General features: G+C 44.3%; 5 protein-coding genes and 1 long non-coding RNA gene across 12 annotated transcripts; 2 read left to right on the top strand and 4 right to left on the bottom strand.

The window, feature by feature from the left end:
- Positions 1-12,158: 12,158 nt before the first annotated feature.
- On the bottom strand, positions 12,159-21,501 carry LOC111975271 (multifunctional protein ADE2). Of its 2 annotated transcripts, XM_024003464.2 has the most exons (15): positions 21,065-21,501; positions 20,243-20,734; positions 20,076-20,129; positions 19,437-19,961; positions 18,677-18,748; positions 18,061-18,209; positions 16,854-16,890; positions 16,478-16,675; positions 15,643-15,821; positions 15,239-15,418; positions 14,991-15,104; positions 14,758-14,841; positions 13,627-13,807; positions 12,612-12,770; positions 12,159-12,496 (listed from the first exon to the last, which is right to left on the bottom strand). In XM_024003464.2, exons 1-15 carry the CDS (start codon positions 21,474-21,476, stop codon positions 12,330-12,332), a joined length of 3,003 nt encoding a protein of 1,000 aa, XP_023859232.1. In that variant the 5' UTR covers positions 21,477-21,501; the 3' UTR covers positions 12,159-12,329. The 2 variants fall into 2 exon arrangements, with proteins under 2 accessions (XP_023859232.1, XP_023859233.1); XM_024003465.2 differs by lacking the exons at positions 18,061-18,209; positions 18,677-18,748; positions 19,437-19,961; ... (1 more) ...; positions 20,243-20,734; positions 21,065-21,501 and adding an exon at positions 16,987-17,450.
- LOC111975272 (amidophosphoribosyltransferase) lies at positions 17,498-26,426 on the top strand. The gene is made up of 11 exons (XM_024003466.2): positions 17,498-17,649; positions 21,897-21,963; positions 22,337-22,543; positions 22,649-22,761; positions 22,863-23,008; positions 24,349-24,421; positions 24,517-24,668; positions 24,827-24,954; positions 25,068-25,289; positions 25,550-25,670; positions 25,761-26,426. The coding sequence occupies exons 1-11, from the start codon at positions 17,519-17,521 to the stop codon at positions 25,931-25,933; spliced, it is 1,533 nt and encodes a 510-aa protein (XP_023859234.1). The 5' UTR covers positions 17,498-17,518; the 3' UTR covers positions 25,934-26,426.
- A 2,340-nt stretch (positions 26,427-28,766) lies between these two features.
- Positions 28,767-35,406, bottom strand: LOC111976055 (uncharacterized). Of its 2 annotated transcripts, XM_024004776.2 has the most exons (10): positions 35,168-35,406; positions 34,644-34,701; positions 34,322-34,380; positions 34,167-34,200; positions 33,904-33,950; positions 32,470-32,581; positions 29,652-31,357; positions 29,516-29,552; positions 29,365-29,410; positions 28,767-29,255 (listed from the first exon to the last, which is right to left on the bottom strand). In XM_024004776.2, exons 1-10 carry the CDS (start codon positions 35,303-35,305, stop codon positions 29,225-29,227), a joined length of 2,268 nt encoding a protein of 755 aa, XP_023860544.1. In that variant the 5' UTR covers positions 35,306-35,406; the 3' UTR covers positions 28,767-29,224. The 2 variants fall into 2 exon arrangements, with proteins under 2 accessions (XP_023860544.1, XP_023860545.1); XM_024004777.2 differs by lacking the exon at positions 34,322-34,380 and having other exon boundaries at positions 35,168-35,258.
- Positions 35,407-37,434: 2,028 nt separating this feature from the next.
- On the top strand, positions 37,435-41,563 carry LOC111976026 (uncharacterized). Its single transcript, XR_011481179.1, has 5 exons — positions 37,435-37,533; positions 37,657-37,858; positions 40,605-40,728; positions 40,814-40,945; positions 41,143-41,563. It is a non-coding gene; the product is annotated as an uncharacterized lncRNA (long non-coding RNA).
- An 87-nt stretch (positions 41,564-41,650) lies between these two features.
- Positions 41,651-74,038, bottom strand: LOC111976105 (capping protein inhibiting regulator of actin dynamics-like). 2 transcript variants are annotated; one of them, XM_024004852.1, is made up of 10 exons: positions 73,875-74,038; positions 62,627-62,770; positions 48,348-48,513; positions 47,638-47,770; positions 47,219-47,374; positions 46,847-47,089; positions 44,248-46,705; positions 43,885-44,078; positions 43,588-43,747; positions 41,651-43,378 (listed from the first exon to the last, which is right to left on the bottom strand). In XM_024004852.1, the coding sequence occupies exons 2-10, from the start codon at positions 62,685-62,687 to the stop codon at positions 43,218-43,220; spliced, it is 3,732 nt and encodes a 1,243-aa protein (XP_023860620.1). In that variant the 5' UTR covers positions 62,688-62,770; positions 73,875-74,038; the 3' UTR covers positions 41,651-43,217. The 2 variants fall into 2 exon arrangements, with proteins under 2 accessions (XP_023860620.1, XP_023860621.1); XM_024004853.2 differs by lacking the exon at positions 41,651-43,378 and having other exon boundaries at positions 43,628-43,733.
- Positions 74,039-99,373: 25,335 nt separating this feature from the next.
- Positions 99,374-127,510, bottom strand: LOC111975681 (exocyst complex component 1). Of its 4 annotated transcripts, XM_024004182.2 has the most exons (19): positions 127,347-127,510; positions 114,365-114,496; positions 114,016-114,146; positions 113,665-113,824; positions 113,431-113,448; positions 112,893-113,080; positions 112,136-112,363; positions 111,807-112,049; positions 109,156-109,305; positions 108,854-108,965; positions 104,527-104,571; positions 103,686-103,849; positions 103,421-103,522; positions 103,252-103,334; positions 102,826-103,054; positions 102,537-102,720; positions 102,209-102,408; positions 101,784-101,978; positions 99,374-101,651 (listed from the first exon to the last, which is right to left on the bottom strand). In XM_024004182.2, exons 2-19 carry the CDS (start codon positions 114,486-114,488, stop codon positions 101,499-101,501), a joined length of 2,709 nt encoding a protein of 902 aa, XP_023859950.1. In that variant the 5' UTR covers positions 114,489-114,496; positions 127,347-127,510; the 3' UTR covers positions 99,374-101,498. The 4 variants fall into 4 exon arrangements, with proteins under 4 accessions (XP_023859950.1, XP_023859952.1, XP_023859951.1 ...); XM_024004184.2 differs by lacking the exon at positions 104,527-104,571; XM_024004183.2 differs by lacking the exon at positions 113,431-113,448.
- Between the last annotated feature and the right edge of the window lie 5,747 nt (positions 127,511-133,257).

Here is a 133,257-nt window from a genome sequence, read left to right as displayed (position 1 = left end):
CGAAGCTGCAGAATAATTACAGAGAAAACGTCAAATACCTAATTACTCATCTTAAAACATTTCTGAAAAATACACAGCGTACAGCAAATGAAAGCCCAACATCCTTGTGAATCCAGCCAATATGTCAGATTTTTTAAGTGTTTTACAGCGAAAACACAATATATGCATTATATTAGCTTAGCCACAATAGCCAGAAACACAAGCAATTTACCAGCAAGCAACAGGTTAGCGATCGTATACAATACAGCAAAAGATATATAATTTGGGACTAACCTTGATATACTTCATCAGATGACAGTCCTGTAACATCATATTTACACAATGCATATAGGTTTGTTCGAAAATGTGCATATTTTAGCAGCACAAATCGTGGGTTATAACAATGTGATCAGTGGCAACAGGTATGCATTCTGGCCGGCTCCATCTTGGAAAGGCACCTAATCTAATCAATAAATAATCGTAACTTGACAAAAAAATACAGGTTTGGACAGCAAGATGAAAGATGCATTAGTTTTAATGCAACCGCTGAGTTAGATTTTTTAAAATTAACGTTACTTAGACATACAGTGTGCGTTACAGCCAGACTAGTGCCGCAATAATGGCGGGACAAATCCTTTACATTTTTCCACATAAATACCGGAATAACATCATAAATAGCTCTTACTTTTGGAACGAGCCTTCCATCAGAATCTTGGGCAAGGTGTCCTTTGTCCAAAAGAATGTTGCTTGGTTGTAAAACGGTCGTCTTCAACTTCGGAATTAGCAGCTAACAATAGCTATGTGGCCAAACATGCCAAATCCTCAAAACGCAATACTAAGGAAATTCCGAAAATAGCAATATACTCGCATAAACTTGAATATAACTCGGTTTAAAATAACTTCGTTATGATGTTTCTAACACCTATATCGAATTAAATTACAGACGGATATTATCTAAGGCTGATAACTGAGCGTTCAAAAATGCCATCCTGAGGTCTTGCTTTGCGTAATGACGAATGTCGAAAAGAGAGCTCCTTCGTTCCTTGGCCTTTTGTAAGGTTTGAGATCTACGTAGAAACTCCATTCCACTTCTCAATTGGTTACTGACATCCAGGGGAAGGCGGGTGCAGTTCATGTCGACCCATAGGATACATACAGAGCTTTAAACTGATCTGAGAACAGAGCCTCGTTTTCAGACCTTCGCAGTTCCTGTCATGAATTTCGCTGCAGAAAGAGTTCTGGTTCACCCACAGACATAATTCAAACGGTTTTAGAAACTAGAGGATTGTTTTTCTATCCGATAGTATAATAATATGCATATTGTACGAGCAAGAATTGAGTACGAGGCAGTTTAATTTGGGAACGATAAATGTCCAAGTTGAAACAGCACCCCCTGTAGTGTCAAGATTAAGATACTGTATGTGGGCTTTCATGGCTTCCTGTTTACTGGGGTATAAAAAATTAGGTAACACATGTAAAAATCCATTTGTCATCCATCACCATGGGGAAATGGCAAAGAACTCAGAAAATTAAGAGAAAAAAATGCCAATTACACACTATTTATGGCAACAATTAAAACCACTGGACCAGTGGTGAACTTGCCTGGTAGGAGGACCACAAGCGTGTTTGTTGTATAGATCAGTATTTGTATTCAATCAATTCAAATCAAATGTATTTGTCACATTACACATGGTTAGCAGATGTTAATGCGAGTGTAGCGAAATGCTTGTGCTTCTAGTTCCGACAATGCAGTAATAACCAAACAAGTAATCTAACTAACAATTCCACAACTACTACCTTATACACACAAGTGTAAAGGGATAAAGAATATGTACAATAAAGATATATGAATGAGTGATGGTAAGAACGGCATAGGCAAGATGCAGTAGATGGTATAGAGTACAGTATATACATATGAGATGAGTAATGTAGGGTATTAAACATAAAGTGGCATAGTTTAAAGTGGCTAGTGATACATGTATTACATAAAGATGGAAGATGCAGTAGATTGATATAGAGTACGTAATATACATGATGAGTAATGTAGGGTATGTAAATCATATTAAGTGGCATTGTTTAAAGTGTCTAGTGATACATTTTTACATAATTTCCATCAATTCCAATTATTAAAGTGGCTGGAGTTGAGTCATGTATGTTGGCAGCCACACTAAATGTTAGTGGTGGCTGTTTAACAGTCTGATGGCCTTGAGATAGAAGCTGTTTTTCAGTCTCTCGGTCCCTGCTTGATGCACCTGTACTGACCTCGCCTTCTGGGATTAGCGGGGTAAACAGCGAGTGGCTCGGGTGGTTTGTTGTCCTTGATGATCTTTATGCCTTCCTGTGACATCGGGTGGTGTAAGGTGTCTGGAGGGCAGGTAGTTTTGCCCTGGTGATGCGTTGTGCAGACCTCTCTACCCTCTGGAGAGCCTTACGGTTGTGGGCGGACAGTTGCCCGTACCAGGCGGTGATACAGCCCGACAGGATGCTCTCGATTGTGCATCTGTAGAGGTTTGTGAGAGCTTTTGGTGAAACACGCAATTTCTTCAGCTCTCTGAGGTTGAAGAGGCGCTGCTGCGCCTCTTCACAACGCTGTCTGTGTGGGTGGACCAATTCAGTTTGTCCGTGATGTGTACACTGAGGAACTTAAAAACTTACTTCCCTCCACTACTGTCCCGTCGATGTGGATAGGGGGTGCTCCTCTGCTGTTTCCTTGAAGTCCACAATCATCTCTTTTGTTTTGTTGCCGTTGAGTGTAAGGTTATTTTCCTGACACCACACTCGAGGGCCCTCACCTCCTCCCTGTAGGCGTCTCGTCGTTGTTGGTAATCAAGGCCTACACTGTAGTGTCGTCCGCAAACTTGATGATTGAGTTGGAGGCGTACATGGCCACGCAGTCGTGGTGAACAGGGAGTATAGGAGAGGGCTCAACCGACCCTTGTGGGGCCCAGTGTTGAGGATCAGCGGGGTGGAGATGTTGTTACTACCCTCACCACCTGGGGGCGGCCGTCAGGAAGTCCAGTACCAGTTGCACAGGGCGGGTCGAGACCCAGGGTCTCGAGCTGATGACGAGTTTGGATGTACTATGGTGTTAAATGCTGAGCTGTAGTCGATGAACAGCATTCTCACATAGGTATTCCTCTTGTCCAGATGGGTTTAGGGCAGTGTGCAGTGTGGTTGCGATTGCGTCGTCTGTGGACCTATTGGTCGGTAAGCAAATTGGAGTGGGTCTAGGGTGTCAGGTAGGGTGGGAGTGATATGGTCCTTGACTAGTCTCTCAAAGCACTTCATGATACGGAAGTTAGTGCTACGGGCGGTAGTCGTTTAGCTCAGTTACCTTAGCTTTCTTGGGAACAGGAACAATGGTGGCCCTCTTGAAGCATGTGGAACAGCAGACTGGGATAAGGATTGATTGAATATGTCCTAAACACACCAGCCAGCTGGTCTGCGCATGCTCTGAGGACGCGGCTGGGAATGCCGTCTGGGCTTGCAGCCTTGCGAGGGTTAACACGTTTAAATGTTTTACTCACCTCGGCTGCAGTGAAGGAGAGCCCGCAGGTTTGGTAGCAGGCCGTGTCAGTGGCACTGTATTGTCTCAAAGCGAGCAAAAAAGTTATTTAGTCTGTCTGTCTGGGAGCAAGACATCCTGGTCCGCGACGGGGCTGGTTTTCTTTTTGTAATCCGTGATTGACTGTAGACCCTGCCACATACCTCTTGTGTCTGAGCTGTTGAATTGCGACTCTACTTTGTCTCTATACTGGCACTTAGCTTGTTTGATTGCCTTGGGGAGGGAATAGCTATACTGTTTGTATTCGGTCATGTTTCCGGTCACCTTGCCCTGGTTAAAAGCAGTGGTTCGCGCTTTCAGTTTCACCGAATGCTGCCATCAATCCACAGTTTCTGGTTTGGGAATGTTTTAATCGTTGCTGTGGGTATTACGTCGCCGATGCACATTCTAATGAACTCGCTCACTGAATCAGCGAATTCGTCAATGTTGTTGTTGGACGCAATGCGGAACATATCCCAATCCACGTGATCGAAGCAGTCTTGAAGCGTGGAATCAGATTGGTCGMACCAGCGATGAACAGACCTGAGCGCTGGAGCTTCTTGTTTTAGTTTCTGTTTGTAGGCTGGAAGCAACAAAATGGAGTCGTGGTCAGCTTTTCCGAAAGGAGGGCGGGGGAGGGCCTTATATGCGTCGCGCAAGTTAGTTAGTATTAACTATTTTATACAGTATTTTGTTGCTGATCTTTATCAAGGGTGCCAATCATTTTGGATGTCTGTACAGTACATTYCCATAGTTAATTATGGGTTGGAAGGTGTCTTGTACACATTTTCTCAATGTAATATGGGGGATTGCTGCGTTGGTTCTATTTTTGGCAATACGCTTTTTGATTTAATTCCATTGTCCAAGTGTTGCTCAATCTCCCCTCTACCTAATTTAATATGAGAACCAAGACCCCCCCCCCAAAAAATAACAAAAATAAGTTGGACTTTTAGTTTCTCCATTGTCTAACCAAGTCTTCAAGCAAGAAATGCAGTCACTTGACKAAAAAGTTACTGTCCAACTGCCCACATAACCTAAAATAACTGCTCAGTTGTCATAAACCTTGGTCAACTCAGATAAATGTCAAATTTCACTCACATCGTATAATATAAAGTGATTTCCACTTCCAAATGTATGTTTTATCTCAAATGGACCACTCCACATAGGAAACAACTGAGTTAGATTGAATATGTAACCCTAATGTACAGCAATCAAGTTCTGAAACTTTGGAAACTTGTTTTTCATCACAGAGTCAAATGATAATGAAGAACAGACCATTTAATCCTTATCAGGACTTATTTTTCAAGAARCTGATAGAAAGAGTAAAGGAGGTAGAATGTGATCTCTATAAACCTAGTGATGTGTCTAGGTAGATATTGCTCCTGACCACACTCCGAACCACCTCTTCAGTTCTTAAGACATTGGCTCGAATCTAGGTTGTACCTTTAGATTTCGAGAAAATTAACTAAAGAATTTTTCACTTCTCTTATTGACTTCTCAAACCCCGGCCTGCCTGATCTGCTAAGTCTGCTCCGCTAGCGTTCCCGGAAGTCTTGCGATGTTGCATCTCTGAGTTTAGAAACTCAGTGACCAAGMTCTGAATCAAGGCCCTGAATTCATACTGTCCAGTCTCAACTAATCCTGTAGGTTATTCCAGAACCACAGCCCGTAAAATCAAAACACTGGTTTTTCGAATGTCTGTGCATGGATATGAGATTTTAATAAGTAACCAATCATGAACGAGCTGCTAAATTTCATAAGAACGGTGGTATGGTGGAAGCTTCTGACAAATGGCAGATACCAGTGCTGTAACATTCTTCTGGTTTAGTGAGGTCCAGCCTACACTCTGGTGTACGACACAATAGTGGGTGTGACACTTAGCATTAGTAATAAAAGCAACATATGATAAACTACATCAGATTGAACACAATGAGGGTAGCAGCATGCATACATACAGTCACATCTGAAATTATTGGCACCCTGATGAAGATGAGCAAAAAATTACTGAGCTTTAGGCCTTTTGTATAGATTACATTTTTGGGGGGGGTTCTATTATTTTATAGTTAAACAATTGCTCAGAGAAAAATATTTTATTTAACAAGTAAAAAAAAAATATCTCCAAAAGTGCAGTGCCACCTTTCTTCCCTGGAGGAAGCTGCACCCGGTAAACACCTCCCCTACCCTCTCCAGGACACTGCAGGGCCCACCCAGTGACTGTCCAACTTGGGGCATCTGCCTTTTTTCCTTAGGGGGCTGTAGACCCAGACCAACTCCCCAGCCACAAAGTCCTTCCCCGGGTGTGCACGTCATAGTTCCTCTTCTGCCTCACACCTGCATTCAGCAGCTGCTCTCTGGCGAAGATGTGGCTGTCTCCAGGCGGTCCTGGAGTCTCCGGCATACTCCGGCCCCGGGGGAACATGAGGGCTATCCAGGGGCCGACCAAACGCCTCTCCGAGGGGTGCGGATCTCTCTCCCCAGCATGAGGAGGGCAGGCGTGCAGGAGGTGGAGTCTTGAACAGCAGAGCGGCATGCCATGAGGACCATAGGCAGTGCTTGTCCCAGTCTCGGTGGTGTTTGGAAGAGACGATGGCCAACTGCTGTCCAAGCGTTTTGTTGAAGCGCTCCACAAGGCCATCACTTTGAGGATGGAGAGGAGTAGTGCGGGTCTTGTGCATACCCAGCCCTCACACACATGGTGGCGAACACACAGGACTCAAAGTTTCTGCCTTGGTCGCTGTGGATGGACTCCGCCGCTCCAAACCTGCTGAACATCCCCGCTGTCAGGCGTCGACGATGGTCTCTGACTCCTGGTCAGGCAGATCATAGGCCTCGGGCCATTTTGTGAAATAGTCCATGGCTGTGAGCACCCAGCGGTTTCCGCTGTCTGTGTGGGGAACGGTCCAACTACATCCACTCCCACCCTCTCCATGGAGCCCCACCGGAACTGTTGGAGCTGAGCATGAGAGCGGCCTGGGGGCCCTTTCTCGCTGTGCAGTTGTCACAGCGGCGGCAAAAGTCCTCCACATCCCTCTTGTGCTGCCCCCAGTAAAAGTCCCTGACGAGGGCGGCGCAGTGTTTTTGTGACCCAAAGTGTCCAACCCACCCTCCCGTGAGTACTCTGGAGCACAGCCTCCCGCAATGCTTTTGGGACCACCACCTGCCACCTCTCCTCTCCCGTAGCTGACTCCTTCCATGCCCGCTGTAACACGCCATCAGCCAGCCGCAGTCGCTCAAACTTTGACCACAACCCTTTGGTCACGAGTGAGAGCGCTGTCACCTCTTCCCACGGTGGCCTCATCTGCGCCTCTACCCACTGTAGCACTGGCTGTAGGTCTGTGTCCCGTCCCTGCTGCTGCCCCCATTCAGCCACGTCGACAGTCTGCAGCAGACAGGCCCACTCGCCCGACACACTGTGGCAGACATCCTCCTCTGCACACAGCTCTCTCTCCCGTCCCTCTCTCCGTTCACAGTGGCGGCAGCCGTCTGCAGTACAGGGCCGACAGGACATGGCGTCGGCGTTGGAGTGGCGTGCCCCTGCCCTGTGAACGGAGGGCACAGTGCCCTGCCCCTGCACTGTGAAGTCATACGGCTGAAGCTCCTCCAACCAGCGTGCCACCTGCCCCTCTGGCTCTCTGAAAGACATGAGCCACTGGAGAGCAGAGTGGTKAGTCCTTACAGTAAAGGGCAGACCACCCAGGTAGTACTTGAAGTGTTTGACGGAAGCCACAACAGCCAAGAGCTCCCGCCGGGTGACACAGTAGCGGCGCTCATGTTTGTCAAATGTTTTGCTGAAGTACGCCACCACTCTCTCCCCCTCTGGCCCCACCTGGGCCAGCACCCCACCCATGCTCACATTGCTCGRGTCTGTGTCCAGGATAAAGGGCAAGGTGAGGTCAGGGGGGGCGAGCACGGGGGCCTCGATCAGTGCACGTTTGAGGGTTTTGAACGCCTCCTCACACTCCACTGTCCAAGTGAAAGCCTTGTCCTTCGGCAGCAYGCGYTTCAGVGGAGCAGCYACGCTTGAGAAMCCCCGTACAAACCTCCTGTAGTACGAGGCCAGGCKCAGGAAGCTCTTCAGCTGACGCTGGTCGGTGGGGGTGGGCCAGTCTCTGACAGCCCCTACCTTGTCCTCCATGGTGCTGATCCCCTCCTTCCCCACTCGGTGGCCCAAGAAGGACACCTCTCTCCTCATGAAGTGGCACTTCTCGGGGTGGAGCTTCAGACCTTCGGCAGCCACCCTCTCCAGCACACGCCGTAGCGCCCCCAGGGCTGACTGGAAGGAGCTGCCATGGGCCAGGATGTCATCGAGGTATACCAGACACTGCTGTCGGGGGATGCCATCCAGCACCCTGTCCATCAAACGTTCAAAAGTAGCTGGAGCGTTGCACAGGCCAAAGCACAGGACCTTGAACTGCCAGTGTCCTCTGTTAGTGGAGAACGCAGTTTTGGCTCTGGCCTCTGGGGAGAGGGGCACCTGCCAGTAGCCACTGTGGAGGTCTAGTGAGGAGAACCAGGAGGACCCCCTAACCAGGTCCAGCGACTCATCGATACGTGGTATGGGGTATGAGTCCTTCCTGGTTACCTCATTCAGCCGCCTTTAGTCCGCACAGAACCTCAGCTTGCCCCCCTTCTTCGGAACCATGACGACTGGCGCCGCCCAGGGGCTGTCTGAGGGTTCAATGAAGTCTGCCCGCTGCATCTCCAACACAGCCTTGTCTGCCGCCTCCTGGCGTGCCAGCGGGATACGGCGGGGACGCATCTTGATGGGTCGAGCATCACCTGTGTCGATCTCATGCTGSACCAGATGAGTCTGACCCACCTCTTCCTCACTCAGCGCAAAGCTGTCTCTGAATTCAAACAGCAACTGCCACAACCGTTCCTGCTGCTCGGGGTCAAGACRAACACAGTTCCTCCCCCATATCTCCCTCACTGCAGACAGTGTCCTCTCCTCTCCCATCTGGGGTAGCTGGGCTGGGGGGGCGCGGCCCGGGCTCATAGAGGGCTGTGTCATGGAGGTAGCTGGGGGAATGTAACACACCGCCGTAGGTGACAGGGGGYCTGGGGAAAAGTCACACACAGATGTGGGGGAGTGGGGGCAGCCATGAGTCCCTGCTGCTTTAACTGTTGGAGTAAAGTGTTTTTTTGGTTGAGTGAATGTGACATTAGGGGGGGGGGCCATGGTGACTTCCGGCCCTCCCTGGAAGCTCAGTGTGCCCCTATTTAGGTCTAACTGGCAGCCTGTGCTCCTAAGAAAGTCCAACCCCAGGATACAAGGGTCCTGCACAGCCGCCACCCACACAGAATGACGCACAGTCCTGCCCCCTACTGTCAGAGTCATTATTCCCTTCCCTTTCATGGGTGCCAGCTCACCTGTGACTGCGCGGAGCTGCACAGTTGTAGGCTCACACTGAGTCCAACCTGGCACAATATCTGGCCTCACCAGGGTTACTGTGGACCTAGTGTCCACCAGGGCGGAGCAGGGCACCCCCTCCACAGTGACATGACAAAAGTCCCCAACACAGGTCCGGCCCACCACAACAACAGGCTCCATCCGCTTGCCCTCGTCTGCTTCTGGGGGAAGTGGAGCCTTGCTTCCCCYTCTGTGCCGGTGGGCTCCTCCTGAAGAAGATGGTGGTTGGGATAGAAAACCAGGGGTCCGCACTACCCGGTCTATGCGGACCCCGAGCCGTTTCCCTGAGCTCTGGGGGACATGGGGCAATTCCGGCGCAGATGGCCTGGCTGGCCACAACCCCAGCAGACCCTGGGACCAGGGCGTGTGTTTCGTGCCGCCTGTAGCGACACAGCACGAATGAGTTCTGTCATTTCAGCCACCCATGCAGGCTTTTCCGGCTCCGGGCTGCTCTGCCACCCAGCTCGCACAGAGGGTATTTCTCCCTGCACCCCCAGCTGAAGCCCCAGCCCACACCAGCTCCCTCTCCAAAGCCATCTCCAAGGACTCCGGATGAGCCAGCTGGGTCTGTATGCGCAGCTCCGTAGGAGAGAGCGCCTGTATGAACTGGTCCCGTGCTAGCTCGTTCTGCACGGAGGGGGGCATGTGAGCATATGCCCGCCGAGAGAGGCTCTCAATGTCATTACCTAGCACCCGTAGAGGCTCTCCAGGCTGCCTGCGTCTATTACTCAGTTCGGAGCGCAGTAGCCCGGGCTGCACACTGTCCATAGCGCCTCCTCAGTGCWCCCACTAAAGCACCATAATCACGTCTGTCCTCGGGGCTAATCAATATCAAACAGGCCAGAGCATCATCCGTGAGGCATAAAGCCAACTGCAGTGCCCTATCTTCATTCGACCACCCCCTAAAATGAGCTAACAGTTCAAACTGAGCATGAAAAGCTTCCCAATCTGCCTTACCGGAATACTTCGGGGTCTTAACAGATACAGARTRAGCCGGMAACTGGGCGCCMCCATGTTTGTTTACATCCTGAGCCCCAGATTCCTCGTCGACGTCACCCCTTCGGTCCGCCCAKCAMATTCCGCGCGAAGCACAGTCGACGAAGCACTCATGCCCGCTTCAGCGGCCATCACTCTAACGTCCTCCCTCAAGCGGCCTCTGGGCTCCGACGCCCTGGCGATCTCCTCAGCCTGATCCTCCGACGTCCATGCACACGCACCTCCTTGGCCATAATCGTCCCTTACCTCCACCTTCACTTTCGGATTTCCTCGAAGCATTTTCAACCCCGTTCTCACCTACGGTAGCTCGCCACAGAAGTCAGCTAGCTAGCTGGCTAACTTTTATCAACTTTAAAAAAAACTTCTGACACCAATGTAATGACCTGACTAGATCATAAAGGAACAATTGTCCAGACAGAGGATTGAGTTTACGAATTGACGGTTTATCAACCCAACTTTACACAGGCTACTGTTTGGCCGTAGCCCACGCCAAATAATTGAAAGATAAACACAAGCCAACCGTGACCTTCTCTTGTGAAGGCCAGACATAAGAGAGAGAACAACGGCTAAACCTGGTCTTAACTGCCAATGCTCCATCCCCCTGCCCAACCCCCTCCACGCCACTCCGCCAACCACCCGGATGCCCGGCATCAGAACATTCCAGGCATTCCCGTGATTGGTAGATAGCAGGTTGATTGGCATGTCGGACCCCGCGAACACTGGGTACTGGTAAGTACAACACAACCACCTACCAGCCTAACACAACCACCTACCAGCCTAACACATAACACACAGCTGTCTGTGCGGGTCACTACAATAATATCTATTCTGGAATCCAAGCCAGATTTGCCCCAAGGCCTAAATTCTTAAACATTTGGGAAATATATTTTTCTGTGGCCTGTGTAATTTGGGACAATATATGCTTAACACTATCAAGATGATCATGCATTCTTGATATTATCACTGCTTGAAATTCTGGCTAATAAGTGTTTTTTTTTATTTATAAGGAAACAGTGGCATTAAAAAAAAAACTAGATTGGACATTATGAGTAACACAACAGAAAATATTGCTAAACATTACATTTTCAAATACTTACCATATATGCACACAAACGCATGTGGACAGCCCTTCAAATGATTGGATTRGGCTATACCAGCCACACCCGTTGCTGACAGGTATAGRAAAATTGAGCACACAGCGATGCAATCCCCATAGACAAACATTGGCAGTAGACTGGCTTTACTGAAGAGCTCAGTGACTTTCAACATGGCACCGCCATAGGATGCCACCTTTCCAACAAGTCAGTTCATCAAATTTCTGTCCTGCTAGAGCTGCCCAGGTCAACTGTAACTACTTTTATTGTGAAGTGGAAACGTCTTGGAGCAACAGCTCAGCCACTAAGTGGTAGGCCACACAAGCTCAGAACGGGACTGCTGAAGAGAGTAAAAATCATCCGTCCTCAGTTGCAACACTCACTACCGAGATCCAAACTGCCTCTGGAAGCAACGTCAGCAAAATAAATGTTAGTCGGGAGCTTCATGAATTGGGTTTCCATGGCCAAGATCGCCAAGCGTCAGCTGGAGTGGTGTAAAGCTCTCCGACATTGGACGAAATGTGTTCTCTGGAGTGATGAATCACGCTTCAGCATCTGGCAGTCCGATGGACAAATCTGGGTTTGGCAMATTACAGGAGAACACTACCTGCCACAGTGCCAACTGTAAAGTTTGGTGGAGGACAAATAGTCMGTGGCTGTGAAATTCTAGACAATTATGTGCTTCCAACATAGTGGCAAAAGTTTGGGGAAGGCCCTTTCCTGTTTAAGCATGTCAATGCCCCGTGCACAAAGCGAGGTCCATACAGAAGTGGTTTGTCGAGATTGGTGTAGAAGAACTTGACTGGCCTGCAGAGCCCTGACCTCAACGCAATCGAACACCTTTGGGATGAATTGGAACACCAACTGCAAGCCAGGCCTAACCGGCCAACATCAGTGACCAACCTCACTAATMCTCTTTCGMCTGAGTGGAAGCAAGTCCCTGCAGCAATGTTCCAACATCTAGTGGAAAGCATTCCCAGAAGAATGGAGGCTGTTATAGCAGAAAAGGGGGGAACCAACTCCATGAACCAATGCCCATGATTTTGGAATGAGATGTTCGACGAGCAGGTGTCCACATACTTTTGGTCATGTAGTGTATACTGTATATGAAATAGAAAAACATAGTAATCTAAAATAGATGTTTATACATATGAATCACTTTATTAAGGGAATGATTAGAGAAATGTGTTGTAGGGCTGATTTTACATGGTAAACATTTCATTAGACATGACACACAGCCAGGCTTCACAATTCCCATCTTAGAGAGCTCTGGCAGGGTTTGGAATGGTACAGTACAGGGGGCTCCTTACAGGCTGCAGGCCTGCAGCTTCTTGTCAGCCTGCTTCAGAGACACCCAGGTGTTGAGCATGGAGGCCCGCAGTTTGGACCACACCAGGTGGTCACTGAGCCCAAAGATCTGAGCTGCAAACTGGGCTGCAGCATCAGGGGAGAGGACTGTGGAGCAGCCAAGACCTTTGGGAGAGAAGCAGTCAGGGTTAGGGTAAACACACAGATTCATTTCCAGGAGAATAACCATACATTACTGTACACACACAGCAAGACAGACCACACGGAGGGATATACTCACCGCTGGGCATGCGAAGGGATGACCAGATGTCCTGTGCCCCCCAGTCAGGGGTGATAGGAGGGCAATTGATGACTGGGTAGGCGGTGTTTCCTGACATCACTGGACCAAGGCCATTGCTTCTGCCCGCCACAGCCACAAACACAGTCGGTACTCCGTCTCCTGGGAAAATACTGCACATTAGCCCATCCATACAGAAGAGTAAAATGTATAATGTTTTATATTAYATAGGCATTATTTTAGCCAGTATACTGCACAGTTACTCTACATACCGAGCCATTATTCAAAATGTATGTACCACATAATCTTCCACTTTCAATAACCATAAGCAGGCAACGGCTTGTACAATCTATGTAGAGGGGTAGCTATGTTCTTTTTTGTCCACCCACACCAAACGCAATCAGGACACGCAGGTTGAAATATCAAAACCAACTCAGAACCAATTATATTCATTTGGGGACAGGTCAAAAGACATTAAACATTTACGGCAATTTAGCTAGCTGCTGCTGCTAGCTAATTTGTCCTATTTAGATAAGCTAGCTAATTTGTCCTGGGATATTGTTATTTGACCTGAAATGCACAAAGTTCTCTACTCTGACAACAGATAAAATGGTCAACTGAATTCATTTCTCATCATCTCCCCTCCTTACTTCAGGCTTCTTTTTCTTCTTTGGACTTTATATGGCGATTGGCAACCAACTTTAATAAGGTGCATTACCACAACCGACCTCAGTTAATCTTTCAATCACCCACGTGTCTATATGCTACTAAAATCCAATGAGGAGATGGGAGAAGCAGGACTTGAAGCACATTGAGCGTCACAAATAGAACTAACTTCTATTTTAGCGCCTGGCAATGCAAATGCTCGTTGGCGCGCGCAAGCAGTGTGTGTGCAATGATTGAATATCATGTATGTTTACATTTATTTTGCAACGCTCGCACATGCAACACAAGCGGTATGGTCAGCATGTTAGGGGTTGCCAGTAAGGTTAGGGCTATAATGCTGAGCTCAGCCCACCTTCGTATTCAGCTTTGATGCGAAGAGTCTCGTCTGGTCCTTTGTGTGCAGAGGTGACTCGGAGAACACAGTGGATTCCGTAGGAGCCACAGGCCTTCCTGATCTTCTCACAGTGGGCTAGGTCAGAGGTGGAGCCCATCAGAACCACCACTCTGCCACAGGCCTTGGGCTCCAGCAGAAGCTAGGGACACACACAGACACCCCATCAGTCTCTACTGAATGCCAGACCTAAACTATTTCACTATGGGCTGTACTTGTATCATGTCTCTGTGTGCGTCATGTGACAGATTAAAACAAACTGGGTTAAATTGACAGAGGTTGTATGCAAATCTGAGATTACTCGGGTTGATCAAAGACTGGTCACAAAAAGGTTGAGCTATTTTAAATGCTGGGATTCACGTGAGAATCCCATYATGTCTAGGTTATAACACTGGAATGGACCTCAYTTWAACAMWKAKMTMWKTGTTWAARTATCTGGGCCCAGATTCACAAAACCTTCTTAAGAAGAAATMTCTTACCCGCCATTTTTTCCTTAACTATAGATTTAAGTTACTATTCTTCAAAAAGGTTCTTATGTATTTACATTTCACCTTAATCTAATTTCTTAAGCGAAAAGTTATTGAAAATACAGTTATTGGAAATGTTAATTCCAAGAWAGCTAAACCCTCGTCTTAAACTCAGGGCAGTGAGATAAAAAGCTCATGAAAGCAATTGTTTAATTCACAAACTGAATGAAAGTTTCAGTATTGATTATTTTAAACCCAAGAACATGTTTTAGAACAGTAATCTCAGTAAGAAATAAGATAACATGATTGCCATTGCTAGCTAAAATAATTGCATAGCAACACACATCTTAAAGACATTTAAGAAGTTRGTATGAAAATCATTAATTCTTAWAATATTGTTGAGGAATTGCACTTACGAAGTTCTTATTTTTTCTTCTTCTTAAAGAACCTTAAAGTTTTTGCGTAAGAAGTGTTTTGTAAATCTGGGCCCTGATCCTCTATCATTATGGTATGTTGATTCAAAACAAACTAGTGGCTGTTGTCCTGATAAGAGATACAGCTAGTCAGCTCCTGTTATTTTAGGCTAAAGGGCACCGGACTAGTGGGATACACAAAGCTAGCCTACCTTCACTCTTTCAGAGACCCACTCAAAGTTTTTCTTCACCATCTGCATAGCCTCAGGAGTCACCTCCTTCAGGTCCCGGTACACCTGCAGAGAAYAGGACACAGGTTTATACTACAGCTAACATGGTGTAACTCAAAATCTGAGGTGGTTAAATTATGMCAACATTAGCATTTTTCCATAAAGAGAAGGCAGGATAGCAGCATTGGACAGAGCTATGCAGCAGACCATCTCACCTGTTTGTCTTTCTGCTGACTCCGATCTCCCGCAGGCCACAGCCTCCAGGAATCATTGTCAATCACGTCAGCAAGCACAATCTCTTTGGTGCGCACATTCACACCAAACTCAATCTGTCAAACAGTCAGAGAAATGCATGTTAACGGGAAGACATTCAATTCAAAACTTCCAGAACTAACTAAGAGCAAAACAATGGTGCACTTCATTACCTCCCCATACCATCTGAGGGTGGTGCTGAGCCACATACCTTCATGTCCACCAGTGTGCAGTTCTGGGTGGCCCAGGCCCTCTCCAGAACCTCAAAGATGGCAACAGTGCTGCGGTTCATGATGTCCACCTCACAGCGGCCGATGTTGAGCCCAGCCAGAGAGAACTTAGTCTCCAGCAGCTGCTCCTCCGACCACTGAGGGTCATTGTTGGCATCATCCTAAGACAAACAAATAGTGACCAAGATTTCAGATAATGTAAACTGTAGAACACGGCAATATTTGTATGAAGGCTGATGATGGACGAAGCACCTAACTTGAAATGTTTTCACTTGAGCGGAAAATGAATGTGTGCAAATTAAGCAGYGAGATTGGATTAGCAGAGAGACTTTCTGATAATTTCTCTGCTGGGCATGATTGGACAGATACAAATACACACAAACACCTTGAAGAACATCTCCATTTTCAGAGGGGAGAACCMGTAGCCCTCCTTGACGCCTGGGTTCCTCTTCAGGAAGGATCCAGTAGCCACCCGCCGACAGACCCACTCGATGGGGATCATCTCACAGTGGGCCGCCACAAACGCAGTCTCCGACTGCTGCCTTACAAAGGCTGTCTTGATGCCTGAGGTATAAAAAGAACACCACGAGGACTTATTCAGCCATTGGTGAATAAACAGCACCACTACTACAGCTGTGAAGGAAGCCAATTATCAGTCAATCAGGGAAGCCATTGTCTTAGATGAAGGGGAGGAAAGGGGGCTGGGGTGTGTCACGTTCTGTTTGATTGCATGTTCCGAATCAAGGAATTAATTTCCATAGTTTAGCTTACATCATGAGGGACACATTGAATGCAATTACCCCCCTTTCTTTTTAAATTGTTGTGATATGGAGAGTCATTTCTGAACAGGAAGTGTTTAATAATGGACTACTGTGATCTCAAGTTCAAAATACAGGAATGCAACATGACCTGGATACCCAGGACAGCTAGCTGCCCACTGTGGTCAGTTACAGACAGAACACTCACTAATCATAGCTGTTTGTTTGCATTCTAGCCTGTGGACAAARGCATTCCTGAACGTTGGCACACTTTACTGACCCAGACAATATATATTTCTCACATTACCATAAAGCTTTAAAATTGATTACAGAATGTTATGAATATATGGAGGGCACATCTAAACTAGTTATCACACTCACCGACACAACCWAACTAATCATTAGCATTAACGAACTACAATCATGAATGATAATTGAAAACACTGTAGCCTGAAGACTCACCCGCTTCCTGCAGTAGCTTGAAAACACAGCTCGTGGTTCTGTTTGCTATCGCGGCCTTGCCCTCCATCTGGTCCTTCCTCACCGCATTCCCGGCCGTGATTTGGTCCTTGGACTGGACCAGAACATGGCCTGGCTCATCCACGAGCTCGAATATCTGCTTGGTCTTTCCCTCATTTAGTTTCTGTCCAAGTTTCAGCACTTTAACAGAAAGCAGAAAAACATCAGTACGAAATCGACGCTGAAACACTTATTTACGGGAAACACGGGTTTACAGTGGACATCCAATTATATTGTCACTCCGACTATCAATCTGACTTGATGCTGTTTGCAACTGAAAAAAAATGTTGTACAAGTTTTATTTTACATGAAACCATACCTGATGCAGGTGCCATGTTGGTAGATAATCTGGAAACCTGAAAAATAAAGCAAGTAAAGTTAAATGAAATCAACAGTGTGGGAAATGTACACCAAAAATATCTTACTTTCATCTATAATTCTCGCCACTTTACCTGCAACTCGTGGATTCAGCGCAGAAAGAGAAATGTGCTGCAGGAGTCACGACTGATTTTCTGAATCCAGAAAAGCCAACTACAATTTAGTATCGATTCGGGAATAACCAATTATAGTAATGTAGGCCTCACCACGTGGGGAAAACTTTTTTCCGCTGCTCACCCCAACATATCAGATCATCCRAAACACGGACATAGTTGTAAAATAAGTGTCTTTGAATTTTTACTTAGTATCTATTGAATACTTTCAAATAAACCTAATAACTTTATCACCAAAAAACATAGGGTGAATGACTGCATATCGGTTCTCAGTCAAAGTCCTAATCGATATGAGTTTGTATTACTTTCGCAATTTGACACGGAGTACTCCGTCTGTTGTCAGGGGATGTCAATGAAGTTCCCCATTTTGTATCCCTGTAGGTTGAGCCCGTTCGTGTAGCCGTAGCTCTGTTGTCAACACGTGTCCAGTGTTTGAGCGTGGAGATACACGCTGTGTGAAGTAGACAAGCACCGGAGGCGCAGGAATTTAAGAATGAGCGAGTTCGAAGAATCTGGCATCGGAGAAGAGTGCGGCGTTTTCGGCTGTGTTGCAGCAGGAGAATGGCCAACACAACTAGAAGTTGCCCAAGTGTTAACTTTGGGACTTGTAGCGCTACAACATAGGTGKGTTGATGTTTTCTAGCGAGCACTTTTGTATAGCCATCCGCTAATTACAAATTCCCACTATCTTGCCCATAATTGATTAGCCACACTGCTATAATGGTTAAAACTTTCATCACTTTAAAAAATGCATTGTAGTGGGCAATGTCTCAAAACAACGTGGTGTGACGTCAACGTTCCACATTGCTTTGCAACTTTGTACATTGTGTTACATTGTTTCCCGTTAAAGTATGGCGATCTCTGGACTTCCTTGGAGTCCAGACTGCTACATTTTTCCAATGCAGACTCCACTCAATATCTTTCGGGAAAGGTATTGTGTGCCACAACTTTCAGACGACTCCTATTGTATACAACAGTCAACTGGTTACAATGATGTTAACATCATTTGTAACATTCGGACGTGATTAGGCCTACCTGTTTTTGTCGGACAGAGGCTGCCATTGAGTAGACTGAGTTGATCTCTATAATGGGAATGTATTGGTCCTCCTCCAATTTGCACTGGAAAGCAATACTCTCAGCACAGCTGCTCCCAGTATCATTTTTCTTCACAATTCTACAGGTATCTAAAGAAAACAAGGATTAAAGAGGGCTAATACATCAGAGATTGAGTTGAGGGGTGAAATGCCTTCATCATTGATTCATCGATCACTTTTGTGTAGAAGTCTGATTCTTGACCTTGGTCCTCTCAAGTTGATTGTGCTGATGTGTTCTGAGAAAACATTTCAAAATGTATACTAAAGAATGTGCAGATTGCAATCTTATTGTTCTGCGTTTTGAGCACATGGATACACAGAATTCAAATTGCAGTTTTGGAAAGAAGGCTAGTGTTTTTGCACATTCTCAGCAGTTTTCGGACTCCTCTCACCAGCCCACTCTCCCATGATTAGATTAGGAGTCTTATTGGTAAGTCACAGGACTGACTCACACAGTCACACCGTCCATCATTAGTCTGTTACTGAGCCTTTGGTCTCGAGTGAATTTTAAAATGAGATGAGACATAATTGTGGATGGAGGAGGTACAATTTCAAACCTTGAATCAACGCTTTCCTTTTCAGTCCTCTTTTTGCAGTCAGATCCTGTCTTTTATCGGTATCAGAATTGTCTGGAAGAGACATAGAGGCATGCAACATCACTGTTAATGCACAATTTCATAACTTATTTTCCTCAACCAGGTTCTACTGGCTCCAACTACCAGCATTGGGGCCGATGGGGTTTATTTTTTAATGTTATAGTTTAGGTTGTTATAGGCAACAAAATATGTGGGATATGTCTGAAGATTGCTTGCGTTGGAGTGTCTGCTATTTTTTTAATATAGTCACCACAAAACTACAGCTATGAAGGAAGCCAATTATCAGTCAATCGGGGAAGCCATTGTCTTAGATGAAAGGGTGTTGTGTTGGGTCACGTTCTGTTTGATTAATAGAAGCATGTTCCGAGTCACAAGGAATTCATTTCCACGGTTTAGCTTACATCATGAGGGACACATTGGATGTAGTTACCCCCATTTCTTTTTAAATTGTTGTGATATAGAGAGTCATTTCTGAACAGGGAGTGTTTAATAATGGACTACTGTGATCTCAAGMTCAAAATACAGGAATGCAACATGACCTGGATACCCAGGACAGCTAGCTGCCCACTGTGGTCAGTTACAGACAGAACACTCACTAATCATAGCTGTTTGTTTGCATTCTAGCCTGTGGACAAATGCATTTAGTGGTGACTTTTATATAGTCACCACTAAATGATTTGGAGTGACCTTAGGTTGATCTACAAAGGAGTCACTTTCTTACCTGTGTGTGTTTGTTTGTCCTCATTCTTTGGGATAACCTCATAGCTTTGAGCTGTGTAAGAGTTAACTGGAGAAGTCATGGCATCTGTGTCATTCTCATACCCCATCATGGCCCCAGTCAAAATGGCGCCAGCCTCTGCTTGTTCCTCATATCCCATGGCAGGTCCACTATCCGACCTGGTCAAAATGGCATCCACCTCGTCATAGAACCTCATGAGACGGCGTGGGTCTGTGCTGTCAGCCCTGCATCTCTGTAGGGAGCGATACAGGTACTTGAGGTTCTTGTATTTGGTGTGACACTGCTTCCAGTCGCGCTCCACCCCCTGCTGCAGTAGCCGGCAGGAGATCTGCACAAAGATATCCCTCTTCCTGGTGGAGCTCTCCAGCTGCCTGCACACACCCTCCTCAGACCACACCTGGATCAGAGCACGCACCTCCTGGTCACTCCAGTTCCGGCCTGTGTCAGACACCGTTACCACGTGGAACTGCTCGGAGCTAGATTGATCCAATGGTGATAGATGGACTCCTAGGATGGGAGACAGAATGTAGAATAGAGTGAGCATAAGCAATTATGCCAAGCCCATGTACTGCACAGCATTTCAGAAGGCTTCTCTTCTATAGGTTATTTGATTACACATACCTGATTCCCTTTGGTTTTGGTCTGTGTCTTGCTCATAATCGTCACTGTTGTCATCTGAAAGATGCATTGTTCTAGAAATGTTAAAAGTAGGTCTAAGCAATGTATTCATTCAGTATCTCATCACCATCTGTAAACTTGGAGTATTATTATTTTTGTTAAAATCTCACCATCGTCTATTTCAATAACCAGGTCTCCTTCAGGTTCTTTAGACTGTGTCTTGCCTTCCAGAGGGCCCAGCCTCCCAGCTCCCTGGTCCCCTTCAGGTCCTCTTCGCATATCCTGGTCCCCATCAAATCCCCTGTCCAGCACTATGGCCTCTACCTCATCAAAGAACTTCATGTACCTTCCTGGGCCACTTCCACTGCTGCCTGCAGCGTCATGGGCGCTCTTGGCTGTCTTGTACTCATACTTGAGGTTCTTGTATTTAGTGCGGCATTGTTTCCAGTTGCGCACCACTCCGAAGCCCCTCTGCATGCAGCGGGCCATCTCCTGGAAGATGGCCTTGTTGCGTAGTGTTCCTTTGAGGCGTTGGCGGATGTGGCGGTCAGACCAGACACAAAGCAGAGCTCGCACCTCCTCATCTGTCCAATGGCGACCCCCCTCAGGGCCCACGTATTGGGCATAAGGGAGAGCCTCGCGAAGAATCTGACACAGGCCTCCTAAACAAACACACACATACATTTTTAAAGGAATGTCAATCAGTGGATCCATTTTTGATATTGTCTGTTACTGATACTCTGGTTTATTTAGATTCAGTGTAACCATTTTTCTAGGCTAATGGTATGTGACTCCAGTTATGTCTGAGTCAACATTTTTGTCATGAAGCGGCCTCTAATCTAAATGAGGGATACCTCAAAGATTATGCTAATTAGACTACTGCTGTGTATACTAAACATCTTCCGATTTTATTCTATTGTAAATTAGTCTATAAAAGTCCAGTGTGTCAGCATTATAATATTTTTTCTGAACCAGTACCCTGTTCCAGTTACCTTCCTGTATTATGACTGAGGAAGAGTGAGCCTCTTTCTCACTGGTCAGATCCTCCTTTTCCTCCCAGTCACTTTGGTTCATTTGGGTGTCCATCACGGCTGCTTCCCCCTGGCTGTAGTTGGTGGATGTGCCTGGCTGTTCAGCCTTCCTGTCCTGCAGTCCCAGCCTCCTGCACTGGGCATGGCACTCCCTCCAGCCACGCAGCACGCTCAGCCCTTTCAGCTGCTCTGAGATGCATTCAAATGTGGCTCTACTGCATACACCTGAATGCTGAGCTGCTCCCAGCTCCCCCCACACTGACAGAAGAGCCAGCACCTCCGCTTCCCTCCACTGCCCTGCTGCACCTGTCTCCTCCACCTCTAGAATCTCCTCGTCTTCACCTCCTCTTTGTCTCCCTGCTCCTTTCTCCATGTTTGAGCTGACCTGGAAACGCTTCTTTCTCTCCCAGCCCCCCTTCCTCTGGTGCCTGGTTCCCAAGGCAACCAGGCGGTTAAGCCGAGAGGAACGCCCACCGAATCAAAGCAGCCTCACTACTGGCTTAAGCTGTGTGGTGTGGGGGAGGGACGGATGGACTGTAATCCGAGAAGCAGCTTGGCAAATTGGCTGAGGCTGCAGTGCAAGGCCACTCCATATAAGGCAACTCCACTGCAGATACACATAGCCCATCATTTTCCCTGTTCTAAAACACTTGTCCTTTACCAAACCGGTTAAGTCTGCCCTAAGACAGTATACATACAGAAAGCTAGCCTCAAACATGTTGCATCAAGCAAATTGTCTGAAGACTAGAACCTAAATGTTATTCAAGCAATTTATTTGTCTTTGTTTATTTAGGGGTCAGGAAAGTGCTGGAATCGTCACAAGTAATGGAGTCAACCCACCAACGTACAACACCCTCAAGGTAAAAATGTGTGACAAACAGAACCATTCAGTACGAAAACATGAACGAGAAACATGGCTATAATCACACTCATTCCAGATAATGATGATTACTCAACATCCTTTCAGTGTCCTCAAACTAAGCACAATACCACCACCTTTCCCCCAAAACACATTAACACGTCAACTAAAGTCTCAGACGGGGAGGGAACCTGCTGTACAGAAATAAGACAACAGTTATGTCATCACGTTAAAGCTTTACTAATCACATTTTGGCTACAATTTGTATTTATTTTTATGAATGCACAAGATCTTAGGAGTCAATGTTCAGTATGTGTGTCCAAGATGTCTGCATGTGTTATTGTTCTGATTTGGTATGCCGCTTCCCTTCACAGGGGATGGGGTTAGTGAACAATGCCTTTCCACCTGAGGACCTTCTGAAGCTGCGCTATGGTAACCTGGGCATCGGCCACACACGCTACTCCACCACGGGCATCTCTGAGCTGCAGAACTGCCAGCCCTTTGTGGTGGACACACTGCACGGCAAGATAGCTGTGGCACACAACGGGGAGCTGGTCAATGCAGCCGCACTGCGTAAAAAGGTGGGCCATGCTGTCATATGCAATGACTGTGTGTGCATTTGTTTATATTGTAGTTGATTATTGTGTATTTGTGTATAAGCATACATAACTGTGTGTGTATGGCAGGTGATGCGTCACGGCGTGGGTCTCTCCACCAGCTCAGACAGTGAGCTCATCACCCAGCTGCTGGCTCTGACTCCGCCCATGGAGGAACTGGATGCCCCTGACTGGGTGGCCAGGTCCATTCTATGGCCTTCTAATCCATTCCAATAATATCCCATTTATTTTACCCCCTGTGAAGATCATCATCTTGATTGATTGTTTATTCTCTCTATTGCAGGATAAAGAACCTGATGCATGAGACCCCTACATCCTACTCACTGCTGGTGATGTACACAGATGTGATCTATGCTATCCGTGACCCGTACGGAAACAGACCGCTCAGCATCGGACGCCTCGTCCCCATTTCCAAACTCCACACTGCAGGTGTTTTTGGTCCTTCCTTAGCGCTGCATGGTATTTGTGTATCTTTGTCATGTGTATTTTCGATTTAACTAATCTACACGCAGAGTTACTAATCTATGTAAAATTAGTCAAATATATTGGCATACTTGCACTTTATAATGGAGTGCAATGGTGCAGAATGATCTGTTTTTCTCTTTTCTAAACTGGTTGAATGGCTATTTTTACCCAGTAGGGACTTGCAACTTACCACAGGTAAGATAAATTACACATAAATTAGAATCACTTGCCTCCAACCAAATTATGATTCTGGCATTTTTTTGATTTGGTGGAATAACCCTGATATTTTTTTTACCCCCTTTTTCTCCCCAATTTTCATGGTGTCCAATTGTTAGTAGTTACTGTCAGGTCTCATCGCTACAACTCCCGCACGGACTCGGGAGAGGCGAAGGTCGAGAGCCACGCGTCCTCCGAAACACAACCCAACCAAGCCGCACTGCTTTTTAACACAATGTGTGTTAACACCAATGTGTCGGAGGAAACACTGTACACCTAGCGACCTGGTCAGCGTGCAGGAGTCGCTAGTGCACGATGAGACAAGGATATCCCTGCCGGCCAAACCCTCCCTAACCCGGACGACGCTAGGCCAATTGTGCGCCGCCCCATGGGCCTCCCGGTCGCGGCCGGCTGCGACAGAGCCTGGGCTCAAACCCAGCCACCCGGGAGGCCCCATAACCCTGATTTTCAATCACAGCTTTCATGCGTCTTAGCATGCCCTCAACAGTCTTTCACATTGATGTTTGGTGACTTTATGCCACGCCTGGCGCAAAAATTCAAGCAGCTCGGCTTTGATGGCTTGTGACCATCCGTCTTCCTCTTGATCACATTCCAGAGGTTTTCAATGGGGTTCAGGTCTGGAGGTTGGGCTGGCCATGACAGGGTCTTGATCTGGTGGTCCTCCATCCACACCTTGATTGACCTGGCTGTGTGGCTTGGAGCACTGTCCTGCTGGAAGCATTTTCCTGCTGGAAAAACCTATGTTAATTGAAATGCATTCCAACCTCTTGAAGCTGGTTGAGAGAATGCCAAGAGTGTGCAAAGCTGTCATCAAGGCAAAGGGTGGCTACTTTGAAGAATCTCATGTGAAATGTTTTTATTTGTTTAACACTTTTTTTTGGTTACTATATGATTCCATATGTGTTATTTCATAGTTTTGATGTCTTCACTAATATTCTACAATATAGAATATAGTAAAAATAAAGAAAAACCCTTGAATGGGTAGGTGTGTCCAAACTTTTGGCTGGTACTGTATATATAATTGAGAGGATGGATGATTGACAAGGCCATATTGTGTCCTCTGTCAGGTGCTGGCGAGGGAGACACAGAGGGCTGGGTGGTGTCATCAGAGTCCTGCAGCTTCCAGTCAATCGGTGCCAAGTGAGCTCTCATCACCAGTGACCAACCTCTTATTGCCATGGCAACATGTGGTCCTGTGGCTCACAAGCTTCTCTCTCTCTCTGTCTGTTCCTTAGATACTACAGAGAGGTGATGCCTGGAGAGATAGTCCAGATCTCCAAACACGGTGTGAAGTCCCTAAGCATCGTCCCTCGCCCCGAGGGAGACCTCCCTGCCTTTTGCATCTTTGAATATGTTTACTTTGCCAGACCAGACTCCATATTTGAAGGTAGGCATAGATAGTAGTTGTCCTGGCTAATAACACAAAAACGTTTTAAGTTGTGAGAGTAGTAAATAGTTTGGCTGGGAGGTTACAGCACATTACTTGCTTTTTAGCTGATGCCAGAGTAGCTATAGTTTCCTCAGTGTTTCCACCTGGTGTTGCAGGTCAGATGGTGTACACAGTCAGGCAGCGCTGTGGACGGCAACTAGCCATTGAGGCCCCTACAGAGGCAGACGTGGTCAGCACTGTGCCTGAGTCTGCTACTCCTGCTGCACTGGGATACGCGGAACAGGTGAGTCGTGGAACCTATTGAATGTTGATAGCAATAGGGTGCATATTCTGACTCATGCATATTCATACAATATTCTAGGCTTCAGTTTGTACTCTTCTGTTCCATCTCTGCAGTCGGGACTGCCGTACGTAGAGGTTCTGTGTAAGAATCGCTATGTTGGGAGGACATTTATTCAACCAAACACACGCCTCAGGCAGTTGGGGGTGGCCAAGAAGTTTGGTGCGCTGACAGACAACTTTGCAGGCAAGCGGGTGGTGCTTGTTGATGATTCCATCGTCAGGGGCAACACCATCGCCCCCATAATCAAGCTGTTGAAGGAAGCAGGAGCCACAGAGGTGAGTGGCCCAGAGCTGTATTATTATCAGTCCTCCTCTTAATATCAATTATACTGCATGTTAGGCTCTCTCCTGTTTATAATGGTTGATTACTCAAGTTTCAGTAAAGTTTTATTAGTCGTATGTATGTGATACGCATGGTATACATCGTCCAATGAAATGCTTACTTGCAGGTTCCTTCTCGACAATGAAAGACTACATCGGGTCTCACATTGTCTGTAATGACCACTCATTTTGGTTGCTGACCTCCCCTCCCATAGGTCCACATCCGCGTTGCCTCCCCACCCATCAGGTTCCCCTGCTACATGGGCATCAACATCCCCACAAAAGAGGAGCTCATTGCTAACAGGCCAGAGTTTAAGGACATTGCTGGCTATATTGGTGAGATTTGGAATACTTATTATTCGATGTACTTATTATTCGACGTGTGTGGTCCAGATTTTAAAACGGTGATGTTGTTCTGTAATGTAGGTGCCACCAGCGTGCAGTATCTGTCAGTGGAGGGCCTGGTGTCAGCGGTGCAGGGGGGAATCCCCACCCTCCAGAAGGATGAGCGGATCAGCACCAACACCAAGGCCAGCAGGATAGTGGGCCACTGCACCGCCTGCCTCACAGGCAAATACCCTGTGGAACTGGAGTGGTGACCGCTGACCGCTGACCCCAACCTCTATCTTGACCACACTACTGCTGTTATTGTACTTAACCTAATGTCTAAAGTGTGAACCTTAACCCTACTCTAACCAAGGAAGTGCCTCTTGGAGCCTACTTGGTCACAGTATGGGTGCCTGGGGCACGGCCTCACCTTGACAAGTAAACACAGAATTGCTGTAGCTACTAAATTGTTCCTGAAAGCTGTTACTGTTTGAGTGGTGCCTGGCCTGCTTTGGTCTGAAACCTTTGGGCTTCCACTCTGGCAACACAATAACCTTATGCACGTCAATGTATTACATTTCAACCCAGCCTGTTCATTCCACATAATATTCCATTGTTATTCAAAACTAGCATTCTGACCCCTTTCTCTCATTGGAGAGATTAGTTACAAGTGGCCTTATCCAGCTGTAAGACGCACAACTTAAAACCAAAAAAATTGTGAAAACAACTTGCTTCCATTTAATTTAGCCTAAAACCTCTACTAAATAGACCTGCAACTGTATTTTTGCTTATATSCTGTATACAAAGTGGTTGAATCCTGTTTCCCTACTTTCAGACTAATCACTGTCCCTCCCTTAAAGTGCATACTACACTGAACAAATATAAATGCAACAATTTCAAATATTTTACCGAGTTAGAGTTCATAAGGAAATCCTCAATTGGAATAAAATCATTAGGCCCTAATCTATGGATTTCACATGACTGGGAATACAGATATGAATCTGTTGGTCACAGATACCTATCCTTTGCATKGAGTTGATCAGGCTGTTTTTTGAGGCCTGGGGAATGTTGTCCCACTCATTAATGACTGCAAAGTTGATGGAAATTGACGGGAACACGCCGTCGTACACGTCGATCCAGAGTATCRCAAACATGCTCAATGGGTGACTTGTCTGGTTGTGTACAGATCCTTGCGACATTGGACTGTGCATTATCATGCTGAAACATGAGTTGATGGCAGCGGATGAATGGCACAATGGGCATCGGGATCTCATTCAAATTGCCATCGATAAAATGCAATCATGTTCGTTTCCAGTAGCTTATGCCTACCCATACCATAACCCCAACCATGGGGAACTTTGTTCACAACGTTGACATCTGCAAACCGTTCGCCCATCTGCCCGGTACATTTGAAACCAGGATTCATCCGTGAAGAGCACACTTCTCCAGCATACCAGTGGCCATTGAAAGTGAGGATTTTCCCACGGAAGCCAGTTACGATGCCGAACTGCAGTCACGTCAAGACCCTGGTCAGGACGCGCATGCAGATGAGCTTCCCTGAAATGGTTTCTGACCGTTTGTGAGGAAGTTTTTCAGTTGTGCAAACCCAGTTACATCAGCTGTCCTGGAGGCTCATCTCAGACCATCCTGCAGGTGAAGAAGCCGGATGTGGAGGTCCTGGGCTGGCATGGTTACACGTGGTCTGCAGTTGGACGTACTGCCAAATTCTCTAAACCGCTGGAGGCAGCTTACGGTAGAGAAATTAACATTCCATTTTTGGGATCTTTTATTTCACCTCATAAAACATGGGAACAACACTTTATATGTTGCATTTATATTTTTGTTCCATGTAGATTGAAAGACTTTGAACATTTAATTAGTTCATTGTGCTTTCATTTTCCCCATTGTGATAAACATGTAAGAAAAAAAGCAATTAATGAATATAAAATACTTTTTTGAAAACCTTGTATAAAGAAAAATACAATGAGTCATTCAGTATTTATTATGCACTCAGTTATGAAACACCCCCATGGCAGTAATAGCATCTATAGGAAATTCAATATATATACAGTACCAAACGTTTGGTACCACTCATTCCTGGGTTTTTATTTGTACTATTTTCTACAATTGGAGAATAGTGAAGATATCCAAACTATGAAATAACACATATGGAATCATGTATTAACCAAAAGTGTTAAATAAAAATATTTTATATTAAAGTAGCCACACTTGGCCTTGATGACAGCTTTGCATTCTCTCAACCAGCTTCATGAGGTAGTCACCTGGAATACATTTCAATTAACAGGTGTGCCTTAACTTAATTAGTGTAATTTCTTTCCTTAATGCGTTTGAGCCAGTCAGTTGTGTTGTGAGAAGGGTGGTATACAGAAAATAGCCCTATTTGATAAAAGACCAAGTCCATATTATGGCAAGAACAGCTCAAATAAGCAGAGAAATGACATTCCATCATTACTTTAAGACGTGGTCAGTCAATACAGAAAGAATTAAGAACTTTGAAAGTTTCTTCAAGTGCAGTCGCAAAAACTATCCAGCGCTATGATGAAACTGTCTCTCCTGAGGACCGCCACAGGAAAGGAAGAACCAGAGTTACCTCTGCTGCAGAGGATAAGTTCATTAGTTATCAGCCTCAGAAATTGCAGCCCAAATAAATGCTTCAGAGTTCAAGTAACAGACATCTCAACTGTTCAGAGTAGACCGCGTGAATCAGGCCTTCATGGTCAAATTGCTGCAAAGTAACCACTACTAATGGACAACAATAAGACACCAATCTGGTTTGCGCTTAGTGGGACTATCATTTGTTTTTCAACGGGACAATGACCTAACACACCTCCAGGGTGTGTAAGGGCTATTTGACCAAGAAGGAGAGTGATGGAGTGCTACATCAGATGACCTGGCCTCCACAATCACCCAACCTCAACCCAATTGAGATGGTTTGGGATGAGTTGAACCGCAGGGTGAAGGAAAAGCAGTCAAGAAGCTCTCAGTACATGTGGGAACTCCTTCAAGACGGTTGGAAAAGCATTCCAGGTGAAGCTGGTTGAGAGAATGCCAAGAGTGCACAAAGCTGTCATCAAGGCAAAGGGTGGCTACTTTGAAGAATCTAAAATATATTTTGATTTATTAAACTTTTTTGGTTACTACATGATTCCATGTGTTATTTCTTAGTTTTGAAAAATCTCCACTATTATTCTACAATGTAAAAATACAGAAAAACCACTGAATGAGTAGGTTTGTCCAAACCTTTGACTGGTACTGTATGTGTTATTTCATAGTTTTGATGTCACCACTATTATTCTACAATGTAGAAAATAGTAAAAAATAAAAACCTTGAATGAGTGGGTGTGTCCAAACTTTTGACTGGTACTGTATATAAAAATACATTGCATAAACATTCCATTTCATTATAACAAATTAGTTCATGGTTATTGGGACATCCTAAGTATGTTTTCAAATGCAGATAAACAGCAGAGATGTTTTCAACTCTGGCATATAAAAAACTCAGGTAGAGGTGCAGGACAGGACAGCCTTTCTGTGGGTTGACATCATTTATACAGAAGCTGTCTCCTAGAGAAACTGGGGGAAAGAAGGGAGGCTGGTTAACATGACAAACAATGAAATGCATCTATTAAAGATTTAAACAACAATGCAGAACATACTACTTTCTGAATAAGGTCATGGTTACCTTGGCGAACAGCCACATTGGCACTCTGCCTTGACAATTGACTTTCCTGAGATGGGAGGAATAAATTATCATCTGAACTGAATCCAAAGTGGTCAATCAAAGATTAGACAAGTAGATTTTTTCCCTGAGACTAAACAAAGCAGAAACAAACCTTGATGAATTCCAACAAATCGTCTGTATTTCTCTCTCTAGACAGCAGACAGAGATGAAAGCAATGTTAGAAAATAAGACATACATTACAATTTTTCTTGGACTGCATGTACATTGTTTCTGTGGAAGACCCTTACCCAAGCAGGAGAGTGCTGATCAACATGCAGGCCAGACCAGGAGCCTTCAGCTTTCCTGACTGCTGCATCTGATGAGTGATGTTGGTGATGGGGGCTGTGGTGTGTATGAGCCAGACTGGCCTTGCGGGGGCTCCAGTTGTGGGAGTCACAGGAGATGTCCCACTGGTTGGAGGACAAATGGCTGTCTGAGCGGTTCTGGCACCTGAACATTTCTACCCTCTGGCGGAGAGATCCTGGGGAGTACACAAAGGAGCTATCCCTGAAACGTTTGGACTCTGGGGACTGTTCTTGGACCAGCTCCCTGCGACGCTTCCTCATGATAGAGTGGTGAGGAGACAGGGCCAGGGCGGCCAGAGCAGAGGAGGTTCCTCTGGTGGTCTCTGCTCTCCTCTCACACATACGGCAGGAGGAGGATTTGCCCTGACAGACAAGCTTGTGGTAGAGCTTCTGGAAGTCCTTGTCAATCTGCTTAGCAGAGTTTCGTAAGAGACTGACAGATGGGGAGAAGGAATCCAGGGAATAGTGTCGCCGGAGCCTTAGCTGGCCTGCCCTAGACTCATGATCAGATGATGATCTAGACGATTGGCGTTTCAGCTGGGAGGGACTGCAGGAGTCCAGGTGGTGGGGCTTCCTGTGTGACATCAGAGGCCTATGAAGAGAGGAGGGTGAAGACGCAGGGGAAGATCTGGGCTCCACAGTGTTTCTTTGATGATATCCAGCAAAGCCCGACTTGGGGCTTCTATGGTGGGCGTTAGATGCTGCACGCTGGCCGTCCCAGATCGGCAGTCTGGCTCTGTWGGGACTCGGTGCTACTTGGGAGCGGTAGTCTGAAGACATCTCCATACTGACCACAGGGCATACCGCTGTGAAAAACCTCTGATGGGGAAGTGTGGGGAGGGCACACTTCCTTAGAGATGGACTGCTCAACCCTCCTGCTGTGAAGGTGTCTTCAGATCTGGCAGGACTGAAGACCAGGGTAGTGTGTCTAACCCTGGGGGATGGGAAAGAGGGCATGGACACCATGAAGGTTTGGTTTAAGGGGGGCTCCTCTGGCTCAGGGCTCTCCTGTAGGGAGGAGTCTGCAGAGGAGAGAGAAGAGGGAAGGGAGGCTGCAGAGGAGGGAGGAGAGGAGTCTGCAGAGGAGGGAGCAGAGAGAAGGGAGGGGGCTGCAGAGGGAGGGGAGGAGGCAGGACTGGAGCCTGCAGAGGGGCGAGAGGAGAAGTCCATCACTAGAACAGGGTGGGGCGGTTGTCCGTTCCCTGAATCTGTACCCTTCCTGTGGGACAGCCTCTCTGCTGGCCATTCCTGGAGGTTGACCTTGGTCTGTGGAGGAGGATGGGTGTGGGTTGTCATTTTGAGGTTCAACTTTGGACTCTTGGGGTTACTCACATTCAGTATGGTGTTCTGAGATGTTTGGAGAAAGGATTGGCCAATGTTGAGGGTAGTCTTTCTGTGAGCAGGTCTGATGTTGAAGTTGCGGTTATTGAGGTTTCTGTTAGAGAACCACCTGAGCCTGTGGTACCTCCTCAAAACCCCTACAGCCACGTCGGACATATGTTGGCGCCGCCAGGCCTCTCCTACCTGGCTGACCATGCTGGGATACAAGTCCAGTAGAGTGCTACGTTTACTGCTCAGAGAGCGCTCCAGCTCCTCTGGCGCGCCCCACAGGCTACTCCTAGTCCCATTCAGTTTGGAATTATCCACCACTGATGGAGGCAATATAAAGACATTTCATTAAATCAGAAATGTGTAAATGAACATGAAAAATGCTGTTGTAATTGTATTTTATATGTTTACTTTGACATGCTCAATACATACGCTATCGTTCAAAAGTTTGGGGTCACTTAGAAATGTCCTTGTTTTTGAAAGAAAAGCACGTTTTTTGTCCATTAAAATAACATCAAATTGATCAGAAATACAGTGTAGACATTGTTAATGTTGTAAATGACTTTTGTAGCTGGAAACGGCAGATTTTTTATGGATTATCTGTGGGAGGCCCCTGTGCACAATTGAGCAAGAGGACAAGCCTAGAAGGCCAGCATCCCGGAGTCGTCTCCACTGTTGACGTTGAGACTGGATGTTTCGCGGGTACTATTTAATGAAGCTGCCAGTTGAGGACTTGTGAAGCGTCTGTTTCTCAAACTAGACACTAATGTACTTGTCCTCTTGCTCAGTTGTGCAACGGGGCCTCCCACTCTTTCTATTCTGGTTAGAGACAGTTTGCGCTGTTCTGTGAAGGGAGTAGTACACAGCATTGTACGAGATCTTCAGTCTCTTAGCAATTTCTCGCATGGAATAGCCTTCTTTTCTCAGAACAAGAATAGAATGACGAGTTTCAGAAGAAAGATCTTTGTTTCTGGTCATTTTGAGCCTGTAATCGAACCCACAAATGCTGATGCTCCAGATACTCAATTAGTCTAAAGATGGCCAGTTTTATTGCTTCTTTAAATCAGGACAACAGTTTTCAGCTATGCTAAGATAATTGCAAAAGGGTTTTCTTATGARCAATTAGCCTTTTAAAATGATAAACTTGGATTAGCTAACACAATGTGCCATTGGGACACAGGAGTGATGGTTGCTGATAATGGGCCCCTGTACACCGATGTAGATATTCCATTAAAAATGAGCCGTTTCCAGCTACAATAGTCATTTACAACATTAACAATGTCTACACTGTATTTCTGATCAATTTGATGTAATTTTAATGGAAAAAAATGTTGCTTTTCTTTCAAAAACAAGGACATTTCTAAGTGACCCCAAACTTTTGAACGGTAGTGTACATAGGTCACTATGGTTAATGTTCAAATCATTTACTTACAGTGGCTGTTCTCTGCAGCCTGCTGCATAACAGAATCATTACTGTTGACAGTGACAGCACCCTCATCTACACAATCATTGTTGTGATCATCCTGGTGGTATGAGATGTCCATCTGTTGAAAAACATAAGTACATAAGCTACAGTCAGAGTTGGGGATGTTACTTTCCAAATGTAATCCGTTACAGTTACCTGTCCAAAATTGTAATCAGTAATGTTTGGATTACAAACTCAGTAACATAAGCTGATTACATTCAGTTACTTTTAGATTACTTTCCCCTTAAGAGGCATTAGAAGAAGACAAAAAGATGTGTTTCTAATTGAATGACATCTATTGCAGGATAAATCAATGTTAAAGTTTACATAGCTGGCCATATATGGATGCTCAATTTTACTTTATGGGTTGGTTATGTAGGCTTCTTCAATCTAACCCATCGCTTTCTACTACATTAAATTATATGTTTATATTAATATATGATTTAAGTCCAAAAATGGATGTAGCAACTACAGATCGCCCCTTTAAGTCTATAAAAAGTGTGCGAGTTTGAGCGTGTGTCCATTACGCCTATGGATTTACTTTTTTTTTTTAAATCAGCATGATTTAGACTGAACGATAAAAGCCCCATTTTTATTCCATAGGCTGGGATCCGCACTATGCAGCTGTTGCAAGAGTGCATTTTCCCCTGGCTTTCCACTGGTTTCTTAAACAATGATTGATAGGCAGCTTAAACTTCTTGAATTCAACCATTATTGGGTTCAAATACACATTTAGATTTGTGAACAGCCATCCACAACAACCACAATCTGTAAGGCGCAAATAGCTAAATCAGAGAGTAGCCGTGCGATTTACATCAATGCGCTATGTAGATATCAATAATAAGTGAAATCCGTATCGCCGTAGACTACACCACTGCTATCATCCTTACCTCCAAGCATTTATTCAAGTTGGATAATTTTTGGATGCCAAAAGCAGTCGCGCCATTGGAAGACATAGCTTGGACTGTAGCCCACAAAAGCCTATTCCTGCTCTTTTCCTGTGATCCATCAAACACATTTGGTGTGTCATCATAGTGGTCTCTGACTTGTGGTCAGACTTGCTCAGGTGGAACAAACTTAAAACTTGCACATTTTTTWATGCTGATTTGAATGTCATTGAGAAGTGGCAAAATATATTTTTTCACAAACATCCTTTCTGAATTTAAAAGTAATCCTCGAAGTAATCATCTAGTTTTTCAAAAGTATCTGTAATCTGATTACAATAGTTTTGCTGGTAATGTAATGTATTACAGTTACCATAAAAAATAAAAATAATAATAATACATGTAATCCGTTACTCCCCAACCATGGCTATAGTAATGTGGGGTGTTAACATCTGGTTAGACAAGTCTCCAAAAAGACAGATCTGTTCTGCCCACAATCAGTTGTCGCCATATGTACCTGGAAGTCTCCAATGGTGTTCTGTGGCCTGTGTATTTCAGAAATATCTGAAATAACAAAAATATATGACAAATATACCTTCAGATCAATTTAACAATTAAGGGCTATATTCAATCCACATCGCGGAAGTTCAGCTTTACAGTGTGATTGAAATGTAAAGGCAATGTTCCCACTTTAGCAGAAAGTACCTTTACATTTATATTGCAGAATCTGTAACGCTTCAGTGCAAATCTCACAGAGAAACAACGTGTTGTAGTTCCTACCTCCTAGTGACAGCTCTGCCAGGTCAACTTCACTCTAAAGAGGAGGTGGAGTAAGAGGTGTGAGTGTGATCCAGAAACGTAAGAGATCCCTCAGAAAAAGTACCAAGTGGGTCTAAAATAATTAGCTGCAGTACATAACGTCATATCTTACAAACCTTTGACAATCCCAGGTTTGATAGCTCCAACTCTGACTTGACCATGCATACTATCACCTCTTCTCCATCCAATGACAAGACACATGAAAACATCAGAACATTGAGCCAATTCGGTTGAGTGCAGAATTTGTACCCATTAATATAAAACTAGCTACTGTATATCGTTGTTGACAAGGCTAAACAATTATTCAAGTACTGAGAAGCAGATCATGTGTGTAACCATAGATAAGGATAATTAACTCGTGTCCATGGACATAACATGGACACTGGAGTTTAAGTATTCTTAGCTAACTAGTGTAACCATAAACGGACTGTTGTTTACCTTGGGGTGTTATGTCCTCCAGGTTCACCTCAGTCCCATTGTCATGCAGCTTTGAATACTGTTGTCAAGGAAAAGTGTAAATACTGGCACATTCTGAGGTTTCATCTGTTACAGGCCTAGTAGTACAGAGTGACATTGCTTACAAGCATTTCGCTACACCCGCACTAACATCTAAACACGTGTATGTGACAAATAACATTTGATGAGAGGGTGCATTGCTTGTGCATTTCGTCCCGTGGCCTCAAGGGGGACAGTAAAAGAAGGCTAGTTGGCGAGAGAGACTAGTAACTAGTTAGTTACAATAATACGATTTCAAAAATGTGCCTCTGCTCTGTGCTACTACTACTTGTTGGCTAACGCTAGCTGGGTTAGAGAACATCAATAGGGTGTCTTTGCTAATATGTTTGATTATCTAACCACATCGTCAGAAGAACACTAGCTAGCTAACTACAATACTAGCAGGCATCTGGCTACCACGGTTAACGTTAATTATTTAGGTAACTATCGGCACATGTTCCACATACCTTTTGAACTATTCGCTCCAAAGTGTTACTGTAAATCTTGGCATTGCTCTTAAGCTTATTTTTGACCACGTCATCCATGTCGTCAGACAACGTTTTTATCAATTTAACATTACAATTCAAGCACTTTTTCCCCCTCATTCGTTTGGTTCTCTTCGGGTCCAAAGCCGACGGACGTCTTACGTTAGTCTCGAAAACCAGACGTAGGTAACAAGGGTCGAGTTTTCGAGATTAACGGACGTCGACCGCGACGTGAAAAAAGTTCAAATTTGCCGCAATAAAATACTAAATTATGATTGGATATTTCACGATGTGACGCAATATTTTCTACATGCTGTCATCTTCATGCGACAAAACGTACTGTAATGAAGCAGGCAGGGAGCGTGTCTCAACCCTCGACCTTCTAGCCCGAAGTCCAGCGCGCTATCGATTTTGCCCTAAGAGCATGCTCAAGCGGAATAGTCGATATACGCGCTTATAAACCCAGGGTCGTTACACTACTCCCTCCTTTCAAAGAGCGCGACCTCGCGCTAGCTTGCGACTCTACGTCTTATAGGAACGCCCCAAAATACTTTAAAGTACTACTTAAGTTGTTTTTTGGGGTATCTGTACTTTACTATTTATATTTTTGACAACTTTTACTTTTACTTCACTACATTCCTAAAGAAAAGTACATACTCTTTACTCCATCAATTTTCCCTGACACCCAAAACCTGTTAAATTTGAATACTTAGCAGGACAGAAAATGCTCAAATGTATATACTTATCAAGAGAACATCAATGGTCATCCCTACTGCCTCTGATCTGGTGGACTCACTAAACACAAATGCTTTACTTATAAATTATGTCTGAGTTTTGGAGCGTGACCCTGGTTAACGGTAACAAAAATAATTTAGTTTGTTTAATATAAGGAATTTTAAATTATTTGTACTTTTACTTTTGATACTTAAGTATATTTTAGCAACTACATTTACTTTTGATACTTAAGTATATTTTAAACCAAGTACTTTTAGACTTTTACTCAAGTAGTATTTTACTGGGTGACTTTCACTTTTACTTGAGTCATTTTCTATTAAGGTATCTTTACTTTTACTCAGGTATGAAAATGTAGTACTTTTTCCACCAGTGCCCCACGGTAATTAAGAAAATGCCCAACTGAGTGGCTCGTGCTATTTAAGAAACACAAGACAACTGTCTCCAAAGTTAAATCTAGAATTGGCTTCCTATTTCGCAACAAAGCATCCTTCACTCATGCTGCCAAACATACCCTTGTAAAACTGATCATCCTACCGATCCTCGACTTTGGCGATGTCATTTACAAAATAGCCTCCAATACCCTACTCAATAAATTGGATGCAGTCTATCACAGTGCCATCCGTTTTGTCACCAAAGCCCCATATACTACCCACCACTGCGACCTGTACGCTCTCGTTGGCTGGCCCTCGCTTCATACTCGTCGCCAAACCCACTGGCTCCAGGTCATCTACAAGACCCTGCTAGGTCCCCCCTTATCTCAGCTCGCTGATCACCATAGCAGCACCCACCTGTAGCACGCGCTCCAGCAGGTATATCTCTGGTCACCCCCAAAACCAATTCTCCCTTTGGCCGCCTCTCCTTCCAGTTCTCTGCTGCCAATGACTGGAACGAACTACAAAAATCTCTGAAACTGGGAACACTTATCTCCCTCACTAGCTTTAAGCACCAGCTGTCAGAGCAGCTCACAGTTTACTGCACCGGTACATAGCCCATCTATAATTTAGCCCAATCAACTACCTCTCCCCCTACTGTATTTATTTATTTTGCTCCTTTGCACCCCATTATTTCTATATCTACTTTGCACATTCTTCCACTGCAAATCTACCATTCCAGTGTTTTACTTGCTATATTGTATTTACTTTGCCACCATGGCCTTTTTTTGCCTTTACCTCCCTTATCTCACCGCATTTGCTCACATTGTATATAGACTTATTTTTCTACTGTATTATTGACTGTATGTTTGTTTTACTCCATGTGTAACTCTGTGTMGTTGTATGTGTCGAACTGCTTTGCTTTATCTTGGCCAGGTCGCAATTGTAAATGAGAACTTAACTTGCTCAACTTGCCTACCTGGTTAAATAAAGGTTAAATAAAAGAAAATAGATCAGTACTTGTATTATCTATTTTATAGTCTTTATTTCTTATCTTTATCAAGGGTGCCAATAATTTTGGATGTGACTACAATACATTGTGACTACAATACATTATATTGCCATAGTCAATTATGGGTAGGAANTGTCGAACTGCTTTGCTTTATCTTGGCCAGGTCGCAATTGTAAATGAGAACTTGTTCTCAACTTGCCTACCTGGTTAAATAAAGGTGAAAAAAAGAGGTAAATATGACAGTGGGATGAGAGTAACTTATCAAGCCTTTTGTTGCTTTTTGTTGTTGCATGTGGTAATTTTGTGTCTTGTCTCCCTCTGGTGACTCCCACCCTGCTTGGATGTTTTGTCAGGCTTGTCGTGCAGGAAGAGATCCTCTCTGCTGGCTTTTCTCTGTGTGTGTTAGCCCTGTGGGGCGAGGCCTGTCCCTCCCCAGCCCTGCTCCGTAGCTGGAGGCAGCATGGGAAATGGACTCACAACATCTATGGCATCACTGAGGTGTTCTGCTGGGCCTGCTGCTAGCACTTCCCAGAGAGCCTCCTGCAGTCTACTGATGTGAGTCAGCCCTGAACCCTGATCATGTAGTTATAGCACTAGCTCTTCTGTTTCAGTGATATGAGTACAGAGGTACCTTTTACTCAATTTATCCAATTGTTCTTGCATAATGTAGTTTTTGTGCTCGCCTCACAGGACTGAATCCTCTGTGCAGCTTGGTCCTCCTCTGATGGAGACCACAGTTGAAGTAAGAGATGAGGATGGCTGTGTTGTTACTCAGGAGGAAGAACAGGTGTTTATAGGTGGGATGGATAGGGTGTATCTTCTAGACCAGGGGTTCCCAAACTTTTTGACTCCGGGCTCCCTTCCAGCGCTGGGGAACATCTCCTAACCCACGTCTATTTCTATGGGCACAAGCACTGTTCACTCCCGTCTTGTTGGAGGAGATATATTTTTAGGTTTAAAGCTTATCTCCTGCAATTCTACACATTTTGTCATGGGGTGCAGAGAACATGTAGCAGTTTTATAGCATTCTGTTTTTGCAATTCTATACAATTTGCCATGTAAACTCAGCAAAAAAAGAAACGTCCCTTTTTCAGGACCCTGTCTTTCACAGATAATTCGTAAAAATCCAAATAACTTCACAGATCTTCATTGTAAAGTGTTTAAACACGGTTTCCCATGCTTGTTCAATGAACCATAAGCAATTAATGAGCATGCATCTGTGGAACGGTCATTAAGACACTAACAGCTTACAGATGTTAGGCAATTAAGGTCACAGTTATGAAAAGTAAGGACACTAAAGAGGCCTTTCTACTGACTCTGAAAAATACCAAAATAAAGATGCCCAGGGTCCCTGCTCATCTGTGTGAACGTGCCTTAGGCATGCTGCAAGGAGGCATGAGGACTGCAGATGTGGCCAGGGCAATAAATTGCAATGTCCATACTGTGAGACGCCCAAGACAGTGCTACAGGGAGACAGGACGGACAGCTGATCGTCCTCGCAGTGGCAGACCACGTGTAACAACACCTGCACAGGATCGGTACATCCGAACATCACACCTGTGGGACAGGTACAGGATGGCAACACCTGCCTGAGTTACACCAGGAACGCACAATCCCTCGATCAGTGCTCAAACTGTCCACTATAGGCCGAGGGAGGTGGGACTGAGGGCTTGTAGGCCTGTTGTAAGGCAGTCTTCACCAGACATCACCGGTAACAAGGTCGCCTATAGGCACAAACCCACCGTCGCTGGACCAGACAGGACTGGCAAAAAGTGCTCTTCATGACGAGTCGCGGTTTTGTCTCACCAGGGGTGATGGTCGGATTTGCGTTTATCGTCGAAGGAATGAGCGTTACACCGAGGCCTGTACTCTGGAGCGGGATCGATTTGGAGGTGAAGGGTCCGTCATGGTCTGGGGCGGTGTGTCACAGCATCATCGGACTGAGCTTGTTGTCATTGCAGTCAATCTCAACACTGTGCGTTACAGGGAAGACATCCTCTTCCCTCATGTGGTACCCTTCCTGCAGGCTCATCCTGACATGACCCTCCAGCATGACAATGCCACCAGCCATACAGCTCATTCTGTGCGTGATTTCCTGCAAGACAGGAATGTCAGTGTTCTGCCATGGCCAGCGAAATGCCCGGATCTCAATCCCATTGAGCACGTCTGGGACCTGTTGGATTGGAGGGTGAGGGCTAGGGCCATTCCCCCCAGAAATGTCCGGGAACTTGCAGGTGCCTTGGTGGAAGAGTTTGATAACATCTCACAGCAAGAACTGGCAAATCTGGTGCAGTCCACGAGGAAGAGATGCGCTGCAGTACTTAATGCAGCTGGTGGCCACACCAGATACTGACTGTTACTTTTGATTTTGACTCCGCCTTTGTTTAGGGACACATTATTCKATTTCTGTTAGTCACATGTCTGTGGAACTTGTTCAGTTTATGTCTCAGTTGTTGAATCTTATGTTAATACAAATATTTACAAATGTTAGGTTTGCTGAAATAAACGCAGTTGACAGTGAGAGGACGTTTATTTTTTTGCWGAGTTTATAATATGTATTCAGGTGATATTTAAGTGACTCAAACATTACTTATAAATGGGCAAAAAAATAGCTATAAAACGTTAGCTGACATGGGCTAGTTGATCTGGACATTTCTGGCAAGTTATAAATAGCTCTCCAAGGTATGCAATAACTAACATGACAAGGAAAACTGGTGCTGCACTACCCAATTTCGAAGTTTCATCTTGTGCATTTCACTATTACAACTTTCAATTGTAAGTTGAAGGCCTGTCTGAGTTCCATGAAAAAAAGTAGCATTAAAAAAAWTATATATATATATTTTTCCAGTGGGTGGGTATTTTTCTGGTGTAAATGAAGTGTGTTTCTTCAGGGAAAGTGTCTATGGGGGAAGTTATGAAGATCTACCAGAGGCAAAGAGCAGGTTCAGTGTCCAATGTTTTCATTTTTAACCTTTATTTACCTAGGCAAGTCAGTTAAGATCAAATTCACAATGACGGCCTACACCGGCCAAACTGGGCCAATTGTGTGCTGCCCTGGGCCTCCCAAACACGTCCGGATGTGTTATAGCCTGGATTCGAACCAGGGTGTCTGTAGTGACACCTCAAGCGCTGAGATGTAGTGCCTCAGACCGCTGCACCACTCGGGAGCCCTAAGAGATCTGCACTGAGAGAAAGACTCCAGTCTCTGTGTGTGCGTGCGTGCGTGCGTACCTTTCTTTCAAGTGTAAATCTTGCATCACATGCTCAGTACTGTATAATTGTGTTTTTGTGTGTATTCTAGYTTTGGCAGTGTGTGTGGACGCACCACTGTGGGAGTGGAGATGTGTTCTCCTCACCCTGTCTCCATCCCTCTCTGACAGCAGTGTGTCGCCACCCTTGGTGGAAACTTCCTCTGTCTCCATCCTGTGAGTGTCCATGCCTTCTTGCCTGCAAAAATCACAGATGCTTGTGTGTGAAGGAAAAAATATTAAAACTTTTTTTCTGTTTCAGGACACTGGTATTGTCCTGTAGATGTATTCCAGGAAGACTACATTTTTCTCCATCCCAAGCGGCTTCATTGGAAACCTAATCATCGGCTCTGTGGATGGAAACATCTGCTGCCTCACCCACACAGGGAAAATGGTGAGAGGAAGAACTGGCACTAAGATAATGTCAATTTTTAGTCTTTCTCTTTAACATCTTCATTTTCACCAAGTAACTACATTTACATTTACATTTAAGTCATTTAGCAGACGCTCTTATCCAGAGCGACTTACAACTTGTTAACTATTGATATTGTTCACTTATGTGTTTCATCTTTAATACTGTGTTTTCTGCAGCTGTGGCAGTATGTGACCAAGGGCAGTGTTCTCATCTTCTCATCGCCATGCATCATACCAGACAAGCAGAGCATTGTGTGTGGGTCACATGACGGGTGTGTGTACTGTCTGAACTGTGCTGACGGCTCATTGATGTGGCGTTACCAGAGGGTGTACTCCAGCCCCTGTGTGTTTGAGGGGTCACCCTGAGGTATGGAAGGTACATTGGTGGGCCTGGCCTCCACAGATGGGACCCTGTGTGTTCTGGATGGAGAGAATGGAACTCTGAGAGCCTCTCTTTGCCCAGGGAGCTCCTCTCCTGTGGTGTGGCAGCGCTCCTGGTGGTCGAATGACGCAATGACTTTGTGTACTTGTGTGGAGCCGACAGATGAGCTCAAATTGTTTCCTGAGATGACATGTATGACATCATGTATTTTTGTACTATGTTATAATATTAAAGAATAATATAGGAAACAAATGCAAAGTATTGATACTAATTTGTTGGAGGAATATGACTTGAGGCTTTGAGTTCAGACATCAGTATTTCATTTATAATTCATAACATTTGCATCACTTTAAAGATGTTCRCATGAATACCTTTTTTAAGTGGGACAAAAAAGTGCAATTATTACCCCAAATCTTTTTTCATACAACACTGTGTACACTACACTATTGCATACGACCAAAGGTAAAAAATAGGTAAATAAATGACAAAGTGACTGACTGAGCCTTACAGGCTTCTTTCTGACCAATGTCCTGGTAAAACCGCCTCTAACATACATCCATACATACAGATCATTACATTGAGTAGTGAGAGGAAGATAATGATGGAAGAAATATCCATTTGCTGTCAGTCACCAACAGACAGCCCAGCAGAGGTTCTCACAGCAGGGCTATTGGTTCAAATCACATTGAGGTAAATTAAGAGGATGTGATATAGTTTAACTTGTCTAATGATGGGATTCAGAGAATGTGACTTTCCAAATGCTGGAGGACCATGTAAAGGCCTTATGGATCATCACACTAGCGGTGACTTGAGCACATGGGATGTTACAGCAGGCAGGTAGTCTCTTTCCATAGCAAAGCAAAATCCATGACACATTAGAATGCTGAGAATACTGTGCAATTCACAACCACCTGAACCTTGGTCTTTAGTGCTGTGTTTCAGTGCAGTCCACATTTGATTATGACAGATTTTACTGTTATTTTACAAACTGCGGTGATTTTCAAACAACTTTGTTAAGGGATTTTTTTWGMTTTTTTTTGCAATATAGTATCTTAGACAGCTGTCACAGTCATCACGGGCACAGTGAGAATAGTTATACTAAGTACTGCTTTTGAATACAAGTTTAAAAAAATAAGCTTTTGTACATCGCAGACAAGGCTCAGAGATTACAAATATATTGTTTCATCACTGTTAAAATCAGTGCTTGAAATAATACCCACGAGAAAAGGTAACAGAAATATTGTTGTTCTAAGGGTGATACAACTGGGTGATCATCTGTCATGTTGGTTTATTGGTTACTGGTAGCCCTTAAAACACTGTTCCCAAAGTACCCTTGAATGAAGAATCTATATCCTTTTTCAGACCTGTGGGATTGATCTTTTCAATACATAAGCTTTTTTTTCTTGTATTATGTTAAGTGCATGATCTATTTACAGCCGTGGTGCTTTGATTGGCTACTGTTGGGAAGTAAGGGTTGGGATTGGCTATTGCAATGGCCAGCAGTGGCCATGATTGGCTACTGTAGGATCTTTTGACTTGTTGGAAGATATCATATAGTTGATAACATACAGCCAGGTAATCTTAAAGTTTGTGTTTTCAGGTGTTTGTATAAGTGCATGCTTGTACGGAGTGTTCGTGTTTGTAAATGTGTGACTGTGTTTATATTATGAATGTGAAACACACTTTTAATCATACAAGTACATGGTTATGGTGAAATGGGGGGGAGGCTTGGGTTGAGGCTTGGGTTGAGGTTAGAGTGCAGGGGCAGATCAGGGGCAGAGAGGAGAGGTCGGGATGGTTTGGGACAGGGGTCAAAGTTCATGGGCAGTGTGTGTACAGTACTGATGCAGTGTAGAGGTTAGAGAGGAGGTTATTTGATAATCTGAGGGCAGTCACTCCAGGCCTTGGCCTTGCGCTTGGCCAGAGCTAACCAGGCCGGCTCAGTGGACACCTGGGGAGAGTCAGTGGACGGGAAGCGCTTGGTCACCTCCTTCACTGCAGGGGGCGATGGTGTGGAGTCTGCAATATCAACTGTAACACAAGACCCAGAGAGAAAGGGTTATAATGCATGCTGAGGACACCATAAAAGTGTATAATCCACACAAGTTTGATAACAGATTTGTTTGATTATGTTGATCCAGATGTAATAGAATCATGTTTCATATGTGAGATATCCTAAATGTTTGATGTGATCTTGGGAAAGTGTGATGACAAACAGTTGTGAATATGAAAGCTCTTACCTGTGACTGTGCTGGGCAGAGTGTTGGCTTTCTTCAGGTGGTCCCGGCGCTCAAAGCAGCCCAGGAGGGTGTCTGGTCTCTTGGCTTCCTCCGGTGTCTGTGATTTGGGAGGGCTGGTGTTTCCACTCCCCTTACCCTCTGAAGGACTAACCAACACACACTGTGAAACACATGTACCTTTTAGCAGACTGTCCCAGTCTCTCCTACTGCCCTGAATGCATTTCTCTCTCTGCATAATCATAATCATAATGGTATGAAGGTAAGGACAGTAATGTGTGTTAAAGTGCAGTAACATACGCTGTCTTTGTCTTTGGCCTGTTTCTCAGGCAGTTTGGCCTCTCTATTGCTGCGGCGCTCGTCTCGGCTCTGCTGGTGCTCCTTGAAGCCCTTCTGTTTCTGCAGCGCCAGTGTGATCCACGGAGGCCCCGCCTCCTTGTCCTGGACCCGTACGCTGTCTAACGAGTGCCTGCTCTGCAGCGATGGCTTCCCTTCTGTAAGTGGTGAGATGAGACAACCATCATACTTAACATCATACACACCAAATCACTCAAGTAATTAAAATGCAGGTGTGACATCCCTACTCGCTTAAAAAATCCATAAAATCTCTGTCATGGAGATTGGAGCACTAGCAGCACATGCGCTTCCCAAGGTGACACTAACCTTTCCTGATGAGCTCCGTTTTCCTGTCAGCCTTCTCCCTCCAGGGCATACTGATGGAGGGGAAGAAGGACCTCTTCTCCTTGGGCTCCTCCACCCCCTGACCCCCCTGGCCCTGTCCCTGGCCGTTCCTGTGGAYCTGGACCACAGCTGAGGTTTTTTCCCTCCTCTCATCTCGCTCCTCATGGCCAGCTGAATCAGCCCCCACCCTCGTCCTCTGGACCACTGCATCGCTTGAACCCCCTCTGCCCACCTTGGGGAGTGGAGAGGGGGGAGGGGTGGCAGGTTTAGGGGATGTGCTCGGTCTTTGGTAGAGTGAGGGTTTGGACGGCTTCTCCTCCTTGCTGTGCATGGAAGGGGTGGGAGACTTGCCTGCTTGGACACGGGGCTTTGGAAGACATACAACCATACGTCCAGGCTTTTCCCCAGGAATGCTCTCTCTGAGTGGAGACGCAGGGCTGGATCTATCAGAGAACACTGAGGTGTCAGAGTCAGGGTCAATGGGGGTCAGAGGTGGAGGGACACCGTTGAAGCTGTCACCGGCGCTGTACCTCTTCTTCCTCTTGTCTGTCGACTGATCACTGTGAAAGCGGAGGGAGTAGTTGGTCCTCCTCAGCTTGATCCCAAAAGGAGAGGGCTGGCCCTGCTCCCTCCCTTCCTCCCGGCCGTCAGAGTCCTCTGATTCTCCTCCCAGGCTCACAGCGTCTGTCACTGACCCCTCAGGTCTGGGGGACCACTGGGAAGACCTGGGGACTATGAACGATGGGAGGTCTTTGGCAAACATGCACTCCCCTTTTCTGGCTGCGATCCGGACGGTCTTACCACCACTGCTCTGGGCTTTGCTGCCTGGGGCTGGTGAGGCTGCAGGGGGAACAGAGGTGCTGGAGGAGATGTTGGAGAGAGCAGAGGCTGGGCTTCCTCCTTCCTTCTCTTCCGGATTCAACACCTCAGAGTTCCTGCTGGAGTCGGCAAACTTCTTCCTGGCCGGAGTGATAGAGAACTTGGCGCTGGCGGACATGGTCTTCCTGAGGTTGGTATGGGGAAACGGACTCTGGTCCTCACTGCTGGGTCGGCTTTGGCTATGGGGGTCAGGGTATTCCTCATACTTCCCCTCCTCCGCCCCCTTAAATATCTTGCAGCGGATACTGGCCCACTCTGCAAGAACGGCTGCACTGGACTGGTCTGTGGACTCACTGAGGGATTTGGTTTTTCCAGACTTGCGTACTGGTGGGGTCTTGCTCTTGGTTGGTGGTGGGGTTTCCATGGTAGCTTTCTTTTCATCTGCCAGACCCAGGAGAGACTTACAAGCGATTTCTTTGATATGGTCCAGGTTGACAGCAGTCCCACATAGCTGGGCACCTGTCACCAGGATGGCTGTGTGGCGGACATACTGAGAGGACAGGAGGGTGGGCGAGTCAGCTCTCTCTCTGTGTTCAGTCACAGCGCTCCCCGGCTGACTGGAGGCCGGTATAACAGGCGTTAGGTTGACCTTCTGGAACAGGATCTGCTTCTCCCCAGAGGACCCTTTGACAGTGAACGGCCTCTGTCTCTTCTCCATCTCTCTCCAGCGCACCTCCTCTGCCCTCCTCTTCCTCTCAGGGTCAGAGCTGCTCGCAGCCGCTTCTGCACACAGCCTCTTCTCCTCCTCCTCCTCCTCATTTTTCTTCCTCTCCTCCTCTGCAAGCAGTTTTCTCTTTTTCTTCACCTGCTTTTTCATTCTCTCTTCCTCCTCTTCTGCCTCTTTTAGTCTCTTTTCCTCATCTACACGAAGATGCTCTGCCTCCAGTTCACACTGCTTCCTCTTCTCTTCTTCTTTCCTACTTCTTTCCTCTTCCTCTTTCTTCTTTTCCTCTTCCTCCAGTGTCCTCTCCTTCTCCTCTCGTTGCATAAGCTCCAAATCTTCTCTCATCCTTCTTTCTTCTTCTTTCTCTATCCTCTCCTCTTCTTCTTTCATCCTCCTCTCCATCTCCTCTCTCTGTCTCCACTCCTCTTCTTCTTTCATCCTCCTCTCCATCTCCTCTCTCTGCCTCCTCTCCTCTTCTTCTTTCATCCTCCTCTCCATCTCCTCTCTCTGCCTCCTCTCCTCTTCTTCTTTCATCCTCCTCTCCATCTCCTCTCTCTGCCTCCTCTCCTCTTCTTCTTTCATCCTCCTCTCCATCTCCTCTCTCTGCCTCCTTTCCTCCTCCTTTTTAAGTATACGTCCCTCTTGTTTGCAACATCGCTCCTCCTCTAACTCACACAGCCGCCACTCCTCTGCTTTCTTCTTCCTATCTTCCTCTTCCTCTCTGTGCCTCTGTTCCGCCAGTTCTCTCTTTCTCCTGGACTCCCATCTCTCCTCCTCCTGCAGTTTCTGCTTGTGGGTTTTCTCTGGGGGTGTCTCCTCCTCAGCGTTCCTGTTTTGGCTGTCTGCTGCATCTTTCTCCTCCTGCTGTATGCCAGGGATATCCACCTCTTGCAGATCCTGAAAAGAATTACGTATTTTGATTTTGATTTTCTATTGTTGAGCTTTATCTCACTATTTTCAGTCTACATGACAATTCTATGTATGCACATTAAAACCAAAGAAAGACCACCAACTGTAAGGACCATGACCCCCTCTCACCTGTGTATACCGGTGGTGCTTGCGGGAGATCCTCTGMTTTTTGGGTTTGACAGACAGCTTATGCTTGGCAGCGGTGTTGTCCAGCCGAGGGACAGACTGTGTGACTCCATCCAGGTCGATGGACTCAATGGTGCCGATGGCTGGAAGAACTTGTTTGGACATGGGAGATTTCACTGGAGTGCTGGGGGCTTCAGCCTGGGGAGCTCCATGGCTCTCACCGGCCTCTTGGTCCCGACTGGCCCCCTGGTTGTCATAGAAACATAACATTTTCATTCTCTTCCTATATTTCCAACACAAATTCTTTGAGTTAATACTGTATCATTATAAGCTAACAGTGAACCAAAGATTATGCAATTAATGATCCGCTATTACCTTTGGCTCTGTGTCCACTGGCTCAGCTTCCACCTGGGCTAAGACCCTCAGAGGGCTACTGGGCACCTCCTCTTCATCCGAGCTGCCCTCGTCTCCCTCACTCTTCCTCAGAGAGGGGGGCTTCTGGCCAAACTTGATATTCTGTGCTATCTGCCGCTGCATTTTCCACACACACACACACACACACACACACACACACACACACACACACACACACACACACACACACACACACACACACACACACACACACACACACACACACACACACACACACACTTTGGGTTTGGTGTTAGATATTGAAGACAGCAGTAACGTTAAAGTGTCTGTTATCTGGGAGCAACAGCTGACTTTGAGTCATCAACCAAGACTGTGAACATACATCTGAATGTGTGTGTGCCCGTGTGTTTAAGGCCCACCTGCAAGTTCCTGACTTTATCGGAGACGTTTTCCTGGGACATGGTTTGTTCTGGGCTGAGGTCCTGTACTGCTTCCTCTGGGATAAACACACTGTCGTGGGAGAGGGCTTGAGACCCAATGGGGTTCAGCTCCCTGCAAAGACATAATGGGAGCTACAGTTATAGCATGCTAATACAGTCAGTCACTCATTAATTCCTGACAAGATGTAGTATCCCTGAGCAAATTAATTTGCACAAACAGAAACCATTTCACACACTCTAAACTTCACCAATTAAAATCTAAAAGTCAGTCAAGCAGTTTATAGACCACATTTCAACTGAACTGCACCCCTTTCTCACCAGACTGAGATTTAGTCGAATCTGCCGACTCAAAAATAGATAACATTGCATGCCAAACGAGAAACCACATGATAATATATGTGGGATCCACGTTGGGTCTTAGTGGAAATAGTATTATAGGCTTTCTCTGTGGTATGGGTGTGGCTCAAGTCCATGCAGTCTAAGTTATTGATAAGATAAGACCTGTGTTCAGAGCTTGTTTCATTTTGAGGTGGGACCTGTACAAGCAATAGGGGGAAAACGGCAATGTAGAGCCAACTCAACTGCATTGCATGACCTCATGACAACATTATGAACAGTGTATAAATGCAACCTGGACTACTGGAGTATTTCTCATGATATCAAACAGAATGCATAGATGTCCTGTTTACCTCAGATGTTGATTGGTCTCATCATCTGAGATGACTCCGTTAGACACTTCCCCTGTGGTGAAGCTAGCCTTCAGCTCTGCTGTATCGAAGTCCCGCTCTTCTGCCTTCTTCTTCCTCTTCCCAAACAGGCGTCTGAACGGCTGGAATTTGCCCTGTCGTCGCCTCTCTGCAGGCAGAAAGAGAAATGATAACCAAAGCCACACACTATCACCTTATCGCTCTTTATTTTCACATCCGTGGACTGTATAATTACATCTAAATGAGTGGCCCGTAGTGTGAGTGTGTGTGAATGTATACAAAAGAACTCCACAGCAGATGAGGTGAAGAGAAAACCTTGGATCGGTTGATAATACTTACCTTGAATAACAGAATGTGCTAAATAAAGTAGGAATACTCAGAAGGACATGGAGGAAAACCAACATTCGAATCATAAAAAGGCTGAATCATTCTGACCTGACTGGACCATTGGGAGTCATTCAGGAAATCAATCACTCATTGAACGACTGTCTCTCTTTCTCATATGCAAACATACATTTGTTTCACTTGAACAGATACTCAAGGCTACACAGATACTCTTATCCAAAGCAACTTTAGACAGTTCAATACTGTTCATGTTATCAACACAGCATGGTGTGCTGTGGACCTTTGAGGTTCCAGGTAGTCTAATTCCACATAGATGTGATTTATCACTGACGTTTGCACATGCTCCTTCATCACATAAATACTCTTCTATCATAGCATGTGCCAAATTGATTCATAAATTGTCTCCAGGGATAGTTATTATACCAACTTCACTATACCAACAGCTGGGTGGTATGGAGCAGAGTATTCACCACCACAATTACTCATTACAAATCAACCTTGAAAATCCCAGCTATGTAATCGCATAACCAGAAGTTTACTACAAATGCAGAAACAATGGCGGTGAAGCTCATCATGACTGCCTGCTTATCATGACTGCCTCCTCGTCCTGTCTCTGTGACCTTGTCAGATGGTGTTTCATCTGAGCAGCAACTTAGCTGACCAACAGATCTCTTATTAAAGTGTGGGGAGCTCCTAATGTCAACAGTAAGGTTATTCTATTTTTGTGTTTTTATCTCCATTCGTTTTTTTGTTTTTGTTTTCAAATCAGTTTAGTTTCAGTGAGTTTTCAGTTCTGATTTGCTAGTTTTTATTTAGTTTAACTTCGTTTTTATATTATTTAGTTTCAGTTTTAGGTTTAGTGTTAGGGACAGAAAGCATGCGTGGGAGCCTAGGAGGCATTTGGGTTATATTGTTTTTTGTTTGTTTTTGGGTTGTTACTTTATGCAACTGCACATAAGGTCAAAGACAGAAGAGAAAGCGAGACATCTCACTGGCACATTCTATTCTGGTCGGGCAGGTATGGCGACCAGGGAGAGGACACAAAGTAGACCAGAGCCAGCTGTTCCCTCTCTCCTGTGAGCATGCCCGATATTATGGAGGAACTGTGTGTCATGCTCTGATCTGTTTCACCTGATTGTCTCCACCCCCTCCAGGTGTCYCTTATTCTCCCCAGTGTATTTATCCCTGTGTTTCCTGTCTCTCTGTGCCAGTTCGTCTTGTATGTTAGTCAAGTAAACCAGCGTGTTTTTCCCGTTCTCTTTTTGATAGTCTTCCCGGTTTTGACCCCTGCCTGACTCTGGACTCTGAACTGGTTTTGACTCTTTTGCCTGTCCACGACCATTCTCTTGCCTTATCCTATTGGATTAGTTAATATTGTAAGACCCCAACCATGTGCCTCATGTGTCTGCATCTGGGTCTCGCCTTGTGTCATGATATCATGAGCTCATGCGGGAAAGGATGCTCACGCGAGAGAGGGAACGCCCACTTACACAGACGGAACCTTGAAAAAACATTTAAATGGTAAATGGCCTGAGTAAACTATCTTATTTATCCACCATCTTTGATAAGGTGATGGGTCAAGTCATAGGTTAGGTTAGCCCTTCTCATGACTCCAATGCTATATTGGAGAATTCCACGTCCCATTTGATTAGCTGAGGTTATTTTGTCAAGTGTGAAACGCTCTATCTAGAAACAATTGATCCTTGATTACTATACGGTTTTGGAAACRTTGAACACTCAACTTAATTATAATCCAAAATAACTTTACAAATACAAAAGATACACTTGCTGTTTTACTACAGATTTTTTTTTTTTTTGTGTAACACAGTTTCGACAGGTTTTTTTGTTCCCTCCCGAGTTTCCATTAGCTCAGGAAGTGCAACACAGAACACATCTGTGGAAATCTGTGTTAAAACGGTGCACAGTAAGTGTATCTTTGTATTTGTAAAATAATTTTGGTGATATGAAAGAATTTCTGAGTTTTCTAAAACTGCATTGCACGCAGTGATTAACGTTAGACTGAGTGTCGGGACTGTTGTTGTCACGCCCTGACCAGAGTTTGCTTTGTATGTTTTATGTTTTGGTTGGTCAGGGTGTGATCTGTGTGGGCATTCTATGTTGTATGTCTGGTTTGTATATTTCTATGTGTTTGGCCTGATATGGTTCTCAATCAGAGACAGGTGTTTTGCGTTGTCTCTGATTGGGAACCATATTTAGGTAGCCTGTTTTGTATTGTGGGTTGTGGGTTATTGTCTATGTTATGTTGCATGTTTGCACAGTGTTTATATAGCGGTCACGTTCGTCTTATTCGTTTGGTTGTTTTTGTGTAAGTGTTCTTCATTAAACTTAGAAGAATGTATTCAAACCACGCTGCGCTTTGGTCCGCTTCTTACGACAATCGTGACAGTTGTACACATTGGCCCCGCTGTGGTCAGTTCAAATGAGAACCATATGGCTGTGTGGCCTTGCGTAAGTTGGGTTCTCAAGGGCTAAGGTTAGATTCAAATCTTTAAGTCATTATCTGTGACTTGGATTTAATAGAAATAGCGCGCCAATATGGTGGAAGGAATTTTTTAAACTTAAGTAGTACATGTAAGAAGAATCAAGTTAACCAACTACACATTTTTCCGTGATAGTGATGCACACGCTAGGACTATTTAAAACATGGCTATATACTAGCAGCATTTACCCTCCAGATTCAGTAGCTTGAAACCCCATTAGATTTTTGCCCAAAGTTTAGAAAAAAAACTCAAACTGAACATAATTCATTATGGTTATTATTTRAGTTTGTTTTGGAGTCAAAGATAATATTGTCAGTATAGTTTTAGTTTATTTTCATTTACTTTTCATGATTTGTTTTCYTTTACTATAATAACCTTGGTTCACAGAGCATTTCAGAGCTGCCATGTTGTAGAATGCTAGCACACCAGGTAGCCCACAAACAAAACAAACCAATATATCTACAGAATCCCCTGTAATAATATAGAGTGAAGCTCTACCACACAGGAAATTATATTAAGATTATTTTCCTGTTTATCAGAGTATAAAATGCGGTTCCCTGAGTAAAGAAGTTTATCTCTGGAAATGACAATGACAATGTGCACAAGGACACATCAGTGTCCATATAGTTTCTATTCTCTACAAATTAATTTAAAAACCACACTCTCAGAGATATTAACCTTATATTGCACAAATCTTATTGCTATTTCAGTTACAGCTCTTATGAAGGAAGCTTGCTGTTAGTTTATCTACAAGGTGGTTTCTTACTGCTACTATAACATAATGATTACATTACAAGAGCAAAATATAATTCTGTTAGTATTGGCTATGTGATTTATTGACCAATAACCAGGTGTGAAATATTGTATCAGTAAATTACTGTCAAAAACATAAGTCATAGCTACCTGCTACACAACCCTGGCRGATGCAACCCCCTTCACTAGCAGACACTGACAGGGCATGATTTCAGTTGGCAGTGATTGAGTCTTGATAACCAAGCAGTTTCCATGCCACAGAGCTGAACTGAAGATAAGAGGACCTTTGCTTCCTATCTTTATTTCCTCATTAGCTTTCCTTGSCAGTCAGTTATACACTCCCAGTCATATTAGATACACATATCCGTGTCAAAAATAAAACGTCTGACAGTTGTCTCTCAGGGATCTCCTGACTGCTGTTGACATGATGGGGAAATCAGTGTAGATATGCTATCCATAGATATTATATTGTTACTGTATCTCAAGAGTGGAAGGAGCAGTGCTTGACTTGGGCAGGAGCTCACTGGCGCTGAGTACACCTCAAATGTTCTACTGCTTGACCTCCTGTTCCTCTTTTGGAATATTAGCTCAAAAGTATTGTGGAGCTTCTGCACCTAAATATAAGCAGTACCGGTACCCAAAATGAGTACCGGCCCTTATTTCCATCCAAATCAAGAACTGGGAAGGAGGTTATCACTTCTCCCACTAAAATGCTTTTCTATCCTCACTGATTGTCCTGGTTGAAAACTATTTGACATGCCAAGGTAAATTAAGAAAATTCAATCAAATGTTATTTTACACTAGACTAGTGCATACCGGTAATTGCATACCTTTGCCTGCCAGTATGAGAGGTGTGTTTCAACATGTGTTCAATACATGTACAGTGCATTCGGAAAGTATTCAGAACCCTTGACTTTTTCCACATTTTGTTACGTTACAGCCTTACTCTAAAACTGATTAAATTGTTTTTCCCACTTCATCAATCTACACACAATACCCCATAATGACAAAGCAAAAAACAGGGTTTAGATTTGTTTGCAAATTTATAACAAAAAAATAAAATGACGTTTACATAAGTATTCAGACACTTTACTCAGTACTTTGTTGTAGCACCTTTGGCAGCGATTACAGCCTTGAGTCTTACACATCCAAATATATCGGACCAAATTTTGAAAGCCACGAATTGTACTTCTGAATTCCGTAAAGTCGGTATGGAAGAGGTGAAAAAATTATTGTTGTCTATCAGCAATGACAAGCCACCGGGGTCTGACAATCTGGATGGAACATTACATAAATCTTCAATTTATGCCTACTAGAAAGTGTGTGCCCTCAGGCCTGGAGGGAATCTAAAGTCATTCCGCTTCCCAAGAATAGTAAAGCCCCATTTACTGGCTCAAATAGCCGACCAATCAGCCTGTTACCAACCCTTAGTAAACTTCTGGAAAAAATTGTGTTTGACCAGATACAATGCTATTTTACAATAAACAAAGTGACAACAGATTTTCAGCATGCTTATAGGAAAGGACACTCAACAAGCACAGCACTTACACAAATGACTGATGATTGGCTGAGAGAAATTGATGATAAAATGATTGTGGGGGCTGTCTTGTTAGACTTCAGTGCAGCTTTTGACATTATCGATCATAGTCTGCTGCTGGAAAAACGTATGTGTTATAGCTTTACACCCTCTGCTACAACGTGGATAAAGAGTTACTTGTCTAACAGAACAGAGGGTGTTCTTTAATAGAAGCCTTTCAAACATAACCCAGGTAGAATCAGGAATTCCCCAGGGTAGCTGTTTAGGCCCCTTGCTTTATTCAATTTTTACTAACGACATACCACTGACTTTGGGTAAAGCCAGAGTGTCTATCTATGCGGATGACTCAACACTATACACGTCAGCTACTACAACGACTGAAATGACTGCAACACTCAACAAAGATCTGCAGTTAGTTTCAGAGTGGGTGGCAAGGAACAAGTTAGCCCTAAATATTTCTAAAACTAAAAGCATTGTATTTGGGACAAAACATTCACTTAACCTCAACAAAATCTTGTAATAAATAATGTGGAAATTGAGCAAATTGAGATTACTAAACTGCTTGGAGTAACTACATTGTAAACTGTCATGGTCAAAACATATTGATACAGTAGTAGCTAAGATGGGGAGAAGTCTGTCCATAATAAAGCGATGCTCTGCCTTCTTCACAACACTATCAACAAGGCAGGTCCTACAGGCCCTAGTTTTGTCGCACCTTGACTACTGTTCAGTCGTGTGGTCAGGTGCCACAAAAAAGGACTTAGGAAAATTGCAATTGGCTCAGAACAGGGCAGCACGGCTGGCCCTTGGATGTACACAGAGAGNAAAAAGGACTTAGGAAAATTGCAATTGGCTCAGAACAGGGCAGCACGGCTGGCCCTTGGATGTACACAGAGAGCTAATATTAATAATATGCATGTGAATCTCTCCTGGCTCAAAATGGAGGAGAGATTCACTTCTTCACTACTTGTATTTATGAGAGGTATTGACATGTTGAATGCACCGAGCTGTCTGTCTAAACTACTGGCACACAGCTCGGACACCCATGCACACCCCACAATACATACCACCAGAGGTCTCTTCACAGTCCCCAAGTTCAGAACAGACTATGGGAGGCACACAGTACTACATAGAGCTATGACAACATGGAACTCTATTCCACATCAAGTAACTGATGCAAGCAGTAAAGTGAGATTAAAAAAATAACTTATCAAACAGCGGGGACTGTGAAGCAACACATACATAGACACAGACAAATCATTCACACACACACACACACAGTAACATATACACACACACACACACACACACACACACACACACATGGATTTAATACTGTAGATATGTGGTAGTGGTGGAGTAGGGGCCTGAGGGCACACAGTGTGCTGTGAAATCTGTGAATGTATTGCAATGTTTTTAAAATTGTATAAACTCCCTTAATGTTGCTGGACCCCAGCTAATGGGGATCCATAATAAATATAAATATAAAGTATGATGCTACAAGCTTGGCACACCTGTATTTGGGGAGTTTTCCCATTCTTCTCTGCAGATCCTCTCAAGCTCTGTCAGGTTGGACAAGGAGTGTCACTTCACAGCTTTTTTCAGGTCTCTCCAGAGATCTTCGATTGGGTCCAAGTCAGGGCTCTGGCTGAGCCACTCAAGAACATTTAGAGACTTGTCCCAAAGCCACTCCTGCGTTGTCTTGGCTGTGTGCTTAGGGTCGTTGTCCTGTTTGAAGGMSAARCTTCACCCCAGTCTGAAGTCCTGAGTGCTCTGGATCAGGTTTTCCTCAAGGATCTCTCTGTACTTTGCTCTGTTCATCTTTCCTTCGATCCTGACTAGTCTCCCAGTCCCTGCGGTTAAAAGCTTTCCACAGCATGATGCTGCCATCACCATGCTTCACCGTAGGGATGTGCCAGGTTTCTTCAGATGTGAATCTTGGCATTCAGCCAAAGAGTTCAATCTTGGTTTCATCAGACCAGAACATCTTGTTTCTCAGTGGCTGAGAGTTAGGTTCCTTTTGGCAAACTCAAGCGGGCTGTCATTTCCTTTTACTGAGGAGTGGCTTCTGTCTGGCCACTCTACTATAAAGGCTTGATTGGTGGAGTGCTGCAGAGATGGTTGTCCTTCTGGAATGTTCTCCCATCTCCACAAGGAACTCTGGAGCTCTGTCAGAGTGACATCGGGTCTTGTTCACCCCCTGACAAGGCCTTCCCAATTGCTCAGTTTGGCGGGCAGTCGGCTCTAGGAAGAGTCTTGTGGTTCCATACTTCTTCCATTTAAGAGTGATGGAGGCCACTGTGTTCTTGGGGACCTTCAATGCTGTAGAATGTTTTGTCACCCTTCCCCAGATCTGTGCTCAACACAATCCTTGCTCAGAGCCTACAGACAATTCCTGCAACTCATGGCTTGGTTTTGCTCTGACATGCACTGTCAACTGTGGAACCTTATATAGACAGGTGTGTGCCTTTCCAATATATCTAATCAATTGAATTTACCACAGGTGACTCCAATTAAGTTGTAGAAACATCTCAAGGATGATCAATGGAAACAGAATGCACCTGAGCTTAATTTCGACCTCACAGCAAAGGGTCTGAATTAGTTATGTAAATAAGGTATCTGTTTTTATTTTTAATACATTTGCAAAAAGTTCAAAAAAACAGTTTTGCTTTGTCATTATGGGGTATTGTATGTAATTGTACATTTTACAGAACAAAATGTGGAAAAAGTCAAGGGGTCTGAATACTTTCCGAATGCACTGTATGTGCTCTAAGTCAGTGTTTTCCAGGATTCCTTTATATGTTCTAATGAGTATCTGTATGATCAGATGTTTGTAATGTATCTATGTCAGTGTTTGTGTGTCTGAATGTTAGTGGGAGATCCTGTGGATGAACTGAAGTGGGAGAGGTTACCAGGTTACTCTGCACCACTGTGAAGACAAATGCTTTCTGCTTTCTCTGGGTATCCCTTTCAGGGCTATAAGTAGCAACCAGTGTATGATTTCACTCTGTGTGTGTTGCTGCACAGGGGCATTGTGGAAAATTATACAGCAAACTCATTTCTACTCTCTGGTCACAAACACAATCTCTCTGAGCTGTGTGAGTTTGAGTCAGTAGTGTTAAAAAGTTGCATCTGAATCCATCTATCCTTCGTGGTTAAAATACTATCCTGTAGGTCGACTAACTCCTGACCATGTAAATCATATTAAATGTTCAATAGCCATCAATCCCCTCTACCAAGACCTCAGCCAAATCATAATCTGTACTCATCCAAACTACCATATCATCTGTGGTATAATTCAATCATGTGTGTTACCTAATCATTTATTAACAATGGTGCAATTTAGAGAAACAAAGGCTTCAACAGAACAGTGTACCGGCAGTTTACCAACAGGGTGTCAACAGTGTGCCAGTCTGTTGACCCAGACTGCTGACTGAGCCAACTCTGAGAGACTACTGGGTTCAGCCTCTGTGTCTTAGTGTGTTATTGAGCAAACTGATGAGCTGCTCCAGCCTATTTCTCTCTGTCTGTCAGACTGTTTCTCCCTCTGGGGAAGTACTGAGTGTTGTACTGTGGATGATGTCCTATTTTTACCAGCATTAGGGCCTGTCCTGCACTGCTTCTACTCTGTTTCGCTGGCCGGCCAATACTGCACTCACTGCCCCTGGCGTGCTCACACACTCATGCATGGGGCAGCACATAGACTAGTGGTTAGAGTGTTGGGCCTGTAACCAAAAGGTTGCTAGATCGAATCCCCAAGCTGACAAGGTAAAAATCTGTTGTTCTGCCCCTGAACAAGGCAGTTAACCCACTGTTCCTAGGCTGTCATTGTAANTTGCTAGATCGAATCCCCAAGCTGACAAGGTAAAAATCTGTTGTTCTGCCCCTGAACAAGGCAGTTAACCCACTGTTCCTAGGCTGTCATTGTAATTAAGAATGTGTTCTTAACTGACTTGCCTAGTTAAATAAAGGTTAAAAAATGAAACCAGAAAGGACATGTTTTCAGCAGAGTAGAACACCCAGTAGCATTCCACACATCTACTTTAGGGTTAAGTCTGAATGGTCAGCATGAAACATAATCGACTACATAGTAAAGCTATTATTACTTTCTACTATCAACACAGACCTATATTTTGAACTATAGCCTAACATCACATCGGGCTGTCTGTAAATGCAGAAAGGAAATGCTTCAAGCCTAAGCCTAGAGTGAAGAGATATGGGCTCAGGCTGTGTATTGATTTATGTAGGTCCATATTCAGAGTTGTCAACTAAAACTATTCCACTGATCAATTTCAGTTATTTACTGTAGCTTGGATAATCAATAATCTACACTGCTCGCTGTCCTGATACGTTGTTTTATTTCCTTTAGTTTCTGTCCTTTCAATTACATCCTTTCTGAATGTATTAATTCCCCATAGGAAAGTAGATATCAATAGGTGATAAAAGTAGGTACAGAGTGCAGAAGTCACATACAGGGTCACACAGAAGCCTTATACCATCACACAAGTCTAAAATAAGCCCTGTAAGCTTTTGATATCAGTTACTGTACAACCCATCACTGCATCACCACACCATGCATTTCTTAAAGAGACAGTTAAAAAGAGGTATAAATATAAGCCAACAAAGGCCTCCTTTTATTCTCTTATCATCTACCTGGCAATGACCTTCTCTCCCCTCTCTCCAAGGGTCCCTTGGTGACTAGCTTGTTAATGGTATAGGGCTCCCGAGTGGCGCAGCGGTCTAAGGAACTGCATCTCAGTGCACGAGGCGTCACTATAGGCCCTGGTTCGATTTCAGGCTGTATCACATCCGGTTGTGATTGGGAGTCCCATAGGGCGGCGCACAATTGGCCCAGCATTGTCCGGGTTTGGCTGTCATTGTAAATAAGAATTTGTTCTTTAACTGACTTGTCTAGTTAAATAAAGGTAACAAAAAATAATATATATATATAACTCCTCTGAGGCCACTGCTCTACACACAGTTTGTGTACAAAATTATTGCTTAGATAGCCAAACAAACACCTTACATAGCTCAGAAAAGGGTTGCAATTAAATTAAAGTGTTCATGAGAATTACACATCTTTCAAATCAAGATAATCCTAACTGAGCAAATCACAGGATACTCACAGTGCTCTCTCTCTACTTCCCTCTCTCAACTATCTCCTTCTCTCACTGCAGCTGTGGATAACATGTTAGCCCAGCAGGGAAGTCCTTTGTTCCTCCAGACCTGCATTCGATTAGAGATCCTCCACCTAATCACAACGTGAATAACACCCATCACACATGACTGCAGTGCAACTTCTGAACAAAACCACATGGTTCACCACTTCTAACAGAGGCAATTTAAGAAACATAATATTGCAAAAAATAGATTCAAATGAAAGATGCTGTTTTTATCTCACCAAACAATTGTCTCAACACCTCAATCACACACACAGCTCTCTGGCTGCAACACCTCTCATCAGTCTCTGCACTTTGTTGGCTGCAACACCTCTCATCAGTCTCTGCACTTTGTTGGCTGCAACAACCTCCCTCATAAGTCCTGCACTTTGTTGGCTGCAACACCTCTTATCAGTCTCTGCACTTTTGTTGCTGCAACCACCTCTTATCAGTCTCTGCACTTTGTTTGGCTGCAACACTCTTATCAGTCTCTGCACTTTGTTGGCTGCAACACCTCTTATCAGTCTCTGCACTTTGTTGGCTGGCAACACCTCTCATCAGTCTCTGCACTTTGTTGGCTGCAACACCTCTCCATCAGTCCTCTGCACTTTGTTGGCTGCATACCTCTTATCAGTCTCTGCACTTTGTTTGGCTGCAATACCTCTCTATCAGTCTCTGCACTTTGTTGGCTGCAACACCTCTTATCAGTCTCTGCACTTTGTTGGCTCTGCAACACCTCTTATCAGTCTCTGCACTTTGTTGGCTGCAAACACCTCTTCATCAGTCTCTGCACTTTGTTGGCGCAAACACCTCTTATCAGTCTCTGCACTTTGTTGAGCCACCGGCTTTCACATGTACAGTGGAAACACATGGTGTGTAAATCCCAATCACTTGGGCCGGAAGCCTGGCATGTGTGAGACAGTATTGAGAAAGCAGAGAGGGGGGGAGACAAGATAGAGAGAGGGGGGGGGGGGTAGAGGGAAAGACAGAGAGAGAGGGGGGTAGAGGGGAAGACAGAGAGAGGGGGTAGAGGGAAGACAGAGAGAGGGGGGGGGGGAAGACAGAGAGGGGGGGGGGGTAGAGGGGAAGACAGAGAGAGGGGGGGGGGTAGAGGGAGAGACAGAGAGGGGGGGGTAGAGGGAGAGACAGAGAGAGGGGGGTAGAGGGGAAGACAGTGAGAGAGGGGGGTAGAGGGGAAGACAGTGAGAGAGGGGGTAGAGGGGAAGACAGTGAGAGAGGGGGTAGAGGGGAAGACAGAGAGAGAGGGGTAGAGGGGGACAGACAGAAAGAGGGGGGGTAGAGGGAGAGACAGAGAGCGAGGGGGGTAGAGGGGAAGACAGAGAGAGAGGGGGTAGAGGGAGAGCAGAGAGAGAGAGGGATAGAGAAGGTAAAGAGAGGGATAGAGCATAGAAAGGAGAGAAGAGATTAGACAGAGAAAATGATCCCGTCCCCAGAGGGATCAGCACGTGCTGTACTCCCTCTCTGCTCAATGCTTCTCCTTCCTGAGGGTGACAGAGCCTCTCAAAATGCTCACCCAGAATGGCTCTTTGTCCTGACTGACTCTAGTTAGCACAGAACAAGGAGATGTATTTGGAGATGTAAGAGCGGGAATGTTTGGATATACTGGTGTGTATTGATTGGTGTTTTGCAGGCAGAGATATGTGTTTAATTTATATTGTGCTCAGGTGATAAGTGGTGTTAGTCCTTATCTGTAGGTATGATTAATGTTTGTAATTGTACGTGTGTGAACGGGTTGTATGTTGTTGTTCAGTATCGGGTTGTGTAAACAGTTGATGAATGGTGTGTTTAGTACAGTATGTTGGTAGTGGATTATGGGACGATATATTAATGTGTGGTTTGTGGTTGAGTACTATGTTTGTGATCTGGCTTGTTAGAGGGCTGACTGATCCGGATCTCATGAGTAGTGTATTGCTTGAGGCCAGTGTTTTAGTCTGCCGTGCTAATGAAGTTTACTTTGTGGTGTCTTGTTGTGTTTGTTTGTGTGTTTGTTGTTGTGTTTGACTTTGTGTGTGTGTGTGTGTGTGTGATGTGTTTTGTTGTGTGCTCTTGTGGTCGTGTGTGTTTGTGGTGGTGTGGTTGTTGTGTTGGATGGGGAGTGCGCAGGGTCAGTGCGCGTGGTGTATTGCTGTGTGGTGTGTTGTGGCCTGGTTGGTGGCGTTTTTAGCCGTGGTTGTTCTCGCGGCGTTTTTGTGTTTTTGTGTGTGTGGTGTAGCGTAGTATTGTGAGTTCGCTGTGTGTTCTTTTGTTGTGGCTGTCGTGTGTTTGTGTTGGCGTTTGACGGACTGGGCATAGTAGATGGCCGTATGGCTTGTAGCAGTTGAAGTGTGTTGTTCAAGTTGTGTAGTCTGTACTATGTTGTGGTAAATGTTTGGTGTGATATGCGTGGTATTGTGTGTTCAGCTGTGCGTGGGTTGTGTACAGTAATGTTGATATGGTTTTCAGGTTGTTTTGTTGATTATCGAGTATCGGTTGGTATGTACCTAGTATGTGTGGGGTCAGTATTTTGGGTGGTTCGTCTTGGTGGTTGTACATGTATGCGTACGTTACGAGTATGTGTGTTGTGTTTCATTTATCTGTGTTTTGTTGCTCAGGTTTATTATGTGCTACAGTATATGGTTGCTTGTGTTCGTCATTAATGTGGTGTGTGCATTCAGCTATTTTGTGTAAGCAGTTGGTATGTTGTGTGGGGATAATTGCGTAGGCGTTACTTGTGGGGGTGGTGTTGAAGTACAATTAGCTGTTCTAGCTGGGTGACCTGATCGGCGACATGTTAAGTGGGGTTGGTGAGTCGTAGTGTGTTGCGGTGGCAATTTGAGACAGTTGTTGTTGTGGTCCTCGGTGAGTGGCGTGTGGTGTCGTGTAGTGTTGTGGTTGTTGCCGGTTATTGTGGTGTGTCTGGCGTTGTTTGTGCGTGCCTGTTGTGTGTGCTCCTGTGTGTGGTGTGTGTGTGTGCGGTATTGTGAATCCGTGTTAGTGTTGGTCGGTGGATTGTGTTGTGTGTGGTGTGTGTGTGTGTTGCGGTTATGTGGTCCTGCGGTTGGTCTGGTGTGGTGTTGTGTGTGCTTTGGTTCATGTTTGGTTCTGCTGGTGTGTGTGTTGGTCGTGTGGTGTGTGTGTTAGTTGGTTGGAGGTGTGGTGTCGATGTCGTGTGGTGTGTGTGTGTCTCGGGTGTGTTGTGGGTGTGTTTGTTTGTTGTGGTTGTGTGTCGGTGTGTGTTGGTTGTTGGCGTGGCGTTTGGTGTCGATACGTTGGTGCTGGTTGCTGGTGGTGTGTGTTGTTGTGGGTGTTTTCCGTTGCTTGGGTGCATTCGATGTTTTTGTGGGTGGTTGGTAGTGGTTTGGCGTATGTCACTTATTTGTTTTGGTCAGTCTTCTCCTTTCCGTGCTGTTTCTGTTGTTTCTTTTTATCGCCCTGTTGGCCGTCTGGCTGGGCGCGGCGGGCGCGGCGGCGCAGGCGGCGCGGCGGCGGGGGCGCGCGCGGGGCGGGGGGGGGGCGGGGGCGCGGGGGGGCGGCGGGGGGGGGCGGGGGCGGGTGCGGGGGCAGTTAGACAGACTTGATAGCAGAACTGCAGATAGGATGAGAGAAGCACGAGGAGCGGCCATGTGCTCTGCAGAAGCAGAGAGAGATGCCTTTGACAAGGGTACAGCTGCAACACAGAGTGGGAATGGCATAGCATCACACTGCTGTATTGCAGTGCTGCTGTGTAGCCAGCCAACAGCTCCACATCCCTCCTCTGTGACACAGCCCTGCACCATGGCTTCATAGCACTGGTTATAGCCATAAGCATAGCGGGACAGCTAACAGCTAACTGCCATAGCTCAATAGCATAACTCAGTGCCATGATAGCGCAATGTGTCGGCTAAAGTGCCGTATAGCTTTTCAGCGTAAACAGCTTGTTGTCATTGTCGAAGAGCATGGATGCGATGCAGCAGTGTAACCTTTTACCTATTTCAACGGCACAACTCGACAGGGCTGCGCACCACTGCAGTAAAATCTTAGGGAACATCGATCTGGCCTTCTGCACAATGTCTGTCTCTTTTACCCAGACCAGACCAGCGGCGCTGCTGCTGTTGCCTCCTCTCTCTGGGGCTTTGGGAGAAACAAAGGGAAATACAAACAGAAAGGTAAACAGCAGCTTTGGGGTTGTTATTAAAGTTATTAGGGTTGCTTAAGGCGCTCTATTGAGAGTTAGGGATATAGGATGGAGATAAGGTATGACATCAAGGCAACTAAAGTAATTGAAGGTATGGATGAGGAAGAAGTCCTAGTCAGTAGTACTACATGTACTGTAGCATGGTGGGAGCGGAGGACAAGAGGGACATAGAATCCATAGATTCAGGTAAGGGCCTCTTCTTGGTTACAGAATATCAGTTGTTATTGACTAAAGTGCCAATAATGTCTGCTATGCTTCACAATACATTATAACAGGGTTGTTAGTGTAACATTTACCCCTCTCTTTGTTGCCCTCTCTCTTCTCTCCATACACTGATAAAAAATATCTAAAGTTTAGCAACCTCCGGTTCCCATGGCAAAAGCTTCTTGGCAAATCAGTAACGAAAGAGACACCAAAGAGATCAAGAGGCTTGTCCAGACGAGTTTCAGAAGAAAGTTTTTTGTTTTACATTTACATTTACATTTAAGTCATTTAGCAGACGCTCTTATCCAGAGCGACTTACAAATTGGTGCATTCACCTTATGACATCCAGTGGAACAGCCACTTTACAATAGTGCATCTAAATCTTTTTAAGGGGGGGGGGGGGGGGGTCAGAAGGATTACTTTTATCCTATCCTAGGTATCCTTAAAGAGGTGGGGTTCAGGTGTCTCCGAAGGTGGTGATTGACTCCGCTGTCCTGGCGTCGTGAGGGAGTTTGTTCCACCATTGGGGGGCCAGAGCAGCGAACAGTTTTGACTGGGCTGAGCGGGAACTGTACTTCCTCAGTGGTAGGGAGGCGAAGCAGGCCAGAGGTGGATGAACGCAGTGCCCTTGTTTGGGTGTAGGGCCTGATCAGAGCCTGAAGGTACTGAGGTGCCGTTCCCTCACAGCTCCGTAGGCAAGCACCATGGTCTTGTAGGCGATGCGAGCTTCAACTGGAACCCAGTGGAGAGAGCGGAGGAGCGGGGGTGACGTGAGAGACTTGGGAAGGTTGAACACCAGACGGGCTGCGGCGTTCTGGATGAGTTGTAGGGGTTTAATGGCACAGGCAGGGAGCCCAGCCAACAGCGAGTTGCAGTAATCCAGACGGGAGAGACAAGTGCCTGGATTAGGACCTGCACCGCTTCCTGTGTGAGGCAGGGTCGTACTCTGCGGATGTTGTAGAGCATGAACCTACAGGAACGGGTCACCGCCTTGATGTGAGTTGAGAACGACAGGGTGTTGTCCAGGATCACGCCAAGGTTCTTAGCGCTCTGGGAGGAGGACACAATGGAGTTGTCAACCGTGATGGCGAGATCATGGAACGGGCAGTCCTTCCCCGGGAGGAAGAGCAGCTCCGTCTTGCCGAGGTTCAGCTTGAGGTGGTGATCCGTCATCCACACTGATATGTCTGCCAGACATGCAGAGATGCGATTCGCCACCTGTCAGGTAGGACATTTTGAGCTTGTAATCGAACCCACAAATGCTGATGCTCCAGATACTCAACTAGTCTAAAGAAGACCAGTTTTATTGCTTCTTTAATCAGAACAACAGTTGTCAGCTGTGCTAACATAATTGTAAAAGGGTTTTCTAATGATCAATTAGTCTTTTAAAATGATAAACTTGTATTAGCTAACACAACGTGCCATTGGAACACAGGAGTGATGGTTGCTGATAATGGGCCTCTGTACGCCTATGTAGATATTCCATTAAAAAKCAGCCGTTTCCAACTACAATAGTCATTTACAACATTAACAATGTCTACACTGTATTTCTGATCAATTTTATGTTATTTAAATGGACAAAAAATTTGCTTTTCTTTCAAAAACAAGGACATTTCTAAGTGACCCCAAACTTTTGAACGGTAGTGTACATACACAGAAGTATGATGGCCAAATGATGCTGTCTGTCACCATACTGCAAGTCTTACCATATGCAAGTATATATGATCTATAAAACCGAGAGCGACAACATCAGCTTTAATATAACAGTTGGAGTGAAAAAGATAAAAGGATAGGCTAGAGAAAGAAAGATAGAAGGGATGAAAAAATAACATGAAGTTGAAGTCTAGATGTGAAGAGTGGCAGAAGAGAGATGGTGGGGCAGAGCGTGAGACACACAACGCAGCAGTCACATGACCAGCAGGGTTATAGTTACCCTACTGACCACTAGTGAGGTAATAGGCTTCCATCGTGTGCCATGCAATGACAACGAAAACAAACAAATAGGCTTTTTTCTCTCACTGGACATCTCACAATGGCACAGTGATGTGAGGCTGACACTTCATGTGCAAACCGTTTTTCATGTTACCTYCTGCAGCATACCACCCTGCATTCTACTGCTGGCTTGCCTCTGAAGTTAAGGCCGGTTGGTCCCTGGATGGGACACCAGATGATGCTGAACGTGGTGTTGGACGACCAGTAGTAGGCACTCTTTGCTCTGGTCTAAAAAATATCCCAATGCCCCAGGGCAGTGATTGGGGATGTTGCCCTGTGTCGGGTGCTGTCTTTCGGATGGGACATTAAACGGGTGTTCTGATTCTCTGTGGTCACTAAAGATCCCATGGCACGTATCGTAAGAGTAGGAGTGTTAAACCCGGTGTCCTGGCTAAATTCCCCAGCTGGCTGTCATACCATCATGGCCACCTAATCATCCCCAGCTTCTAATTGTTTCATTCATCCCCTGTAACTATTCCCCAGGTCGTTGCTGTAAATGAGAATGTGTTCTCTGTCAATTTATCTGGTAAATTATTTTCATCCTATGAACTTGGAGAATACAGTATTACATTATCTATTTACCAGGAAGAAATGTAAAATGCAGTTTTGTTCAAATATGATTGAATGTTTTTGTGTTGAGAGCATTATACGATCCTGCTATTTGTTGATTAGAGTCAAGAGCAAGCTAACAGTGCTTCTATCATTGTGTACTGTGCATACATCAATGTTAGATTTGATCTTGAATGATGTTTAAAGAGCAATAATGTCAGTTTCTGTGTATAAGAATGCAGTCTTACCTTGCTGCTGTCGTATCTGTGTGCAAAGATATCTCTATGTGAGTGGTGTGTATGTGTGGCTGTTCCACCCTTCTGCTGTGTCACAGTAACACCATCCCTACCATGAAGCATGGTGGTGGCAGCATCAGGCTATGGGTATGCTTTTCAGCGGCAGGGACTGGGAGACAGGTAAGGATAGAGGGAACAATGAATGGGGCCAAATACAGGCAAATCCTTGATGAAAACCAGCTTCAGAGTGCAAAAAAACTTAGACTAGGGTGAAGATTTACGTTCCAACAGTAAAATGACCCCAGAGCATACTGCCAAAGCAATGCTGGAATGACTTCAGAACAAGAATGTGAAAGTCCTTGAGTGGCACAGCCAAAGCCCAGACTTGAATCCCATTGAAAATCTGTTGAAAGACTTGAAGATTGCTGCTCACTGCAGCTCCCCATCTAACTTAACAGCTGCATGAGAATATCTGCAAGGAAGAATGGGAGAAAATCCCCAAATCCAGATGTGCAAATCTGATACAGTCATACCCAAGACGACTCAAAGCTGTAATCGCGTTCAAAGCTGCATCTACAAAGTATTGACTCAGGGGTTTGAATACTTATGTAAATTAGATATTTCTGTGTTTCATTTTCAATAAATTTGCTAACATTTCTAAAAACATGTTTTCACTTTGTCATTATGGGGTATTGTGTGTAGACATGTGAGAGAAAAAAAATATTTAATCCATGTTGAATTCAGGTTGTAACACAACAAAATGTGGAATAAGTCAAGGGGTGTGAATACTTTCTGAAGGTACTGTAAATGTGTTAGTGGGCAGGAGAAAGTGTCTCTGAGGAGAGGGAGGGGTGGTCTTTTGACCTGTGATAGGCTAGAAGCCGGGTGTTCTGCTGTGTCTGTTGCTGAGGAGGCACAAAGTGATACTTTGTTTCTTAGCCAGATCAGCCAGTGCAGGGTGAGAACAAAGTGGCATTCATAATTTCAACTGGCTGACGCMCGTGCACACACAGCCAATCCTTGTGAATTAACTGTAAATGTGTGTGTAACTGTATCTGTGCCCATTATAGTCGGCATGCTACAGTGGGTCTCATAATGTTATTGCAGTCTCTCATAGAACTTCTCTAATGTCAAGAGACCTGCCTTGCAGTCTTGAGGAATTCAGAGCCTTTGTGGACTCCTTCACTGAGAATATGCTGGTGGAATCATGTTGTCAAAGGGTTCATGTAACATGATATTTCATAGGATTATAAAATTCTGAGCGGGTTAGAACTCATTAGATCTAAAGAGATGTCACAGGATGATCATAGACTGACGATGCTTTATTGGACTTAACACCAAATGCCATTATAGGGTAAAGCTATACGAGTTCCATCGAGTAATATGTTTTATTGTAATCTGAGATAATTTACAGTAACCTCAACAGATAACAAATCATCTTATTTAGCTAGCAGACTACAAGTCACCCATAATCATTTCACAGTTGTAACGGTCTCCTCCAGCATCATAATGGGGTTGGAACGATGTCGTGTTACAGGAGGGAATTGACAGTAGTATCACTCTACAGCCTCATAGGGATATACAGTACAGTAGWAATGATGGGGCTTTACCAGCCTGGAGGCTGGCTGACATTACAGCAGCATAACACATCATAGACTCACTGTTCTCTGACTGGCTTAATTCATAGAAACTCCCACAAAACACAGAAGGGGAATGAGAGGGGAATAAGTCTAAATCATTCAACATTACATGAGCTGGGAGGTTTACAGGCCAAGATCAACAGCCTGCAGCGGTGATTCTCAGTCATACAGTTGCAGACTTTTTTTCTTATATCGTAAGGCATTAATTCATTCAGGGATCATAAGTGTGGCTTTTAATTTGAACGCAAATGTGTAATTATTGGAATTCCTCCAGTATGATTGGCCTGTCAGATGATGCATTATGATAAGCTGGTCCAATTCAGGAATGTCCTGATGGATTTAAGTCTGTGGTACTACAGGAATTTTGTCGTGTTTGAATAGTGTGATTGGATCAGATGCCATTGCAAGAGGCTCATGGATCAAACTTGAGTGAAAAAAACAAATCAAATCTATCATAGGAAGGGCTCAGATCCACTTAGGGAAGAGGGAGCCAGTACTGAATGTATATATACACATTTAAAAAACTCCATAGAGTAGTTTGTAGGCAATGCTGGGAAAACAGGATGCATGTCAAGTCCTTCCATTTATTCAGAGAATTCCCTAAAGTATGCTCTCTATGACTGCTATTTTAGGTTGAACCAAATCGGTCAAAACGTAATATTATACTTTTATTTAACTAGGCAAGTCAGTTGTGAACAAATAACAAATAACAGAGATATCGTTTTCTGACATACCCTCAATATGCTATTTTAAATATACCGAGCTCATTTCCATTTGTATTTTCTTACAGTATATCAATAACACTATTTAACACTATTTGCTACATGTAGCCTGCCTCACCATAGATGCCAAGGGTTACAGACCCAAATGTATAAACAAACAACATAGCAATACTGTGTCTTTGACAAATTATGTTTCTGTCTAGCAAGAGACGACTTGACTGTACAATCTGAGAAACAACAAGCACTTTGGTCAAAGGCTGAGGACCTTACACCTTCGCAAGGTAGTTACTGGAACTTTGGTTTTCCTAGATATTTGCTTTAAAGCAGGAGCCAAATCCATAGGATGTAGTGATCACAATATAATAGCCAAATCTAGGAAAACCAAAGTTCCAAAGACTGGGCCTAATATAGTGTATAAGAGGTCATACAAGAAGTCTGTAGTGATTCATATGTTGATGATGTAAAGAATATTTGCTGGTCTGTGGTGTGTAATGAGGAGCAACCAGACGCTGCACTTGACGCATTTATGAAACTACTTATTCCAGTTAGTAATAAGCACGCACCCATTAAGAAAATGACTTTAAAAACTGTTAAATCCCCTTGGATTGATGAGGAGTTGAAAAATTGTATGGTTGAGAGGGATGAGGCAAAAGTAATGGCAAATAAGTCTGTCAGCTCAACTTGGCAAACGTACTGCAAATTAAGAAATCATGTGACTAAACTAAATAAAAATAAACTACACTATGAAACAAAGATAAATTATACAAAGAATGATAGTAAAAAGCTTTGGGGCCAACTCGGCTCCTTCAGTCATTGAATCAGATGGCTCATTCATCACAAAGCCCAATGATATTGCCTAATACTTTAATGACTTTTTCATTGGCAAGATAAGCAAACTTAGGGATGACATGCCAGCAACAAACGCTGACACTACACATCCAAGTATATCGGACCAAATTATGAAAGACAAGGATTGTACTTTTGAATTCCGTAAAGTCAGTGTGGAAGAGGTGAAACAATTATTGTTGTCTATCAACAATGACAATCTAGATGGAAAATTACTGAGGATAATAGTAAACGGTATTGCCAAACCTATTTGCCACATCTTCAATTTAAGCCTACTAGAGAGTTTGTGCCCTCAGGCCTGGAGGGACGTTAAAGTCATTCCGCTACCCAAGAATAGTAAAGACCCCTTTACTGGCTCAACTGGCCGACCAATCAGCCTGTTACCAACCCTTAGTAAACTTCTGGGGAAAAAATGTGTTTGACCAGATACAATGCTATTTTACAGTAAACAAATTGAAAACAGATTTTCAGCATGCTTATAGGGAAGGACACTCAAAAATCACAGCACTTACACAAATGACTGATGATTGGCTGAGAGAAATTGATGATAAAATGATTGTGGAGGCTGTCTTTTTAGACTTCTGTGCAGCTTTTGACATTATTGATCATTGTCTGCTGCTGGAAAAACTTATGTGTTATAGCTTTACACCCTCTGCTACAATGTGGATAAAGAGTTACTTGTCTAACAGAACACAGAGGGTGTTCTTTAATGGAAGCCTATCAAATATAATCCAGTTAGAATCAGGAATTCCCCAGGGTAGCTTAGGCCCCTTGCTTTATTCAATTTTTACTAACTTACATGCCACTGACTTTGAGTAAAGCCAGAGTGTCTATCTATGGGGATGACTCAACACTATACACGTCAGCTACTACAGCGACTGAAATGACTGCAACACTCAACAAAGATCTGCAGTTAGTTTCAGAGTGGGTGGCAAGGAATAAGTTAGCCCTAAATATTTCTAAAACTAAAAGCATTGTATTTGGAACAAAACACTCACTAAACCCTAAACTTCAACTAAATCTTGTAATAAATAATGTGGAAATTGAGCAAATTGAGATTACTAAACTGCTTGGAGTAACTCTAGATTGTAAACTGTCATGGTCAAAACATATTGATGCAGTAGTAGCTAAGCTGGGGAGAAGTCTGTCTATAATAAAGCGATGCTCTGCCTTCTTAAAAACACTATCAACAAGGTAGGTCCTACAGACTCTAGTTTTGTCGCACCTTGACTACTGTCGCGTGGTCAGGTGCCACAAAAAAGGACTTAGGAAAATTGCAATTGGCTCAGAACAGGGCAGCACGGCTGGCCCTTGGATGTACACAAAGAGCTAATATTAATAATATGCCTGTCAATCTCTCCTGGCTCAAAGTGGAGAAGAGAATGACTTCATCACTACTTTTATTTATGAGAGGTATTGATTGACATGTTGAACGCACCGAGCTGTCTGTCTAAACTATTGGACACCCATGCATACCCCACAATACCTGTACATGCCACCAGAGGTCTCTTCACAGTCCCCAAGTCCAGAACAGACTATGGGAGGCACACAGTACTACATAGAGCCATGACAACATGGAACTCTATTCCACATCAAGTAACTGACACAAGCAGTAAAATTTGATTTAAAAACAGATTAAAAAAACACCTTATGGAACAGCGGGGACTGTGAAGCAACACAAACATTGGCACACACACACACACACACACGATAACATACGCACTATACATACACATGAATTTAGCACTGTAGATATGTGGTAGTGGTGGAGTATGGGCCTGAGGGCACATAGTGTGTTGTGAAATCTGTGAATGTATTATAATGTTTTAAAATTGTATAAACTGCCTTAATTTTGCTGGACCCCAGGAAGAGTAGCTGCTGGGGATCCATAATAAATACAAATACAATTMATCAACTACCTACCCAACCATCCATCCAAGCAGGGATATAATTATTCTCGGCAAAGCACTTTGGTCTTATTTAAGACATGGTCCTAAGCTCATTTAGGGTTCGATGTACACTACCGTTCAAAAGTTTGGGGTCACTTAGAAATGCCCTTGTTTTTGAAAGAAAAGCACATTTTTTGTCCATWAAAAAAACATAAAATTGATAAAAAAATACAGTGTAAACAATGTTAATGTTGTAAATGACTATTTTTAATGGAATATCTACATAGGCGTACAGAGGCCCATTATCAGCAACCATCACTCTTGTGTTCCAATGGCACATTGTGTTAGCTAATCCAAGTTTATAATTTTAAAAGGCTAATTGATCATTAGAAAACCCTTTTACAATTATGTTAGCACATCTGAAAACTGTTGTTCTGATTAAAGAAGCAATACAACTGGCCTTTAGACTAGTTGAGTATCTGGAGCATCAGCATTTGTGGGTTCGATTACAGGCTCAAAATGGCCAGAAACAAATAACTTTCTTCTGAAACTCGTCAGTCTATTCTTGTTCTGAGAAATGAAGGCTATTCCATGCAAGAAATTGCTAAGAAACTGAAGATCTTGTACAACGCTGTGCACTACTCCCTTCACAGAACAGCGCAAACTGTCTCTAACCAGAATAGAAAGAGGAGTGGGAGGCCCCGGGGCACAGCTGAGCAAGAGGACAAGTACATTAGAATGTCTAGTTTGAGAAACAGACGCCTCACAAGTCCTCAACTGGCAGCTTCAATAAATAGTACCCGCAAAACACCAGTCACAACGTTAACAGTGAAGCGGCGACTCCGGGATGCTGGCCTTCTAGGCAGTCTATTCTTCTACCTGCCACTGATCCCTTTTTCCCCTTGTATGTTTATTGGTTTCACCTGTGTGTAATTTCGGTTGATTGGTTGGGCTTTATTTACCAGCCGGCCCGCCTGCTGGTTGTGCGGGATTATTTTCGATGTACATGTTGTACACGGCTGTATGTCACTGTTGTCCTTGTATTTGGGTTTTGCTGGACTGTTTTAAGTCCCACCGTGTTTGGGGCATTTGTTTTGGTCAGCGTCTGTTCACTATTGTGGTGGAATAAAAGTACGCTACCCTGAACTCTCTGCTTCCTGCGCCTGACTTCTTCCCAACTACACCCCGGGCGTTACACCATGGTGTTTATACTTGCGTACTATTGTTTGTACAGATTAACGTGGTACCTTCAGGCGTTTGGAAATTGCTCCCAAGGATGAACCAGACTTGTGGAGGTCTACAATTTTTTTTCTGAGGTCTTGGGTGATTTCTTTTGATTTTCCCATGATGTCAAGCAGAGGCACTGAGTTTGAAGGTAGGCCTTGAAATACATCCACAGATACACCTCCAATTGACTCAAATGATGTCAGTTGGCCTATCAGAAGCTCCTAAAGCCATTACATAATTTTCTGGGATTTTCCAAGCTGTTTAAAGGCACAGTCAACTTAGTGTATGTAAACTTCTGACGAACTGGAATTGTGATACAGTGAGTTATAAGTGAAATAATCTGTCTGTAAATAATTGTTGGAAAAATGACTTGTGTCATGCACAAAGTAGATGTCCTAACCYACTTGCCAAAACGATAGTTTGTTAACAAGAACTTTGTGGAGTGGTTGAGAAACGTGTTTTAATGACTCCAACCTAAGTGTATGTAAACCTCCGACTTCAACTGTATGTAGACATTCCATAAAAAAACAGCCGTTTCCAGCTACAATAGTAATTTACAACATTAACATTAACAATGTCTACACTGCATTTCTGATCAATTTTATGTTATTTTAATGGACAAAAAATGTGCTTTTCTTTCAAAAACAAGGACATTTCTAAGTGACCCCAAACTTTTGAATGGTAGTATATGTGCTATGAGATATGAAACTCTCTCAGAGGCCTAATGTCAACAATGCTCCCCTCCCTGGCTTGGAGACATAAACATGGCTGGCTATTTAAAATATAATATGTTTTTCTACAGGCTACATCACACATAAAGGTATGGGGCCTTACTGGATCATCATATTGCTTACTCTGCAATGTGTAAGCTAATGAGATACTCAAAAGAAGCCAACTATAACTGATATGAACACAACTCGCATCACCCAACCGAGATACAGTGTATTTACTGCAGATAACAGCTCTGAATGTCAATTTCTGGCTAAATTCAATTATTCATGTTCTCTATATTAAGGTCAAATGAACATTGCAATTTATAACGGTACATGCTGCATTGAAGACAACTAGGCCAAAAACCATTGGCTGAAACTCAACAAACCCGCTTTTACGCGCCTTCCGTGTTACAACGTTTGAGACAATGATTTCTGTTTTTAGACATTCCATCTGACATCTGGGGATACGGGTCGAAACAATATTGCGTGAAAAGCATAATGCCATCTCTCTGGTCCATGACACAATAGGATATGGCACAGCACAGGTAGCCTACAAAGAGATGCAGGGATAAAACATAAGAAGGGTTTATAATATAACGTAGGAGCTGCAATCCTGGTTATACATTGATATAAAAAGGCTGACTTAAGCATATGGAGAACAAAGCATCTATCGTTTATTTCATATTTTATCACAAATATGCGTTCTGTAAATTGAGACAGCCAACATAAACGAAAGCTGTAGGGTGAACGTGTTCCAAATGCAATAATATAAAATAATATAATGAAAATGCCAAATAGCCAATTATCTCCACAATTCGAGCCATGCCAAATATATTTACGCGTTTATAATCAAATGAAACGACACTGTCCTTTTCCAGTGCACACACATCTCTGAACGATGGAGCAATCGTCAGCAGGTCAATGAAAATGAAAGGCTGTGACAAGGTCAGCAGCTTATTGAAAATAAAGACACAATTTAAGACTAAGAAAATATGCAAGAGTAAAGGACAAGCTCCCACCACCTTATAAGTGATCTTGTTTGCCCGCAAATCGGTCTTGAAGTTGCCCACCGCGCCTTGTATCTCCCATCCACAGCTCTTCGACCCTCTTTGTGTTACTGATGCTGCGGGTGCTCGCACCGACACGCACGCACGGCAAAGTGCACAGACAACCGCACAGAAACCGAGTCCTGCAAGCACATGAGGCGGGAGGGTGTGGCTGGCGGAGGCTGTGCTTGGCACCAACATCAGCCAAAGTCCACAACCGATCTCCGCTGCGATGCCGCTCATCTGTTGGTCGAAAATGGTTGCCTGTATATAGCATATATTCACACAAATAGCTTTGGCTATTGATCTTGTATAGGCCTAATGTATGGATAGGCCTAGTATTTTATTCGGAGTGGAAGCGCTTGTTTGTCATTGACAGTCTTCTCAGTCTGTCACGGTGAAGTGGCTATCATATTTCTGTCTTGTATAATTAGTATTGCACTAATCAAAATTTCACTTCCGTCAGCCGCCCTGCAATGGATCTCAAAATATTAGGAAAAAAATGATATGTGAAGAATGTGCGCTTTCTCAATTAATTCATGAGGCATAACGTATTCACATCGTTATTGTTCTCTGATCAAGACTGGCATGACTGACTTCTTTGTACTGTGCATCTTGAGCCAACCCTGGCAAAAGGAACCAGATTAATTACCATTTTTACTTGCAATGGGAGTGGGTTCTTTAATAATTCCTAAAGCATAAAGGCCTCCATAGTTTGGGACCATTTCAGTGATTTAACACCACCCTGATAGTTCTAGGCTTAAAGTCATGAACAAAAATGTAGGCAACCTTTCATCAGATCAATGTGCAAAAATGCTGCTGGAAAGGCATTCATAAACTAATGCAGTCAGAAACTGAAAACAGCTGCTTGCAGCTGTAGGTAGGCTGGTCTTCCAGTAGGAGTCAGTATAGGATCAATAATTTATATATACACAAGTCCTTCACTTCCTCTGTCAGCTCCCAGACTCAGGGAGAATATCAATAATTTTCCTTGATTCCTCATGTCCTCTCTCCTCGCCTTCTTCTCAACCCATTGGATGAGAAGGTCAGAGGGCCCTCCCTCGGTGGCAGGTAGCCACGGCCTGTTCTCCCTGCTTCCATCACTCAGACCTGGACAGTACAGGAGTATCATGGCAAAAACTGTCAGACTGGCCAATAGCTTCTATCCCCAGGCCATCAAGCTGCTGAATAGCCACTAGGCAGCTATCTGCTACCCCTGTCTCCCTCCTGCCCCCGGGACTTCCTACCCCTCAACAAACATTTACCCTGCCCACACCCCCCAATGGACATTGTTACAGTTGTAAATGTGTATATTATTATAATTTGCATTATTGTCTCATTGACTTCACACTTCTCCCCCGGGCTGCTCCCCGTATGGGCATTCTACACCCCTCCCCAACAGACACTTCCCCTGCCCCCACCCCCCAATGGATATTTATCATTGCTACAGTTGTAAATGTGTATATTATTATTTTTGTAAATTATTTTCTCATTCACTTCTCTTTTTTTGTACCCTGCGATTACATCTGCGTACGCTGTGCATGTGACTAATAAACTAATCTAATCTAAATCAAATCAAATTGTTTTCGTCACATGCTTTGTAAACAGGAGTAGACTAACAGTGAAATGTTTACTTTCGGCCCTTCCCAACAATGCAGAGGKAAAAAAGATAAATAATTTWAAAAAAATAACATGAGGAATAAATACAAAATGAGTAACAATAACTTGGCTATATACACGGAGTACCAGTACTGAGTCGATTTGCAGGGGTACGAGGTAATTGAGGTAGATATGTACATACTGTATAGGTAGGGATAAAGTGACTAGGCAACTGGATAGATAATAAGCAGCAACAGCAGCGTATGTGATAAGTCAAAAGAGTTAGTGCAAAAAGGGGTCAATGCAGATAGTTAAATAGTTAACCAATAGCTACCCGGACTAACTATTTAGCAGTCTTATGGCTTGGGGGTAGCAGAGAGAACATTCTATCACTTGGGTGGCTGTAGTCTTTGACAATTTTTAGGGCCCTCCTCTGACACTGCCTGGTATAGAGGTCCTGGATGGCAGGGAGCTTGGCTCCAGTGATGTACTAGGTCGTACGCACTACCTTCTGTAGTGCTTTGCGGTCAGATGCAGTTGCCATACCAAGTGGTGATGCAACCAGTCAAGATGCTCTCAATGGTGCAGCTGTATAACTTTTTAGGATCTGAGGGCCCATGCTAAATCTTTTCAGCCTCCTGAGGGGAAAGATGCATTGTCAAGCCCTCCTCATGACTGTGTTGGTGTGTGTGGACCATTCTAGTGGTTAAGAGCGTTGAGCCAGTACCCGAAAGGTCACTCAGTGGTTCCCCTAGTATATTTTTCAGCAGTGGTGGCAGGGGTAAGGGGGGGGGGGCATTGCTTCCAGTGTGGGTGAAATGACATGCTAGCTGTTCCCATATACTTCCAGCCATTGAGCCAACAACTATTTGAAAGAGCATCCCTGCCGAAATATACACTGCTCAAAAAAATAAAGGGAACACTAAAATAACACATCCTAGATCTGAATGAATGAAATATTCTTATTAAATACTTTTTTCTTTACATAGTTGAATGTGCTGACAACAAAATCACACAAATTATCAATGGAAATCAAATTTATCAACCCATGGAGGTCTGGATTTGGAGTCACACTCAAAATTAAAGTGGAAAACCACACTACAGGCTGATCCAACTTTGATGTAAATGTCCTTAAACAAGTCAAAATGAGGCTCAGTAGTGTGTGTGGCCTCCACGTGCCTGTATGACCTCCCTACAACGCCTGGGCATGCTCCTGATGAGGTGGCGGATGGTCTCCTGAGGGATCTCCTCCCAGACCTGGACTAAAGCATCGCCAACTCCTGGACAGTCTGTGTTGCAACGTGGCGTTGGTGGATGGAGCGAGACATGATGTCCCAGATGTGCTCAATTGGATTCAGGTCTGGGGAACGGGCGGGCCAGTCCATAGCATCAATGCTTCCTATTGCAGGAACTGCTGACACACTCCAGCCACATGAGGTCTAGCATTGTCTTGCATTAGGAGGAACCCAGGGCCAACCGCACCAGCATATGGTCTCACAAGGGGTCTGAGGATCTCATCTCGGTACCTAATGGCAGTCAGGCTACCTCTGGCGAGCACATGGAGGCCCCCCAAAGAAATGCCACCCACACACATGACTGACCCCGCCAAACCGGTCATGCTGGAGGATGTTGAGGCAGCAGAACGTTCCTCAACGGCGTCTCCAGACTCTGTCACGTCTGTCACTGTGCTCAGTGTGAACCTGCTTTCATCTGTGAAAGGCACAGGGCGCCAGTGGCAAATTTGCCAATCTTGGTGTTCTTTGGCAAATGCCAAACGTCCTGCACGGTGTTGGGCTGTAAGCACAACCCCCACTGTGGACGTCGGGCCTCATACCCACCTCATGGAGTCTGTTTCTGACCGTTTGAGCAGACACATGCACATTTGTGGCCTGCTGGAGGTCATTTTGCAGGCTCTGGAGTGCTCCTCCTGCTCCTCTTTGCACAAAGGCGGAAGTAGCGGTCCTGCTGCTGGGTTGTTGCCCTCCTACGACCTCCTCCACGTCTCCTGATGTACTGGCCTGTCTCCTGGTAGCGCCTCCATGCTCTGGACACTACGCTGACAGACACAGCAAACCTTCTTGCCACAGCTCGCATTGATGTGCCATCCTGGATGAGCTGCACTACCTGAGCCACTAGTGTGGGTTGTAGACTCCGTCTCATGCTACCACTAGAGTGAAAGCACCGCCAGCATTCAAAAGTGACCAAAACATCAGCCAGGAAGCATAGGAACTGAGAAGTGGTCTGTGGTCACCACCTGCAGAACCACTCCTTTATTGGGGGTGTCTTGCTGTTTTTCAGTCTCTCAGTCCCAGCTTTGATGCACCTGTACTGACCTCGCCTTCTGGATGATAGCGGGGTGAACAGGCAGTGGCTCGGGTGGTTGTTGTCCTTGATGACCTTTTTGGCCTTCCTGTGACATCGGGTGGTGTAGGTGTCCTGGAGGGCAGGTCGTTTGCCCCCGGTGATGCGTTGTGCAGACCTCACTACCCTCTGGAGAGCCTTACGGTTGTGGGCGGAGCAGTTGGCGTACCAGGCGGTGAAACAGCCCGACAGGAAGCTCTCGATTGTGCATCTGTAAAAGTTTGTGAGTGTTTTTGGTGACAACAAGCCAAATTTCTTCAGCCTCCTGAGGTTGAAGAGGCGCTGCTGCACCTTCTTCACCATGCTGTCTGTGTGGGTGGAKCATTTCAGTTTGTCTGTGATGTGTACGCAGAGGAACTTAACTTTCCACCTTCTCCACTACTGTCCCGTCGATGTGGATAGGGGGCTGCTCCCTCTGCTGTTTCCTGAAGTCCACGATCATCTCCTTTGTTTTGTTGACGTTGAGTGTGAGGTTATTTTCCTGACACCACACTCCGAGAGCCCTCACCTCCTCCCTGTAGGCCGTCTCGTCGTTGTTGGTAATCAAGCCTACTACTGTAGTGTCGTCTGCAAACTTGATGATTGACTTGGAGGCGTGCATGGCCACGCAGTCATGGGTGAACAGGAGAAGGCTGAGAACGCATCCTTGTGGGGCCCTAGTGTTGAGGATCAGCGGGGGGGAGATGTTGTTTCCAACCCTCACCACTGGGGTCGGCCCACAGGTTTTGGTGGCGGGCCGTGTCAGTGGCACTGTATTGTCTTCAAAGCGAGCAAAGCGAGCTAATTGAAAAAGAGGAATTACAAAGGGTGCAGTTAACCATTCTATCGTCTTGACCTGAGCGTATAAATGGAAATTCTCTCATCATGTTGTCATTAAAATGGCATTTCCGTTTCTTGGAAAGAGCCATTGTACCTCCTCTGTCTGCTCTTCTTCACTCTCCTTGTGTCACTCTTCTTACTGTCTTAACTTTTTCTTCTCCTCCAATCTTTCTCCACTCGTCTTCCTGCTCTTTCTTCCTTTCCTTCTCTTTACCTTTCCACCTCACTCTTCCACTCTTTTTACTCCCTTAATTTTTCCTTCTCCTTCTCCAATCTTTAATAATAAATAGCACACTATTAGATAAAATACTTTGGTTAACAGATTCCCATTGCTTGCCTCATTTTTGTATTTTATAAAAAAAAAATGGTTTGGAATAATAAATTGGCAGTCTCTGTAATCATATCTTTACCTTTCCTCCTCTATCTCACTCTTCTTCCTATCCAGTCTTCCTCCTCTCCACTCTCTAACTGTCATGCCCTGGCCTTAGTTATCTTTCTTTTCTTTATCATTTTGGTTAGGTCAGGGTGTGACATGGGGGATTTGTGTTTTTCCTTGTCTAGGGGTTTTGCATGTTTATGGGGTGTTTCCTAGTCTAGGTGTTTGTATGTCTATGGTTGCCTAGATTGGTTCTCAATTAGAGGCAGCTGTTWATCATTGTCTCTGATTGGGAACCATATTTAGGCAGCCATATTCTTTAGGGATTTCGTGGGTTATTGCCTATGTGTAAGTTGCCTGTGTCTGCACTTTTCGTWTATAGCTTCACYWTRGTTTTGTTGTTTTTTGTATAGTTTGTCAAGTGTTCTTCGTTTCGGTAAATAAATAGAAGAATGTATTACTATCACGCTGCGCCTTGGTCCTCCTCTCTTCCTCCATACGACGAACGTGACACTAACAGAAAACATTATGCTAATGTTATCCATGAAAATGTCTAAATATATTTTCACACTACTTATAATGCCAAACCATTAACATTGTAATCTACGAATAAATATTCTCATAATTAATTGTGCATTAATTTAAATTAATCATATTTTCAAAATAGCCGGTCCACTGCTTGTTTACATGTGAACGTTTTTTAACCTAGCTACCATGACAGTAGCTGGCTAACCTAGCTAGATAACTTAGTCGACATAGGTTATGCTAGCTAACATTAGCTATTTAAAACCTTATAAAGCAGAGCATCTATCTATATAATAAATTGTGACATTATAACATCATTAGCTAGTATCTCAAACAAGTGTAACTTTGTTTGTTTGTGGTGATGTTGTGGATTCACTTGACACTTGCTAGCTTCTGGCCTGAGTTTTCCACAGCAGTTTTCTCTAAAACTAGCGCGAGCAAGTAGTTAGAAGAAGAGTGAATGAACAGTTAAAAACGGGGACACAGTTAAAAACGGGGACATTTCCGGGGACAGCTCCAGCCAGGGACAGGCCACCAAAAACGGGGACTGTCCCCGGAAAACAGGGACGTCTGGTCACCCTACCTTAGATGCCTTCACAGTTTCAGTCAAAGTCCCAATACTCTTTGAGATATCAGACAACCTTGTGTCCACCTTCTTGCTTAATGAGTTTATGGCTGCCAGGAGGTCACTTTGAGTAGGTTCTGTGGGGAACTCTTGGGAGCTAGCATCTTCAGCTAACTCCTCGTGGGTCGGCGATGATCGAATTGGTTTGTTTATCTCATTCAAATTATCTTGTTTAGCGCCCCCTTTTTTGGTGCCTTTTCCATTTGACATATTGCCAGACAATGTTTGAAGTTATAGGTTGTGAGAGGTTAAGATAAATATTAATTTGTTTCAAAATTGAGTGGAGCTCTAGCAAAACCCGTATACTCCATAGCACGCTCTCTAGCGCCCCCCCCAGCTATTGGCATTGTTCACTGAGCTGGTCTCTCAGCAGTCAGGGCCTTCACACTGGTCTGGATGTCTTCTATGTGTCTTTCAAAGCCCAGCAGTACAGCCTGGAGCTCATCCCTCTCCTTCACTGTCCAGGAGAGCTCTAAATCTACACGGCCCCCCTAAACAGCACACAAAAAATAAATCCTTTACCATACATGCAGTGGCGGTTCTAGACCATTTCAACTGGGGGGGCCAAGCTGGGGCCAGTTGTACTGTTAGAGGGGCCAGTTAAACGTTATTGTTGTCATATCGTTTTCTTCACTGCATTGCAGGCATTAGCAGGCAAAAGACCATGTTCATAATCATTCAACTATTTATTAGCATTTTCTGTCTAATAACGGATGTAAAAAAAGAACAAGAGCAAAAGTTAGTTATGTGAAAATTATTTCATACTCCACATTTAGGGGGGCCACAAGGGGGTCTAAAATTGTTGTCACAGGGGCACATGCTAACGAATATAATGAACATAAGACTTATACAGTACGTTTATGTATGTATACACAGTAAATGAGAACATAACTATGTATTCTTTGCATTTGTGGACTGGCTGGCTCTCCCACCGAGCCATGCCAGCCTGCTCTCCCCCTGGGGCTCCTGCCTTGGCTGCTGCAGGTGGGGCCGAGGTCCATGTCCCCTGGTCTCCTGGCCCTGTGGTAGCGCTCAGCTTCCTGTCGGTAATAGTCCCTCTCCTATTCCAGGCTCCTGAAAAACACATCCAGGCGAGATGGGGAGTGGTCCTTCCCACATACACCATGTTTAGACCTCATGCTCTCTAAGTCCAGAACCAGCTCTTTATCTAAGGACAGCAACCAGGGAGTCAGTGGTGCTTGCGCAAACTATAATCAATGAGAGACTGGCTATTGAGTCCAAAAATTAGTGGGTCAGGAGAGAAACTGCTACTCACCAGCATCAGTCATTTTCTCTAGTTTGTCCCCAGTCTCCTCTTCTCTTCCTCCAGGATGTTTATCAGTGTCTCCATCTTCTCATTCTGCTCCCTGAGCTTCCCCAGCTGGTCCCTCAGATGGTTCTTCTCATGGTCTCCCTCAGCCTGGTCCTAAAACACCCATTCAGAGGAGTCAGATACAGCTATGAAATAGTCAGTAAAATGCTGCACAGATTCAGTTGCTCTTTAACTTCTAGTTCCTCCCAAACCCGGATCCGGGAGCACCCCCCACAGTAAAAAAGCTGACTAGCATAGCCTAGCATAGCGTCACAAGTAAATACTAGCATCTAAATATCATTAAATCACAAGTCCAAGACACCAGATGAAAGATACACTTCTTGTGAATCCAGCCATCATTTCTGATTTTTAAAATGTTTACAGGGAAGACACAATATGTAAATCATTAGCTAACCACGTTAGCAAAAGACACCACTTTTACTCCACAGTTTTTTACTCCATCAGTAGCTATCACTAATTCGACTAAATAAAATATATATAGCCACTAACCAAAAACAACTTCATAAGATGACAGTCTGATAACATATTTATGTTATAGCATATGTTTTTTTAGAAAATATTGCATTTTTCAGGGTATAAATCATAGTTTTCCATTGCAGCCACTATCACAAAACTCACCAAAGCGACTAGAATAACTACAGAGAGCAATGTGTATTACCATTACTCATCATAAAACATTTTCTTAAAAATACACAGCTACAGCAATTGAAAGACACAATCTTGTGAACCAGACAATATTTCAGATTTTCTAAGTGTTTTACAGCCGAAACACAATATATCGTTATATTAGCATACCACATGAGCTAACATCACCCCAGCATTGATTCAAGGCAAAAAGAGCAGATAACGTTATCACCACCAACAAATATATAAATTTTTTCACTAACCTCTCAGAATTCTTCAGATGACAGTCCTGTAACATCATATTACACAATGCATATAGAGTTTGTTCTAAAATGTGCATATTTAGCATCACAAATCGTGTTATGCAATGTAATCAGTAAAAACATGGCATGCATTCTGGCCGACGCCATCTTGGAAAGGCACCTAAGTTTACGATTATTATCGATTAGATAAAATCGTGGTATAACAATGAGAATAGTGCCAAAACTTAGAGCAAATCTGTCCGGCGCCATCTTGGAGAAGCACCTATTCTAATCGAAAACTATTCATAAACTTGACAAAAAAATACAGGTTGGACAGCTAATGAAAGATGCATTAGTTATTAATGCAACCGCCTATGTTAGATTTTAAAATTAACGTTACTAGACATACAGTGTGCTTACAGCCAGACTAGTGCCACAATAATGGCCGACAATGCGTTTACATTTTCCACATAAATACGGAATAAAATCATAAATAGTCTTACTTTTGGACGAGCTTCCATCAGAATCTTGGGCAAGTTGTCCTTTGTCCAAAAGAATCGTTGCTTTGTTGGAAAACGTCCTCTTCAACTTCAGAACTAGCAGCTAACAATAGCTACGTGGCACACACATGTCCAAATCCTCAAAGCGCAATACTACGAAAATTCCGAAAAATAGCAATATACTCGCATAAACTGATAAAATCGGTTTAAAATAACTTTGTTATGATGTTTCTAACACCTATATCGAATTAAATCACAGACGGATATATCTTATGCCGATAACGAGAGCTTTTGAGCATGCCATTCTGATGTCCTCTCTTGCGCCTTGACGAGCGTCCAAAAGAACGGACATGTCACTCCATGGCCTTTTATAAACTCTGAGAAATACGTAGAGACTCCATTCCACTTCTCATTGGTTACTGACATCCAGGGGAAGGCGGGTGCAGTTCATTTCGAGCCATAGGGCACACACAGAGCTTTAAACTGATCTGAGAACAGAGCCTAGTTTTCTGACCTTCGCATGTCCTGTCATGATTTTCGCTGTAGAAAGAGTTCTGGTTCACCCACAGACATAATTCAAACGGTTTTAGATTGTTTTCTATCCAATAGTAATAATAATATGCATATTGTACGAGCAAGAATTGAGTACGAGGCAGTTTAAATTGGAAATGTAAAAAAAAAWTAGTGCTAACAGCTCCCCCTATTGACAAAAGGTTAACAACTAACTGGCAAGACAAGAATGTGGTGACAGATGATGACATTCTCTAGTTGTTTAGACATTATGTTTTTACAACAGGAAAGTGTAGGCTGTAAGCCATGATACGCACAATAAGTCATACCCTTAACTTTATGATTACATATTCCAAGTCCTCCAAGGCTCAGTGTTGCCTTTGGATTCTTTTCTGACGAGAAAAACAGGCCACAGATGTCTTATCAAAAACATTTACCTCATATAGAACCCTCTCTCTGCCTGTCTGTATACAGTATTCCTCCAGTTCTCATTTATCATCTTCCTCCCTCTCCTCACATTGGCCTCCTGTAGTTACAGATCATCAGTCTCCAGCACCAGGTCCTTGTCCTTCTCCAGATGCTTGGCCAGGTGGTCTAATTGGGTGAGCTCCTGACACAGCTCCTGGTTCTTGGCACGGAGGTCCGCCACCTCGGTGGGGGCATCCTGCTTCCTCTGCTGCAGCCCCTGAGCATTCTGCTACAGAGTACTGTTAGTCTCCTGCAGGTATTCTACCTGGGAACACAACAAGTCCTGTTAGTCTCCTGCAGGTACTCTACCTGGGAACACAATACTCAGAGGTCAATGTGTCAGTGCACAAAGGACTCTGGTGAGCCAAACTTTAGGTTTATAGTTGCTGTTGTCGTCAGTAAGTCAAGTGTGGTCAGTTTCAGTTTAAAAGGGGTAGGTTATAGAGATCATTTCAATGGGTGGGGTAACGCCCATTGCTTGAATGGGTCAGGGTTTGGTTCTTTCCTGCAGGTTAAGGTAGGAAATCAGTTTTTCATTGCTGATGGTCTGAGCCTCTAGGGAGATGACATCATGAGGACGTCCTCCGTCAAGTGCTCGAATAAMATGCTCAATCTCTTTGTCTCGCTCTTCAACATGTATGTTCAGGTGTTTGATACCGCCCTGAGCTCTTTCAAGGTCTAATTTCAGTTTTGTTATGTCCTGCTGCAGCTCCTGGATCCTAGGGTAAAATGTATCAGTTAGAAGATCTGTGATGTACGGGTCATCAGGCTGCACCACAGTTTGAGTGGGGCCAGAGGAGGGAGGGATGAGCTCATCAATCTGCATTAGCTGACGTCAAAGTAATGCTGTGCTTTTTCCCTCCTGTCAAATCATAATGGAATATTAATGGAAATGTTAACCTAGTCAACTGCAACAAACAGCACTAAGACATGTTGGTATGTGGTTATACAGTATACAGGCTCGATGTATACATGTAAGAAAAATAGGGCATGCTCCAGATACCTAAAGAAGGACAGTTTTATTGCTTCTTTAATCAGTGCAACAGTTTTCAGCTGTGCTAACATAATATCAAAAGGGTTTTCTAATGATCAATTAGCCTTTTAAAGTGATCAACTTGGATTAGCTTATACATTGCAACAGTGCCATTGCAACACAGGAGTGATGGTTTCTGATAATGGGCCTCTGTACGCCTATGTAGATATTCCATTAAAAATGAGCCGTTTCCAGCTACAATAGTCAMTTACGACATTAACAGTGTAATGTCTACACTGTATTTCTGATCAATTTGATGTTATTTTAATGGTCAAAAAAACTTGCTTTTCTTTCAAAAACAAGGACATTTCTAAGTGACCCTAAACCTTTGAACGGTAGTGTATATATATGTATGTATGTATGTATGTGTAACAGTCAAAGGTTTGGACACACCTACTCATTTAAGGGTTTTTAATTTTATTTTTAATTTACTCTTTTCTACATTGTAGAATAGTAGTGAAGACACCAGAACTATGAAATAACACATGGAATCATGTAGTAACCAAAAAAGTGTTAAACAAATCWAAATATATTTGAGATTCTTCAAAGTAGCAACTCTTTGCATTGATGACAGCTTTGCACACTCTTGGCATTCTCTCAACCAGCTACACTAACAGTCTTGAAGGAGTTCCAACATATGCCGAGCACTTGTTGGCTGCTTTTCCTTCACGCTGCAGTCCAACTCATCCCAAACCATCTCAATTGGGTTGAGGTCCTGTGATTATGGAGGCCAGGTCATCTGATGCAGAATTCCATCACTCTCCTTCTTGGTCAAATAGCCCTTACACAACCTGGAGGTGTTCTGTTGAAAAACAAATGATAGTCCCACTAAGCACAAACCAGATGGAATGGCGTATCACTGCAGAATGCTGTGGTAGCCATGCTAGTTAAATGTGCCTTGAATTCTAAATAAATCACCCAGTGTCACCAGCAAAGCACCCCCACACCTCTTCCTCCGTGCTTCCCGGTGGGAATCACACATGCGGAGTTCATCCGTTCACCTACTCTGCGTCTCACAATGACACAGTGGTTGGAACCAAAAATCTCAGATTTGGACTCCAGACCAAAGGACAGATTTCCACCGGTCTAATGACGGCCCAAGCACAAGTCTCTTCTTATTTTTGTCCTTTAGTACAGTAGTGGTTTCTTTGCAGCAATTCGGCCATGAAGGCCTGATTCGCGCATTCTCCTCTGAACAGTTGAAGTTGAGATGTGTCTGTTACTTGAACTCTGTGAAGCATTTATTTGGGCTGCAATTTCTGAGGATGGTAACTCTAATGAACTTATCCTCTGCAGCAGAGGTAACTCTGGGTCTTCCTTTCCTGTGGCGGTCCTCAGAAGAGCCAGTTTCATCATAGCACTTGATTGTTTTTGCGACTGCACTTGAAGAAACTTTCAAAGTTCTTGAGATTTTACGGATTGACTGCCCTTCATGTCTTAAAGTAATGATGGACTGTCATTTCTCTTTGTTTATTTGAGCTGTTCTTGCCATAATATGGACTTGGTCTTTTACTAAATAGGACTACCTTCTGTATACCACCCCTACCATGTCACAACACAACTGAATGGCTCAAACGCATTAAAAAGGAAAGAAATTCCAACTTTTAACAAAGCACACCTGTTAATTGAAATGCATTCCAGGTGACTACCTCATGAAGCTGGTTGAAAGAATGCCAAGAGTGTGCAAAGCTGTCATCAAGGCAAAGGGTGGCTATTTTGAAGAATCTCAATATAAAATCTATTTTGATTTGTTTAACACTTTTTTGTTACTAACGTAAACTCACCCCATTCCGTACAAATGTGCGCAACCGCAACATTCAAACGAGGCTACAAAGAAAACTAATGGGACTGTGTTGACTTCAAAATCGGGGGTGTGAACTAGGTTTCTATTCAAGCGTTGATCGACATGGTAATGGCTCTATTGTATTGGAGAAAAGTTGATAAAACGGACCCTCCGTTACATCGTGACGTGTCATGTCACAAAGTACAGCACGCATAAAGCAACTATTTCTGTCTTACAATCTCTCTCCACCAGGTGAAGCACTTCTCTCATCGTTTAAAAACAAGAAATGGACAGTGACGGGGGTAAGGGGGCATACCTAGTCATTTTTTTGCGTCATCATTGCATGCGATCATCATTCTCAAAGCCGCTGTTTACTTCTAAGATCACTTTAGCACCGCCCTAAAAACCCGATTAAAATTTGACACAAACCTTCAAATATGTATGTAATGACACATTATATAAACTCTTTATAGTGTTTTATTTACATTTTAGAGGCGATAAGGTGATAAGTTGGACAGATCGAGTGAATTATATATWTTTTTCCACACAACATCTCTCCTTCTCACTATAACGCATTAGTTTCGCTTCCCCACCCGCCATTTTTAAAAAGACCCGACGGGGCTCATTGCCTGCTTGAATTATGCCGAAACGGGCAGCGTTTAGGTCATGTAATTGATTCTGTTGGAAAGGGGAGAAATTGTGCTTTACAATGGTGTTGACATTACAGTTGATCTGGAAGTATTACGTTTTTGGGGCGCTAAAATAAGGGCAATTGTACGGACCAAGGCGATGTACGAGTTTACGTTACATGATTCCATATGTGTTATTTCATAGTTTTGATGTCTTCACTATTATTCTATAATGAATGAGCAGATGTGTCCAAACTTTTGACTGGTACTGTATATATATATATATATATATATATATATATATATATCTGTGGTTATAACTAGTTTGTTAGCTGACTATTGTTTATTGACTAGATAGCTAGCCTGCAATAAAACACCCAATACTATTGGTTTAGCCCAATATGGGCTGTTAATGCACTGACAGTCAATGAAATGGCCTTCTATTGGACCAGAGCAAGTAGTTACAACCTGTCAAGCTGGTGCTAGCTACTGTAGCATGGCTAGATAAGTTAGCTTGTTCAGGCCAGGTAAAGTCGAGGCAACAGGGAAAACAGGATTTCACTGACACAGTCTAGCTATATAACATCATAATAGCTATATATTCTTGCCAGTGTAAGAAATTGTAATAGATACTGACAACTTGTTTTAACAACTTCTCAACACAAGCTATACTTGGCACAACATGCACCCATCCCCCATTATACCCCCACACTTCGTACCCCTATAATAACCACAGACCCACACACACTCCCCTCCCCCATGAACAGGCCCCTGTTAAAACAAGCGCACATGCATTCTGTTCGAGGTTGAGACTAAGACAAAGAACTGWGTTAAGAGCCAATGGAACGTCGACATCAGGCCCGGACAGGACTACCCACGACCCAGATCGACCAATCGGAAGGCCAGACTACAAGATCAACCTACTTTACTTGTTGCATATATAACCAGCACAAATTGTTTAGAGGTCACTTTTCCGACGATTCCATACGAGTCAGACAGAAGGGGCCGTGCTGCACGATTTCAAAGATATCATTACCTGTGAATAAACTGTCTTATTATACAATTATCCACCTCGTCCTATGTCTCAACTTGATCTCCTGTCTCCAGTAAACGTTTTATCAACACCAGTAAACTTTAACTAGTAAGTTTTACTGTAGTCTGAAATCCACGGCACGGTTAGCTACTGTTAGATAGCTAGCGTTAGCTCGTCAGCCTGTGATTCTTGACATGACTGTAGCTATAGAAAGTTGTCGAACCAACAAGGCTGAATAGATTGCACAAGACTGAGACTCTTTCGCGTATGTGGAATGCCTTTAAGGGGTTTGCGATGGTGGTCTCTTTTGTGGTCAGTACATGGATTTTTCATGAATGCAAAGATCTCATTCGACTCGTCCTGACCTGAACTAGCTTTTTGTTTGACTTTGTCCACGGTAAAGTAGTTTGAAAATGGCGCCGAAGCACACACAGCCCACTTCTCTTTACTTTATCCATGGAAACGAGCCACGTGAACATTGGTCAGTACTTTATAGTATTGTAATGACCTGACTAGATCATAAATGAACAATTGTCCAGACAGAGGCTTGAGTTTGCGAATTGACGGTTTATTAAACCAACTTTACACAGGCTACTGTTTGGGCCGTAGCACACGCCAAATAGATGACAGATAACCCACAAGCCAATCGTGACCTTCTCTTGTGAAGCCCAGACGTAAGAGAGAGAGAACAAAGGCTGAACCTGGTCTTAACTTCCAATGCTCCACCCCCCTGCCCAACCCCCCTCCACGCCACTCCGCCAACCACCAGGATGCCCGGCATCAGAACATTCCAGGCATTCCCGTGATTGGCAGATAGCAGGTTGATTGACATGTCGGACCCTGCGAACACCGGGTACTGGTCAGTACAACACAACCACCTCCTAGCCTAACACATAACACACAGCTGTCTGTGCGGGTCGCTACACAGCCCCCCCACCACAAAGTCCCTCGTCCCCGAGGGAACAAACAAAGTCTCTGAAGCGACCCGGAGGTCTCCTTTGCCTGCGTGGCCGTGATGGTCGCAGAGTGCCCCTCTGGGAACCAGGGGATGAAGGCAGGGATATGGGGGACAAGCGAGCGGGAACGGGTAATACAGTCCGTGGCTCTGGGAACCACGCCGGTGACACAGGGGGGAGACAGGGGAGTGGGCTGTCTGGAGCCTTGTTTGCGGCACCTGAGGGTGGGTGCCTGGAGAATGTCATTGCCAGAGAGGGGAATTGTGGGGGTTCCTGGGTTTGGGAGAAGAGGCCCCTCTGTATGGGCTAACCGTCCCGGTGCAGTGCCACCTTTCCCCCTGGGAGGAAGCTGCACCCGGTACACAACCTCCCCTACCCTCTCCAGGACACTGCAGGTGCCCACCCAGTGACTGTCCAACTTGGGGCATCTGCTTTTTTCCATTGGGGCTGTAGACCCAGACCAGCTCCCAGCCACAAAGTGCCTTCCCGGTGTGCACGTCATAGTTCCTTTTCTGCCTCACACCTGCATTCACCAGCTGCTCTCTGGCGAAGGTGTGGGCTGTCTCCAGGCGGTCCTGGAGTCTCCGGGCATACTCCGGCCCCGGAGGAACATGAGGGCTATCCAGGGGCCGACCAAACGCCATCTCCGCAGGGGTGCGGATCTCTCCCCAGCATGAGGAGGCAGGCGTGCAGGAGGTGGAGTCTTGGACAGCGGAGCGGCATGCCATGAGGACCATAGGCAGGTGCTTGTCCCAGTCACGCTGGTGTTTGGAAGAGACGATGGCCAGCTGCTGTCCAAGCGTTTTGTTGGAGGCGTCCACAAGGCCATCACTTTGAGGATGGAGAGGAGTAGTGCGGGTCTTGTGCATACCCAGCCTCTCACACATGGTGGCGAACACACGGGACTCAAAGTTTCTGCCTTGGCGCTGTGGATGACTCTGCAGCTCCAAACCTGCTGAACATCCCCGCTGTCAGGGCGTCGACGATGGTCTCTGCCTCCTGGTCAGGCAGAGCATAGGCCTCGGGCCATTTTGTGAAATAGTCCCAGCGGTTTCCACTGTCTGTGGTGGGGAACGGCCCAACTACATCCACTCCCACCCTCTCCATGGGAGCCCCCACTGGAACTGTTGGAGCTGAGCATGAGAGCGGCCTGGGGGCCCTTTCTCGCTGTGCAGTTGTCACAGCGGCGACAAAAGTCCTCCACATCCCTCTTGTGCTGCCCCCAGTAGAAGCCCTGACGGAGACGGCGCAGTGTTTTTGTGACCCCAAAGTGTCCAGTCCCCACCCCCCCATGAGTACTCTGGAGCACAGCCTCCCGCAATGCTTTTGGACCACACCTGCCACCTCTCCTCTCCCGTAGCTGACTCTTCCATGCCCGCTGTAGCACGCCATCAGCCAGCCGCAGTCTCTCAAACTTCGACCACAACCCTTTGGTCGCGATGAGAAGCGCTGTCACCTCTTCCCATGGTGGCCTCACCTGCGCCTCTACCCACTGTAGCACTGGCTGTAGGTCTGTGTCCCGTCCCTGCTGCTGCCGCCATTCAGCCACGTCGACAGTCTGCAGCTCACAGCAGACAGGCCCGCTCGCCCGACACACTGTGGCACAGGACACCCTCCTCTGCCCGCAGCTCCTCTCCCGTCCCTCTCTCCGTTCACAGTGGCGGCAGCCGTCTGCAGTACAGGGCCGACGGGACATGGCGTCGGCGTTGGAGTGGCGTGCCCCTGCCCTGTGCACCACCGTGAAGTCATACGGCTGAAGCTCCTCAACCAGCGTGCCACTGCCCCTCTGGCTCTCTGAAAGACATGAGCCACTGGAGAGCAGAGTGGTCAGTCCTTACAGTAAAGGGCAGGCCACCCAGGTAGTACTTGAAGTGTTTGACGGAAGCCACAACAGCCAAGAGCTCCCGCCGGGTGACACAGTAGCGCGCTCATGTTTGTCAAATGTTTTGCTGAAGTACGCCACCACTCTCTCCCCCTCTGGCCCCACCTGGGCCAGCACCCCACCCATGCTCACATTGCTCTGTGTCTGTGTCCAGGATAAAGGGCAAGGTGAGGTCAGGGGGGGCGAGCACGGGGCCTCGATCAGTGCACGTTTGAGGGTTTTGAACGCCTCCTCACACTCCACTGTCCAAGTGAAAGCCTTGTCCTTCGGCAGCAGGCGTCCAGTGGAGCAGCAACGCTTGAGAAGCCCCGTACAAACCTCCTGTAGTACGAGGCCAGGCCCAGGAAGCTCTTCAGCTGACGCTGGTCGGTGGGGGTGGGCCAGTCTCTGACAGCCCTACCTTGTCCTCCATGGTGCTGATCCCCTCCTTCCCACTCTGGCCCAAGAAGGACACCTCTCTCCTCATGAAGTGGCACTTCTCGGGGTGGAGCTTCAGACCTGCGGCAGCCACCCTCCCAGCACACGCCGTAGCGGCCCCAGGCTGACTGGAAGGAGCTGCCATGGGCCAGGATGTCATCGAGGTATACCAGACACTGCTGTCGGGGATGCCATCCAGCACCCTGTCCATCAAACGCTCAAAAGTAGCTGGAGCGTTGCACAGGCCAAAGCACAGGACCTTGAACTGCCAGTGTCCTCTGTTAGTGGGAACGCAGTTTTGGCTCTGGCTCTGGGGAGAGGGGCACCTGCCAGTAGCCACTGCGGAGGTCTAGTGAGGAGAACCAGGAGACCCCTAACCAGGTCCAGCGACTCATCGATACGTGGTATGGGCTTTGAGTCCTTCCTGGTTACCTCATTCAGCCGCCTGTAGTCCGCACAGAACTCAGCTTGCCCCCCTTCTTCGGAACCATGACGACTGCGCCGCCCAGGGGCTGTCTGAGGGCTCAATGAAGTCTGCCCGCTGCATCTCCAACACAGCCTTGTCTGCCGCCTCCTGGCGTGCCAGCGGGATACGGCGGGACGCATCTTGATGGTCGAGCATCACCTGTGTCGATCTCATGCTGCACCAGATGAGTCTGAACCACTCTTCCTCACTCAACGCAAAGCTGTCTCTGAATTCAAACAGCAACTGCCACAACCGTTCCTGCTGCTCGGGGTCAAGACAACACAGTTCCTCCCCCATACTCCCTCACTGCAGACAGTGTCCTCTCCTCTCCATCTGGGGTAGCTGGGCTGGGGGGGTGCGGCCCGGGCTCACAGAGGGCTGTGTCATGGAGGTAGCTGGGGAATGTAACACACCGCCGTAGGTGACAGGGGACTGGGGAAAAGTCACACACAGCTGTGGGGGAGGGGGCGCAGCCATGAGTCTCTGCTGCTTTAACTGTTGGAGTAAAGGGTTTTGTGGTTGAGTGAATGTGACATTAGGGGGGCCATGGTGACTTCCGTCCCTCCCTGGAAGCTCAGTGTGCCCCTATTTAGGTCTAACTGGCAGCCTGTGCTCTTAAGAAAGTCCAACCCCAGGATACAAGGGTCCTGCACAGCCGCCACCCACACAGATGACGCACAGTCCTGCCCCCTACTGTCAGAGTCATTATTCCCTTCCCTTTCATGGGTGCCAGCTCACCTGTGACTGTGCGGAGCTGCACAGTTGTAGGCTCACACTGAGTCCAACCTGCACAATATCTGGCCTCACCAGCCGTATGCTGAGCCAGTTCACTCCAGCAATCACAGTGACGCGCTGACCCAGCCACCACGCCCCCCACCACAGGTCGGCATCACCCACACACAGGCGCGTCTCACACCCACTCCTGCCCTCGTCTGCTCTGGGGAGTGTAGCCCTTGCTCTCGCTCCTGTGCCGGTGGGCTCCTCTGAAGATGATGGTGGTTGGGATAGAAAGCCAGGGGTCCGCACTACCCGGTCTATGCGGACCCCGAGCCGTTTCCCTGAGCTCTGGGGGACAAGCGGGCAATTTCCGCGCAGATGGCCTGGCTGGCCACAACCCCAGCAGACCCTGGGACCAGGGCGTGTGTTTCGTGCCGCCTGTAGCGACACAGCACGAATGAGTTTGTGCATTTCGCCACCAAGCAGGCTCATTTCCGGACCTCCTCGCGTGCCTGCCTCCCCCCAGCTCGCACAGAGGGTGTGTCTCCCTGCCACCCCACCAAAGCCCCAGCTGAAGCCCCAGCCCACACCAGCTCCCTCTCCAAAGCCATCTCCAAGGCTGTCTGCAATGACTCAGGATGAGCCAGCTGGGTCTGTATGCGCAGCTCCGTAGGTGAGAGCGCCTGTATGAACTGGTCCCGTGCTAGCTCGCTCTGCACGGAGGGGGCATGTGAGCATATGCCCGCCGAGAGAGGCTCTCAATGTCATTAGCTAGCACCCGTAGAGGCTCTCCAGGCTGCCTGCGTCTATTACTCAGTTCGGAGCGCAGTAGCCCGGGCTGTACACACTGTCCATAGCGCCTCCTCAGTGCTCCCACTAAAGCACCATAATCATGCCTGTCCTCGGGGCTAATCAATATCAAACAGGCCAGAGCTTCATCCGTGAGGCATAAAGCCAACTGCAGTGCCCTTTCTTCATCCGACCACCCCCTAAAATGAGCTAACAGTTCAAACTGAGCATGAAAAGCTTCCCAATCGCCTTACCGGAATACTTCGGGTCTTAACAGATACGGACGCAGCCGGGAACTGGGCGCCGCCATGTTTGTTTACATCCTGAGCCCCAGATTCCTCGTCACGCCGCGTCGACGTCACCACTTCGGTCCGCCCACCAGAATCCGCGCGAAATACAGTCGACGAAGCACTCATGCCCGCTTCAGCCGCCATCGCTCTAACGTCCTCCCTCAAGCGGCCTCTGCGCTCCGACGCCCTGGCGATCTCCTCAGACAGAACCCCCGACGTCCATTCACACACACCTCCTTGGCCATAATCGTCCCCTACCTCCACCTTCACTTTCGGATTCCCTCGAAGCATTTTCAATCCCCGTTCTCACCTACGGTAGCTAGCCACATAAGTCAGCTAGCTAGCTGGCTAACTTGTATCAACGTTTTTACTTCTGACACCAATGTAATGACCTGACTAGATCATAAATGAACAATTGTCCAGACAGAGGCTTGAGTTTGCGAATTGACGGTTTATTAAACCAACTTTACACAGGCTACTGTTTGGGCCGTAGCACACGCCAAATAGATGACAGATAACCCACAAGCCAATCGTGACCTTCTCTTGTGAAGCCCAGACGTAAGAGAGAGAGAACAAAGGCTGAACCTGGTCTTAACTTCCAATGCTCCACCCCCCTGCCCAACCCCCTCCACGCCACTCCGCAACCACCAGGATGCCCGGCATCAGAACATTCCAGGCATTCCCGTGATTGGCAGATAGCAGGTTGATTGACATGTCGGACCCCGCGAACACCGGGTACTGGTCAGTACAACACAACCACCTCCTAGCCTAACACATAACACACAGCTGTCTGTGCGGGTCGCTACAGTATCATTGGGACGTCCCTGCCTTAACACTAACACGACATTTTACCATTATGTTAACTTCAATGGGTTAGGGACGTCCCAAGTACAGATAGCACGGACCCCCGAACCTGCGCCAGTGAAAAGCTCCAACAAATTGTAAACTCTTATTTTAGAACGTGAATGAGCTCAGGGCTAATGCCAAATCTAATCTGTCCTTATCCCCTTTACAAAAGAGGACGTAATATTCATATGTGTAAACATACTGAATTGTAATTGGATGCATTTTACCGCCATATCATACTGTGCTATGATTGGTTAAGACCACCCAAATGGTTAGGTCATGGTCAGTTTGATCCTGGTTGGCGATACGTGAACATGCCAGTTATAGCTAGCTAATAAAGAGCTACGTTAAGAAATATCCTGTAGTACTGCATGTTATTATTTTGTACAAAGCGTACAAGAGAGTAAAAGGTCTTAAAATATGGATTTTTCTGGAGTTCCTTCACCTCCAATGGACTGGGAGTCTACAAACTTACCCGATGCATGGCGTAAGTTCAAACAGCATGTGGAGCTAATGTTCACGGGTCCTCTGAAGGACAGAGGAGAAGAGGGAAAATGCAGCTACTTGCTCCTCTGGATCGGTGAAAAAGGGAGAGATATTTACAACACATGGACACTTACCGAGGCTGAATCAAAGGTACTGAAAACATACTACGATCGTTTTGAAGCATATGTTGTGCCGAAGACCAATACGATTTTCGCTAGCTACAAATTCCATGAGAAAGTACAGGGAGCTAGCAAGTCTTTTGAACAGTTTGTGACAGAACTGCGTCTGCTTGTGAAAGACTGTGATTATGCAAACAAGGATGAGATGGTCAGGGACCGTATTGTATTTGGAATACACTCACCGCGAGTGAGAGAGAAACTTTTGAATGTTGGGTCTGAGGTAACGCTGGACAAAGCTATCGACATAGCCAGATCTCACCAGCTAGCACTGGCTCAGATGAAAACCATTTCGCACGGCAGCACGAGCGCATCACGTGAACAAGCAGTGCYCGCAGTCAGGCAGACATCAAAGCACACCTCCGGTGCGCAGAGAGCCCGTTTTAGAACGGAGAGAGACAACTACAAAACAGAGCGACACAGACTCAAAATGCCCCAAAACATGTGGATATTGTGGATACAAAGTGCATGGCGAACAAGGAAATTGCCCAGCTAAAGGCAAACAGTGTACTAAATGTGGAAAATGGAATCACTTTGCAAAAGTGTGCAGAGCTTACCGTGGAAAAACAGTACACATAGTGAGTGAAGATGAAATGTCAATCAAAGAGTCAAACGCTGATGAACTGTTTATTGATTCAGTGACACAGAAAAGTTAAATATCAGAGACAGAGCAAGCCTTTGCTGACATTGAGATAGGAACACAAGGCACAAAGCTAAAGTTCAAACTAGACACTGGTGCACAAGTAAACATTATTCCTCTGAATAAGTACCGCAGCTTGACATCTGAGTGCGCGCTCCAGCCCAACACGCGCAGACTGACTGGTTATGGTGGTGAACAGCTCCCAGTAAAAGGCACATGCACTTTCAAATGCAAATACAAGGAAAGTGACATGATGTTGGACTTTTATGTTGTTGACACTAGAGCACCTGCAGTGCTAGGTCTTAAAGCATGTTTAGACATGGACCTCATCAAGCTAGTTTTATCAGTGACAGCACCAGTAGAGACAYACAATGTACTGGAGGAGTTTGCTGATGTTTTTACAGGAATAGGATTATTCACAGGAGAATGTTCACCTTGACCCAGACGCAATCCCTGTGGTCTACCCACCGAGAAAGATTCCCCTTGCTCTCCCGTCTGAAGAAAGAGTTGGAGAGCATGGAGCAATCTGACATAGTCACCAAAGTTACAGAACCAACTGACTGGGTAAACGCCTTAGTGGTGGTGGAGAAACCACGCACAGGCAAGCTCAGAGTATGTCTCGACCCAAGAGACTTGAACAAGGCTATCAAACGCCCCCATTATCCTTTACCGACGCTAGATGGCATCACACACAAGCTAGCGGGAGCACACTACTTCAGTGTCATGGACGCTAGATCAGGCTACTGGGCTATCAAGCTCACAGAAGAGTCATCTAAGCTCACAACATTCAACACACCGTTTGGACGCTACAGGTTCCGTCGCCTGCCTTTTGGGATTATCTCAGCCCAAGACGAGTTTCAGCGAAAGATCGACGAAGTGTACGAAGGCCTCGACGGAGTTGTGGCAATTGTGGACGACATTCTTGTCTATGGTCAAACCAAAGAGGAGCACGTCCGAAACCTCCACGCGATGCTGCAAAGGTCCCGTGAGAGAGGAGTCCGGCTCAACCCCGAGAAGAACACAGTCGGCGCTACAGAGGTCAGCTACTTCGGACATCTTCTTACAACGACTGGAATCAAGCCAGATCCACAGAAGATCTCAGCCATAAAAGAAATGGAGCCACCAAAGAACCATGCAGAGCTGGAAACAGTGCTTGGCATGGTCAACTACTTAGCCAAGTTCGCACCCAGCCTCTCCAATGCTAATGCACCCCTGCGTCAACTGCTAAAGCAGTCCAGTGAGTTTCTCTGGGACAAGCAACACGACATTGCTTTCCAGAATGTGAAAGACTTGATCACGAGAGAACCAGGACCAATCCTTGCCTACTACGACCCCGACAAAGAGCTCAGACTCCAAGTGGACGCGTCAAAGTATGGACTAGGTGCAGTGCTACTGCAAGAAGGAAAGCCCATCGGCTACTCTTCCAAATCTCTCACAGACTGTGAAATCAACTACGCTCAAATRGAAAAGGAGCTKTACGCCATTCTGTTCGGATGTAAACGTTTCCATCAGTACYTATATGGACGACAAGTCATTGTGGAATCCGACCACAAGCCCCTTGAGTCAATTATGAGGAAACCACTAGCCGCAGCCCCGCCAAGGCTACAGAGAATGATCCTTCAACTACAAGAATACGACTTCACAGATCACTCACCGTCCAGGCAAAGACATCCCTGTTGCAGACACACTCTCCAGGAAGTTTCTTACCTATAAGGACAGCGGCCTCAGTGAAGGCATGGCCATGCAAGTGCACACTGTGTACAGCAACTTACCAGTTAGTGACACAAAACTGAAGGAGATCCAAGCAGAAACAGAAAAGGACTCACAACTCGCACAGCTGAGGAAAGTCATACAGGATGGATGGCCTGAGGAGAGGAGAAAATGCCCTCAGAGCGTCTCAGAATTCTGGAACCATCGTGATGAACTATCACAGATCAACGGAATAATTTTCAAAGGAGAGAAAATCATTATTCCTACCAGTCTCAGAGAAGAGATTTTGACAAAGATCCATGCTGGACACATGGGCATGGAAAAGTGCAAACAGAGAGCACGGGACATTTTGTTTTGGCCCGGAATGTGCAAACAAATAGAGGACAATGTTGGTAAATGCGCCATATGTCTTGAACGACGCCCCTCAAACACCAAAGAGCCAATGTTACCTCACTGTATTCCAGACCGACCCTGGCAGGTCACACATGTCACCACAAGTCCGCATTACCCTCAAAGTAATGGCATTGCTGGAAAATCAGTGCAGATTGCTAAATCACTCATGGATAAAGCAAAAGCAGACGAGAGACCCCTACCTCAGTCTCCTTGAATACCGCAACACTCCAGTTGACAACTTCAAATCACCAGCCCAGCTGTTGATGAGCCGCAGACTTCGCTCAATCCATCCCAACACCAACCAGCAGCTGCAACCTGAGGTCGTCAGCTACAAGGAAATGCATGGAAAACGTGCACAGAGACAACAACAAAAGCGTTACTACGACAGGTCAGCTAGACCACTGATCGACGGAGAGTCAGTTAGAATCCAAGAGCATGGCCTCTGGAAGCCAGCAGTCGTCATCCAGCCAGCTGACACTGAACGTTCATATCACGTCCGCACCGCAGAAGGAGCGGTGTACCGCCGCAATTGTCGTCACCTATTGAACACAAAAGAACAACACACTGATGATGAACTGTTCCCCTGAAAGAGAACGTGATGGACTAAACACACACACAGCACAACATACACCATACTTACCTGCAACACCACAAGAACTGTTGACTGACACAGAAGCATGCTCAGCATCATATCGCACAAGGTCAGGAAGAGAGGTCAAGCCCAGAGCTGTCCTAGACCTGTGAAATGTCAAAGGGTGTAGGCGGATCGCTGCCCTAAGAGTTCCAGACTGTAAACTTGTTATTGAAAGTTCACTTGAAATGCTTTGGTATTGTATTTGTTTGAAATGTTAAGATGTTATTTCTACAGTGAAAGCTGAGTTGCTGAGAATCCCTTGTTTGAAAAGTAACAGTATGTTGGATTATTGTTTCAGAGTCTATGTTGATTCAGTTGGTATAGTATGCAATATAAATGGTTACTTAACTTGAGTTCAAACTACAGAGCACGTATTCAAATGAAACGCTTAGAATATGTAAACATTTTTCTTTTGTTTTAAAAGAAGGGGAATGTAATATTCATATGTGTAAACATACTGAATTGTAATTGGATGCATTTTACCACCATATCATACTGTGCTATGATTGGTTAAGACCACCCAAATGGTTAGGTCATGGTCAATTTGATCCTGGTTGGCGATATGTGAACATGCCAGTTATAGCTAGCTAATAAAGAGATACGTTAAGAAATATCCTGTAGTACTGCATTTTATTATTTTGTACAAAGCGTGCAAAACAAGACAAGGACAACTGTGACTGTCTATATTATTCATAAGCTGTAGTAGTATCATCAAGTATAAAATAAAAGTTTAAAAAATGGACATAAAAAATAAATGTTTTAGGCAATATGGCATTCTGTTGAAAGTCACATTTGGGATGAAGATTCCAGTAGATGACTGATATTCTGTGACTCTCTACAAAGTTAAAGACATCAGTGATCACAAATGGTTTAAGATTTTTTGAGCAGTGACATACAAGCCAACATTTTAACCTATTCATTTTGAAGAGTTTGTTGTGTATAGGTGTATTAGTGTTATAACAAAAGGAAGAAAAATCACACAATTACAATTTAATGAGAAATCAGTAACATTATTGTATGTGCAAATATGAACACACACAGACACTTTAGTCATTTAGTAAACACTTATCCAGAGCGACTTACAGGCACAATTAAAGTGCCTTGCTCAAGGGACATCGGCAGTTTTTTCTCCTAGTTGGCTCTGGGATTTGAACCAGCAACCTTTCAGTTACTGGCCCAATGCTCTTAGCCACTAGGCTACCTGACAGACGTGCCCACACACACTACCTTTTAACAAGTGTTCATTCATTCATTCCCTTCCTGACAATTTCATTGTGCAGTTAAATCAGTTTCATTCAATCTACTTTATATTGGCCACACACAGCAATGCCGGATTGATTCCAGTAAATAATATTTATTTTGTGTGAGGCGCTATGACGCAATAAAGAGCATGTGTAATGTTATACCGAACAAACATATAAATGCAACATGTAAAGGGCTGTTCCTATGTTTCATGAGCTGAAATAAAAGATCCCAGAAATMTTCCATATGCATAAAAAGCTTACTTCTCTAAAGTGCACACATTTGTTTACATCCCCGTTAGTGAGCATTTCTCCTTTGCCAAGATAATCCATCCAGCTGACAGGTGTAGCATATCAAGAAGCTGTTTAAACAGCATGATCATTACATACCTTGTGCTTGAGGACAATAAGGCCACTTTTAAATGTGCAGTTTTGTCACACAACACAATGCCACAGATGTCTCAAGTTGAGGGAGTGTGCAATTTGCATGCTGACTGCAGGACTGTCCACTAGAGCTGTTGCAAGAAATTGAATGTTAATTTTTCTACCATAAGCCACCTCCAACATTGTTTTAAAGCATTTTGCAGTACGTCCAACTGGCTTCCCAAACCACGTGTAACGACACCAGCCCAGGACCTCCACATCCGGCTTCTTCACCTGTGGTACCATATGCATGCTCGTTGTCCTCACCAGGGTCTTAACCTGACTATAGTTAGGTGTTGTAACCAACTTCAGTGGGCAAATGCTCACCTTTGATGGCCATTGGCACGCTGGAGAAGTGTGCTCTCCAGATTAATCCCGGCAGATGGCAGCGGTGTGGAAGAGCAGTTTGCTGATGTCAACGTTGTGAACAGAGTGCCCCATGGTGGCGGTGGGTTTATGGTATGGGTAGGCATAAGCTACGTACAACGAACACAATTGCATTTTATCGATGGCAATATCAATGCAGAGATATCGTGACAAGATCCTGAGGCGCATGGTCGTGCCATTCATCCGCCGCCATCACCTCATGTTTCAGCATGATAATGCACAGCCCCATGTTGCTCCTCTGTACAGAATTCCTGGAAGCTGAAAATGTCCCAGTTCTTCCATGGCCTGAATACTCACCAGACATGTCACCCATTGAGCATGTTTGGGATGCTCTGGATCAACGTCTACGACAGCGTGTTCCAGCAACTTCGCACAGCAATTGAAGAGGAGTTGGACAACCTTCCACAGGCCACAATCAACAACCTGATCAACTCTATGCACAGGAGGTGTGTCGCGCTGCATGAGACACATGGTTGTCACACCAGACTGYTTTTCTGATCTACGCCCCTACTTTTTTTWATTAAAGGTATCTAACCAACAGATGCATATTTGTATTCCCAGTCATATGGAATCCATAGATTAGGGCCTAATTTATTTATTTAAATTGAATGATTTCCTAATATGAACTAACTCAGTAAAGTCTTTGAAATTGTTGCATTTATATTTTTGTTCAGTACACACACACAACTAATGTGATTGTGCAATGCTTGAGAAGTACTCCAACATGTCTCCAATGGTAAACTCCATGGTAATTCCAGACCCAGGGTAGCAACGGCCAATCAAGCCTTCAAAGTGCTTGTACTGACGGATGAACTCATCCTGCATGGAATGCCACACCACCTAGTGGAGAAAATGGGGAATTCATTCAACTGTTGTACAAAGAACTTGGATCAACCATTACAACACATTTACATTACCAGCTGTTAAACTGAACAGAATATTTGTATTATAAACTGCTAGATTGTCTGTCACCTGTAGCAGGCTCTCCTCCTCACATAGATGCTTGTCCACCTTCTTGTACAGGTTGTCCAGTCCCTTCTTTACCTCCTTGCCGGGGTACTCCTTGATCACTTTACGCAGCTCCTGTTTGTTGAACGCCAGCTGGTAGCTCACCTCATCCTCACGTACGCCCTGGGCCACACGTGCCTCCACTCCCTCAAAGAAGTGCTGCAAAGCATAGAGGGGCATAACTGATTAGCTGTGTGTATTGTTTGATTCTATATGTTTCACATACGTTTTGAGTATGTCTGAAATATCTGATAGTTCTAATGAGTTATATTTATCATACAATGTATAGATTAAATACAAACATGAAACAAATTCAATTCAGTTTCTACACCCATGGCGCACTCCCTCACAACACTTTAACATTGCCAAGTATAAACCCTCTCTCTCACATTGAGTTTCTCTAGGGGCTGTCCCAGGGAGTTGATGACATAGGACTGCAGGTGGTCTGTGTATTTGTGTTTGGACTCTCGCCTCTCTGTCTCCAGGCAGGAGATCTTAAGGTGGGACAGTGTGGAGAAGATGTGGTGGAAGTTCTCCATCATCACCACGTCACAGGGCGTCTTCTGACTCTCATTGGCCACTTTCTCCACTGGAAACACCCCACAGCAAGACCAACACCAATCAGAGCACTGCTTCCCAACCATCACACAGATTAGAAGCCAACCACATGACTCTATTTAACTTGTCCACCAAATCATGAGCAAATATTAGGCCCACCATTCATGAAGACAGCTCTGATGAGTTTGACATATGCCTTGTCCAGATCTCCTCTGCGCTCTGCATTACGGAAGATGGTTTCAGCCAGCTCAGCAAACTCCTCAAACCCAGCGACAAAGGGCAGGATGCCCACCTTGCTCTTCTTAGAGATCTTAACCTCCTCCATCTGTCTGATCTGACCCGACTGAGACGGAAAAAGAACTGGTTCACACACAGCTAATAGTCTAACAGCACTAGATACACAGATCAACAGATTCCTTTAACAACTGTTGACGTGAGCGCTACTCACAATGCACTTGTCAAAGTTCCTTTTGACGGTGACCAGCACGTTGCCGAGGGTGGTGCTGAGGTAGGAGGCGGGGTCCACATTCTCTGCCGTCCACACATGATGACTCATCTTCACCAACATGTACAGGGAGTGGAAGCTGTCAATCTTGTCTCCCAGAGCGATGAGGCTGTTAAGTTCTGTCTCAATGCTCTGGAAGACCTTGTTCATCATCAACCGCACCATGTCCTTCCTGAGGAGGCCCAGATAAGTGATAAGACAGAAAGAAAGAGAATATGGGAAAAGTGAAGACGATAGCAGAGAGGTGGACCATGAAAGATGACATATGGATTTGTCATATTTGTTGCATGTTTAGTGCCCCTAGTACTATTGATGGACATTAAGAGCATACAGTAAATGTCAGTAAGAAATGAGAAGCTAGCTACTCACTCAGTCGATGATATGAAGTGTCTGTACTCCCCTGGAGGTGGCTGTCTGGAGGGCACCCCCCCATCCGATTCCTCCACTTCTCCCTGATAGAAAAAAACTGTGGTTAATCGAAAGTTGTTCATAATCTCACTTGCAAACACTCAGCCAGTCAGATTAGCATGTAATTTACCTGAGCCAGGGTGGGGTGCTGCTGTAGCTTGAAGAACTTGCTGATGAAGTCTTGTTCTGCTAGACAGAGAGGCTCCAGCTCACTAAGAACCTGCTCAAAGATCTACAAAGAGAGAGACACCTAAATCAATTGATCAATATAAATAAAAAACACACAAAACAAATTACTCATCTAAAATGAGAAAGAGATTAACAAAAACCCACAGGTAGTATCTGCACGATAAAGACTGTAGTATGGTGGCTATGGTCCTCTCAGTGACTATCACCTTGTCAAACTTGGTCCTGTCGGCCACATCCAGGTCTGAGGCAGACATGTTTCCCATGTCCAGCAGTGAGGAGGACTGGGAGCGCCTGCTGCTGGAGCCCTGCACTGCCAGCTTATTCAGACTGGAGGTGGAGCCTGTAAGCTTCCCGGAGCTGCCATGCAGGCCTGGGGCACGAGAAAGGTAACAGTTGAAAACATGTTCAAACCACAGGATAAATACTAGTCTCTGGAACACTGCCCTATCTATAGCCCCTGAGACCAAAGCTGCATTCACATTGACTTATTTTCAAAGCAGAGCAACTGTGCTGTTGAAAATAAATAACTTTGTGGCATCTGAAAAAGTGTGCCACAAAGCACATGTGAATATGCATCTTTAAAACATGTTTGTTTAGCAGTAATTACACATAACATGAACAGCTGAAGACAATTGAGAGAGAAGAAAATATGAAACATTTAAATGCGTGCTTGGTAATAAAGACCATTTGTAAGAGTTCAAATTCATCTTATTATGGATGTTGGACATTCATTGTCAGAGAAACTTGCTGGATATGTTGACCCCAATGTATCCTTTTGTATTGTGAATGAGTAGTATCCTATGCCACAAATACAGAATGTACATGCTTATTGTATTTGTCTGATAGATGTTAATTTATGTGCTCTATAAATGGAAGGTTGGGTGTACTCTAGGCAGAAGAAGTCTGTAGGGGAGGAGGGTTCTAAGCAGGGGGAAGGGGGTTCTGGCTGTGCTGCAGTTTCAGGGACATAGTAGTGGGGAGACTAGGTGGGTAGTGGTGTGGGCAGGTTACAGATGTGGGACTGCGTGACCCACATGGGATACTTACTTTCCGTTTCCTGTTTGAGAGCACTCTCTTTCCGCGGAAGCGTGGCTGGCGAACGGTTAGAACGGCAGGCATCAGAGACAGAGACATGTTAGGCTCATGACATGCAGCACGTTAAGAGGTCAAAGGTAACAGACTGACATGCGCTACAAAATCTGTAATTGCCCTGAAGACATCCTTTTGGAAAACAAACATTTTGTTCATTTTGTTCTATAGAAGAAAAAACTGAAATTCTGAATTTGGACAGCAGAGCCTTGTACTCCTACCAAACCAAAGCTCTTTAAATGAAAAGGTTGTTTTTCAGAGCATTGAAATATAAATACAGTGGCTTGCGAAAGTATTCACCCCCTTGGCATATTTCCTATTTTGTTGCCTTACAACCTGGATTAAAATGGATTTTGTTGGGGGTTTGTATCATTTGATTTACACAACATCTCTACCACTTTGAAGATGCAAAATATTTTTTGGTGTGAAACAAACAAGAAATAAGACAAAAAAACTGAAAACTTGAGCGTGCATAACTATTCACCCCCCAAAGTCAGTACTTTGTAGAGTCACCTTTTTCAGCAATTACAGCTGCAAGTCTCTTGGGGTATGTCTCTATAAGCTTGGCAAATCTATCCACTGGGATTTCTGCCCATTCTTCAAGGCAAAACTGCTCCAGCTCCTTCAAGTTGGATGGGTTCCGCTGTTGTGCAGCAATCTTTAAGTCATACCACAGATTCTCATTTGGATTGACGTCTGGGCTTTGACTATGCCATTCCAAGACATTTAAATATTTCCCCTTAAATCACTCAAGTGTATCTTTAGCAGTATGCTTAGGGTCATTGTCCTGCTGGAAGGTGAACCTCCGTCCCAGTCGCAGATCTCTGGAAGACTGAAACAGGTTTCCCTCAAGAATTTCCCTGTATTTAGCGCCACCCATCTTTCCTTCAATTCTGACCAGTTTACCAGTCCTTGCCAATGAAAAACATCCCCACAGCATGATGCTGCCACCGCCATGCTTCACTGTGGGAATGGTGTTCTCGGGGTGATGAGAGGTGTAGGGTTTGCACCAGACATTTTCCTTGATGGCCAAAAAGCTACATTTTAGTCTCATCTGACCAGAGTACCTTCTTCCATATGTTTGGGGAGTCGCCCACATGCCTTTGGCGATATTTTTTTCTTTAAGCAATAGCTTTTTTTCTGGACACATCCGTAAAGCCCAGCTCTGTTGAGTGTGCGGCTTAAAGTGGTCCTATGGAAAGATACGCCAATCTCCGCTGTGGAGCTTTGCAGCTCCTTCAGAGTTATCTTTGGTCTCTTTGTTGCCTCTGATTAATGCCTTCCTTGCCTGGTCTGTGAGTTTTGGTGGGCAGCCCTCTCTTGGCAGGTTTGTTGTGGTGCCATTTCTTTCCATTTTTTAATAATGGATATAATGGTGCTCTGTGGGATGTTCAAAGTTTCAGATATTTTCTATAACCCAACTCTGATCTTTACTTCTCCACAACTTTGTCCCTGYCCTGTTTGGAGAGCTCCTTGATCTTCATGGTGCTGCTTGCTTGGTGGTGCCCCTTGCTTAGTGGTGTTGCAGAATCTAGGGCCTTTCAGAACAGGTGTACAGTCGTGGCCAAATGTTTTGAGAATGACACAAATATTAATTTTCACAAAGTCTGCTGCCTCAGTTTGTATGATGACAATTTGCATATACTCCAGAATGTTATGAAGAGTGATCAGATGAATTGCAAAGTCCCTCTTTGCCATGCAAATGAACTGAATCCACCAAAAACATTTCCACTGCATTTCAGCCCTGCCACAAAAAGACCAGCTGACATCATGTCAGTGATTCTCTCGTTAACACAGGTGTGAGTGTTGACGAGGACAAGGCTGGAGATCACTCTGTCCTGCTGATTGAGTTCGAACAGACTGGAAGCTTCAAAAAGGAGGGTGGTGCTTGGAATCATTGTTCTTCCTCTGTCAACCATGGTTACCTGCAAGGAAACACGTGCCATCATCATTGCTTTGCACAAAAAGGGCTTCACAGGCAAGGATATTGCTGCCAGTAAGATTGCACCTAAATCAACCATTTATCGGATCATCAAGAACTTCAAGGAGAGCGGTTCAATTGTTGTGAAGAAGGCTTCAGGGCGCCCAAGAAAGTCCAGCAAGCGCCAGGACCGTCTCCTAAAGTTGATTCAGCTGCTTTTGGAGGATGGCCTGGTGTCAAGAAGGGCAGCAAAGAAGCCACTTCTCTCCAGGAAAAACATCAGGGACAGACTGATATTCTGCAAAAGGAACAGAGATTGGACTGCTGAGGACTGGGGTAAAGTAATTTTCTCTGATGAATCCCCTATCAGATTGTTTGGGGCATCCAGAAAAAAGCTTGTCCGGAGAAGACAAGGTGAGCGCTACCATCAGTCCTGTGTCATGCCAACAGTAAAGCATCCTGAGACCATTCATGTGTGGGGTTGCTTCTCAGCCAAGGGAGTGGGTTTACTCACAATTTTGCCTAAGAACACAGCCATGAATAAAGAATGGTACCAACACATCCTCCGAGAGCAACTTCTCCCAACCATCCAGGAACAGTTTGGTGACGAACAATGCCTTTTCCAGCATGATGGAGCACCTTGCCATAAGGCAAAAGTGGCTCGGGGAACAAAACGTTGATATTTTGTGTCCATGGCCAGGAAACTCCCCAGACCTTAATCCCATTGAGAACTTGTGGTCAATCCTCAAGAGGCAGGTGGACAAACAAAAACCCACAAATTCTGACAAACTCCAACCATTGATTATGCAAGAATGGGCTGCCATCAGTCAGGATGTGGCCCAGAAGTTAATTGACAGCATGCCAGGGCGGATTGCAAAGGTCTTGAAAAAGTCTTAACTGTGACGGTCTTTCAACACTGCAAATATTGACTCTTTGCATTAACTTCATGTAATTGTCAATCAAAGCCTTTGACACTTATGAAATGCTTGTAATTATACTTCAATATTCCATAGTAACATCTGACAAAAATATCTAAAGACACTGAAGCAGCAAACTTTGTTGAAATTAATATTTGTGTCATTCTCAAAACTTTTGGCCACGACTGTATACAGTGGGGAGAATAAGTATTTGATACACTATGATACACTACACTGTACCTATGATAAAAAATGACAGACCTCTACATGCTTTGTAAGTAGGAAAACCTGCAAATCGGCAGTGTATCAAATACTTGTTCTCCCCACTGTATATACACGTGACAGATCATGTGACACAGATTGCACACAGGTGGACTTTATTTAACTAATTATGTGACTTCTGAAGGTAATTGGTTGTACCAGATCTTATTTAGGGGCTTCATAGCAAAGGGGGTGAATACATACGCACGCACCACTTTTACGTTTTTTTATATTTTAGAATTTTTTGAAACYAGTATTTTTATTTTTTTCACTTCACCAAATTTGGACTATTTTGTTTATGTACATTACATGAATTCCAAATAAATATCAATTTAAATTACAGGTTGTAATGCAACAAAATAGGACAAATGCCAAGGGGGCTGAATACTTTTGCAAGGCACTGTAAATTGATTGAGTGCAGATTCAATTCGTATTGCAAAACATTTGTGTTATAGCGTGATTGACATTTAAAGGCAATGTTTCCGCGTTCGTGGAGACWGCATTCACGGTAAACGCTGCATATGTCGGCTCAAACAGAAATGACATAGAAATTTCAACCGTGCTACATCGCAGATCTTCCACGCTAGGGATTGACTCGAGCCCTTACTTTAATATACTGTATATCAGTTTACTTTACAGGAAAACATAAATTAGTGTTTTCATTCTTCTTGTAATGTTTAGGATCTCCAGTTGGTCTTAAAACACTCAAATAGTGAAGTCATACTCTGAAGTCAGAATAAGTAGTACGGATAATATCAGGCTTTGGTTTATGTCATGGCTTCATACAGTAAGCAGCCAAATAGGGAAATAACATTGAGCAAAACACCAGCTAGCAACACTGAGCAGGACAATGACATGACACAGGAGCATTTCCTAGGCAGTGAAAGGCTACGAAATAGGAGGCAGTATGACCAGGTAAGTACATGTTTGCTGAAATGAACCATGCAGAAAATGCTGGTCAAATATTGAAGAAAATTACACACACACTTACCTGAAAGTCAAACCACATACAGTACACACACCACAAATACAAACCATACACAACAACCCAAGGGAAAAACAACAACTAATTGGCTAAACACCTCAAACAAACCACACAGAAAACTACAAGGCTACACAGAGAAAAGAAAAGACAAACAATCACACACACACATCCCACATTTAAAAAAAACACTCATGGTCTTACCAAACTTATTTCCCTTCCCCTCCTTGGCTGTGCCCGCCATTTTGATCTTCGCCACCTCAAAAAAATCTTTGATTTCTCGTTCATATAATCTGGTCATGTAATCAACATAAGTCTGAAAATGGAGAGAAAATTCAAATATATTGTTTAATTGTCATGAAATGCAATAAGACGTTATCGTTGTGCTGCTGGTGATGATGATATAAATAGAGATGTAATAGTGGTGCTGATCATAATAATGATGATAGCTGATAGTGGTACTGATGATACCAGATAGTGGTAATAATGATGACAAAGCCACTCACCCTGGACAGGCCTTCGTACTTCTCTCTCTGGGTGTTCTTCAGCCACTCCATGAGCTTGGRGTAACGTAGCAGGTCCCTGTGTAGGGGGCTGTGTTTAGGCAGCGTCAGCTCTGCCATGTGCTGGGACAGCACGGAGCTTTGGTCATGGCCCTGGACGTAGGCAGCACAGGGAATTAACAAGGGCTTGACAAATAGAGAAACACAAACTCTCAGTTTCACACAAAGGCAGAGAGAGACTGATTTTGACCCTCTTGGACCATTTAGGGACATCCCCTGCAATCTTGGGGACTGGTGTTAGTAGAAGATTAACCATTTAATATAAACTCAGCAAAAAAATAAACATCCTCTCACTGTCAAATGCGTTCATTTTCAGCAAACTTAACATGTGTAAATATTTGTATGAACATATCAAGATTCATAAACTGAACAAGTTCCACAGACATGTGACTAACAGAAATTGAATAATGTGTCCTTAAACAAAGGGGGGGGTCAAAATCAAAAGTAACAGTCAGTATCTGGTGTGGCCACCAGCTGCATTAAGTACTGCAGTGCATCTCCTCCTCATGGACTGCACCAGATTTGCCAGTTCTTGCTGTGAGATGTTACCCCAATCTTCCACCAAGGCAACTGCAAGTTCCTGGACATTTCTGGGGGGAATGGCCCTAGCCCTCACCCTCCGATCCAACAGGTCCCAGACATGCTCAATGGGATTGAGATCCGGGCTCGTCGCTGGCCATGGCAGAACACTGACATTCCTGTCTTGCAGGACATCACGCACAGAATGAGCAGAATGGCTGGTGGCATTGTCATGCTGGAGGGTCATGTCAGGATGAGCCTGCAGGAAGGGTACCACATGAGGGAGGAGGATGTCTTCCCTGTAACGCACAGCGTTGAGATTGCCTGCAATGACAACAAGCTCAGTCCGATGATGCTGTGACACACCGCCCCAGACCATGACGGACCCTCCACCTCCAAATCGATCCCGCTCCAGAGTACAGGTCTCGGTGTAACACGCATTCCTTCGACGATAAACACGAATCCGACCATCACCCCTGGCGAGACAAAACCGCGACTCGTCTGTGAAAAGCTCTTTTTGCCAGTCCTGTCTGGTCCAGCGACGGTGGGTTTGTGCCCATAGGCGACCTTGTTGCCGGTGATGTCTGGTGAAGACATGCCTTACAACAGGCCTACAAGCCCTCAGTCCAGCCTCTCTCAGCCTATTGCGGACAGTCTGAGCACTGATGGAGGGATTGTGTGTTCCTGGTGTAACTCGGGCAGTTGTTGTTGCCATCCTCTACCTGTCCCGCAGGTGTGATGTTCGGATGTACCCAATCCTGTGCAGGTATTGTTACACATGGTCTGCCACTGCGAGGACGATCAGCTGTCCATCCTGTCTCCCTGTAGTGCTGTCTTAGGCGTCTCACAGTACGGACATTGCAATTTATTGCCCTGGCCACATCTGCAGTACTCATGCCTCCTTGCAGCATGCCTAAGGCACGTTCACGCAGATGAGCAGGGACCCTGGGCATCTTTTTTTTTTGTGTTTTTCCGAGTCAGTAGAAAGGCCCTCTTTAGTGTACTAAGTTTTCATAACTGTGACCTTAATTGCCTACCGTCTGTAAGCTGTTAGTGTCTTAACGATCATTCCACAGGTGCATGCTCATTAATTATTTATGGTTCATTGAACAAGCATGGGAAACAGTGTTTAAACCCTTTACAATGAAGATCGGTGAAGTTATTTGGATTTTTACAAATTATCTTTGAAAAACAGGGTCCTGAGTTTACTCTTAAGTCCATATCCCACACCTTAGCATTCAAAATCAAATAACTTCATTGCCAATAACACGTGTTTCATTTGCTGCTAAAATTCCCATATCAGTGGGTTTCCTCATATTCTACCATTCTCAGTCTATTTACTTGCTATTGGTGCTGCAACCAAGCATGCAGGCAGAGCAGACAGGCAGAGGTATAATGACTTAGCACCCCAGCACAGCACACTGATAGTCAGTACAAGAAGAACCAAGGCCTTCAATGAAGGAGGAAAGTCTGAGGCACTTCGAGGCTTTTAGACCCATTGAGATAAAAGAGGAAGGTTAGCAATGTAGTCATGAGCAGCACAACCCATACGGTCATTAATGCGTTTTTGCAACAAAAAAACACATATGTGTAGATAAGTAAGAAAGGCCATAGTTTAGAGTGGAGTGTCAAGGGGGGTGCTGTGAAGGTACTACTCACTGGAAGCGACATACAGGAGGACCTATAGAACTGAGGGATGGTCATTTTGAAGTGACTGAAGTGGTTGAACTGACAAGTACAGGGACAGAGAGCAGAGAGATCAAAGTGGGGTGGTTTAGAGTGAGGCAGAGAGTGAAGAATAGGAGGACCAGAGCAGTACTGGAAGAAAACAGGACAGAGACAGGAAGAGAGGATCAGAGGAGTTAGAACTTAACCAGGAAGTGGATGAGGAGGACAGAAAGAGCTGCCTGCCAAAACGAGGAAAGACTAAAATACTGTAACAAGAAACACATATATAGTGCACTGTTATGCCTGGTATCTAGTCATGAATGCTGTTCAGGTGTCTGTGTTTTTAATTTAAATCAGAATAAAAATCTTGAGACCATTGCAAAGTGTTACCGTGGTGTGTAGATTACCTGGTGGACGAATACGTTGTTGAGGTGGTTGGTGAGGCGCCGGGCAAAGGTATCTCTGAGCTCAGTGAACAGGTTCTGCTGCTGCTTCACAGCCATCAGTTTCTCATGACCTGGTCTGAGTGCCACGTTCATGCACTGCAGTAGAGCCTCAGAGGCATTGATACAGGCCTCAATGCCTTTGGAGGAGGAAAGGTCTCCTTCCTGCAGGGCCCTGATGTGTCCCTTTGACAGGTCCATGTAGTTCTGAGAGACAGGCATTCATCATTCAACGTCATCTCAAAAACCCAAACCAACTGAAACATGAAACCCCTCCTCAACCCCATCCTCACCACCAGGAACTGGATCTCGTCCAGGAGCTTGCCGTTGTTGGTGTTGCTGATCTGGATGAGGCGGTTGCTCTGGGAGATCTGGTCCATTTGCTCCTTGACGCTCTGCAGCATCTCCTCATAGCTGCTCATCTTTCCCTCGATGGTGTCCACCTCTGACAGAGCCTCGTCCAGCAGCTGCATCAGGATGTTCACCTGCTTCTCAGATGCCATGATGGAGTGGATGTTGGCCTGGGATTAAGGGGATTATGGGAGATAAATAGGACCCATCTTTACATCTGTGCCATTTTAGCATCTATGACAGCATGGGCGCCGCCATTGTGGCTACAACCAATAGGAATCCCCACCCAGTTGACTACTTTAAAATGGCGGACGCTTAGTGGAAGCCCTCAATGGCGCTGCCCATGCTAAGACGGCCTTTTGGCCACTAGAGGCCTCTATCATTCTCTATGGGCAAACTACACTAATGTGCTCAACCACAGATAAACCATAGTACAATGGTCAGTGTAGTCACAGTGGTCCCGTGTGGCTCAGTTGGTAGAGCATGGCGCTTGCAACGCCAGGGTTGTGGGTTCATTCCCCACGGGGGGACCAGGATGAATATGTGTGAACTTTCCAATTTGTAAGTCGCTCTGGATAAGAGCGTCTGCTAAATGACTTAAATGTAAATGTTAAATGTAGTCAGTATATGTCAGCCAACTCAAGTCTATGTTGTAGCTCTGTATCAAGAAGACCCAAGGCTCCATGGCTGTCTACTCACCCCATCCAGAACCTGTAGCTCTTTGGAGAGTTTCTCAGCGAAGGCCTCAGCGTTAGAGATGGCGTACTCGCACACCTCCATCATGCCCTCGATGTCTTGCTCCTCACGGGCATTCAGCTCCTGGTAGTCATCCAGAGCATCCTCGTCACCCCCGGCAACACTTTGACTCTCACCACTGGGGACTGACTCTAAACGTAAATCAGTGTTTTCATTCTTGGAGAGGATGGTTTAACATTYTGCTGAGCGCATACATCACAGTACACACACATGAACAAACAAGCAAAAAACATCCCCCTGCTATTCGTTCAACTATATCATCAAAACACATATACACTATATAATACAACAAACTAAACAAAAAGCAGAACAGACAATTATTATTCATACAGTAGCACCCATTCAACAGCCACTCACTTAATAGCCAAAGGCGGCAAACAATCGCAACAGCTTTCAAAGATGTGTGAGTCGACTATGAGAATGGTTACTCATCACAGTGAAATCACAATGGAAATGGGAAAATAAGTTAAGTGCTACCAACCTTCCGCTTTAGGAAGCTCTGGCCAGCGAGAGTTTGAGAAGAGTAAGAATAAAGACGTGTTAAGCCACACCAAGGTCAACTCATATCTTACATAGACACTTCAGGTTGAGTTCAGGAGATTGGGAACAGGCAAGAAAGAAGAGTCTCATAGATTCAAGGCACAGGGGACAGCGAGGGTCACTAGAAAACGCACAAGCTTTTTCATCCTCCCCCATAGTTAGAGAGCCGTCATACCTTCCAGCAGCTGGGAACTGACATTCACAAACTCCACCTTCTTCCGCAGGTAACGCTGATTCAGCTTCCAGATGCAGGAGATGAAGGAATTCTTCTCAGCTGTGCTGCTGGCCACCCATCGATACACCTTCTCAAAATGGAGGTCAAACTCTGGGTTCTCCTGAATGACAAGAACAGCAGAGATGCCAAATGTCAATATCAAACAAATTAGCAGGAGGACAAAGCATAAGAGGAAAGGAAGACAAATAAGATTGGCCATAGGGAGTGGAAGAGGAGGAGAGAAAGACAAAGTTATGAGAAATTACATTCAGGCAGTGAGAGGAAGATGAGAAAAAGTAGTCTTTCCCTGACCTTGCTGGCATCTTTTGCATCCACTTCAGCCAGATCCCTCAGTTCCCAGGCCATCTGTCGCTTGTAGAAATCCCCTTTGTCTGACTTCTTCACCTTCACCACCCTCACCTGCACAGGCCTCTCTGTGGTGACTGGGGTAGAAACATCAAACAGTTATAATACTGGGGTGTGAGTGAGCTGTAGATCCATTTATAAGTAGTATTTTCAGTAAAATCACTGTTCAGAGACATTTGATTCTGATGTTAAATCTCTGATAGTGGTTTTCATGTTTTGAATGTGTACATTATTTCACACTGATATGGTGAAATTAGCTGATTTATGTTAGACTTTAAAAGCATTTATGCTCTACCTGTGGCACACAGGAAGCAGTTCTTCTTCTTCTTCCCCGCCTTGCAGACGTTGACAATGCTGAGGAGACGCTCATCGTTGGGCGTAAAGATGTCCCTCTGGAGGGCGTGCTTGATGGCTGTCATTGTGGTGACTGTAAAATATAAATCAAACAGATTTATGCTGCTTTCAAAACAGCTGGGAACTGGGAAATCTCAGACTTCCGACTTCAGTGTGGGAACTCGGTAAAAAATGGAATATCAAGTCGGGAACTCGGGCCTATTTTTAGAGTTCCGACCTGAAGATCATGATTTGACCTCGTTTTTTACCCTTGAGTTCCCAATTGTCGCACCATTACTGCAATCATAACCTTTATGTGAAAGCAACTAACGTTAAACATAATACATTTTTGCTGCAGGAAAACACCATTGTACTCCTCCCAGTGGGGCACAGCCTATGACACTATAATTTACAAGTGCAACTAGCTAAGTACCATATTCAAGATTTGTACCATAACATTTTCCGACATTATCAAGAACGTCTGCACCATTGACATCACAGGTGCAGTCAACAGGTGCAGTCAACTAAAGCAACAAAGGTTGGCTAGCATGTAGCTATTAAGGGAGCTAACATGTTTTTATTTTATTATTATTTTTTAAATTCATAATACAAAAATCAACTTACATTGCTACATCAAACATGTCTAGCAAACCAAACACAGGTATTAACAATACTCAAACATACACAAAATATCAATAAAAATAAAATACAAAAAATAAACAATTTAAGTGCAATTATATTCACTCTGAAAATACCTTATTATAATGAATCATGAAGATGTTATTCTTGTTGTTATTCACTAGAGTTAATGTTTTAATAAGATAATTAAATTCAATCAGAACAATTGGTAATTTTGGTATAGAAATTTGGAATCTTTGTTTGTGTATAAAGTATTTGGCAACAAGAATAAAAAAATTAACAATCATTTCAGTGGTTTTGTTATCATTGCAATAGTAACATATTATATATTTTATGTTAAAAATATAGGCAGTGTTCATAATGGTAAATAAGTAAATTGAACACAAATTTACATTCAAAGAACAAGTAGAACAGATTCTCACCTTCTTTTTCACAGAAAACGCAGATATCATCAATAGCCACAAATTTGGAAATCATAGAAATTACATGGATATATCTTTTGTAAAATGTTGAAGTGCACTTCCTTAACTTTGTGTGGTATACAGTATTTGTAAGGCCTTAACATGCATTTTTCCAGACAATGTCAGGAATAAGCATGTTCCAGAAAAACTTTCCTCTCGGTGTAAGTTGGTTTTGTGAATGAAGAATGTCTCATATATTTATAACAAGATCTCTCAAGTAAGCCCAGCCTTCCAATCTGAGTTCTGGATAAACTTTGTGATCATTCCCAAAAAAAGATGACTTTTCATAAGTGTAGTTAGACCATGGGAACGGCTTTGATCACAGAAATAAACTCTCTGAAAGGTATTGGAAACTCTTTCAATGTTATAAATTGTTCATATGTGAGAATATTACCCTTGTTGTCGAAAATATCGGAAACAAAGTCAATATACCTCTCATGCCAGCTGAGGTAGAACAAGGACTTATTCCTTACAGTTTGTCTGATTATTCCACAAAAGAGCTTTATGAGGGGAAAATGTGGCAGGAAACATATTTTCCAGGCATTAAAGCTGTTGGTGAAACCTAGCCAATTGTCACGTTCTGACCATAGTTTGCTTTGTATGTTTCTATGTTTTATGTCTAGGTTGTCGATTTCTATGTGTTTGGTCAGGGCGTGAGCTGGGGTGGGCATTCTATGTTGTTTTTTCTATGTTTGTATTTCTGTGTGTGGCCTGGTATGGTTCTCAATCAGAGGCAGCTGTCGATCGTTGTCTCTGATTGAGAATCATACTTAGGTAGCCGGTTTTCTCACTACGGGTTGTGGGTAGTTATTTTCTGTGTCTCACCATACAGAACTGTTTCGGTTGTTTGTTTGTGTTCAGTTGATTTATTAAATCTAATTATGGACACTTACCACGCTGCACATTGGTCCGATATTTCCTACTCCTCCTCAGACGAAGAGGAGAATCGTTACACCAATTTAGCAGGTAATCTTTCAGGAATATAATTACATTTCAGTAAAATTGAAGATCTCCCAATTTATTAAACACATTATTTGGAATGAAATAACATATTGAATCAGTATCGATCAAACTTTTTCAACCAGTTTATCTTGAAAGTGTTTATTTATGTCAACAAAATCAACACACAAACTCTAGACCGCCTTCAGCTCTTTTGTTAGAAAGGACAGATTTCTTTTCGTTTGTGAGACTTATTTTTCCAGATGAAGTCAAGAAAGGTCTATTGATCTCTTTACAAGTAGCTGGATTTACACATAACGATAATGAGGGGTCACAAAACGAGACAGTCCCTCTGCCTTGACAGAAGTACTCTCCCAAGTATAGAAAGATCTCTTTGTAGCCATTATTAAATATTTTTAGTTCTTAATTTTAGGAGAGAAATTCAAATGTTGTCTGACTAAGTGATTTTTTTTTGACAGATGTATTCCTAAATATTTAACACAGTCCTTTACAGGAATATTTTCAATTTCTTTATCAGAGTCAAATAAACATAAGATTTCACATTTAGAAACATTCAGCATTAATCCTGATGCAATAGAAAATGCAGTTATAGCATTAAGGGCATGTGCGACCTGGTCTTTGTCTCTTAAGAAAAGAGTAGTATCATCAGCCAGTTGGGAAATTGATTTCTTTGTTAAAAATGGTTAAACCTATTAAATTTGCATTATTCAGAATATCTAGAGATAGAAGTTCCACAACCAAAATGAATAAAAACGGCGAAATTGGGCATCCCTGTCGTACACTTCTGTTGATACTAAATCTTTTGGCAGTATTAAGGTTTAGTAGCACAGAACTATTTATATCTTTGTAAACATGCAAATTACTTTAATAAAATTTTCACCAAATCCAAAAAGTTTAAAGAGACCTAAAGAGAAATTCATGTTCAATTGTGTCAAAGGCTTTACAGAAGTCCAGAAATGGGACAACCGCGATCTGAGTCAATTGCATCTGAAATATCTATAAATTCCAAGACTAAACGAATGTTAGAGCTTATGTGACGGCCCTTCATAAATCCTGTTTGAGTCTCATTTATAATGGTATCTATTCCTTTCTTTAATCTTTTGACATAAACCAGAGCAATCAATTTGTAATCAACATTTAATAAATAATTGGTCTCCAATTGTCAATGAGAGAAGGGTTTTCCAGGCTTCGGAATCAATGAAATAAGGCCCTGTTTCATAGTGGAGACCATTTCCCCATTTTTAATGCAATCTTGAAACATATTGAAAATCGGGTCTTCTAGCAACTCCCAAAACTGTCTATAGAATTCAACTGACAGGCTATCAGGGTCAGGTGATTTCCCTTTTTTCATTGAATTCAGAGCCTCTCTAATTTCTCCAATTGACACAGGTGAATCGCAAACTGAGTGGAAATCATCCTCAATTACAGGGACATAATTCTGAATGTGGCAAATGTAGCTTTCACAACCATCTTCCTGAAATTGAGAGCTGTAAAGGTTTCATAAAAGGAATTGACAAATGATGATATTGTAATTGGATCTTTGCATAAAACATTGTTAATTTTGAGTGCAGTTATAGATTTTCTTTTGTAGTTTCTCTTTTCAAGTGCAAAAAAGTACTAGTGTTTCTTTCCCCCTCTTTAATCCATTTTGCTCTTGACCTTACAAAGGCGCCCTTTGCCAGATCCGTGTAAGTCTGTTCTAATTCTAGTTGTAAAGACCTGAACACAGACTCCTCTTCTTCAGATAGATTATCTTTCTTTAGAAAACTGTCAAGCTTGCGTCGCTGTGAGAGGGAGTGTTTTCTCGCTCTTCAAAGCAATATTGAGGGTTAGGTGTGTCATGACGTTGCCTTTTTTAGGTACATAAAGCCCATGCCCCTCCCTGCCACTCCCTGCCTCCCCCTTTCCTCCTTCAACCCATGCTGTGATCACAGAGAGACGTCGTAAATTCCCGAGAATCTCCTCATGGCCAAACAGTATTAGAGGAGGGTAAACTTTCAGGACAAAGAGGTTTCTTCCACCTCACAGACTTGAGGTACGAACAGATTTATGTTCTGGAAAAAGTATAAAGATCGGTGAAGAGTCCAGCTATTACATGTCCGTTTGTCCCAATGTGGGAAACTCATGGGAGACGGGGTGGCTACATTACCATACCGCTGTTTATATAATAACGTCATATGAGGTTTACATCTGTTTGTTGTATAAAATGAATGAGTGAGTATGATACTGTTTGTATAATTGTGTAATATGATTTTGGACTGTTTAATGAAGAAAAATACAAATCCCTTTTGATTTGAACTAAATCCAAGGACGCGCCCTGAGCCCAGTTAGGGTCAGACATCCTGGGACAGCCCCTTTCTGCTATCCGAATAAAAGCCTACTCTGAGATTAATCAAATAGACCATGTTTTTCTCCATAGGAGGAGAACGAAGGTTAAGTACCATTGCTGAATCTTTACACATACCACGTGGTTAAACTCTTAGACGAATAGAAACAAGTCTTTGATATTGACTACTAGTCTGCAGCTAGGAATTCGGTATCATTGAACGCGAAAGACAACCGCCGAACATCCATTCTATAACAAATGTCACTCTGAACTATCCACAATACCAAACAGAGACTGAAGGAACTCCAACAAAAACTAACTTTCCTCCAGCGATCAAGACGACACATTGAGCGTAAATATATATATATTGATTGCAATTGTTCCCGAATGAGTGAGCGTTCATGTGTAAAGGATTAGCATGTCATTGTTATAATTATAACTCTGTAGTGACTTCTTGGTCGAACGCCAATTTTCCCTTTGTCTAACGCCGCCATGCCGGTTCAGCCCACTAGGGCATATTTCCCATCATTTCATGTAACCATTTTAAGTTTGTTTGCTTGTTTATGCATTTCTGTGTAATTACTTAGTTTAAAAGTAATATAAATAAAATTTAAGACAATTGATGTATCCAGTCCCAAGGTTGCTTAGCAGTTCAGACGTCTTTTTCTGTTCCGTATTGTTTGTGTCCTGTAATAATTATTACACCTCTCTTCACTTATCTTTTATTTATTTTATTATCCAAGAACTCAACTAAAAAGCTTTCCTGCAAAAGCTTTCCTGCAACCCGCTTCACCAATTACTAAAAGTAATATTTACCTCAAACTGAAAAATCCATCGTGGAAGCCAGCCAGGGGCTAATTCAGAAGCTAGCCTGAAAGCTAACCAGTAGCTACTCCGATAGCTAGCCAGAAGCTAATCTGTAGCTGCCCCGAAATTAGCCGGTTTGCTGGCTAGCGTTGGTTTTCAGCTGCCCTCGTGTTGTGGTCATCAGCTATTCCTCTAGCTCGATAATGTACTCCGGCACTTTTGTGCACGCGACTCGGACCGGAGCATTTCGGGACTTTTCTTCTCTTCAGTTTCCCCGGTTTCCAGCCGCAGGCTCTGGTCCACTTGCACCTTGACTTCGCAGCTAGCTAGCTGCAAACCGTGTGACGATTGGCTTACGTCGACCCGGAGCAACTCAAATCATCCTGGAGCTAGCCAGCTGAGGAGTTCCATCACCATCCGGACACGTTTTCTTTTGTTGCTGCTGCAGATACGGACCCCCCGGGCCTTCACGTCTGACTGCGACGTTATCTGCCCGAGGGATTTATCCCAACTGGCACCTCCGTCCGACGTTACCTGAACGCTCACCTGAGGCCCGCTAATCGTTAGCTGTCTTAATCGGCTGCTACCTGAATAAGCATACCGGACAACTATTAAATTAATTTTTATTTTTTATGTTTTATTTTATTTTTTCTCCTTGGGTCACTAATATCTATTCTGCGCCAATTTGGATTGATCCCTCTTTCCACACGGAACCCCACTACACGGAACCCCACTAACTTACGACGAGGAAACGCAGAGGTATCTACAAACAGACCTCCATCCCATGGCTGCTACCGACAGCCACATACCCGGCCAGCTTGTCTGGATCGCCACGACCCCAACCAACCTCTACTCACTGGACCTTATTGATCACCGCGATTAAGCATGCCTCTCCTTCAATGTAAATATGCTCTTGTCCATTGCTGTTTCTGGTTAATGTTTATTGGCTTATTTCACTTGTAGAGATTCTAGCCCTGTTCACTATACCATATCCAACCTCTCAGTTCACCACCACATATGGCGATGACCATCACCATGGTTTCAATGATGTTTCTAGAGACAATATCTCTCTCATCATCAACTTTCAATACCTAGGGTCCTACCTCCACTGTATTCACATCCTACATACCTTTGTCTGTACATTATTCTTTATAAACTAATTTTATCAGCCACAGAAACCTCCTCTTACTCTCGTGCTCCAGTAGCTCTAGGCGACCAATCTCATAGCTTTTAGCCGTACCCTTCCTACTCCTCATCTGTTCCTCTGGTGATGTAGAGGTGAAATCCAGGCCCTGGCAGTACCTGGCTCCACTCCTATTCCCCAGGCGCTCTCTTTGATGACTTCTGTAACCGTAATAGCCTTGGCTTCATGCATGTTACATTAGAAGCCTCCTCCCTAAGTTTGTTTTGTTCACGCGTTTGCTAACACCTTGCCCAACCCGATGTTTTAGCCGTGTCTGAATCCTGGCTTAGAAAGACCACCAAAACTCAGATATTTTCATCCCCATTACAGATTTTCAGACAAAGATGAACGGCCAAAGGGGGCGGGTGTTGCATCTCTGCAAAGACTGCCTGCAGAGTTTCTGTTCTTACTATCACAGGTGTGGTTCCCAACAATTTGAACTTTCACTTTTAAAAATCCACCTCTCTAAAAACAAGTCTCTCACCGTTGCCGCCTGCTATAGACCACCCTCTGCCCCAGCTGTGCTCTGGACACTAATATGTGAAGCTGATTGCCCCCTACTGGATCTTCAGAGTTCGTGCCTGCTAAGAGCCGAGCCTAGAATTTGAACATGCCTCAAAACCCAGCCACCCTACAATCTAAGCTGATGCTCGCTCAATCTGCACACAGAATTATCAATGAACTACCAGGTACCACCCAATTCCGTAGACCTCGGGTACCGCTCAGTAGATATCATCCTACAAAACTTGCCTCCAAAGTAGCACCTCTGCTGTTTTCAACAAGAGTCTCAGCGATCACTCGCCATCATTGCCTGTAGTCCGTAATGGGGTCACAGGTCAAACGACCTCCCACTCATATCAGTGTCAACCGCTCCTGAAAACACTCAGACGATGCAGGCCACTTTCTAATCGACCTGGGCCGGGCTATTCTGGAAGGATAATCGATCTCATCCCGTCTAGTAGAGGAAGGCCTGGTCATTTTTTTAAGAAATCGCCTTCACTCACTGCTCTTGAATAAGCATGCCCCATTCAAAAAGTTTAGAACCAGGAACAGATATAGCCTTGGCTTCCTCTTCCTGACTCTGACTGCCCTAACCAACAGAAAACATCCTATGGCGTTCGTGCATTATAGCATCGAACAGCCCCGTGATATGCAACTTTCAGGGAATCCAGAAACCACATTACACAGGGCAGTTAGAACAGCCAAAGGCTAGCTTTTCAAGCAGAAATTTGCTTCCTGCAACACAAATCAAAAATGTTTCTGGGACAACGCCGTAAAGTTCGATGGAGAATAAGAACACCTCCTCCCAGCTTCCAACCGCTCTGAGATAGGAAACACTGTCACCACTCACCGACATACCACTATAATTGAGAATTTCAATAAGCATTTTTCCACGGCTGGCCATGCTTTCCATCTGGCTGCCCTACCCGGACAACAGCACTGCCTCCCCTCTGCTACTCGCCCAAGCTTCCCCCATTTCTTCTTTTCCTCGCAAATACAGTCAGCTGATGTCCTAAATGAGCTGCAAAAATCTGGACCCTTACAATCAGCCGGGCTAATGATATCTGGACCCTTTCTTTCTAAAACTGTGCTGCTGAAATTGTTGCCACCCCTATTACTAGCCTCTTCAACCTCTCTTCGTGTCGTCCGAGATCCCCAAAGATTGGAAGCAGCTGCGGTTATCCCCTCTTCAAAGGGGGGGACAACCCTTGACCCTAACTGCTACAAGACCTATATCTTATCCTACCCCTGCCTTTCTAAGGTCTTCGAAAAGCCAAGTCAACAAAAAGATTACGACCATTTCGAATCCACCACACCTTCTCCGCTATGCAATCTGGTTTCAGAGCTGGTCATGGGTGCACTCAGCCACGCTCAAGGTCATAAACGACATCGTAACCGCCCTCGATAGGAACAATACATTGTGCAGCGCGTATTCATTGACCTGGCCAAGGCTTTTGACTCTGTCAATCACCACTCCTCATTGGCAGACTCGACAGCCTTGGTTTCTCTAATGATTGCCTCCCTGGTTCACCAACTACTTCTCTGATCGAGTTCAGTGTGTCAAATCGGAGGGTCTGTTGTCCGGGCCTCTGGCAGTCTCTATGGGGTGCCACAGGTTTCAATTCTTGGACCGACTCTCTTCTCTGTATACATCAATGATGTCGCTCTTGCTGCTGGTGATTCTCTGATCCACCTCTACGCAGACGACACTATTCGTATTACTCTGGCCTTCTTTTGACACTGTGTTAACACTCTCCAGGCGAGCTTCAATGCCATACAACTCTCCTTCCGTGGCCTCCAACTGCTCTTAAATACAAGTAAAACCAAATGCATGCTCTTCAACCGATCGCTGCCTGCCCCTGCCCGCCTGTCCAACATCACTACTTGGACGGTTCTGACTTAGAATATGTGGACAACTACAAATACCTAGGTGTCTGGTTAGACTGTAAATCTCCTTCCAGACTCACATCAAACATCTCCAATCCAAAGTCAAATCTAGAATTGGCTTCCTATTCCGCAACAAAGCATCCTTTATCATGGCTGCCAAACATACCCTTGTAAAACTGACCATCCTACCAATCCTCGACTTCGGTGATGTCATTTACACAAATAGCTCCAAAACCCTACTCAATAATTGGATGCAGTCTATCACAGTGCCATCCGTTTGTCACCAAAGCCCCATATACTACCACCACTGCGACCTGTACACTCTCGTTGGCTGGCCCTCGCTTCATACTCGTCGCCAAACCCACTGGTTCCAGGTCATCTACAAGACCCTGCTAGGTAAAGTCCCCCCTTATCTCTGCTCGCTGGTACCATAGCAGCACCTATCTGTAGCACGCGCTCCAGCAGGTATATCTCTCTAGTCACCCCCAAACCAATTCTTCCTTTGGACGCCTCTCCTTCCAGTTCTCTGCTGCCAATGACTGGAACGAACTACAAAAATCTCTGAAATTGGAAACACTACTCTCCCTCACTAGCTTTAAGCACCAGCTGTCAGGCAGCTCATAGATTACTGCACCTGTACATAACCCATCTACAATTTAGCCCAAACAACTCCTCTTTACCTACTGTATTTATTTTTATAATTTATTTTGGCTCCTTTGCACCCCATTATTTTCTGTCTCTACTTTGGCACTTTCTTCCGCTGCAACCAACCATTCCAGGGTTTTTTTTTTAGTTTTATTTTACTTGCTGTGTTGTATTCACTTCACCTCCATGGCCTTTTATATTTTTTATTTATTTATTTTATTTATTTATACATATATTTGTTTGCCTTCACCTCCCTTATTCACCTCTCACTTGCTCACATTGTATATAGACTTTTTTTTTTTTTTCACTGTATTATTGACTATATGTTTGTTTTACTCCATGTGTAACTATGTGTTGTTGTATGTGTCGAACTGCTTGCTTTATCTTGGCCAGGTCGCAATTGTAAATGAGAACGTGTTCTCAATTTGCCTACCTGGTTAAACTAAAGGTTTAAATAAAATAAATAAAGTAAATGTATGGATGACTCATAGTGAAGACTGGGTTCGTGCAGATAACCAACAATTTACGACGTTTGGAATGAGACTAACGTGAGGTAAAATAAATAAATCATTAATCAGAAGACTATTGATCAGATATGAAAATATCTGAAAGGTTATATTGGGAAATTATAACTTTGTAATCTGACTACTTTCCCTGGTGCCCTCGAATTCATAGTTAATTAGTTACGTTATTAATCAGTTGATCGCGTAATAACTAATTACAGGAATCTTTGATGTAAACTATAAGTCTTCAATTTAATGATAACCACCTGTCGTGTCTTTGCTAACAGTCAAATATTGGCTATTAATATTGAAAGAAACTAACTAAAAAAAAATTATGGACATGGGATAAATTTAGAGTTAGTTTTTGTCAATTTGAATGGGAAGAACACGACAGAAAGACAAAAGTAGACGAAATGTCCAAGTCTCACAGAAGACGGCTGACATGCTAGCTAGCCACAACGAGAACCAGAGCAGCATGGATACACAAGAAGCCGCGAACTCAAGCAAGAGAAAGAACAAAACTGACCAGGATGAAATCCTTGCAACCTCTTTACCTCAGACCCCAAGTAAAAATCCACCGGTGAAAAAAGTAAAAGACATTTCCATGTCGGAAATTTTCTCTGCAATCCAGTCCCTGTCTACTAAACAAGACGCCACGCTCTCCAAAGTGTCCATCATAGAGCGGGCTACAGAAGAAACATCAAAGAAGATCGATAATTTGTCAAACTGTCAATCAACTACACAAAATTGTGAGCGAGAACAAGGAAAAGATAACGTTCCTAGAGAATGAGTTGAAGAAAATGCAATCCAAAAATAATGAGCTGTGTGAGAATGTAGCTGAACTTCACCGGTACTCTGGCAGGTGGAATCTGAAAATCCAAGGTGTAAAAGAGGTAGAGGGAGAGGATATTAGAGAAGTAGTCATTAATATCCTGGGAAAAGTGGCACCATGCATCAAAGACAGGCTAAGAGACGTGATTGATGTGGTACATTGACTTGGGAAACAAAGATCTGATGGAGCCCCTCGCAATATCATCTTGCACTTAACTATGCGCCATTACAGGGACATCATATGGAAAATGGCCAAGGGGAACAAGTTTCTGGACGAGAAGAAACTCCGCATCAAAGAAGCTCTGATACCGCAGGATCAGGCTGCCAGAGAGAAACTGTGGCCGCTTATACAGAAGGCGGGGTTCAAGAGGGAAAGAAGGCGGGGTTCAAGGGCCCACACGCGTTTATCGAAGGAAGAATGATTACTGGGTAACTCTGTTGACATTAACCAAATTGGAACTGAGTACTACCATGAGTACAGTTAATGTACTGCCAATTATACATGTACCGTTCGAACTACAACTGATGAACACTTGCCAAAGAAAAGGAAGTAAATAGATTTGTTATTCTGTTAACCACCGCTACCTCAGCTGAGCGTAGTTTTCCGTCTTCCGAGTAATCCTCTCAAGGTTCACTGTTTGTTTTATTGTTCACATTAATACTTGTTATCTAATTTGTACTTTCTTTTTTAATGCAGGAGTTCGTTTTCAATTCACTCAATGTCGTTAGTCTGAATGCTAGGGGTTTGAGAAATCCTACAAAAAGGAAAGCTTTATTTTTATACTGTAAACGCAGTAACGCAGATTTTGTCCTTCTTCAGGAAACTCATTCGGGTGAAAGGGATTTGAAATTTTGGAAAGCACAATGGGGAGATATGGCCTATTTCAGTCATGGATCAAATCATTCTGCTGGTGTTTTGACACTTATTCACAAGTTTAAAGGTGACATTCTAGAATCCACATCTTCACAAGATGGCAGATGGGTCATAGTAACTGTTAAACTTGACAATGCTATTTTCATCATCTGTAATGTATACGGACATAACTCACATGCTCCTAATAAGACCCTTTTTACCCAATTTACRAGGAAAGTACAGGATTTAAGRAACAAATACTCAGAGGCTTTTCTAATTATTTCAGYYGATTTTAATGWAACACCTGATGCATCTGCTGATCGTTTTCCTCCTAGAACGAGTCAAAACCCTCAAAATYGTAACATTATCATTACATTATYCAAGGATCTCTGTGTTGAGGATGCCTGGCGTTATTTCAATCCGGATGCTAAGGGTTATACCTGGACCAACAAAACTGTCACGTAAATCTAGAATAGATTTATTCCTAATTTCCCCTTTTTTGTTACAATTTGTTATAGATGTAGATCATCAGTTGGCTCCCTTTTCTGATCATCACTTGATTTCCCTGAATTTACAAGCTACTAAAAAATCTAAAAGGTACTCGAGGATATTGGAAATTAAACAATACACTTCTTAAAGATACTGATCTCATTGAAAACATCAAATCATTAGCTAAAGATATTTTTGCAAGAAAAGACTTGGGTCATGGAAGTAGATGGGAATTTTTCAAATATAAAGTCAGAGTGGTAYCCATTAAACGCGCCAAAGAGCTGCTGCAATTCAAGAACCATAGAGAAAAGGAGATGATGAGCAAGCTTGACAGTTTTCWAAAGCGAGCTAACATGGTTCTGGGCGTGTCTAGCTACTAAACATGCGTCATATCACGATGCGAGGCCAGACAGATTTTGTACACAAGTGCAATTATGTTAGTTACATATGTCGTTCTGTAAAGTGAAGACAGTGCACTTCTTCAGGCAGATAACGTTAGCTGTCTAGAAACATATGAACAAATTCTTATTTACAATGACGGCCTACCGGGGAACAGTGGGTTAACTGCCTTGTTCAGGGGCAGAACGACAGATTTTTACGTTGTCGGTAACCTGTCGGTTACTGACCTAACCACTAGGCTACCTCGGGGCGGCAGGTAGTTGGACTAGTAACCGAAAGGTTGCAAGCTCAAATCCCCGAGTTGACAAGGTAAATATCTGTCGTTCTGCCCCTGAAGAAGATAGTTAACCCACTGTTCCCCGATAGGCCGTCATTGAAAATAAGAATTTGCTCTTAACTGGCTTGCCGAGTTAAATAAAGATAAAATAAAAACCTGCCGTCCCAAGTCTTATACACTTACCTCAAATGGGATGTGAATAGAGAGTCATGCACAAGGCTCTGCATTTAATCACTGTTTATTTTCATTTAAATGTGTTATTTTTCCTATCGCTATTAAAGGAAAATAGTAAACAGTCTTCGGCCACTGCCCTGCTGTTTTCTGTTTCCGGGATGGGCTGGACCAGTCACGTGACGAACTACTGATGACGAGTCACATCACAACTTGCCTCTTTCAGTCTGATCCTTGGTGAAGACTTTTCCATCATTCATGAAGAAACGTAGCTAGTTTTTGAATAAATGTCAACATGTTATTGMTGTGTATAGGCTGTACGTTTTCTGTAGGTTGAACACACAGGCCTATGTAGTTTACAGACACCAAGGCGAGACTCAACCCTCAGAATATCTAATCCGATTGCGAATTGAGGCCTACTGTAATTCATTTATGTAAATAAGTGGGATTTGTCTACTTTTCCAAGTTATTAGTGAAGAATCACATTAAATTGGCACAAACTCAAACATGTAGCCCTGATGTCAGTCGCTCTGGATAAGAGCGTCTGCTAAATGACTTAAATGTAAATGTAAATGTCACTCAGTGAAAGCACAACATGTGTGTGTCTTTACTGAGTATGGTTGTGTGTGACTGTTCCTGACTCTATTTTGTTGACTGGCTTGGACAATGTGCTGGCTTGTTTGATTTCTGCTGAAAGTGTTAGAATGACCTTTTCAGGACCAAATGGACACAACTTCTCACTTTTACAGCCTAGCTAGTCCCTGTGGACATAACATGACACAACACATCGCTCTCTCCTCTCTGCCTACACCTCTGGTGAGACTCACACCAGGACCCAATTCAATCAAAGAACATCAGGTGGCAACATTCATCTGTTTCCTTATGTAACATATAGATAACTATTTATGATAACAATTGTCTTATTAATTATCTATAATTTCAAATAGCTGGATAAGAATACTGAGATTTCTCAAAAACACATTATTTTGTCTCAGTATCCTGGATACACTAGATGAGGATCAATATACCAAATTAAGTGGGTGCTTTAGATCATCTTTACTTTTGGGAGGATCTGTAAACCCCATCCACATACTGTACAAGTCCCTCAGAGACATCTCGTGATTCAATCAATTGTGTGGGTTGGTCAGATAAGAGATAGTATAATATAGTGAGGCAGTCCAAAGAGGTTGGGTTCCACAATTATGTTTTGTTTTGTTCTACAAATACACATTTGTGTCTTGTCTCTGTCATTGTTGTCACATGTGCTCCCTCTCTGGTCTCTAGGTCACCAGGCTGCTCATGATGGCGCACACCTGTCACCATCGTTACGCGCACCTGCGCGTCATCACTCACCTGGACTCCATCACTTCCCTGATTACCTTCCCTATATATGTCACTCCCTTTGGTTCCTTCCCCAGGCATTATTGTTTCTGTTTCTGTGTCATGGCTGTGCGTTGTCTGTGTTTCTTAGTTTGACTTGTGGTTATTTATTAAAACACTCACTCCCTGAACTTGCTTCCCAACTCTCAGTGCACATCATTACAATTGTATCATTGGTTCCCATTATCAATATTCACAATAATAATTTTGAAATTAGCTGTAATGCTGATATTAGTGTGTATTTTTGCTCTTCCGCAGTAATTGTTTTAACGGTTAATTGAACATGTCCTAACCAAAACATAGATGTGTGTCCTTATAGCCCCTGACTGTGATCTAATTATTTGCAGTTCTCACATGTTGACCCAGAAGGATATGTTTAATATGACTAATATGAAATAGTAGATAATAGGAGACTAATATGAAATAGGAGATAACAAGATTATAGTCCCAGAGGTCTGAAGCAGATTCAATGAGGTGAGTAATTCAGAAGTGTGTGAAAGAGGTCAAGACTCTGGGGTAAGGGGTTTTAAAGGGTACACCACACTTTAAGCAGCAGTTGTTAGTGCCTGTGTGTTTCTCGCCAAGTCATTTTCAGCTCTCTGGCATGGTTTGGGCCCAAGGGTACCAATGGCTCTCCTAGAGTCTTAAGAATGATGGGGAACTACTGGCCAAGCATGGCTCTTTGAGATGTGGATGTTGGAGTTGGCGGTGTTGGATATCTGATTATAGGAGTGCACTAAGACGTACTGAGCTTCTCACATCCCACATCAAGACTTTGAACACAGTTATTGCTTTAATATGAAAATAAATGTTTAGTGTGATATTACATTTTGTTTTTAGAGATGTGAAGTAGAGCAGTGTTTATACAGTAGCCTATATGCATTATCATTTGACACATTAAATAAAATACTGGTACACAACAATTTATTGTCCAAATTAATCTCCTAATAAGGTCGAAGAGATGGCAATAATTCCATAAAGGAATTGTGCATGCGTCAAATGAGGAGCTGAATAGGAGCGTCTTAAATCAGGGGTTTTCAAACTGGGGTCCGTGGCTCCCTAGGGGTTCTCAGAGGTACTGCAAGGGTCTGTGATTTAAAAAAATATATAATCTGAAAAAATTAAAATTTGGATTTTTTCAAATTATTTAATGAATATCGCTGGCTACAACATAATACCATTGTGGATACTATTTTTATGTCTCTGRGTCCAATATGAAGAAAGTTATGACTGGAAGATTACAGGAACAATTAGCAAGCTAGCTGTTCCGGTTCATCCGACTCTGGGGAAGTAGATAAAAGGCTTCCTTTTCAAAATCTTGAACGATCCCTTTAATATGGATGAAAATTACAGTCATTGAAGCTATACTGAACGAAATAGAAATGCAACATGCAACAATTTCAAATATTACAGTTCATATAAGGAAATCAGTCAATTTAAATAAATGTATTAGACCCTAATCTATGAATTTCCCATGACTGGGAATCAGTGGAGGCTGCTGAGGGGAGGACGGCTCATAATAATMGCTGAAACAGAGCAAATGAAATGGCATCAAACACATGTATTTGATACCATTCCACTCCAGCCATTACCGCTAGCCCGTTCTCCCCAATTAATGTGTCACCAACCTCCTGTGCTTGGAATACAGATATGCATCTGTTGGTCACAGATACCTTAAAAAAATGGGCCTCACAATGGGTTTCAGGATCTTGTCACGTTATCTCTGTGCATTAAAATTGCCATTGATACAATGCAATTGTGTTTGTTGTCCGCAGTTTATGCCTGCCTATTCCATAACCCCACCCCCACCATGGGGCACTCTGTACACAACGTTGACATCAGCAATCCGCTTGCCCACACGACGTCATACACGTGGTCTGTGATTGTGAGGTCGGTTGGACGTACTGCCAAATTCTCAAAAACAATGTTGGAGGTGGCTTATGGTAGAGAAATTAACATTCAATTATCTGGCAGCAGCTCTGGTGGACATTCCTGCAGTCAGCATGCTAATTGCACGCTCCCTCAAAACTTGAGTCATCTGTGACATTGTGTTTGTTGTGTGACAAAACTGCACATTTTAGAGTGGCCTTTTATTGTCCCCAGCACAAGGTGTAATGATCATGCTCTTTTAATCAAGAGAATCTGCTAGATGACTAAAATGTAAAATGTAAATATTTTATATACAGATCTCGTATAACTGTAGTGATTCATTTAAAAATAAAACGGTTTTATATTGATGTCACAAATGCATCATTCGTACAGTTCTTCATTTAAAAAATTGTTATTTGTTACATTTGACTGTGTAAAACCTAGCCGTACTACTTATGTCTCTGAGAGTGAGGAGGATATATAGCGTTTTATAACAAAACATGATTATTTGTCTCTCTGAAATGAAACCATTAAGTGATAGATTTCAAACAAATACATGTCTGTCACTGAACCCCATTCCATGATTAGATGGTGACAAAGCACACCAATATCTTTCATAAGTTCTTTAAACAATGAAATTCAAATTTACCAACATTTCAGTAAAATTATATATAGCGTTTTGGAATAAACTCTTCATTTGGTGGTGACACTTTACATTGACTTCTCCCAGAAAGCTTCTCACAATAGTCCTGAGTAGTTCAATGTGACATGCTGATGCGTGTGTTTGGTTCAGTGCATTAGAGGAAAAGGAGCCTGTTTTAGCCCAACATGTTTAATGTGTATCCTGTGGTTCTGACAGCCCACACACATACACAGCCATTAGCTTTTACCAACATACATTTATTTTATGCCACAAGCTCTGCTTGCCGTGGTCGTGATTCACACGCTGGTCCTGCTATTTTGGTGCTTGATCTCACTGTCCACATATTTATATATTTTGAAAATGTCAAAGTAAGATGTCAGTGCCCACGTAGACATTCTGTCGATAGAAGTGTTGACACAAAACAATAACCTCAGGCGGCTTTGATTGCAATCACTGCATATGACCACCAAGCACTTTGGCAAGGTGTGAATGCAATTTAGGACGTGTTAAAACCTGCCCGGTCACTCCACTTTTCCCATCTTCTAAGCTCGACCACCACGCCTCCAGATGCAAGAGGTGTCTCTTGTAAATTAACCTGGCAGGAGTGTAGCCTACTACAGTGCTGTGGGAACCCCTTACGACATGCACAGCAAATAACATGCAGATGTGACCTGCAAACAAAAGGGCTTTTCACACCGGAACTGCAGCGTCGAGGGAGACTGATGGAATCTGTGTGTACATTCACACTGGTGATGAAAACATTGACAGCCTTTCTATCTTTGATTAATAATCAGAAAGGTCTCTAAATAAGCATTTTATGATGAGTTGATATCAGGTGAACATTTTGTGTGGCCCTGTATTAGCATGTTCTAATCGTCATATCTGTGTTTCATCCATGTCTTGTTCTATTGCCAGGAATAACATAGAGGGTAGTTAACCAAATTATATTAATGATTATAATTAATAATACTGAATAATATGAGTACTCTTGGCTACTATACTGCAAACCTAAAAGAAGATTGTATACAATTGTTCAAGGCGACCAGCAAAATATTAATTTGGTATGTGAAAGTTGTTGAAAACATGTACTTTTTGTGTAGGAAATGTATGAGTATCCTGCACCCTATTTTCTTTCAAGGGTCCTCCAATATTATTGACCTTGTGTTGGTATCCGTTGCACCGTTGAAGTGTGTATTACTGCTGTGTTGTTGTTGTGACCTTCCTCTCCACACATGTCATCTAAACCAGTGTGGCAGAGTAGTGTCATCTGCCTCCCCTGTAATACTGAGCCCTATGTCCAAGCTCTCATGAACAGGGCTCACTAGGGCTCACATAATCTCAACAGGAAACTGGTTTGTTGACTGCATACCCAACTTTGTAACCTCATCTTATGTGGATAGTCCTCGTCGTCATTAGCAAATGCACTTAAACATAAAGATATTGGTGGTCTTCCCAACTGAAGTACAATATGCTCAAAAGCTGTGGCAATTTTACTAAGCAGTAGTCTCTTTCAAATTTCAAGTTAAGTTTGAATGTCACATGCACAACTATGTCTTTCTTGCAAGCTCTAAACCCAACAATGAAGTAATCAATTACAATGTAATACTAAAAATAACATACGGTAGAACAAAAACACAAGAGAAATAAAAATAAGAAATAAGAACACGAGAAAGTAACTAAGCATGCTATTTTGAAACCAAAATATAAACGCAACATGTTTCATGAGCTGAAATAAAAGATCCCAGAAATGTTCCATACACACAAAAAGCTTKTTTCTCTCAAATTTTGTGTACAAATTTGTTTACATCCTTGTTAGTGAGCATTGCTACTTTGCCAAGATAATCCATTCACCTGACAGGTGTGACATATCAAGAAGCTGATTAAACAGCATGACATTACACAGTGCACCTTGTGCTGGGGACAATAAAAGGCAATGTCATTTTAGAGAATTTTGAATTACATCCAACCGGCCTCACAACCGTAGACCACGTGTAACCACACCATCCCAGGTCCTCCACATCCGGCTTCTTC

This window comes from Salvelinus sp. IW2-2015, linkage group LG16 (genome assembly GCF_002910315.2).
Source record: "Salvelinus sp. IW2-2015 linkage group LG16, ASM291031v2, whole genome shotgun sequence".
NCBI lineage: Eukaryota > Metazoa > Chordata > Actinopteri > Salmoniformes > Salmonidae > Salvelinus > Salvelinus sp. IW2-2015.
The sequence above is the reverse complement of the archived record's forward strand: the minus strand, read 5'-3'. Positions and strand labels throughout refer to the sequence as shown.

Excerpts from the sequence above, each read along its gene's own strand:
- LOC111975272 (XM_024003466.2), top strand. The coding sequence starts at position 17,519 with ATGAGCGAGTTCGAAGAATCTGGCATCGGAGAAGAGTGCGGCGTTTTC. Across the intron at positions 21,964-22,336 it reads CAACGTACAACACCCTCAAG|GGGATGGGGTTAGTGAACAA; the intron begins GTAAAAATGTGT and ends TTCCCTTCACAG. Across the intron at positions 24,422-24,516 it reads TTCCAGTCAATCGGTGCCAA|ATACTACAGAGAGGTGATGC; the intron begins GTGAGCTCTCAT and ends TCTGTTCCTTAG.